At 46.3% G+C, this 136,489-nt stretch overlaps 1 protein-coding gene across 1 annotated transcript; it reads left to right on the top strand.

Moving 5' to 3' along the window:
• The first annotated feature begins 63,054 nt into the window (after window positions 1-63,054).
• On the top strand, window positions 63,055-136,120 carry SMTN (smoothelin). Its single transcript, XM_060249423.1, has 21 exons — window positions 63,055-63,187; window positions 64,861-65,018; window positions 89,544-89,692; window positions 90,272-90,371; window positions 91,956-92,034; window positions 92,195-92,298; window positions 96,097-96,193; window positions 96,685-97,034; window positions 99,106-99,148; window positions 106,500-106,571; window positions 107,292-107,921; window positions 110,101-110,189; window positions 121,526-121,684; window positions 122,013-122,088; window positions 124,280-124,432; window positions 125,624-125,686; window positions 126,309-126,369; window positions 127,968-128,138; window positions 129,228-129,351; window positions 129,456-129,607; window positions 135,893-136,120. Exons 2-21 carry the CDS (start codon window positions 64,968-64,970, stop codon window positions 136,041-136,043), a joined length of 2,874 nt encoding a protein of 957 aa, XP_060105406.1. The 5' UTR covers window positions 63,055-63,187; window positions 64,861-64,967; the 3' UTR covers window positions 136,044-136,120.
• The last annotated feature ends 369 nt before the right edge of the window (window positions 136,121-136,489 follow it).

Here is a 136,489-nt window from a genome sequence, read left to right as displayed (position 1 = left end):
GATACATGAGGTTCCATAAGTTCAATATTCTCAGAATCCAAACCCTGCAGTACCTCACTTAAAACCTCCTTCCAGATTGATAAAATGCCATTGATGAACACTCTTGAGTGTGCTTTTCTAGCCAATTGTTAATCCATTTGACACCACTATCATTTTATCCATATTTAACCAATTTACTAGCAAGATATGGGGAACTTTGTCAGATATTTTGCTGAAATTACTACATTTATATCATTCACAAATCCCAACAAGATAGTAACTCAGTTGTTTAAAAGTTACAATTATTCTTGCAGGATTTATTGCCTACAAATCCACATTTATTGCTTAGACTTGCTGCATTGTTTTTAATGATGTTTAGGCTGTGTTATAATCTGTCCTAGTGTCTTCTCTGGCATCCAGATCAGACTGAGTAGTCTGTCATTTCCCTTATTCTCCTTTTTGAAGACTGGGACATCATTTCCCCATCTCCATTCTTGTGGCACCTCATCAGTCTTCCACGATTTTTTAAAAAGACAAGTAGAGGTTCTGAGAGTAAACCAGCAAAGCAACAGCTTCTAGGATGGAATTCATTTGGCCTAGAAGCCTGAACTCATTTTCAGTTGCTAGGAAACAAAGCAGAACCAAATAATGTTGGAAGATTTGGGTTAGGAACATGAAATAAAGCAGGAGAGCAACCCTTAGAATTCTATGATGACAAGTTGTTCGTTGTGACCAAATTTCAGAAAACCAAATAGACAATTGGATGGCCAATATAGAAATCAGATGATATAATCAGAAGATTGAGAAGTTCTATTCACTCTGCTAAAACAAGATCAGGAAGAGTTTGTGGGGGGGCACAATGTAAAATATACAAGTCAATCAAAAAAACTACACCATGCAAACCATGTACAAATTAATAAATGGTAATGATAATTCATAATACAATACATAGCCCATAAAGTGCAAAATCTTATAGTGTTGACTCTTATTTTCAAGATTAATGAGTTCAGTTTTTCATATGGTTCAAAGTGGGCATGTTCACCAGCCGTTTCCAGCACTCTTTGTAACAAATTGTATGACAGATTACAATCCAACAGAGTCATCAAATCCTATGAATACATGATATAGACAGAACAATGTTGATATATGCTTAAAACCATTGCAGACTTACTACACACATTTTTTCACTCACCAATTAAAATGCAATGACACTTGTACTGATAATAAATCTACAATTTGTTACAGGTTTGTACTAGTGCACCTGTTTCACATTAGTTTCTTCAAGCATCTCATAACAAATTTCATATACAGGGTAAGAACGCCACCAGTTTTCATCAATGAAATTATGAGATGCCAATGCACAACCTAAACGACATTCCTGAAGAGTTCAAAAACCATGTAAGGAACAAATTTGTGTTACTAAGTTCAAGTGAACAGGAACTGGGGAAACTATGGGTTAAAAACCAGAGATAGCATCAAGGAAGTATGTGCAAAGACTATTCCTGTAGCCAAAAGAAATGAAAAGCCGCAGTATGTGACTGAGGAAACTCTTAAAATGGCTAAAGTTGGACAAGAAGCAAAAATAAAAGATAGAAAAAGAATTAGAAGTCTAAATGCAGCAACTTGCACATAGATTCAAAGAGAACAATTATAATACCAGTGTAAAGAAACAGAAGAGAGCAAGAAAAAAGCTAGGAAGAGAATCCATTCTATAAGATCCAAGAAATCAAGGGGAAATTTAAAGCATGCTTGAAAGATCAATATGGAAATACATTAACTGAACAGGACTAAACAAAATATGGGAACAATACTTTGAAGAACTATACAAAAGGGGTCAAAGGATGACCTTCAAAAAAGAATCTACTATTAATGGAACTAAGGCTGTTAACATTTATGGAGCAAAAAATTCCAGATGTTCAAACTGGATTCAGAAAGGAAAAGGGCACTAGAGATTAAATTTCAATTTATATGGATTACTGGAACACTTAAGAGCATACAAGACAATTTCAGAAGAAAATCAGTTTATATTTCATGGATTATATAGCGGGGTGGCCAGTAGCTCTCCAGATGTTTTTTGCCTACAACTCCCATCAGCCCCAGCCAGCATGGCCAATGGCTGGTGCTGGTGGGAGTTGTAGGCAAAAAACATCTGGAGAGCTACCGTTGGCCACCCCCGGATTATAGCAAATGATAGGACGTTTTGGAGATCGTTAATTCATAGGGTTGCCATCAGTTGGAATTGACTTGACACCACTTAATACACACAGGGGCATTTCCCTAGCTAACTGCTTTTTAATGCTGGGCTACAATCTTGCTACCTTTGGCATAATTGTATGCTGCACCTGTTTCAGGAGAGGATGAAGGCAAAATGCCTTCTCTAATAAACATCTACATGAAAGTACATGGGAAGGTGTAGACGTCTGAAGTGCAGAGCTATCCATATGCTGATGACACAGTTTTCTTCTTGAAGTAGATTCCAGGGCTGTATTTTAGAAGTCCTGAGCTAGTGTCTTAAATTGGTAAAAATATGGATTTAGACAAATAATCTGAAACTTAATCCTAAAGACAAGCACTGTTGCCTGAAGATAAAATTAATCTAGGATATGCTATTCAGGCTGTTTTGGACAGGGTTACACTCCCCAACTAGCCTATAGTCTTGTGTAAAAAACAAAACATAGGAGGGAAAGAAAAGAAGGGTAATCAGAAATCTACCACAACTACTTTTTTAAAAAACAGTGCATCTCTAAGAACACCCTGACTGATATCAGATCTTGGAAGCTAAGCAGGGTCAGCCCTAATTAGTATTTGAATGGGAAACTGCCCAGGAAAACCACGGTTGCTATTCAGAAACCTGAAAAGTTGGGTGTCAGAAGTGGCTAAGAGCTCTTTTTTCCAGCTGAAGTTGCCAGTTTGCTGCATTTTTTTTTCCTGGAAAGAGCGAGCCTCAGGGCTTTTTTTGAGCAGGAATGCACAGGAACATAGTTCCAGCTGGCTTGGTGTCAGGGTGTGTGTCCTAATATGCAAATGAGTTTTTCAAAACAATGGTGACACCAGGAGGAGTGGTCTAATATATAAATCATCTGTGAGGAACTGTTCTTAAAAGGTGGCTGGGAAGTACAGTTAGTGGAGAACACAGCAGTAAGAGTATTTGCAGGGACCCAGCACTGACAACTTAACCTAGTGCTGTACCATTGTCACTGTATTTATTTTCAAACCCAAATCAATGTGCTAATAATGACCTACAGAACCCTAAATGACTTGCAGACAGGCCACCCTAAGACAGCTCCCCCCTCCCACACACATGAACCTGAGATCTGCTAGCGTCCATGTTCTCAATGAGACATGCAAGACAAAACTTTTTCAGCCATTTTGTCCTGACTTTGGAATTATCTCCTGCAGAAAGCCTGCCTTGCCCCTCGCCTCTTGCCTCCCAGTGTCTTTTCAAGATTTTTTGAGGGCATTTGGCAATGGATAAGCTCTTGAATTTTGCTAGTGCTGCTATTTTGGATGTAGTGGGATCTAATACCATCATACTGTGTTTTACATTTTTTAATTTTGTTAAACAACTTGTGTAATATGCATACAATAAAAATAAAGCATAATAGATACAGTTAATTTATAAACACTTAAAACTACTAGGCATAATTTTTTAAAACATGCCCTGCCAACTAGCCTATAGTCTTGTGTAAAAAACAAAACATAGGAGGGAAAGAAAAGAAGGGAAATCAGAAATCTACCACAACTACTTTTTTAAAAAACAATGCATCTCTAAGAACACCCTGACTGATCTCATCAGATCTTGGAAGCTAAGCAGGGTCAGCCCTAATTAGTATTTGAATGGGAAACTGCCCAGGAAAACCACGGTTGCTATTCAGAGACAGATAATGGCAAAACATTTTTGAACATCTCTAGCCTGGAAAACCCATGAGGTCACCCTAAGTGACCTGTGACTTGGGGAGGGGGGGGGAGCACTTCTGTATGATTAAGCCTCACTAGATACAGCTGAGAAGGATCTGAAGTAGATCTGCTTAGAGTTAATATCTAAAATGGCTAAGTTAAAATAACACAGCTGGAAGTTGTCAGCTTGCTATGGCAAGGATAGATATAAGCTGTGCTATAGTGCCAGGGGAAGATTGTAGCTCTTTGCTCTAACAGAAATTGTGATGTGTCACACTTGAAGTAATCCAAGTTTGTTCCAGAGACAATGGAACCACCATTAATAAAAATGAACTATGCTTGTCTTTGTCCTCACCAGGTAAGTAACTGTTGGAAACCTGGTTAATCAGCAAGAAAGAAAAGGCCTCAGCAGGAACCCCCTTAGGCAGATAGATGAGAATACTGTACCAACTGGAAATGCAAGCATTAGTAATTCTTACCATCTGCAGCAACAGTACCTTCAGGTATTATTGATATGATATATTCACAGAAGAGTGTGAAACATTTAATGCATTCTGTTCCAGTAATAAAGACTTGCCTTCAATAAATGTTGAGCAGTTTGATACTTTTCCCTTGATGGTGTTGCCCTAAAACACTTAGGTTTATAAGTTCATCTATCAACTCAAAGTAGTGGAAAGCAACTAACAATAGTTTCATATATAACAATTCATCCAAACACAGTGAAAGAGAGTCTTTACAATCTGAAAAAGTATTAACAAAGTAAGAGGCCAGCATCAATCTGTATGAAGTAACCATATTTTGAGGAAGGAAAGAAGAAGGGTAGAGGAACTCAAAAACCTGAGATCACAGAAGTGTTTTATCCTGCTATCAAAAACTCCACAGTCTAGAGCAGGGGTGGGGAACTTCTGTCCCAAGGGCAATATACGGCCCTCAAAGTCACTTGGTGTGGCCCTCGGGGATTGCTGAACCAAACGAAGTCATGTGGCAGCCTCCCTGAGGCTTGGCTGGCCAGTGAGGATCGTGGGGCCCAGCTGCACTGTGCAGCAGCCTCCCCAGGGCCAGGCAGGAATCACAGGACCCAGATGTACTGTGCGGCAGCCTCACTGGGGCCTGGCTGGCCAGCCAGAATTGCTGCAGGGCCTGGAAAAGTTACTATCACAGTTCAGTTAGCACTTGATTATCCCAGATGGTGTGGCCTAATATGCTAATGAGTGTGTGACCTAATATGCTAATATTAGGGGATGTGATGTAATATGCTACTGAGTTCCTGTTGGTCTTTTTCTACAAAAAAGCCTATGCATTTGCCTAGGGCGGCAGGCCGTGTGTGTGTGTGTGCCAGATTAGACTCTCTCCACATGACTCCAAATAGAAAAACAATTATTTGCATTAATTTTGCTGGCATGAATCATTCTCCCTTGGCGGAGCACTCTTTTTTAAGCTGATAATTTTTTATGGCCCACAAATGATGTTATAAATATCCATATGGCCCTTGGCAGAAAAAAGGTTCCCCACCCCTGGCCTAGAGTGTTAGCACTGAGGAGTGCTGTGATACTTAAGCACCCTCATTCCATTGAAAGGGTGAACATTAATATTGTAAGGCCTGGTTTGAGTTTGCAGGACAATGGAATGTGGTAATTGGATACTTCATGAGAACTTGTGTTTAATTAGATTAGCATAATAGGAAGGGGGAATTAGGAGTAAAAGCTAACATAAGAGAAACGATGTTGGATCAGGCCAATGGCCCATCCAGTCCAACACTCTGTCACACAGTGGCAAAAAACAACACACGTGCCATCAGGAGGTCCACCAGTGAGACCAGGACACCAGAAGCCCTCCCACTGTTGCCTTCACCAAGCACCAAGAATACAGAGCATCACTTGCACCAGAGAGTTCCATCTATACCTTGTGGCTAAAAGACACTGATGGACCACTGCTCCATATGTTGATCCAATCCCCTCTTGAAGCATCTATGCTTGTAGCTACCGCCACCTCCTGTGGCAGTGAATTCTATGTGTTAATCACTCTTTAGGTGAAAAAGTACTTCAGTTTATCCATTCCAACCCGACTGCTCAGCAATTTCATTGCATGCCCACCAGTTCTTGTATTGTGAGAAAGGGAGAAAGTACTTTGTTCTCTACCTTCTCTATCCCATGCATAATCTTGTAAACCTCTGTCATGTCACCCCTCAGTCATCGTTTCTCGAAGCAAAAGATCCCCAGGGGCTTTAACCTTTCTTCATAGGGAAAGTGTTCCAACCCTTTAATCATTCTAGTTGCCCTTTTTTTCTGGACTTTTTCCAATGCTTAATCTTTTTTGAGGTGTGATGAGCAGAATCTTCTGGAAGAAGCAAAGACCAGAATTTTCTCAGTGATTCCTGAGAAGGCTTTTGATTGGACAAGAGAGACCACCTTACTGTATAGGGTAAAGGACTATAACTGGGACTGTAAGTAAGGGATGTGCTGTGTTCTGCTTATGCCATGTTACGGCTGATTGCAATGGACAGAATGCCACTATGCTACTACTTGAATTTTTTTACTGTATTCTAATGATAGTAAGAGATGTCATCTATAACACAGGTATGAAGCGTATTAGAAAAACAGCTTTGTTTTCTTACCTAGACCTTATGAGACTGTACTTGATAGCTGATTATCTTTTTAAAGCTTAATACTTTAATTTTACAAGATCTTGCACACTTCCCTCAAGAACTCACAGGAAGAACTGACATGGGAAGTTTTTCAGGGGTTCCAGGAGTGGAACAACAATCCTATAGGAATGGCAGGTGTTCTTGACAAGGACATTCCATGACTGAGAAGGCCCGATCTTTGATGTCTATGTACCTTATTTCCAAAGATGGAGAAAGATCAAGATGGGTAGTCATGTTAGTCTGTCTGTAGCAGTAGAATGAGCAAATGTCCAGTAGCACTTTAAAGACTTAACATTTGTGGCAGGGTATGAGCTTTTGTGAATCATTGCTGACTTCTTCAGATACTGCTAGAATGTGAGTCCATCTGTCCTATATTTTGGAGAATGGAGTGATTTCAGATGCTGAATGACATTAGCAGGCAAATGACAATAGTAGGTATGATTGGATGAGGTGTCATATGCAGAGGTGTAGTAGGCTTGGAGAAAGCAGCATTGGTAATGAGACAGGAAACCTAGGTCTCCATTCCAGGAGAATGCATTGTCTTGAGCTTAATTATCAGTTGCGGTTCAACAGTTTCTCTAATTTTCCCCCCTGCAGGTAATATAAACAATGGTGAAAGTAAGCTGGTATGGATCCCTGTGGAATACAACTGTGGCTGAAATGATACTTCCCGTCATTTGCTTTGAGCTCCCTTGAGAGACAGCACCAATAAGAAATTTAACTGCAGTCAGAGTGTGAACTTTATGGCCTCTGAAATCCTCTGCTGAAGGTTAACGTCAAAGAGTAGAGAGCAACAACAGGTGGAATGACTGGCTGCTAAATAGTGGAAACCAACTTCTGGCTGCTGGTTGGATGCTATAGTTGGGAGAGCTAGATTAGAAAGTTATGCGGTTTCAGCTTTTTCTTCGCATACTATTAGACCAAATCTGTAGCCAAATTTCGACATGTTCAAAGCCTAAAGAGGCATACAGTGGTAGGTGCTGCCTCACAGTGATAGTGGTCAAAAGGTCTTCCACCACATCTGTCCATCCACACAAATGTTTATAAACTCCCAAAATGTATTTGGAGCACTACAATAGACCAGGACCTGAGATTACTGCTTATTCTGCACATTCCCAATGGTATTTTAGTGCATTTTGTTTGTACTGAATGGAAATCCCAGATAAACAAAGCAACTTTTAAGGCTATGCAAAGTGAATCTGTGAAAAATGGAACTGGCCCTATGATCCCCTCTGCGTTTTCAGAATTATATTTGCTCAGAGTAACTGCAGTTCTTACCTTAGAAACGTTTTGTGCTTTTCTGGAAGAAGTAAAAAGGAATGGAAAACTGGGCACCTTTATGGAAGAATCACACTTCTTTCTAAACCTTACTTGTTTACTTACCCTCACAAGACACAGTTTTCAGATTAGGTAACATCCCAAAAATGTAATGAATTGGTACCTTCAAGGAGAAATACTGCCCTCCACTTTTGGCTAAGGACTATTCAACTTACATGCTGAAGAACAGATCTTCCTCTCAGTTACCTTGCCATATTGTGGCACAGAATTCTACATGTGTTTTTGGGGGGCTTCTTGTAGTATTTTCTGTCCTTTGAGATTGCATCAGTTCCTTGAGAACTTGTTTCTTTGCCTGACTATAAACAAACTCTGTTGTCCTTTTGGAATTGGAAAGAATATTTTTGTAGAGTAGAAATAGAAGATAGCCAGCCCATCATTTAATACAGATTTCTGTTGTACCAAAGAAGAATTCAGAAGATAATCCTTTTGGCAGCTTCATATATATAATATCATAGCCCTTTAATCAAGACTTCACCTTGACCTAAATAGCCCAGGCAAGATGGATCTCGTCAGATCTTGGAAGCTAAGCAAGGCCAACCCCGGCAACTACTTGAATGGGAGACCTTCTTGGAATACCAGGACGGGGAGGTAGAGGCAGGCTGTATCAAGCTTCTGAACACCCTCCATGGCTCAGTAGGGGTCACTAGAAGTCACTATGACTTCCAGTCATGCACACATGCGTGTGCACATACACAGAATTTTTTAAAGACTTCATATGGTTTTCATAATTGGTATGGTCCATCACAATCATTATACAATTGGAGATTGGCTATCTGAGAGAAAGCTAGCCTTATAAGTGTTTTAAATAAACAGGGCGGGGAAAAGCTGGCTCACCTCTATCGGAATCTCAGTTTCATGTCTGCTTAGTTTTCCTTGGGAAGGAAATATAAAAACTACCTCTAGATGAAACATGCACATTAAAAAATCTGAAAATTACCAGGAATGCATAGAAAAAATGCATTTACAGAAGCTCATAATTACAGATAGCAACATACCACCATGTTTTGCATCGCTCAGGCTAATGCAACTATTCATGTGTAGGTTCTTAAACATGTCCTCTATGAAATATTCCCATAGGCAATACTTAATCTCACCAGAATGTTCTTCCCCACAGTTGGAATTCAGGGAGGAGGGCTAATGAGAATTAGCGAGGGAACACACCAGATAAAACAAAAAAGTCTTCACCCATAAGCAGAAGATGCTGACAAGGGGACATCAAATCTCCCTGGAAAGTTTCAAAAAGTGTCATGACTGAGGAGTCCCTTTTTCAGGTTTGCACCCGAAGATGACCAGAATGGTTATGTAGGTTCATATGGGAGTTTGCGGCCCCCTCCCCCAAGCCATACAGGACTACAGTCAATATCAGCACCTTGAATTTGACCTGGAAACATTGGAAGCCACTAGATGGAACTGAGTATAGTCTGCATTTGGTGGCAACTCAGTCAAGTCTGGATGATCTCTCCCAGCCACTTAATGAAGATGTTAAAAAAGCAGGGGAGAGAAGATTGAACCTCATGCAATGCCAGAGTCAAGCAGGTGAGCTGCAGTTCCCCAGCAGCACACTCTGAAATGTGCTGAGCTGTTGTTATGCTAAAGGACACAGAATCCCCCAGGAACTCCCTATGTACCCCTGGATCTGGAAGGAGAGGTCATGCAAACAAACTATGACAGGAAATGGCAAGGGGAAGCAGAGACCAACAGCAACACTGTGTTCAGGGCAAATAAGTCTGGTGTACAGATGATGTTCTACCAGCAGCTGTCCCAGCTAGAATGATAGCCAAAGGAACTACTCTAGTTTCACTGTCATTTTGTTTTATGGACCTTATTCTGTAAAGACCTATTACTCCAAGCCATGTGTTACTTTGGTGGATGAAGAAGCCTCTGTTGGAGCTAAAGAGGGCCAGAGTGAACCAAAGTTTGGAAGCCTCTGTGTCAATTTATAGTTGACCCCCAGTTGCTGAACTCTGATGGGCCAAGGAAGCCAAATTCCCCAAACATGAGCAATGGCAGGTTAACTAGTTCCATTTAACCCTTCCATGGATGGTTTCCACAGAGGTGCTACTTAAACTCTACACTCAACACCTGAGAAATCTTGGGGAATGTATGCTTAATTGAAGAGTTCCAGTGATGATTGGGAGATGTTGCTTGAGTATTTAGAGCTAGGATTGCCAACTGGTATGGGAAAAAAATCTTGACCTTTTAATAGAAGGGGGGAAATTTTCCTGACTTTTAAATAGAGGTTTAATGGAATGATGTTTGCAGGGTGTTATCTGCTGGCAAAGCTTCAGTGGTCCATTTCTATATATTAAGCCTCAGGATGAGATTTTTTTTCTCTAGGCAAGTTGGAAGCCCTCAGAGAGTCAGTAGCTCCTTCCTCATGTGTCACAGTGGGTACGACACCAAGAGTCTGCTGCCAGAGTCCTTGTTGTGAGACCCATACAGCGCTGTACAACAGCAAACTTTCTTGCTACATACAATATGAAAGAGACGAAAAATACAGAGTAACTGTATGCCTAATTATCACTATATGTTACATGCTAACTGTATTGTAAGTGGCCAAGATGGTAGTAACAAGAGTCCATTGTACTTGCTCTAATGCACACGTTAGTCCCTGTGTTCATCCAGCAGCAATATTACCAAAATAGTAACCTCAAGAACCCTCAAAAGCACTTTGATTATCAGCATGGTATAGGCTAGTGCTGCAACTGCATTTTTTTTAAAAGTCAGTTGAGGTAGGATGAGATGACAATAGGAAGGTTACAAGAATGCCACGGGATAGCAACAGCATCATCTGGATTCTCAGTTGAAACTGAGTGAACAAACTATGCATTTCAGACCAAACATAGAGTGCAGATGTTTGGTGGCAGAGCATCTGCTTTGCGTGCAGAAGGTTTCAGATTCAATCCCTGGCATCTCCAGTTAAAACAACCAGGGGGGCAGGGGAATATGAAGTACTTCTACGTGAGACGTTGGGTTGTTGCTGCTTGTCAGAGAATACAATCTTGACTCTGGTAGACAAATGATCTGACTCAGTCTAACCTCCATTAATATGTTCTATGCCTAACACTGAACCCATAACAATTACGCAATTCTATTGCAATTTATCATATTCTGCTAGGCTGCTCCCCTGACATTTGTATCATGCAATGCTAAAACATTCTCACCACCACCCTTGGAAATAATGGTCTGTGAGAAATCTTGGTGTAGAAAACAAAGAAAATGCATTCATGCACTTTCAGCTGTTGTACAGCATGTCAGTGTTTCACAGTGCTAAAATGAGGAAGATCTGACTGGGGCATTTGCTGTTACTAAGGGTAGATCCTCAATATATGGAGGAAAGGAGGAAATTTCCTCTCATGCATCCTGTAGCAAGTTGACAAAATCACCAATGCCAGCACAGTCCGTCATGCATGTTACTAGATAAAAAAATGAGAAAGGAAGGGTGCTGAGTGAAGAGGAGGATTTATGAGCATCTGGAGAGATTTAAATATATTAATCTTTCCTCTGGTTGCAAGACCCGGGGCAAAGTATGCATCCTGATGCAGGAATCGTAAAATTAATCATATCCAACTCACATTCCATCAACAATTAGGTGCTTTTTCAATTGGTTTGAATGTTTGTGAAAGGATTTGAGTGTAAAGGACCATGATCAAATCCAAAATAGTTGGGTGACTTCTAGTTCCTGTGATGTTCAGCCTATGGCTCTTCTTTGCCCTTACAGATGAATGCTTGGTTGTAACAGCCAAGATCTCTGTATACTGGTGCGTGATACACACACCAGATGAACTACTCTGTGTGCCCATTAGAACTCTGCAGTTAATCGTGGCCAAATAGGCTGTTAATGGTATTTTTTATCTCCTGCCCAAACTATTTCCCTATTTAGGGTTTGGGAGAAATCTTGCAGCCTTCCAATGACTCAGAGCTTTTGGCATATTGCATCCTCAAATATTTAGTTTTTATATGCTTGTAAATGTTTTGTTTAAGAGGCAAACATAGTTGCTCATTATTCCAAGGAACTTAAGCAGTTTGTTCCAGCTTTGGAAATCTGGTGAAGTTTGTATATAACTGGCCAAGTTCTCTAGCCCAAGTTCCAGCTGGGCCCTATGAGGTTTTCTTGATTGATTTTGTCTTTAGAAAGAGCAAACCACCGAGCAAGAATGGAAATGGAGAATAGTTTACAATGTAATGGAGAATCAGTTTGGATATGATGAGGAGGAAGCAAGGCCCCAAGCCTGAGCTTGGGGCTCAGGCTAGTGACTAGCCTTGGCCTTTGTTGAAAAGAACAACAGTGCAGAATACACAGCTTATGGCAGGGGTATCAAACATGCAGCCTGGGGGCCAAATCAGGCCCTCGGAGGGCTCCTATCAGGCCCCAAAGCAACTGGCTCATCTGTTTCCTTCTCCCTCTCTCTTGCTTCCTTCTGTATCTCGGCTTGCTTTACAAAGCTTACTCAATTGCACAGGAGCTACAGAGCAAAACCTCTATTTTCTCCATTAATTGAGGCTCCCCCTCCTGGGCCCCTGGGGAGGGAGAGGGAAAGAGCCAAAGCTTCCTTTGCCCAGTTCCCTTTATCCCATGAGAGAAACACAAAGAAAGCACCTTTAAGAACAACAGATGCTAATGTTTTAAGCATGTTTTAAGGGTTTTTTTAAAGTAATGTTTGTGTCCTTTAAAAAGTTTATATCTCTGCTACCTAAACTTAAATAGGTACACCCATGGCCTGGCCTGACGTGGCCCGGCCCGACAAGGTCTCATTTATAACTGATCCGGCCCTCATAACAAATGAGTTTGACACCCCTGGCCTATGGAGTCCTACTGTCATGATAGCCACCTTGAGAGTGTTTAACTAAGAGTGTGGTAGTGGCACCTACATGGCAAAGGCAGCCCATACTATTTAGTGCCTGAAGCAGAATATCCAAGTAGAAAATCCTAGAATATGATCCTAGAATAAAAATAGAACAATAAACTAAAAAAAACTGATCACTTGTTGCCATTTTATTGGCATCGGCATCCTCAGACATGAATGGTCTCACCCTGCCAAATGAAACAGCTGGCCTTGGCTAGGCATGAAGAAATCCAACCTAATGGCCCTTGAACACCTGTGCACCAGCAGCTGGCACCAAAGTTCTGATGTTGTTGCATGAGAACAAAAACAATAGAAAGCTTCAAAGAAACAGGACAAAGAAAAAAGTGGCACTAGCTTCCATGCTAAACACTGAAGTTAAATGTGAATCACAGTTCTGGAAGAATTTCCGATCACAAGCACGTTTGCATCATGGCACCGCTTGTCAACTTCTTTTAAGTTATGTATCTGACAGTTCCAGGGCTTTTTTTTTTAGCAGGAATGCACAGGAACGCAGTTCCAGCTGGCTTGGTGCCAGGGGTGTGGTCTAATATGCAAATGAGTTCCTGCTGTGCTTTTTCTCCAGAAAAGCCCTGTGTGAAACAATGGTGACATCAGAGGGGGGCTAATATGCAAATGAGTTCCTGCTAGACTTTTTCTACAAAAAAGCACTGGACAGTTCTAGCACCCTCTCTCAATATGTGGTGTGTGTATTTCTGTTATTTATTCCAGCCAGTTTGGGAATGACAGTTTTTATATTCTTTCCTTCCTGACTAACTTGGATAGAATTTATTGGTTTGCAGTAGCTTGATTACTCCAACCCCATTTAGCGGTCATATGCCTGCTGATGTTGGGTTGCTTTAACCCTGCACTTTTGGTCTTAGACCTGTGAAGACCCAGCAAATTTGGTCCTTTTCATAAAGACTCTACCTATACATTCTTGTGGCAAATCCCCTGCACACATCCTAGTCTCTGACAAAGTGCTATATTTGCCACCGTTTTCATAGAAGCGACTTGTATCTGGGGTTGCCAAGAGGTCTGGAGAAAAGGCCCTGTCTTCCTAACAGAAACTTAATGTGTGGAAATGGGGAGCTGAAGCTTTTCATGGGATGGAAACAAATAACATCATGTGGTAAATAATGTCCAATTAAGCTTCTGTTAAAGTGTAACTTCACTTGTGTCGTTACGCCAAAAATACAATGCTGCATCTGAATCTTCCTAATATGCACCATTTGACAAGCACTGCCAGAAAACAGTCCAAAGAGTATCTGATATGTTCAAGGCCCAGTGCGTTTGAGCTTGTTGGTTCAGAAAGGCTTATTATCTTTTTCCCCTCATAAAAGTAAAGAAATTAAACATTGTTTTAATTAGAAAGAAAGATTTATACTCTGTCCAAAAGAAACTATACAGGCTGCAGAGCAGGGCTGTTCCAATTATTTTTGTTAATATTTTAAATGTCAGCTTACTTCATTTTTAGTCATAAAACAGAGACTAACCAAATGAATATCTATTGGCTTCAACTCAAAATTAAAGTTTCAGGATTCTGGTAAGTTGGGTCATAATTCTATGCATGCCTCATTAAGCAAAGTGGAGCTCTCAGTAGACCTGGAGAAAACATCCCTTTAACAGGTGTACTGTATGGCATAATGTATGGCGTAATGTATGGAAATAGGGAGCTGAATGTTTTTGTACTGGGGATGTCAATGACATTGTCTTGTGAATAACATCCCATCAAGCTCCTGGGAGTCAGTTTTTGGTGTAGTGGTTAGGAGTGGTGGACTCTGATCTTGAGAACAGGGTTTGATTCACCATTCCTCCACTTGAAGTCAGCTGGGTGACCTTTGGTCAGTCACAGGTTCTCTTAGAGCTGTTCTCTCAGGAGCCATTCTCTCTGAGCTCTCTCAGCCCCACCTACCCCACAGGATGTCTGTTGTGGGGAAAGGAAGTAAAGGTGATTGTAAGCCACCCTAAGACTCCTTTGGGTAGTGAAAAGTGAGGTATAAAAACCAACTCTTCTTCTAAGGGGGCACAACTTTTTTCCCTTCAGGTTTTTGACAACTTTGCTTCCTTCTAATAAAGATGGTTGGAGTAAGGCTGTCTATATCCTAAACATAAGTATCATAAGTATAGATCTGAGAGATGAGACTAGAGTTCTGTTATTTTAATTGCCAGTTTAATTGGTTCATAATCCCTCTATTGGTAAATTGTTAAATGGAAAGATGATGAGAGAGCCCTCATAGATCAGACCAAAGATCCATCTAGTTCAGCATCTTGTTGCCACAAGGGTCAACCAAAATAACTACAGTAGAACCGGAACAAAAATATTTGGGGGAAGAGGAATGTATTTATTCAGAAGGAAGTAATGCTGACCAGTAAGATTTACATCCAAAAATAGCACATTGTAGCCATCGTTCAAATTCTAATTTAAGCATCTATTTGTTTTTGTAAATATTTTAAGCTGTAGACTTCAGATGTGGTTAAAAGGGCAAGACTTCTTTCTGATTAAAGGACAAATAACTGAAACCCTCCTAGATCAGTCTGGTAGAAGCAGGTCTTATTTAAAGTGGTAAAACTGACCTTTGACAGGAGAAGCTTTCCCCAGAAATTGAGATGCAATGATGTAAAGCTCACCTGATGAACGTCAGCCATTGTTAAAGGTGTTTCACCTGGCAGGAAAAGGTGGTGCTCCCAGATATCAACTTGTATCAGAACTGCCCTGAGAAACGTCTCAGTGAAAGACAGCCAGAAGTTCAAATACATGAGCCATTCAACATCGCTTGGGATAGTGAGGCAAGTGACAGTATAAAGCAACCCCATATGTCCAGTTCAAGAGAGAAAAGAGTGCAATGGTGAAATGAAAAGTAGAAGAATGTGGCTTCAACATTAATTGAAAGAGGAAAGGGATCTAACACTACTCAAGACAATGTTACTCTGAATTTCAACCTGGATAACTAGCTACCACAGTTGCTGTAACACACTTCCGCTCTCAGTTATTTTGTGATGGTATGTTGGAGACTCTGACTTGGCCTGTAGAACCAGGGAAGAAGAATCTATACCCCATCCTTTTCAGAGCAGATTCCAATTTTCTTTCCCTCCCCACAACAGACACCCTGTTAGGTAAGTGGAGCTGAGAGAGCTCTAACAGAAACTGCTCTTGAGAGAAACAGCTCTGCGAGAACTTGTGGCTGATTCAAGGTCACATCAGCAAGTATATGTGGAGGAGTGGGGAATCAAACCTGGTTCTCCCAGATAAGAGTCTGCACACTTAACCGGTACTCCAAACTGACTCACTCCAGCCTATGGGGCTGGAAAAGAAGGTCTTGCCCCTTTAATAGAGTCTTGATGTGTAGAAATGCAGAGTTGTAGCTTTTCATGCAATGGAGGTAAATAACATCCCATTAAGCTATTTGAAACACATAGCTGGAAGGGCGTCAAGGGTCATCTAGTCCAACCCCCTGCACAATGCAGAAAATCACAACTATCTTCCTCCCCAGTGACCCCTGCTCTATGCCCAGAGGAAGGCAAGAAAGCATCCAGGATCCCTGAACCAATCCGACCTGGAGGAAAATTCCTTCCTGACCTCAAAGCGGTGATTGGCCTTATGCTTGGCATATAAGAAAGAGCCATGACTCATTCCTTCCTGCCCTCCTTCCCACAATCTGTCTAAATTCAAAGAATCAGCACTGCTGTCAGATGGCCATCAGACCTCGACTTAAAAACCTCAAAGAAGGAGAACCCACCACCTCCTGAGGAAGCCTATTCCACCAAGGAACCTCTGTCAGGAAGTCCTTTCTAATGTTTAGCCCAGGGGTGGCCAAACTTGCTTAAGAACCACATAGAATTAATGGAGCCACGACATGAATGTCAGATGTTTAAGAGCTGTAAGACAAGGAAGGAAGGTAAATAGAGGGAAGAAGTATAAAGAAAGCAACTTTATCTTTACATGCATCCTCCAAGCCAGCCAACAGGATGGTAGGGGCCTTGAGAGCCACATAATACCATATGTGTGAAAGAGCCACAGTTTGGCCACCCCTGGTTTAGCCAAAACTCATTTGATTTAATTTCGGTCAAAAACTAGTTTGGTTTAATTTTGGTCTGTTGGTTCTGGTCTGACCTGGGGCAACAGAAAACAACTCAGCTCTATCCTGTATGTGATGACTCTTCAAATACTAGAAAATGCTATCATACCACCTCTCAGTCATTTCTTCAGGTTAAACATGCCCAACTCCCTCAGCCTTTCCTCATAGGACTTGGTCTCCATTCCCCTCATGTTCATTGCTCTTCTCTGGGCACTTTCCAGGTTGTCAGCATTATGAACATATGAAGCTGCCTTATACTGAATCAGACCCTTAGTCCACCAAAGTCAGTATTGTCTGCTCAGAGTGGCAGTGGCTCTCCAGGGTTTCAAGTTGAGGTTTTTCACACCTATTTCCTGGACCCTTTTTAGTTGGAGATGGAAGGGATTGAACCTTACCAAGTAGATGCTCTACCACTGAGCCACCATCCCATTCTTAATCTGCAATGGTCAGAACTGAACACAGTCAAGTGAGGTCTAACCTGAGCAGAGTAATGTGATACTATCACATTGTGCAATCCTTCTATTAGAAGGACAGGACATTTTTTTCTCCAAACAGTTGGCATAAGATAGAAGCTGGAATAACAAGGACAGCAAAGAAAGACAAGGGAAGGGAACTTTGAGTGGTGCAGAGAGCCTGGAATCTCACGTTGGGTACATTAGTACTTTGGCATCAATTGAGCTTCCCTGCATTCTCTTTTCTATGTTTGTTGCCTCAAAATCACCCATGCAATGGAGGTAAATAACCACTCTATGAGTGGTGCAGAGTGCCTGGAATCTCACATTGGGTACATTAGTACTTTGGCATCAATTGAGCTTCCCTGCATTCTCTTTTCTATGTTGCTTCAAAATCATCCATGCCTCTTTTCTCAGGGAAACTGTCTCATGGGAACAGTTTTGTGTGGAAATGATTTGACCCCTGTGTTAATGCTCCACTTACTACAGGGTTCCCAATTTCTGCCCTGGTGTCTCCAGTTTAAAAAGGAACAGATAGTCATGTGAAAGACCTGCCTTAAGATCCTGGAAAGCCACTGCCAGTCAGAGTAAATAATACTGACCTTGACTGACCAATAGTATGACTCAGTATAGGGCTGATTTCATGTGTTACAAAGATACTGGGACATGTTCTCACACACACACCCCATCTGTTTGCTTCTTCAGAGTTGCATCTCTTTTGGGATGAAGGGGGAGGAAAGAGAGAGAAAACCATGTTGCACTCCCATGCAGATTTAAGACCAACAACATTTTATTCCAGGTATAAACTTTTGTGTGCATAACACTTCTTTGGAAGGAGGGAGGCAGGATGGGTGGGTGAAAGGATGGATTATTCTGACAAGTACAATGTACATTGACAAACTTATTTTGTCTTATTCTAAAAAAGGTATTTTAATGGAGTTCTCTGTTCCTGTCTGGATTTATTTTCTTCCCAAAAAGACTCTCTTTAGGAATTAGAACACTTGGATTGGTTCTTATATCTTGGGGAGTAGAGTGATTTCTGATGCCAAATAATAATAGCAGACATTGGTAATGAGACAGGAAAACTAGCTCACAATTCAGTCCAGGAGGATGCATTGTCTTGAGCGTCATTAATCAACTGCAATTCAGCACTCTCTTTTCGATCTCCCTTTGAAATTCCTTTGTAAGAGCACTGCTCCTCTTAGATCAGCAACTGAATGTTGTGGTTTCTAATGTCAGACATATTCTTTTATTCTTTGCATCTTCTTGGACTGAATCCTCCTGGATGGAATTGAGACCTAGGTTTCCTGTCTCATTACCAACGCTGGTATCTCCATGCCAGTTACTCCTCTGCATCTCAGACCTAATCCAATCAAGCCTGCTGTTGTCATTCATCTGCTATTGCCATTCGACATCTTAAATCACTTTTGTAAAGTTTATATCTCCAGTACCTTCTGTTACATTTTATGGAAGGCATGGCCTGGCCCAACAAAGTTACATTTACGTCAGATCTGTCCCTTGTAACAAATTGATTCAACACCTCTGCTTTACTTCATTGTGCAAAAAGCAATTTGAGAACCACTAGAGGGCAGCAACACCAAGTGTCACTGAACACCACTTCAGTGTAGGATACAGTTATCCAATTTGTTTCTTCCCCAAAGCAAAGAGTCTATCCCAGCTTTCCTTCACATCATTGGAGAAGGAAAACCTAGAAACAACTGACTTCATAGTACGAGGATGCTTGGCTTGCAATGTCCAATTATTTTGTGATTGGGCCCAGTACCGCATGGTTTCTGACTGGCCCTGCCCACCCCCCACCCCCCCGGGGCAAAAAAAAAGGTAGCAACTTTTCCGACTCTGGGGTGACGTCGCATCATGACGTTTTCACAGCAGATTTTTTTTACAGGGTGGTTTGCCATTGCCTTCCTCAGTCATCTGCACTCCCCCCCCCCCCCCAGCAAGCTGGGTACTCATTTTACCAACTTCAGAAGGATGGAAGGCTGAGTCAACCTTGAGCTGGCTACCTGAACCCAGCTTCTGCTGGGATCGAACTCAGGTCATGAACAGAGAGCTTGGACTGTAGTACTGCAGCTTTACCACTCTGTGCCACGGGGCTTACATTTTGTGGTGGCACTCATTACTCACTCTCAAAACTCCAAAAATGCCCACACAGTCATTAAAACTGGGGACTCCTGCCCTAACAGCACCCATTGAGGAGATATCATCTGACCATTCTAAATCACTAACCTAACCAAAGAGTGGTCAGCCAGCAGCACAACCATTTTTTCTTTCTGCAAGAGCTAAAAATTACTTTTCAAGATCAGATCCAAGAACCTCCTTGTTTTGCAATCTAGCTCAGTGGCTAGCCAAAAGCCTCTGCGAAGGTGACAAACATATCAATGGACATGGCAAATGATCTCAGGAACACCCCCTTTAAACTATGGAGATTTGACACAAGAAGAAGGGGAGGAAGAGACTGGATGGAGTCTTAGGGCGGCTTGCAATCTCCTTTCCCTGCTGGGCTGAAAGAGCTCATTCAAGAACTGCTTTTAAGAGAACTTGTAACTGACCCAAGGTCACAACAGCAGCTGCATGTGCAGGAGTGGGGAATCAAATCTGGTTTTCCCAGATTAGAGTCTGCGCTCTTAACCACAACACCAAACTGGCTCTCTTGAAGGGCTGTAGCTCATAGTAGAGCTGGGATCTTCGCACTTTTTGAGCCTGTGGGCACCTTTGGAATTCTGAGAGAGGGTGGTGAGTGGCACCCCCATATAGTTGCCACAGGAAGAGGGGCCAAACCCCAAATAGCTGCTGCAGGAAGGGGAGCAAAATGACAACTTCTGTATGTACACCTGGGAAGAACGAAAACCTGAAGAGGAAATGGAACCACACACTGACTAAGGAAAGCTGAGAGGTTTACCATTCTTGATCCTCCTGTGAAAAACCCTTTCGTTTGAAAGAGGGAATCCAATAACAACCCCGGCCTTGCAGTGACCCCACCCGCTTTCTGAAAAGCTTGGTGAGTACCCAGGGAAATACTGGCAAGCACCCTCAGGCACCATGTTGGGGAATACCAGAGGGAGAGCATCTGTTTGGCATGTTGAAGGTCTCAGGTTCAATCCCAGGCATCTCCAGTTAATAGATTAAGTAGTGAAAGGCCTCTACCTACAACCCAGGAGATGTATTGCTGGTCAGAGTTGAGAATATGACCTTGATGGACCAATGATCTGGCTTGGTATAAGGCACCTTGATGTGCTACCCTCTGTCCCTGAACTTGGTCAGACTGCAATCGCACCATAAATAATGCACTTTTTTTGGTTTTTGAATGGTTTTTTGTGTGTGTTTGCACCTGGAAGTCATGTTGACCTCTGTCGACTAATCCCTACTGGGGGCCTGGAGGATATTCAGAGAGGTGGCTGAATAGAACCTGCCTGTGTTCTCTTGACTGGGTATTTCAAGGAAGTTTTCTATCCAAGTACTAACCATAGTCAACCCTGCTTAGCTTCCAAGATCTAATGAGATCAGACTTGCCTGGACAATCCAAGTCAGGGCTTAATAATGCACTTCCAATCTACTTTCAATGCCATTTCCAACTGGATTTTACTGTGTGAACTGGAGAAATCCAGTTGGAAAGTGCATTGAAAGTGGATTTAAAGTGCATTATTTAGTGTGTGTGATCACAGCCTTAGAAGCCATGTAGGCTGCTGGTCATCTTCATGTATTGTAACAATACACCTTTGGAATTCATCAAGGCAGAAACTGCGGGAGTGCAAAACATGCCAAGTGGAGGGTTTTTCCCCTCATATTTTCTTTCTCCTGCTTGTCAGTCTATGAACATGGCAACTTTTTGTTCTCTCTCCTTGGAATCATTCTATATAACTTGAAACAAGGGAGTAGAGATCATTGTGGTGGGAATAAGTCTTACTTTGCCTGGATTGAATGCTGTTTTTTGAGGTGTTCCTGGATGGTTCATCAGATGATGTAATAGCTTCAAGTTCATTTACTCTGCAACACGAGCAGCTTTTTGCTTCAGGGGGGGGGGGGGGAATCAAGTATTCTATATCATCATTGGATTAGAGAGTGCCCAGAAACGCATCCATCCCACTCAGCACTCTTGTGTTCCTTATTGGAAAATTCCACTCTCTGTTTTTTTGGCATCAATGCTGTGTGCAGCTGTACCTTTAATCTCAGGGAAAATCAGCACTTAATTTCAAGATAGGGAGACCAGGGGTGAAGCCCGCCTGGAAATGCTACCTGCTGATCTTGCTGATCCATCCTCCCGGTTCCTGATTTGCGGGGAGCCTCCCTAGTTATTCATGGGTGAGGAAAATATATTCTGCCCTTGCTCAGGGCTACTTGGATCTATTCCAGTGGTTTTTCAACTGAGTTCTTCTGGGTAACCACAGTTATTTGGAAACTTAGCAGGGGCTTTCATGGTGACAGTGGGAAGAACAGTAAGGGTGGATGGGCTCTGTTGAAAACCAGCTGGCTGACCACACCCAGTCTTCTCTGCAGGTGCTGGGGAGTTTTGGGTGTGTTCCTACTGGTGTTCTCAGCAGGCATGGGTTGACAGGAAAGCCAAGCCAACCTGGCAGGAGTCCCTTGAGAAATGTGCACGCTACAGATTGTGTCCCAGAATCCTCTGCACTGTACAAGAACTCCTGGACAGCAAGTGTTTATGTTCACACAAATATTTTCTGGAAAGGAGCAGCTCTTTGCGTGCATTTGTACAGAGATTTGTCTCTTGCCTTTTTGTGTGCTCAGGGCAGCTAACAGCCAAATAAATGAGACATTTCAATAAAAATTCAACAGCATAGAGCCAAGCAATAAGTAAAGATTGATATTTCCGAAAACAATGCCAAAACAGTACAGAAGCACCTGCCATAGACATTACATCTCTTCACAGATTATAAACTTGCTTAAAAAGAAAGGCCTTACCACAGGAGCCCCCAACCTTTTTGAGACTGGGCACCTTTGAAATTCTGGCATAGTGGTGTGTTGTGCGCACAGCCACAAAATGCTGTCACAAGATGGCAGCTGCGGGAGACAGAACCAGCCACAACATGGCTGCCACAGTTTCCCTTCATACAGTGAAGAAAGCAACATTTTAAAAAAATTACTCAGCAAATCAAATCTTCAATAGCCAATTTGAAGCCTCGCTGGGCCCAGTTCCTAAAAACAATTGATGGACCTACGGTTGCCAAGTCCAATTCAAAAAATATATGGGGTAGGGTTGCCAAGTCCAACCCCAGAAATATCTGGGGACTTTGGGGGGTGGAGCCAGGAGACTTTGGGGGTGGAGCCATGAGACACTGGGGTGGAGCTAGGGGGAGGGGGGGAAACGGCGCCGGGGAGCGTGGCAAGCCGCCCCGCAGCTGCCGACTCTTCTCCGCTCGCCGTGGCTGCTCCTCTGAGATGGGCTCAGCCTGAGCCCATCTCGGAGGAGCAGCCACGGCGAGCGGAGAAGAGGCGGCAGCGGCACAGCAGCCTCTTCTCCACTCACCGTGGCTGCTCCTCCAAGATGGGCTCAGCCTGAGCCCATCTCGGAGGAGCAGCCACGGTGAGCAGAGAAGAGGCGGCAGCAGCGCGGCGGCCTCGCCCGCTCCGCCTCTGGGGTGGAAGTGGAGGGGGGGTGGAGGCGGGCCGGGGGCATGGCGAGCCGCAAGTCCGGGTCCTAGAAGGGCCCAGATTTGCGGCTCGCCATGCTCCTGGCCTGCCTCGCCCTCCCCTGCGCTGCTGCCGCCTCTTGGCTGCTCCTCCGAGATGGGATCAGCCTGGGCCCATCTCGGAGGAGCAACTGCGGTGGGCGGGGAGGGGGCGGCAGCGGTGCGGCGGCCTCGCCCGCTCCCCAGCGCCGTATCCCCCCTCTCCCCCCGCTTCCATTTTTGGGGGGAGTGGGGGAAGAGGGTGGAAATCCTGGGGTCCCCCGCAAGGGCGGGAGGGTTGGGAAGCCTAATATGGGGACTTTGGGGGCAGTGCCAGGAGACATTGGGGTGGAGCCAGGAACAAGAGTGTGACAAGCATAATTGAACTCCAAGGGAGTTCTGGCCATCACATTTAAAGGGACAGCACACCTTTTTAAATGTCTTTCTTCCATAGGAAATAATGAAGGATAGAGGCACCATCTTTTGGGGCTTATAGAATTGGACCCCCTGGTCCAATCGTTTTGAAACTTGGAGTTTTGGGGGGGAGATTAACTAGATGCTATACTAAAAATTTGGTGCCTCTACCTCAGAACATAGCTCCCCCAAAGCCCCCAATTCCTGCGGATCAATTTCCCATTATTCCCTATGGGAATCATTCTCCATAGGGAATAATAGAGTGTTCTCTCCCCCACCCCACGCTTTCTAAAGTGGGGGGAGGGGAGGGCCTCCAAACCAGGGAATCCCCTGCCCCCTCCCTCTCTCTCTCACACAAATACTTACTGGGTCTTGTTCCTGCAGAACTTTACTTGATCTGAAAACAAAAGCAAAACAAAGGGAGGGGCTGTTCGCCGAAGCCCTTCCTGTTTCCTGCTTCCTGCTCAGCCTTAAAGGCGCATATTTTAAAAACGGACCTGCAGATGTTGTTTACCTTGACTTCCAGAAAGCTTTTGATAAAGTTCCTCATCAAAGGCTCCTTAGAAAGCTTGAGAGTCATGGAGTAAAAGGACAGGTCCTCTTGTGGATCAAAAACTGGCTGAGTAATAGGAAGCAGAGAGTGAGTATAAATCGGCAGTGTTCGCAGTGGAGGACGGTAAGCAATGGGATGCCACAGGGCTCGGTACTGGGTCCCATGCTCTTTAGCTTGTTCATAAATGATTTAGAGTTGGGAGTGAGCAGTGAAGTGGCCAAGTTTGCGGATGACACTAAATTGTTCAGGGTGGTGAGAACCAGAGAGGATTGTGAGGAACTCCAAAGGGATCTTTTGAGGCTGGGTGAGTGGGCGTCAACGTGGCAGATGCGGTTCAATGTGGCCAAGTGCAAAGTAATGCACATTGGGGCCAAGAATCCCAGCTACCAATACAAGTTGATGGGGTGTGAACTGGCAGAGACTGACCAAGAGAGAGATCTTGGGGTCGTGGTAGATAACTCACTGAAAATGTCAAGACAGTGTGCGTTTGCAATAAAAAAGGCCAACGCCATGCTGGGAATTATTAGGAAGGGAATTGAAAACAAATCAGCCAGTATCATAATGCCCCTGTATAAATCGATGGTGCGGTCTCATTTGGAGTACTGTGTGCAGTTCTGGTTGCCGCACCTCAAAAAGGATATTATAGCATTGGAGAAAGTCCAGAAAAGGGCAACTAGAATGATTAAAGGGCTGGAACACTTTCCCTATGAAGAAAGGTTGAAACGCTTGGGACTATTTAGCTTGGAGAAACGTCACTTTAAGTTTCACACCCAAACACTGTGAACACACATAAACACCAACTCCCAGCGGCTGCTCTCTGAGCAAATGATTTTATTGTAAATTCAGTTTTCTTAAAAGAAAAAAAAAATGGGGGAGGACACAGGAGGGGTAAATCCAGCTTTCCCCTTTCTTGCCAGTAACTTGCCAGAATAGGAAGAGAGATCAGCTGGGCTGAGTTTTTGAGTCTAGGAGAGGTCAATTGTCAACTGTATCCTGAACATACAAAAACAGTAAGTGGGTAGAGTTCTGTCTTGTAGGGAAAATGTGTGAATCTGCCCTTATGCTGAGTCAGACTCTTGGTCTAACAAGGTCAGGATTGCCTACTCTGACCAGAGTGGCTCCCTAGGGTCTCAGATACAGATCTGTCATACTTAATCTGGGACATTCTACATGCAAAGCAGATGCTCTTCTATTGCACTATGGACCTGACCAATGCACCCTCTAAGCTGTGGAGTCTTATGAGCAAAAATTCTGCTTCATGAGCTACTAGCATTAAAAATTGTGAGCAAGCAATGTGGCTACTGCATAAATTAGTTTGCTCTGAGGCTATCCTTCCTGAGTTAAGAGAAAAATGTGTGAACTGGAGCCTTAAAAACTGTGAGCTAGCTCACACTAACTCAGCTTAGAGGGAACACTGGCCTCGACCCATCTCTTTTCCTCAGCATGTTTCAGATCTAACTTCAGCCATGGAAATCACAAAGCAGCTTTCAACAAAGTATCCCTCTTACAGTCTATCTTTGATGTGGGAGTTATAATGCCAGCCACCTAACAGGGCACTTGTAAAGATTCATGAGATAAAATGTATGCATGAAGAACTTCGAAATGGAAATGCAGTGCTCTATCATTATCGAGTCCACATTACTCTTGAGCGCCATAATCCTTGCATCTCTCCAAAATGATGCCAGACACCTCTCTTTAGACAGAATTGGTTCTACATCAGCTTCCTGAAAACAGTGACAACAAAAGAAAGGTAATGAGAAAGCAGGACCTTGACAGAGAAAGAGATGGGAAGTATCAAAGCAGCCTGCATTATTTAGGCAAGCCAGATGTTGGGGAGGAGGTTAAAGTCCTTGTCAAATCCTCACTGCAAAGTAAGAGCAGAACCAGGAGAACATCTGGACTGCCCTGGTTTTGCTACTTTAGCAAAAGTGATGCTTCCTTTGACCCCATTCATTTCCTGGTCCTCTTTAACCACCAAACTGCCCTTCCTTTCTTGGGCACAGTTGGGTCTCCAGCCTAACAATTTATGAGTCTGGAGAACAGGAAATCAAAGGGGACCAGAAAAGGAAGAGAATGCTCAACAGCTGGATAAGTGCTGATCATTAGTCTTTGTTTCCAACTATGTCTTCACAAACTGGGAAGGAGGAGGGGGTGTTTATGCCAATCAAAAGCCGTGGGATGACTCAGAGAGCAGCACAGGGTTGATAGCTGTGTGTCAGAATGTAGGAATTGCTTTGCTGGGTCATGTTTCTGGAACATTCAAATGCAGAACAGAAATGTCACAATGTTTTCTTTTGGGTTATCCCCAGTTTCTTATATACTGCCTATGAACATGGAGCAAGATCATAGGGTAGCAATGTTGATCCCTTAGGAACCTCCAACATCTTTTTATGAAGACCGGCCAAACTGTCAGAAAGTAATGAGCAAGTTTTTGAATGTCTCCAGAACTCTTTATAAGGCTGAGGTTCAGTACCCAAAAGGGGGGAGGGTTTTTCATTATGAGAAAATCCAAAGTCTGCAGTTGGCAGCCCTTCTTGAAATGGAGACAAAGAGAAGTTGCAGACTTCATTAGATTAGATAACACAGGGTGGAAAAGACATTTAAATATGTGCTACTAGATTAACTGGGATAGAGAAACCAAAAATGGCCATTGTCTCTTTGAGAATCTAGAGGCCAGCTATTAATCAGATATCTCCTTGGTGCTATTTGGAATACACAAGAGCTCAGGAACACAGAACTCCTGAACATGGAGGTTCTATTTAGCTCTCTTGGTTAATAGCCCCCAACAGACCTATCCTCCATGAATTTGTCCTTTTAAAACAGCCCACTCAGCTGGCAGCCAGTATCAACAGGCCATGTGACTTCTGTTAGGCAATCCTGAACTGTTTGTCCTATGAATCTCATCACCTAGTTTCTCATTTTCTCTACCAAAGTTGCTCTCTAATCACTGAAGTTTCATTTGGGATGGCTTTCACTTATGGGAGAGCTACACATTACACCCCCATGTATGAGTAACAAAAGTCTTCAGAGCTGTTTTCCCTAGGAAAAGCTCTATTAAAAGTAAGAATAGATATGTGCAGTTGAAGCCCAAGTAAGTAAGCCCATGTACATGCAGCTAAACTGAACTCATGCTCTTCCAGTGTTGGGAGTAGAGTTTGGGGAGGGTGAGGTTTGGGGAAAGGGACGGATCTCAGCAGGGTATAATGTCATCGAGTCCACCCTCCAAAGCAGCCATTTTCTTCCAGAGGAACTGATCTTGGGTCTTCTGGAGATCAATTGTAGGGTTGCCAACCTCCAGATGGGGGGACTGGAGATCTCCTATTTTTGCAACTGATCTCCAGCTGGCAGAGATCAGCTTCCCTGGAGAAAATGGCTGCTATGACGGGTGGACGCTATGACATTGTACCACAGCAAGGCCCCTCCCCTCCCCAAACATCACCCTCTCCTGAATCCACCCCCAAAGTCTTCAGATATTTTCCAACACAGACCTGGCAACCTTAATACATCATAACAGTGGGAGATCCCCAGGTGCTACCTGGAGGTTGGCAAGACTAGCAGTACATGGATAGACAAAGCAGGCTTGGGGGAGGGCTCTGGAGTAGAAAATTGGGTTGGATAAAAGAGGCAGCAGGGTGGACCTGTCGCTCAGCCCTTTCTCCCTTTGCTGCTTCTCCATTCCATCTCCATCTCTCTCTCCTCACACACACCCCAGCTCCTTTGCCCCAATGCATTATTATGAGGGTAAAGACAGAAGAATCATATGTGGGAATAAGTGATTTGGGAAGAGATTTGGTGTGAAGAAGGGAAAGGGTTAAGTACTCCCTTTCTGCCCCTTCTCCACTTCTAACCTCCTAAAGCTGCTGGCCCCACCACGAAGGTAGCTGTGGGGCTTTTTTTGGGATGCATGGCATGCAGGCTAAATACCAAAGTCACAAAGCCTGGTGATCCAGCAGGTGGCGCTCTTCACTCCAGATCACAGGAGGTGAAGGCCAGGCTATTCTGTGCTGCCATCAAGTGCTTCCAACTCCGTCCTAAGTCCCTTCATTGTAATCCTAAACAGAGTTATATCTTTATAAATCCATGGATTTAGAAGGGTGTGACTATGTCGTATTTATGTATGTATGTATGTATGTATTTATTTATTTTATTCCACTTATATCCCGCCCTCCCTGCCAAGGCGGGCTCAGAGCGGCTCACAAAGACATGCATATGCATTATTCAACATGGTAGTACAGCATTAAAACCATAAAACGTAGAATAAAAATAAACATAAAATACATAAAAATTGTTTCGGTGCCATGATCTTATATATCCAATTTTATAGTTCTCTGTATAGCAGATCTTCAGTTATCCTCTCTGCAGCTGCTATACAGCAGATTGTTGGTGGTGGTTCATATGTTGCTTTAAACTGTAGTGGCCAGCAGCCTAGTTCACAAATGCCTGGTGGAAGAGTACTGTCTTACAGGCCCTGTGGAACTGTATGAGCTCTCGCAGGGCCCTGACCTCTTCCGGCAACTCATTCCACCAGCGTGGGGCCACTACAGAGAAGGCTCTGGTTCTAGTTGACATGAGCTTGGCCTCCTTAGGGCTGGGGATTGTAAGTAGATTTTGTGATCCAGACCGAAGTGCTCTCCAGGGAACATGTAGGGAAAGGTGGTCTCTCAGGTATGCAGGCCCCTGGCCATATAGGGCCTTAAAGGTAAGAACCAGCACCTTGAAACGAACCCGGTATGCAATAGGCAACCAGTGCAGCACTTTCAGCACAGGTTGAATGTGTTCCCATATAGGAAGGCCCATTAACAACCTGGCTACTGCGTTCTGCACTAATTGAAGCTTCCGGGTTCAAGACAAGGGCAGCCCCATGTAGAGGGCATTGCAGTAATCCAATCTTGAGGTGACTGTGGCGTGGATCACTGTCTCCAAGTTGCTGCGTTCGAGGTAGGGGACCAACTGCCTTATCAGCTGTAGATGATAGAAGGCTAATCTGGCAGTGGCTGCCACCTGGGCCTCCATATTTAAAGAGGAATCCAGGAGCACCTTGGGCACCGGTGTAAGTGGTGCCCCGTCCAAGGTCGGTAGTAAGACAGCGGTTCCCAGACCGCCACAACTTAGGTACAGGACCTCTGTCTTCGTCGGATTCAACTTCAGTCGACTCAGCCTGAGCCACCCTGCCACAGCTTGAAGTGCCATGGTAAGATCTTCCATGGAGGAGTTGGACTGGCCGCCCATCAGTAGATAAAGCTGGGTGTCATCCGCATATTGATGACATCCCAGCCCAAACCTCTGGGCGACCTGGGCAAGGGGGGCATGTAGATGTTGAACAACATCGGGGATAGAACTGCCCCTTGTGGTACACCACACACAAGTGGGTGCCGACAGGACAGTTCCTTCCCTATTGCCACCCTTTGTCCCCAACCCTGAAGGAAAGAGGAGAGCCACTGTAAGGCCAACCCCCGTATCCCAGCAACAGCAAGGCAGCTGGTCAGCAACTGATGATCGACCGTGTCAGATGCGGCCAATAGTTCTAGAAGCATCAGTACTGCCGAAAGCCACCTCTATCCAGATGTCTCTAGGGGTCATCCATGATTGTGCTTTTTGGATTGTGCTGTTTGACTAGAAAACTGCTTGCTGTGACAAGTGAGGTGTGGTGGTGGAGGAAGGGCCTGTCTGTTGCAGGGAGCCCTGGAAAAGTCTGTGCTTGGTTCACAAAGTCTCATTCTGCTCCTAGGGGTCCCTCTTGGCTAAGTTTGATTTTGCCGGTCACCAAGTTTTGCTCTATGGCATGCATTGCAACATTTTCCCCAGTCAAAGAAGCCATTTCCTTTTGGCCAAAGAACTGAATGGCAGTTGGTTGAAGCAGTGGTTAGAATGTTGGCCTAATAGGGTTGCCAACTCTAGGTTGGGAAATTCCTGGATGTTAGGGGGTGGAGCCTGGGGAGGGTGGGGTTTGGAGAGGGGAGGGACTTCAGCAGGTATAATTCCATAGAGTCCACCCTCCAAAGTGGTCATTTTCCCCTGGGGAACTGATCTGTAATGTCTGGAGATCTATTGGTTTTAGAATTATTTATTTAATATATTTAACCTATTAATTGTATTTTAACTGTATTATCTTGCTTTTATTGTTATAACATGGTTTATACCATGTCCTGTAAGCCGCCCTGAGCCTGCTTCGGTGGGGAGGGTGGGGTATAAATAAAAATTTATTATTATTATTGCAATTCCAGGTGCTCTCCAGGTTCTACCTGGAGGCTGGCAACCCTATGTCCTGGGAAGATGCAGGTTCGAATCCCCATTCAGCCATGAGGCTTCCTGGGTGATCTTGGGCCAGTCCCTCTCTCTCACAGGATGATTTGCAGGACAAAATGTGGAAGAACCATGTATGCTGCCACCTGTTAAGGTTGTCAAATCCAGGCTGGGAAATTCCTGAAAATTTGGGGATGAAGCCTGAAGGAGGTGGGGTTGGGTGAGGGAAGAAACCTCAGTGGACATGATGCCATACAGGCCACTCTCAAAAACAGCTTCCCCATCCCAGGGAAACTGCTCTCAGTTGTCTGGAGAGCAGCTGTAATTCCAGGAAATATCCAGGCACCACTTGGAGGTTGGCAGCCCTATGCCTTGAGGTCCTGGGCAGGATAAAAATGGATTGATGGATTGCAGAGAGCTGCTGATTCTTCACTAAGTAATCCTAGGATGCATTTTGTTCATCAGGAATGAGAGGCTGGTGATTCCAGGACACAGGCCTCTTTCAGACACAGGGATTTACTGAGATGGTTGGACAATAACTGGCCATAAATCTACCTCTTGAGTGACTTCCAGAAAAGGAAAGGCATTCAAAATGGATTCAACAAATGGACAGTACTATCAATTGCTAATAACAATGGTAAGATAAAGCTGATCCTCCATGCTCAGGGCAATATATCTTTGATTCCCAGATAGTGGCAGTAAACAGTTCTCTAAAGTGCCCTTTGTGTAAGCTTCTGAGAGGCGTCTGGTTGGCTGTGGAGGTAAGCCATGGCAGGACCTCTAGTCTGATTCAGAATGCTAATCCTTTCGGTAGAACACAGTCACATTTATTTACATTTATTTATTTATTCCCTCCCTCTCCGCAAGCAGACTTTAGCATTTCACTATCACATTTCCAAGCATGTATTCCTGATTTAAATTTACCCACATTATCTCAGTCATCCCTACAACAGCCCTCAACTGGAGATGGTAGAACTGAGGAAAATGTCGCTTTTCTAAGGTCATCTAGCTGCAGGCAGAAATGAGTTTCATGCTCAAGGGCTCCCTATTCCACAGCTCACATGCTTCATTCAGATTTATTTAGTGCATTTTTATCCCACCCCCTTTCTCTCCCGTCTCCCATTTTATTCTCACCAACAACCCTGTGGGGTAGGTTAGGTTTACAGAAAGCGAGTGGTACAAAGTCACCGTGGCAGTCATCCTCAAAAGTCCTGCCTCTTCTTCAGGACTCCAAGAGACCTTTAGGGAGCACACAACTTACACTGTACCAATCCCCCTTGTGTCCCCCTTGATTGTGGACAGCTGGGGTTTCACAAATCTATAGGTGAGGCCAGACTAAGAGATTGGACATCCTGCAGTTCAGCACTTCTATTTCCCCCTCCATGGTTGGATGATGGGATCCCATCCACTCTCCTTCTGACCTCTCCTGCCCTCGACCCCAAAGCAGGAAGAGAGGGTCACTAGGTTGCCTGGCACCTTGTTTCCCTGGACAGCCAGCATCCCAAGGCTTCAGGAAGTAAGCTCTTAGTCATGACTGCTGGGACACTGGGCCCTTCAGGGCATAAGGGAGAGCAAGGAATGTTAATGCCCGGTGATCCAGAAATGCTACAAGAGTGGAGAGGGATGAGGTATCCTGGTTGAACTGGACCATAATTTGATAAGCCCTGATTTAGAGTTGACTATCATTTGCACTGAATGCTTGCTAAGACTCTGCTGATGCTTCCTTAATTGACGCTAATCGCTGGAACGGGTTTCTACAGCGGCTCACCAGAGTTGCTACCACAGTAGTGAGTGTATCACATGGGTGTGGTGGGGAGTTAATGGCCAGAGAAGTGCAACTCTAGCCAGGAAAGTAATTATAGGCTGGAAATGTATAATTGGCTAAGAGCCAGGATGTGTGTATGCGTGCACACTCCCAGAGGATGCTTCAGTGGACTGATGCTGCTTTGCAGACTCACATCTGCCTCTGTGTAACTAGTTTGCCTGCCTGCCTGACTCTTTACACTGATTAAAAAACAAAATAGGGATGTCAGCCTCCAGGTGGAACCTGGGGATCCCCCAGAATTACAGCTTGTCTCCTGACTACAGAGCTCAGTTCCCCTGGAGAAAATAGCTGCTTTGGAGGGTGGTCTCCAGTGGTCATTGTATCCCACTGTATCCCACTGAGGTCCCATTGTATCCCACTGAGGTCCCTGTCCTCCCCAGGTTCATTCCCAAATCTCCAGGAGTTTCTCTATCTATCCATATCTGGCAACCTAAGTTACCACACCATCCCCTACCTGTGGCCAGGAGGAAAACTCTACTTTTAATCCATCCTTGGTGGAAGGAGAACAGACTCCGTCCTCCACCTATGTTCCAATTATCCAGCCACCTACCTAAAAGCACTGCAGAGAAGCCCCACCAAACAAGGCCTTACACTTTTTTTGAAAGATTAGCAATGAAGAAAGAAGCCCCCTTTACCTCCTCCAGCAAACAGTTTCATAACAATGGTGGTGCAACCAAGAAGGTGTAGGTTCTAGGTGAATTATAACCTCTCTGGGTGGGGGATGCCGCACAAGCAACTAGTTCTGCTAGAGAGGAACCCAACTAGTTCAGATAATATGAGAATTTGCCCTATCACAAGGTGGTGGCATCGGCAGGTAGTGGATTTTGGATGCCGTTAAAGGTGGCAGGGGAATTTGTTCGTTGGAGTAAATCTTCTATCTATGCAAGCCCATTGAATGTTTTTGTGCAGCTCTGATCCATTTCAGTGGGATTATGCAGGAGAATTTCTGAGTACTGATTAGTAGAGGCCACACAAAAATATCTAGGCTGACTATGCCAATAAGTATCCACAGCAAAGTGAGGGATACAAGAAGATATTTTAAGAGATTTTTGGATTTAATAACAGGTTTTATGTTAGCTGGTATCTCTTCTTTTGCCAGAGCCCAAAGAGCAACTGAATTTGAGGGAGGGGGCATAAAAGCTGGAGAACTCCCTGGAAATTCACCTGAGCGCAAGTTCGCACTCTGGAGAGAATAAACTAGGCTAGGGGGACGCTGGCAGGTAAGGACAGGCAACGGTGACGTATGGAAGCCTGCATGACCGGGCACGTGAATAGGCGATGATGTGGCAGTGAAGTCAGGATATGAGACAGAGCGTCCCTTCTCTGCACACTGAGCAACATCCATCATTGTAAGAAGACTGGGCTCCTTGCTACAGAGGGAGCTCACAGACAGGCAGGAAGTCCAGTCTTAGAGAGGGACAGGAAATGGGGAAGACCTGAAAAAAGCTGATATAAGCCAAACTTCCTCTGAGTGTCTTGGGAGAATTGAGGGAATGAGATTGTTTTGGATTTGGCAACTGAGTTGCCAATTCAGGATTCGGAGATTCCTGGAGGTTTGAGGATGGAGCCTGAGGGGGGGGGGTTGGGTTGACAGGGTTTAAATAGGTAGCCAGTCTTCAGGTGGCAGCTAGAGATCTCCTGGAATTATAACTGGTTTTTGGATTACAGAATCTGTTCCTCTGGAGAATGTCATGGGTGCTGGGGGCCCTGCAGAAGAAACTGTGCCCCTGCCACCTGCACCAGTGCCCTGCCTCCTGCTGGAGAAGATCCAAGCCTCCCTGCCTCGCCCTCTCGGGTGGCTCGTGTGCGTGACCGCCTTCGTCAGGACCTCAGGGATCGAAGGAGGGTGGCACGCTCACGAGCAAGACGCTCCCTGAGCCCTGAGTTTTGAAAGGATTCTGGCCCTTCTAGGAGTGAGGGTGCTTGAGTCTCAGCAGGATCCTGGCTGCCCTCTGAGTCAGCAATTAGCCCAAATGGGCAACAGACAGCAGAGGGCTATATAGCTGTGGGCTTTGAGAGAAGGCTTTGTGGAAGCAACTAGTCACTTACCTGACGTTGCATCCACTTCGGCTTTTGACTTTGGCTTCTGGATCCCCTGACTCTGGCATTGACTTCTGGACCTTCTGACTTCGGCTTCTGAACCTCTGACCTACGATACCTGGACTGTGATTCGGTTTTGGCGCTTTGGACCCTCCTTGCTACCCAGTTACAGACCTTGGACTGCCCCTGGACTTCGCCTGGCCTGGCCCCAGCCCGTGACAGAGAAACTGACTGCTTTGGAAGATGAACTTTATATCATTACAACTTAACTGAGGTCACTTCCCTTCCCAAGCTCCACCCCCAAATCTTCAGGAATTTCACATCTCAAGAGTTGGCCAACCCTAGCTGCTCACTCTCCAAATCAGCTATTTCCTCCAGTGGAACTGATCTCCATGGTCTGGAGGACATATGGAATTCCAGATTTCCAGACCCTAGCTCTTTGTTCCATATTGTTGCTTGTTTTAAGACTGAATCAGGGTTCTTTTCTTAGCAGAAACGCACAGGAACACAGTTCCGGCTGGCTTGACATCAGGGGTGTGGCCTAATATGCAAATAAATTCCTGCTGGACTTTTTCTACCAAAAAACCTTATGTGAAACAATGGTGACATCCAGGGGATTGGCCTAATATGCAAATGAGTTCTTGTTGGGCTTTTTCTACCAAAAAACCTCTGGACAATCAAAGCAATAACACAGAAAAAGGACTGATGGAGATCACAGAATGGAGTTCTCAGAAGAGAGATCTCAGAATGGAGTCTTTAGCGTATCTTGCATGTATTATACATTTATACTATTTGTTATTCTCTGTATTTACACACTTGTCATTGATGCATTGAACACAGTTTATAATTGTATTCTCTGATTGGTCCATATTGCGGTTTCAGTTGGTGTTTTCAATGTGCTGTTCACAACAACACTCCTGCTTTTGATATACCTTTTTGTTTTTCAAGTTTTTCACATTTGGTAATTCTACAGGCCGTCTTAAATGAGACATAATTCAGGGCCTCAGTATATCTTCATCTGGCCCTGTATCTCCTGGCTCTTCCTAACTGTATGTGAGCTCTTTGGAAGACAAGGCGGTTCTGGTGACTAACCCTGCGGAAATCAAGATCCCACAAGAGCCTGCATTTTCTGGGCACTCAGCCTAGATACCCTGGAGAGAGCCAGTGTGGTGTAGTGGTTCAGAGCAGCAGACTGTAATCTGAAGATCCAGGTTTGATTCCCCACTCCTTTACATGCAGCCAGTTGAGCGGCCTTGGGCCAGTCACAGTTCTCAGAACTCTCACAGCTCCACCTATCTCATAGGGTTGTCAGGTCTACTTACCTGGCTAGCAGGGGGTAGGAGGGAGCCTTCTGGGAGTGGGGAGAATGGGGCAATGTCTCTGCATGTTATGTCATTACACTGGGCATGTTGAGCAGCAACGCTCTAGCATTTTGGTCAAAAGTTCAGGAGGAATTATGGGAGGAGGCTGTTTGAGGGTGGGGCTTCCCTGCCAGCCAGCTGGCTGACAGCAGATTGGAGCCTAGGGTTGCCAATCCCCAGGTGGGTAATAACTAGAACAAAGCACTGCGAAATTATAAGTTGCAAACAATTGCTGAACAGATTTCTTTTATGTTCTATTTAATGTAAATACACTTTCTTCACAAACCAAAATTCTTGTCAATGTCCATCAAAATATAAATGCTTCTTCATTAATGCTGAAAGACGGTACTAAAGTCCACTGTCCTATAATTCCTTGTGTTGAGAGATGTAGACAGTACCAAAGTTTTTTTACCACTTCTCATGGGGGTAGTAGACCAAAAACTGGCAGGTGCGGCAGCTACGCAGGTCCTAGGTTCAGTCTGTGTTCCGTTCACCTTCCACTGGCCGCTTGTAAAGATGAACGAAACACAGACTGAACCTAGGACCTGTGTAGCTGCCACAGGAAGAAGAGCCATACCGAAGCAACTAGTCTCAGAGCCAGCAGCTTTCATGCCGATGAGAGGAAAGCAGAGCAGCCCTGGCTAGACTTTCCTGTCTCTCAGTACTTTCGGCTTCTGCACTGGGTATGGCTGACTGCTAGGCCTCCAGATTCTCTCTCTCAGGTAGCTTCTCTCCCATTGTTGTGTCTGGCCAGCAGAGCCCCGTGATATTTGTCATGGCTTGAGATTTCACAGCGGTGTACCTGCTGTGGTAAGAAATGGGTCACACCCCAGAGGAAAGCTTTGATGAGTCAGGCCCGTGAAATGAGGGGGAAAGTCACCCTTTTGATATCACAGCCCAACTAGGCAATCTTATGAGTGGGTAGGAGATTAGAAGCTGCTTGGCACAGGGAAAGGGCAAGATCCAGCAAGGCCCAATTTTTATACAGTGGCAATTTCTAGCTGCTTTTCTTCAACACTTCACAATATTCACTGTTGCAATGTTCTACCCTCTTTCTGCTATCATCAGTGGTTTCCACAGGAGAACAGGCTTGTGTGGTTTCCCCATTGCTAGTCTGGTTATTGGCAAAGCACAGTGGCAATGGATTTTCCACTTGGCATGTTTCCCTGCAAGTTCCTGCCCCAGCCCTGCAACAGCATCCGTTCCCCCCCCACCCCCCGCCCAAGGTCACTGGGATTATTTTTTCCTGTTTGTTGTTATTGTTATGTGTAACATGTTATGTGAATTCCCAGCTTGCATTTTTTAAAACTTCTTCTAGCCCAGGGATACCTAGACTTCCACAGTGGGAGGACTCCCAGCATCTCATTTTGTTGACTGCCAGCATCTTGGGTGCTAGTGGGAGGAAATAGGGGGGAAGCTGTCATGCCAGTGCTGCGCCAGAACACTTATGTCATTTCCAGGAATATCAAGAAATGACATGGTGGATACGCTAGCTAGAGCACTCCATGTCACTTCTGGGTTTTACCAACAAGACCCACCCCACATTTCTTCCAGCTGCGGAGTAGATGACTCTACTCTTACCTGCTTCTGTTGTAACTTGTAGAGATATCTTTCCACTTATATCTCCACAGCAAAATGGGCAAGAAACTTTATCTTGTTTTTAAATGAAATCTGGGAATTTACAGACTCTGTTGCACTTATTTTTATAACAATATCTATCTGTCTGTCTGTCTGTCTGTCATTCTCTCTCTCATTTTTTGATGGCGGTGGGGAGGGGTCACTGTGGGGAGGGGGTCAGGGAAAATGGCTGCCATATGGATAGGAAATAGGGTTGCCAGCTCTGGTTCAGAAAATACCTGGAGATCTTGGAGGTGGATCCTGAGGAGGAATGTGGAGTACAGAAAATGGAGGGACTTCAGTGGAATGTAATGATCTAGAGTCCACTTTCCAAAGTGGCCATTTTCTCCAGGTGAACTGATCTCTTTTGCCTGGAGACGATAATTTATGATAGTGGGAGATCTGCAGCCACCACCTGGAGGTTGGCAACCCTAGTGGGAAATCAAAACTTTTCCACCCATATGGCAGCTGTCAAGACTTTTCTGTGATTTTTCTCAAAAATTCAGAGCCAAAGAGGCTTGAGGAAGATTGGAGAAAAGCTAAGCAAACTCTGGGACTAGGAGGTATGCAAATGCACCACAATGCTGTGGAGAAGCGGGGGGGGGGGGGGGGGGAACTCTGCTTCCCAAAAGAATTGAATCTGGGGCATATAACCCATGTGGAAGTTTTTATCCTCCCATATAAATTGGGGCCTAACAGAAAACATTTGCTCTGGGAACCCAGTACTGGTGATGATAGACCACCAGGGAGCAGGGGGAGGAGGGGTTCCTGCCTCCCTCTCCATTTCATTTCTCTAATCCAAAATGGCACTGTGGGGAATTATTTGCCAATATCAAGCCCCTGCAATGTGGTTAAAAGGTGATCCTTGATGAGAACTCACCCTTCAAAATGGCAAACTCAGGAATGCCAGCTCATCTAGTTTGGTGCTGGCCATCAGTGCTGGCCTGAGGTGAAGATAGCTGCTTTGACCCTCTGATTTTGAACTGGGGTGCGGAGTCAAGATGCAGATATGTTAATAGATACAGTAGACTCTGAGGTAAATGGATGGCATCCCTCCAGACCACAGGTGGGCGACCCCATTTCAGGACACTCCCTTGCAGTAAAACTTCATGTGAGTGCAGCAGTGAGAGACAGGTGGGCTGCAACTTGTCTCTCCATTGTGCCTCTCCCTCCCCACAAGATTTTTGTCTTTTTAAATGTAGGGAGTTGCACAAAACTTTTATCTGGATTCATATCTGTTTCCTCCTGCATCTTTTATAGTTTCAGGTATTGTCAGTTTTTAAAAGTGAAGTTGTGAAAGCACTCCAAAAGCATGCTGAGCTGAGCAGCCTGTGCACAGAGACCACTCAGCTCAGCTCACAGTCCAGGCCAGCAGTCACTATAGTGGCAGGGTAAGGTTGCCAGGTCCAACTCAGGATATATTGGGGGACTTTGGGGGTGGAGCCAGGAGACTTTCCCATTCCAAATAAATAAAAATACAGCAGTGCAGTTTCCCTGAATACAGTCTTCATTCCCTCCTCATCTTTTTTGCATTCAGATGGTTCCATAGCAGTTGCACTTCCACTAAAATGAAAGCAAATTCACTCACACTCTCAAAGCAGCCGAAATGGACAGTTAGCATGCCCACATTTTTGTGATCTCCCTGGGGCAATGGTATATATAGCTTTTACTCACTGAAGTTGCTGAATGTAATGATCTGCAAACTGAGGGAGTGGGCTCTCTCTCTTCCTCTTGCACACATGTGGGTCTTCCTGATCACTCCCCACCCACCCACCGCAGCTTCAGTATTGCTGAGATTTAAAGGCACACACACACCTTCTAAAACAAAAGCAGTTGCAAGCTTCTGAACCGCTCTGAGATCTAAAAGCACATTGTGGCTATTGGGGAGGGGCTTTTCCCATTCTGGCCAGCTGGCTGGCAGTGGGGAGGATCCCCTGCCCAGACCTGGGGACTGGCAAGCCTATGGCAGAAGTAATCCTCACTTCCTTCTCTGTGAGGTACAAATGGCTTTGATCCTTATAGCCCCTGCCACCACCACCACTGGGGTTTATTTATTTAGATTGTTTCCGGAGAACCAGGCCATGGGTGCTATATGGCATAATCATAAAAACATCAATAAAACAGGTTAAAAATCAATAAAACACAGTAATTTAACTGAAGGTGGCACTAAGCATCCCAATTGCGCCATATCTCATGGTAGGGGAGGGTGTAGAAGTGCCAAAATGAGACTGTTGCTGTCCTCAACCAAATGTCGGGTGGAACATCTCTGCCTTGCAAGCCTGCAGAACTGTAGCAGGTCCTTCAGGGCACAGATGTTATTTGGCAGACAGTTCCACCAGGTTGGAGCCGGGGCAGAGAAAACTCTGGCTCTAGTCAAGGACAGCTGGATATCTCTCGAGTCTGGGACCACCAATAGCTTTTGATCCACAGAGTGTAGTGCTCTTCTGGAGTATACTAGGAGAGACAGTGCTGAAGATACATAGGTTGCTGACTTTTAAGGGCCTTGAAGGTCAATACCAAGACCTTGAATCTGATCCAGTACTCCACAGGTAGCCAGCGCAGCTCATGCAGCACAGAATGGATGTGTGTTATGCATGGTGTCCCTGTAAGGACCTGCACCATTGCATTCTGTACCAGTTGGAGTTCCTGGGTCAGCCTCAAGGGTTAGGCCCACATAGAGTGAATTACAGTAATCCAGGCTGGAGGTGAGCATTGCATGGATTACAGTGGCTAGGTCAAGACAACACAAGTCTTGCTTGGCTTTCTCCTGGCCCTTGGTGGCCCTCTAAGTCAGCAGACCATAGGAACTTTCTCAGAAAAGGTCAATTCTTCTGCTAATGTAAGTGGGCTTAGTGCTTTGTGCACTGTTTTTTATCTGTTGCTCTTCACCATTTCTATTCCAGAGACTTTATTTAAGCTCTATTAAAAATTGATAAAAATAGACCACCTGCAGGCTGAGCGGCCATATTTTAAAAATGAAGATGGGACAGTAAAAGGTTCCTGAGAGTGAAAGAGAGAATGAGGGGAACCACATTTCCCAGCTGCAACACTGCTGAAGCTATGCATGTATTAACACGGTTGACAACCCAGTGAAATATTGCAACCCTTGCATTAAGAGATTAGTTACCTGACATTGTTTGGATGCTGTAAAAGGAAAAGGCTGTACAAAGTGCCTCTACATTGCATGCAAAATGCACTCTGAACATGTCTGAAGGAAATCCCTTTTTCATAATTTATCATGCTCCAGGACTGAGCTCTGGAATGAGGAAAACAAGAGTCATGCTTGCCAACAAAGCATCTTTGTTAAGCCAAGTCTTTTCCCCTGCCCTTCTCTCTATTTCAGCCATGCTTTTTGGGACCCTGGGGCAAAAAATATCAAATTCTTGCAGCTGCCCACTTGTGACATTGAAGCACCACTTCTTGGGAGGAAACAGGCCTCCTGAAGGGTGAGAAAAGGAGACAGCTGGATTCTCTCTACAACTGTAGATAAACACAAACAAGGAAATTGCAATGAGCTGGGCAGAGTAGGAGGATCTGTTGATAAACTGAAGCAATTCACAGAGCAAGATGTCCAGCCACATGTTTTCTAGAGATCACAGACAGGCACTCAGATACACTACCTTTTTTGTGGACTAATGCTTTATCATTTCAATAGCCGCTTGCCAGACAGAAATCAACAGCTATAACTTTCCCCCATCCTACCCCCTTCAGAACACAAAAGATAAAACTGATTGAAACAGACCAGGCAAAATAACCAGGGGCTTTGCATATTTAGACGAAAGTCAGTTACTAAAATAGAATAGTTAAAGGAAAAACCAAAAGCCTAATTTTGGAAAGAGACAGTTCTGGAAACTGGAGACAACTCATAACAAACTGTGGCATTTTCCAGATCGCCTAAATGTTCCATTTTCATTCCCTGATTCCCGCCCCCTTGTGTCCAGTACAGTCCCTGTACTGTCCTGGTCTTTCCTAATTTCCTCCCCTGGTCTTTCCTAAACTGGTTTTTCTTGTATCCCCCCCCCCCCCGAATGAATTCACAAGGTAGCCTCTTGCTCAGAATCTAACCATGTTTTTCAGTCTCATGGGTTGCTGCACACAACCTACCGCAAAAGAGCGGGTTTGGGCAGTGAACTAAAAAAAATTGCATGCGTGTGCTGAAACATTTCAGTGCTGGAAGGTGCCTGTGCTGAAATAAACTGTCAGTCCTATTGGGCAACCCAGCACCAGCAGCCAATCATTGCCTATATATTTTCTCTGCAGCCCAATCTATTTTATGCATATACTGGCAGCTGCAAATTTCAAGGTGTTCTGTGGGACTCTCTCTTGTCAAAAGCTGTGTGACACATATGCCTGAACAACCCTCAGTTGTAGTGTGATGGGCAAATTAAGTACTTTAACAGGGAATGCACAGCCCCCTTGAGGCCGCTGAAGTGCTGCAACGCTTCTGAACATGTACAAAAGTTTGCAGCAGAAGTTACCAGTATACAGACACTGACTGGCTGGCTACCATCCCCTGTGATGTTACCAAGACACATTCAACGGACCAGTCTCTGACAGTTCTGCACATTAGTTTTCTGTTTTAATCAATGATTTCCTGGGAGCAGAAAAATGTGTAATCGTGAATTGAGCACACTGATAGCAGGATCATTGGAATCTCCACAACACCCAGGAAAACCCAAAATGGCAGCTGCAGTTCGGGAAAATGCCTAAGTCTTACTAGCCCTAGGCCTGCAAGACAATGGAAGATGTCCAAACCATCATTCTGCTAAATGAATTGCAAAAGAGCTACTTCTTGATATAAAAGAAGAGCCCTGCAGCCACAGGGTGCGTCTGGCTTCACTGTTTAAGTGACAGATATGCATCTCAACAAACTGGATTGCCCTCATGCATCAAGCAAGTGTCCATCTTTTTAATTTTAGAAGTGTTGAACAAACATGCATGCATTTAATAATTCATTCATCATCATTGATTAAAACAGGAAACTAATGTGCAGAACTGTCAGAGACTGGTCCGTGGAATGTGTCTTGGTAACATCGCAGGGGATGGTAGTCAGCCAGTCTGTGCCTGTATACTGCTAACTTCTGCTGCAAACTTATTTATTTATTTATTTAGAAAAGAGCAAGAGTTCAGTACCACAAACTGAAGATCCAGTTTGGAGTAGTGCTTAAGAATGGCAGACTCTAATCTGGAGAGCCAGGTTTGATTCCTCACTCCTCCACATGCAGCCAACTGGGTGACCTTGGGTCAGTCAGGTTTCTCAGAGCTGTTCTCTTAAGAGCAGTTCCCAAAAGAGCTCTCTCATCAGCCCCACCTACCTCACTGAGCATCTATTGTGGGGGGAGGAAGGGGAGGAGATAGTGAGCCACTCTGAGCCTCCAAGTGAAGGGCAGGATCCAACTCTTCTTCTTCTTCCTACTGGGATCTCACTTTTCTATTGCTACAGACAGGCAAACACAGCTACCCATCTTGATTGATTTATTTAGATATTTATGCCCTGTGGATCCAAGTTACAACATTGTTCTCTCCTCCTGCACATTACCCTGTGAGGAAGGTTAGGCTGAGAGAGAGCAATTGCCCAAAGGTCACCTAGTGAGCTTCCATAGCAGAGTGGAGATTAGAACCCTGGTCTCCCAGATTCTGTTCTAAACACTATGACCCTCAAACTTCCAGAAATATTCTCCTCTCCTCCAATCTCACCTCTGTAGAGGAACTGGTATGTCTGGTGTGAATGCACTGAGGGTGCTTCTACAGCAGCCCTGCTGTTCTGAAAATGCTATGCTACACAATATTATTATTATGGCAGATATAAACAGGGCTTTTTTTTTAAGCAGGGACGCACAGGAATGCAGTTCCAGCTGGCTTGATGTCAGGGGTGTGGCCTAATATACAAATGAGTTCTTGCTGGGCTTTTTCTACCCAAAAAAGCCCTGGGTATAATCCAGCCTGATTTTGTCAGACCTTGGAAGCTAAGTAGGATTCACCCTGGTTAGTACTTGTATGGGAGACCACCAAGGAAGTAAAAAAAAACCACCCTGTGTGAAACAATGGTGATGTCAGGGGGTGTGGCCTAATATGCAAATGAGTTCCCACTGGGCTTTTTCTACCCAAAAAAGTCCTGGATATAATCCAGCCTGATTTTGTCAGATCTTGGAAGCTAAGTAGGATTCACCCTGGTTAGTGCTTGTATGGGAGACCACCAAGGAAGTCCACTGTGCTTGAGATATTACAAGATGACATCACACAAGCCACCTCTGTTGTCTTTTGCCTTAAAAATATTATGGGGTTGCTACAAACCAGCTGTGACTTGATGGCAATCACTCAGCCATTGAAACTGGCAGATAGAGAGTGGACGCAGAAAAAAGGTAGCTTGCTCAAGGCTCCAGCTGCTGACTGCAGTCAGTTTGACAGCTCTTGGAGGCACAGAGCCTGCGCCCATAAACACACTGGTGACAGAATGCCCCCTTTTGACACTGGCTGGCAAGCAATGTCTGTCTGAAAGAAGCCATAGCAGTTCAGCTGCTGCCTTCTCCCATCTGCGGTGAAGCTACCTACACCGCTCTCCTTGGCTTGGCTCTGAAGACAGGTGGGTTGTGTTTGGACAAGCCACCCTACGGTTGGGTTTTATTTCTTGCTGACAGAGCTACTGTTGCTGTTTTATGGAGTGACATCATCATGTAATATCTCAGGCACAGCTGGGTACCAGTGCAATCCCTAGGGAGAGTTACACCCTTTAGCCCATGGACGTCAATGGGTTTAGAAGGGTATAACTGCTTTGGATTATTGTACTGAATGTCTCCTAGATCCGAGGCCCTTCCTTATACTCTCCCTTCTGTCTCTTGAGCCAAAGTATGCAAGGCCTCAGCTTGCCCCCCAAACCTCGTAAATCTCTCACTGCTTATGTTTTGACTTAAACAGCAAGCCCTCGACAATGTAACAGTATTTCTCTTAGGAAAACTAATTTTAGCTAAAATCTGCCTTGGTCCAAAAAACAGCAGGTGCTTAATGGCTTTAGTGTAAGACTTTGCAAGGACAAAGAGCATTGTTGACCCTTAAAGAAATATTAACTGAGGTGAATCACTGAGTGCCCAGAGGATAACAGAACCATGAGCAATAGACTGCCTTCTCCATTTGCTGAAAGATTACTTCTGCTTGCCAGACAAGAAAAGATTGCTTTTTTTGGTAGAATTTGCAATCCGGGGACAAAAGGGAATGCAGTGGGTGGGAGAGGTCTGGCACTCCAGCAGATGGAGCCCGAAGGGAGGACCGGCTACAAAAATGTTGATTGGCAATCTTCAGTTGTGAAAACTAAATGCAGGTGAAAATGTGGCCTCTTTTTCCTTCAGTATAATGTTAATCACGACAGCATCACAGCAAGCAGCGCCCCAGCCTGACCCCATCACTGGCCAAGGAACAAGGGAGTGTGTCCCCCCCCCCCCCCCCCCCGCCAAGAGTCCCTCCGCCTGTGATTGCTCAGCCCAGCAGGAGAACTCTCTGATGCCTGTCTCTGGAGAAAGAACTGTCTGGTAATTACATTAACTCCATACCAGTGAGAAAGCCAGCAAGGAGAGATCAACCTGGCCCAGCCTGGATGCCAGTGGTTGCTTGCAACTTCCCTTTCTGCTCTAGGAACATCAAATGGATTCTTCTTCCACTCCTCTCACCCTTATATAGGGTAGCCAACTCTGGGTTGGGAAATTCTTGGAGATTTGGGGATGGGGAGTGCAGAATTTGGGGAGGGACCTCAGGTGGAGTATAATGCTATACAGTCCATGATCTGAAACAGCCACTTTCTCCAGGGAAATTGATTCATGTCATCTGCAAATCAGTAGTACTTCTGCACGATCTCCAGGCAGCAGCTGAAGCTGGCAGCCCAACTCTTATGAATGTTGTTGTTCTTTCTCGACCTGAAGGTAGGGGCCTTGTTTGTTTGTTTATTTATTTATTGCTAACTGGCAATGTTTAGAGGGAAAGTGCTCTGTTAACACCTATCCTGCCAAATGGATCAGACCAAGGTTGCTTACAACTCCCCTTTCTGCTCTAGCAACATCAAATGGATTCTTCCTCCACTCCTCTCTCCCTTAGATAGGGCTGCCAGCTCTGGCTTCAGAAATATCTTGAGATTTTGGGGGTGGAGGCTGAGGAGGGGAGGGACTTCAGTGGGGTGTAATGCCATAGAGTCCACCTTCCAAAGAGTCCGTTTTCTCCTAGTGAACTGATCCGTCACCTGGAGATCAGCTGTAATAGCTGAAGATCTCCAGCCACCACCTGGAAGTTATCAACCCTACACTATGTAGTTTGGCATTCTGTTTCCAGCAGCTAGTTGCCAGATGCCTCTAGAAGCTTGCAAGAACAGCATAAAAGTTTTCCTACCACCTGGAACTTGGAGGTTCCACTTAGCTGTCATGCGGTGCCTAACCATTTTTGATTGATGCATCCTTCTAAGCATGTCTTAAAATAGCAGCTGTAAGCACACTTACTTGTGAATGAACCCCTTTGAACACAGTGGCATGTGTAATAAGGAGATGCCCACAGGACTGGGCTGCATTTCTTTTTCAAAGCCCCTAAGCTAGTGGCTTTGCACACATCTTTGAGTCCTGCACATTAATTACATGCTGTATGCAAATAGATTTTAGCAGAAACAGCTGTTCTTGGATATAGGCTTTTTATACGAATTGCTGGAAGTGTATGTTGTAATGTACTCCTTTTAATACTGTTATGCCATTGAAGGTATTGAATTGAGTATGCAATGGCCCTACTTTTTTCAGCTCTGAATCTATTGACAAATAAGCTCATTGAATGTCATCAGTTCAAATGAACATACAAAGCAAGCTGCTCAATACAAAGTCATGGCATTGGTCCATTTAGCTTCACACTGACAGGCAATGGCTCTGCAGGGTTTGGAGCAAATAAAACACTTTTCAGTTTAGCATCTGCTAACTGAAATTTCTTAACTGGAGATCCTGGTGACTGAACCTGGAACCTCCTGCATGCAAAGCAGGTACTGTACCACTGGGCCATGACCTCTCCTGAAGGAGAAAGGGACTAAGATTTCTAGCTACTCTTTCCTCATCATTAGAAATTGTATTCAATTCTGTCTTGTTCCCCTCTTCCTAGGGCGATGCCCTTTAAAAGGATTTATAATAGCAGTGTTTTGACACAAAGATTAGTTTTAACAATTAAGGACTTGGCATAGCTAAGAGGCTGCTATTCTAGTGTCACTCAAGGAACTCCCTCATCATTTTAATGGATTATTGTTTCAGCAAGAGACAGTACATCTCTGTAGCAGTGGAACAAAATGAGGACCTCAAGTGGTTTATTGCAGTCACTGTATAATCATAAGCATTTGGTCACATCATTGTAATCCTTTTAATGATTAAATACAGCACTGCAAAAGAGGTCAGTAATGCCTGATGGTCATTTTAGCCACTTTGCATCCTGCTTGCTTCACAATTTCCATTTCCCAAGTGCTGGGGCCGGGTTGTGGCGCGGGGGGGGGGGCAAACAAAAGAACACTGTGCAAGCAACATGTTCAAATCCTGCACATCAGCTGACCGTATTTGTTGCCTTCAGAAGCCCCCTTGCCCATCCAATTCATATTTTTGGAAACCGAAGGAAGGAGGCATTGAAATTCTTTTCTACCATCCAAATGATCATGAGCAAATGTAGTCCACAACCAGATTTCTACATTTGATGGGTGGAATTCATAAAATAGAAACAGACCATAGAAACCTATAGACAACTAGCTTTCTACTTTTGATGGGTGGAATTCATAAAATCAGAGCAGACCATAGAAACCTATAGACCAGGGGTGGACTATGGTAGCTCTCCAGATGTTTTTTGCCTACAACTCCCATCAGCCCCAGCCATCATGGCCAATGGCTGAGCTGATGGGAGTTGTAGACAAAAAACATCTGGAGAGCTACCGTTGGCCACCCCTGCTATAGACAACCAGCTTTCTACTTTGGATGGGTAGAACTCATAAAATAGGAACAGACAATAGAAACCTATAGAACACCACTGGTATTTCTGAGAATGGAGAGCAGCAGCTTGAGTTTTCTCCATTCTGCCACTTTGCATTCCCCATACAGGATTGCCAGATTTTCTGGTGGTGGTGAAACCTTTGGCAATAATTGGTTAAACTGACCCAGTGTTACAGATGGGGGGTATAGAAACCCCACTCTGCTGTGTTGCATCTTTCAATGTCTTTGGGCCCTCTACATGTCTACCCTAGTCATAGAATCATAGAATTACAGATTTGGAAGGGGCCATACAGGCTGTCTGGTAGTTCAACCCCCTTCTCAATGCAGGATCAGCCTAAAGCATCCCTGACAAGTGTTTGTCCAGCTGCTGCTTAAAGATCGTCAGTGAATGGGAGCTTGCCACCTCCCTAGGTAGTTGATTCCACTGTCAAACAATGCTTACTATAATTCCCCCTGCTAATATTCAGCCACTACCTTCCAACCTTTAATTTAAACTCATTATTTTGAGTCCTCCCCTCTGCTGCCAACAGGAACAGCTCCCTGACCTCTTCTAAGTGACAGCCCTTCAAATACTTCAAGAGAGGTATCACATCCCCCTTCAACCTCCTCTTCCCCAGAATGAACATCCACAAGTCCCTCAGCCTTTCCTCATCATAGGACTTGATCTCCAGGCCCCTGATCATCCTTGTCACTGTCCTCTGCACCTGATCCATTCTGTCCACATCCTTCTTGAAGTGAGGCCTCCAGAACTGCACACAATACTCCAGGTGTTGCCTGAGCAATGCAGTGTACTGTGTACATCCTGTCAACTGGTTGTTCTCTGGGAGTACCATGCTTGGAACTAGAGATGCCAGCCTCCAAATGTAGCCTGCAGCTCTTCTGGAATTACAGCTCATCTCCAGACTACAGAGTAGGGCTGCCAAGCCCCCAGTCCGGGCAGGGAAACCCCCAGGAGGTTCCCATCCCGCTGGCCCACATCGTGCCAATGATGTCACCCGGAAGTGACATCATCATACTGGCGATGTCACGTGGCGGCCACTCTAAGCGTTTCCAGGAAAACTCTTATTGTATTCCTGGACGCTCTAGCCATTTGGGAGGGAAAACTCTATGGTACAATAGTTTTCCCTCCCAAATGTGTAGAGCAGCCACGAGCGACATCACTGGTGCGATGATGTCACTACTAGGTGATGTCATTGCATCGTGAGCGCACTCTACATGCACACGAAAATCCTCTGCCAGGCATCGCTGGGGCCTTGGCTACCCTACTACAGAGATCAGTTCCCCTGGAGAAAGTGGATGCTTTGGAGGGTGGACTCTGTGGCATCATATACCCCACTGAGGCCCCTGCCCTTCCCAGGCTCTACTTTGAAATCTCCAGGAGTTTCCCAGCATGTAGCTGGCAACCCTAACCCTCCTAAACCCCACCAGGACTCTGAACTAAATTCCAAGGTGTGTGTGGTAGGTCCAGTTAGGATGGGGACTGTAGTGTGTAGGCCCTGTCTTCTCAACTGGAAGAGAAGAAAGTGACTTAAAGGAAAACAGAAGAGGAGGAGAAGCGGGGGCCCACTAAGCAAACCTAGGCAATAGTATAGGACACAGAGGATGGCGGTGCCAGGGGCACCAAAAGACACTTGCCAGGGCAAAAATCTACTGGGGTCACCCTGCTCACGCCACCTGCCTTCCTCCCAGAAAGGCAGAAGGGAAGACAAGCAAACAGATGCCAGCTCTTCTATGCTCCCTTATTCTGGCTCAGGGCATGGCAGCTTGCTTGGGCTGTGGAGAATCCATGTGCACCTGGGTTCATGGGGCACTAGTTTGGTGTAGTGGTGTAGTGGTTAAGTGTGCGGACTCTTATCTGGGAGAACTGGGCTTGATTCCCCACTCCTCCACTTGCAGCTGCTGGAATGGTCTTGGGTCAGCTATAGCTCTTGCAGAGATGTCCTTGAAAGTGCAGCTTCTGGGAGAGTTCTCTCAGCCACACCTACCTCACAGGGTGTCTGTTGTGGGGGAAGAAGATACAGGAAATTGTAAGCCACTCTGAGATTCAGAGTGGAGGGTGGGATACAAATCCAATGTCGCCGTCGTCATCTTCTTCTGCCTAGCGTTGCCAGGTCCTCTCTTGCCACCAGTGGAGGACTGTGGTGAGAGTAGCATTGCCACAGCCAGTTTGGAAAACTCCTGGAGCCTTGGGTGTGCAGCCTGTGGATATCAGGAATCTCAGCAGGGTACAATGCATAAAGCCCACCCTCCAAAGCATGCACTTTCTCCAGGAGAACTGATCTATGTAGGGTGGAGATAGGGTTGTCAGATCTCCCTGACCACTGGTAGGAGATGGGGAGGTAGGGTTGCCAAATCCAGGCTGGGAAACTCCTGGAGATGTGGGGATGGATGACAGGGACCTCAGATGGGCACACTGCTATAGAGTCTACCCTCCAAAGCATCCATTTTCTTCAGAGGAATTGATCTCTGTAATCTGGAGATAAGTAATAATTCCAGGAGATCCCCAGTTCCAACCTGGAGGCTGGCATCCCTAGCTGGCCTAAGCCTAGAGGTTTCCCACCTTCCCTCAAATTTTCTTGTGGACACTCAGACGTTGTGGGTGGTTCCAGAACCCACATTAGTCCAGAAATAGCCAAGGCCCACAGCTTCAGAGGACATTGCTAGGTCACATTTACACCCAAATTTGGGGTTTTATGCAGAACTAAACCCAAGAGAGAGAGCAATTTCCATGATGTAGTTCATTTTTGTTTTTCATTCCAGTGGAAACAACTTTCCTTTTTAAACAAACATGCCTCCTCTGTCCGTTTCTCTCTCTTCCCCTCCCCAAGCCACAGTAAAGTGAACCAGCATATCATAGTGCTGGAGCCACAAGAAGGAGATAGGAGTGGAAAACCACAGGCAAATGAGAAGGTCATTTTTGGGTTTGGGCTGAGGCTAGAAATTGGCTGGGCCTCCTGAATTTTGCAACTGAGTATCTGTGGACAGGGCAGGAGCAAAAGAGAGCAGGGAAATTGCTTTCATGCGATGGGCCTCCTCTTGGCTGCCTGTGCCTGCTGTGAGGGCTTGGCACTGCTCAAACTGAAGGCAGCTTTTAAAAAAATATCATCCAGTGTGTGTTGGCAGCTGGACCTCCCAAGCAATCTGCTTGAGGAACAGCATTAAGGGGCAACAACAAAGCAGTGAATGATCTAAAACGTACATCCCAACTGCATGTGATCAGAGTCAGAACAGCACACTGTCCATCTCTGTGCAGAGACCTCCTCTCTGCAAGATATCCTGGGATGTGTCTCTTGAACTAGCTCATGTAGCCCTTCAGTGTGGACAAATCTCTTGAGTTAGCTCTGTTTATGGGTACCAGGGCTGGTGTTAGGGGCCAGCATTGTTGGGCAGTTTCTGGGGTTCATGGGAAACCTAGAGTTAGGATTGCCAGATCACCCGTGGCAACCAGTGCGGGGCAGAGGGGCAGGGTTCCCAGCTTCAGGTTGGGAAGTTCCTGGAGGTTTGGGGGAGGAGCCTGGGGAGGTCAGGGATCTCAGCATGGTACAATGCCACAGAGTCTAACTCCAAAGCATCCATGTTCTCCTGGGAAGCTGATCTCTGTAGTCTGAAGCTGAGCTGTAATTCCAGGGGATTCCAAGGCAGGGTATTCAGCTGCTACGAAGCAGCTGATTGCAAACATCTCTTGGCAGCAGGACTAAGCTTCCCAAAGAAATTGGATGTTCTCAGGGCTTTTTTTTGGTAGAAAAAGCCCAGCAAGGGCTCATTTGCATATTAGGCCACACCTCTTGACACCAAACCAGCCAAAACTGCGTTCCTGTGCATTCTTGCTCAAAAAAACCCCCCTGGATGTTCTCCCTCTCTTGAGGCAGACAGATGGTGCAATCTCGCAGGGACCTAAGAGGTAATTCCCCATTTCCTCAGGGTGTGGGGCAGAATAAAGGGTTTGCATATGTGCATGCACATGCATGTGAACAGTATGGGCTGGAATAACTGGGGGCAGTAGAAGTCATTTTGCCTAGCCCTCCCCACATCAGGATCTGACTTTGATGTAAGCCCACCATCCAGCATAATCTGTAAACTGATCTGTTTTAGGCTGGATACCGGGGAACCATATTAAAGAGCATGAAAGCAAAATCATCAGTATATCACTAATACATCAAAAGACGATGCAGCATCTCTAATAATCTTTAATATGTCAGGTTTTCAAATACCAGATGCATCAAATCTCAGAATGGACTGATCATAGGGTTGCCAACTTCCAAACTACAGACATCCATTTCCCTGGAAGAAATGGTAGCTTCAGAGGCCAAACTATATGTGGCATCACATCCCCACTGAACTCTCTGCTCTACAAACTCTGCCTGCCTCATGCCCTGTCTGCTAAGGTTGTCAGCCCTCGACCGCCTGTTGGCTATGGGGGAGCATAGGACCCCAAATCTGGATTGGGAGACTCCTGGAGATTTGGGGATGGAGCCTGGGGAGGACCAAGGTATTAATTTATCTTCAGGGCTGAGCTCTGAAAAACAGACCATGATTCTGTATGATTGTTGCAGAAGCCAACTGTGTTAACTGGCCAGCCCCTAAGATGCTGCTATAACAGACCTTCCCTCTATTCCCTGAACAGTTTGGCACTTTAAGAAAAAAGTTAATTTTTTAACACTAGTGCAATGATGGGGCTTTAGCTCAGTGGTGGATCCCCTGCTTTGCATGCAGAAAGTCCCAGGTTTAACTCTTGGCATCTACAGGTAGCAGGCAGTAGGGAAAGATTTTTCTTCGTTTGGGGCTTTGGACAGCCACTGCCAATCAGAGATGTGAATGCTAAACTAGAGAAGGCAGCTTTGTGTGCCCATATGATGAGTCATGCAGCACTTTTAAAAATAAAAAGGTAGACAGCATTAACAGGTAAGCAAGACTCACGGCAAGACTTTGTCCAATTAATTGAAATGTGGGTATGTCATTCCAGTTACAAAGAAAGAGGACACTGTGCTCATCCAATGGTTGAGATATGAGTGTGTGATGTCTCCTTTTGTAAAACGATTATTTCTCCCCACTGGTGGCTTCCACAAAGATATTTTGTTCCACCGTTGCTTTTAAATTGTTTGTTTGCTTAAGCATCCACATGACATTGTCCTCTAATCATCCGCTGTCCAGGTTTTCCCTTGCTTTGTTCTGATGTTTTTGAAGCCTGCTTTGATACAATCTTTTTGGAAAGAATGTAGCCCAAGCACAAATGCATGCTGTTGGGAAAGGAAAGTGCACATTTCCAAAGGTCGCACCCACATCAGCACCATGTTCTTTCTGTCAGCCCTCCATGGTCACCTTTCTGCAATCTGCTTGTGGGCTTTTCTGGGGCTTTAAAAATGGTAATTGCAACTGTGCTATTGTACAATAGCATTATGATGACCTATTGTAATGATCTACTAGTTCCTCCAAATGCAATCTTCCTCTTTTATTTAAAAAGTAATATATAGCCCTTTTCATCATTAGAGATATAAGGGGGAAAGTGCAGTCAATTACTGTCCAGATTTCCTGGAAAGAAATGGGGAGGATAAGGTGTGAGATGGCTGGAGGAGGTGGGTGGAAATTCATTACTCAACCAGGCGCATGAAAACTTAGTTGAAAGCAACACAACGGATCACTGTGGAGTGGATGAAGCCCTTGTGAAACTGTTTTGTCTGTACCATACTGTTAGAATCCCAAAATCCTGGGTACAGGAATGGCAGCAGTGTGAAATACATGAATTTATTGCATCCAGAGTTAAAAGTTCCAGAATTCTGCTGCTTTATGTGAGGCTGGAGCATCAGCCCTATTCAGAGAAAACATTAGGGTTCAATAGCAGCAGATAGGCAGAACGCAGAAGCTTTCCTGCAGTTCATTCATAAAGGATGCTAATGGCTATCCACATCCCATGCAGTAAAACCCAGTACTACATATGTACATATGAGAACATTATGAAGTACCTATGTACATATGAAGCTGCCTTATACTGAACCAGATCCTCAGTCCATCAAAGTCAGTATTGTCTTCTCAGACTGGCAGCGGCTCTCCAGGGTCTCAAGCTGAGGTTTTTCACGCCTATTTGCCTGGACCCTTTTTAGTTGGAGATGCCAGGGATTGAACCTGGGGCCTTCTGCTTACCAAGCAGATGCTCTATTACTGAGCCACTGTCCCTTCCCAGTACTGATGTACTATGGCATGGATTATATGAATTCATAGGTTATGGCTTGATGGGTGGGTGGAAAGGTGTAGGCTTTCCAAATTTCTGGAGGGTGCTAAGGCTGGGCCAGAGGCTTTGCTATGGTAGGTCCTTAAAAGAACTGAAGCCCAGTGACATCACAGGGACAAGCCTCTATTGCCACTATCTATGGAGGTGGGACCACGGGGGATTTAGAGAGGGGCTCCCCAGAAATTTAATAGGGCCTGGGCACCCCCATGCACCCCTAACAATGCCCCAGGGCTGGACCAAACCTAGGAAAAGGTGGGAGTTGGTCAGTGGTTATAGTGGTATCTCAGTGATCCCCTGCAGTGTCTTGTTTCTGAGATTCACTTTGGTCACCTTAAGATCTTCTAATATGCATACCATGTGCATAGGACAAACTAATAGTCACAAATTTTACACTAAGTAAGGCAACTCAGAAAAACCGGTAGGGCAGGGGTGGCCAATGGTAGCTCTCCAGATGTTTTTTGCCTACAACTCCCATCAGCCCCAGCCAGCATGGCTGATGGCTAGGGCTGACAGGAGTTGTAGGCAAAAAACATCTGGAGAGCTACTGTTGGCCACCTCTGCTGTAAGGGAACATTTTTAAAGTTTTCCTGCCTTATAGTTCTAAAATTTATTAAAATATGGCATCTCTTCTTTTGGTAAATAATGGCTGAAGTCTTTGAGCCAGGGCAGAATATTAAACAGTAGCAAACAGGAACAAAGCCCCAAAGAATCATGGAAACTGTAACATGATACAATGGAAAGGGTGGGCAGTCCTGTGCTTCAGCTACCATCCATTGTAATGAGTCTCTCATGTGAGTTTATCAATACTGCCTGGCACTGGTTGCCCAGGGGAGACTCAGCACCTCCCCTGATCAAATCCAGGGGATGCTTGAGCACCTCAGCACCCCTGAAGTTTACACCTGTGTGTGTATGTATGTGTGAGTAGTTTGCCTTGAAAGCGCACAACGTTTTTGCTTGTTTGTTTGTTTTTGCAGCATCTCTGACTCTCCATGTTTCCCAGTTAAGTGAAAATTCTGTTCAAACAAAATGCAAAGATAATCTGACTGCAATGGTAACAAGAGAAAGAATTTTTTACTTACAAAATAGAAATATATCTTGCATCACACATTCAAGTAGGCACATTTAACTTATCGTGAACAGTTTATCTTCAAAAAGGATGACTTGCTACAGCTCCAAGCCCACATAAGAGAGAGAAGAAGAGAGGTCCTACAAGATGAAAACCGAAGGCAAGCAATGGCCAAAGAAGCTCAACATGATGAGAGGATGGAGCTAAGCCAAGTTTACTTGAGTGAGAGAATTCTCTTAACCCTTTCCCTCCCAAATCCTCTTATATGCAGAGTTGCAATATCCAACAGCCTTGGGGTGGCATGAGATGAGATGGCTGTTTTAGTTCTGGTTTTTTGTTTTTGTTTTGTCCTGCTGCTTGCCAGGCTGAGTAGCAGATGGAGTATTAGGCATGGCAGTTTTCTTTTTCCCCAGCCCTGTCTGTGTTTACTTGACCTAAAAGTGGAAACTCAGCCCATATTTTGGTTTTGAGACATATCTTTGACTTTGGACATTTAGGCTTCCAATCCTGCAGAGTCTCACTCTCAGATATTCTGGAATTAGAGCCAGTCTAAGTCATTATAGTGCCAAGAATCTACATGGTAGACTCCCTTTTCCCCTAATTTTACATGACCACAACCTACCAGGAAGTTCTCCTGCACAAGCCTGGGGAACTGAACAGAAACTATATAAGAATGTGCTCTTCCATAATTATGATTTATTTCAATAGGCAGCACGTGCTATCTGGGTGTAGCCAGAACGCCAACATGTCATGGTTTTCCACGAAGAATCCTGGGAATAACACCCTTTTAAGGGCATGTCAGAGCAGACAGTCTCTTAAAACCATTTGATTATTCTAGGAAATTTATTGATGCTAAGATTATTACACAGAAAACCTGAGAGGTGGAACTAGTCTATCATCAAGCAAATGGCTTAATAAAGATTGAATAATGGAAGAAGAAAATAAAAATGGTCATAAATAATTGGAGCTAAGGTTACAGCTTGAGAAAAGAATTATCAAGAAGTTTGAAATATAGTTTTAACATGCCAGAGAGGAAATTTTCTGTCCTAAGAACTGAACGATGCATCCTGTAATTCTAATGGCATTTATCTATATTGCGTGTATAGGTTTTAAACCAGTTTTAATCAGTGCCGCATTAAACCCTGTGGAAGCCCCTAGGCAGTCAGAATCTTGGCGGCCCCCTTGCAAATTAACTCAGAGTTGGAGGGCCCACCCCGCTGCCTATGGCCCCTGCTGCAGTTTGCAGGAAACTTCTCAAAAGCCCCTTTAACAAAGCTGTGGGGGAGAAGTAGAGAGAGGCAAACTTGGAGATGACACCAGCAGCAGCTGCACCAGGCAAGTGAGGCAAAGAACAGCTCAGTTGCTGGCTGTGCATGCAGGCTGGGAGGGCTGCAAGCACGGGGGAAATGGGGGAGAGCCGGCCCGGAGCCCCTAAAGGCATTGGGGCCCATTGGTCAGTGCCTACTTGGCCTAACTGTTAAGCTGGCCCTGGTTTTAATTCTTTTGGCTTTACTCCATCCCTAAAAGAAACGGAGGGTGCTGAAAGGAATTTCCCTTTAGAGATCCCTATCCTGTTCCCTCTCATAGACCTACAGTTTGGGGAGTCTCTAGGGACAAAGACTGTACTAAACCAGTTTAAAATTCTGGTGTTAAATGAGTATGAAATGTTTAAACTATGATATGAATTATCCTGTAATTCTGAACATTTTGTATATTTTTAAAATAAAATAATTTTTAAAGGTCAAAGTCACAAGGCTAACAAAACAGGAGAAGGGGGAGCCCCATTGTTTTTGCCATTGTGTGGACAAAAGGAACTGTTGACCAATAAAGCAAACAATCAAACATACAAAATGTTCTCTTTACTACACCAGTAACTCAAATGGTAACAGATGAATCACAAGGAAGTGTTTCTGAGTTGGACAGAGAACTCTTGTAACTGAGCAGGGCTGGTCTAACATTTCAAAAACTGAGCAAGGGTACCTTAACCTGGGGGTGTCAAGGTAGACTAACAATCCCCCTACACCTCACATAACCTGGCATAGGTAGACTACCATAGATAAAGGAAAGTGACCAGAAGGGTTTGCAATAAGGTGGTTAGACATGCAGAATACTTCTGATCTAGGACAGCTAGCATGGCCTCTCCTGTGAGCAGGCAAGAGCTGTAATACCATGTTTGATGAGGAGGCAGGGACCCCATTGATAGTATCGTTGGCTGTTTCAGGACTGGCCCTCCCATGTGCACATGGTAATTAGCAGGGGGCACAATGTACTAGCAAATTCTAACGTCTATTAACCATAATCACCATGTACATTGCCATATTAATGCTGACATGGGAATGTAATGATAAACAGAAAGAAAAGGGGGAAAAGCTCTTCTGCAAAGAGCTTCCAAACTAATTTTTCCCCCAATCTAAAAACAGAGTAAGGTTACCATGTGTCCTCGTTTTAGAGTAGATGCCTTCTCTTTTTGTGTGTGTCTGTCCTCTTTTGAAAAAAAAAAACCTGATGAAAATGGCCTCTTTTCGGGTTGGAAGGTTAGGATTATTCCAAGTTAGTAGCAATTCTCACATTTTAAATAGTAGGGATAGTTAAATGAGATTTGTCATACTGATCACTTGTTTGAAGTAGCCATTTGTGGGGATGTGTCCTTTCTTTTGCTTTTCAAAATATGGCAACCCTAACATAGAGAAAACCAGGGCTTTTTTTAAAAGCAGGAATGTAGTTTCTGCTGTCTTGGTGTCAGGGGGTGTGGCCTAATATGAAAATGATTTCTGCTGGGCTTTTTCTATAAAAAAAGCCTGGGAGAAAACCAGTGGATGTTAGGTGTGGAGCAAGGATAGCCCGAGAGGGTTAGGGAGCAGGGTTGACTGTATGCAGGTGGAGTTCAAGTTTATATGCCATGTGAGCATGTTTAGTTCTCCAACAGAGTTCCATGCAGAAATGACTTCCTCTACAAATTCCTCTGGTATAGCCTACCAGAGCAGGTGCAGAGAGTACTCTCACTGTCTGTATTAAGAAAGACATGCAAGACAGTTCTGTATTGTCCCCATTTGGCTGTGGGTTCCCAGGTTACGGTATTCACTCAGGCACCCATACTCAGGTCCACTCAGCAAAGACAAGCTGGCTCAAAACATGAGCCATTTATTTGCAAGGAGACAACTCCAGCCACCAGCATCTTCAACATATAAATCTGAAAACTGAAACAAGAGCTCCACCCTTTAGGATCAAACTAAATCACGCACACACACACACACACACACACACACACACACATATATATATATATATATATATATATATATATATATATATATATATATATATATATATATATATATATATATACACACACACACACACACACACATACACATAATACAACAAATATACCAGAAGCTCTGTTTCAGAAGGCATTTGGTGGTGGGCAAACTGCTTCAACAGAGTGGCTGTGTTTTAAAATCTCTGTGTTTTTACTACCTCCATTTTCAAGTTGTGTCTTTTTAATTTGTGCATAACTTTTATTATGTGAATGGACTCGTGTTCTTGTGCTCCTGCAGGTTGTTGATGCATTCTTAGCCACTTTGACTCTATGGAAATAAAGCAGGATATATATACATCTTGATATTTCAAACAAATAAACAAGGGCCTTGTCACATTGAGCAGCTGGTGACATCCTTGTGTACACTGTCAGAAAAACATATCATACCAGGTCCCTCCAACCCTTTTTTTCCTGCACTGTGACAGTAATCTGTAGTGAAGAAAGACCCTGCTGCCCATCTTTCACTACCTGATCTCAGATGTACAAGCGTTTCAATTTTTAAAACATGTGGAGAAGAAAACATACAAATAAGGCTGTCTCATGTCTAGTTTGGCCCACAGAGAGACAATTGACATGTGCTAGTGATGGTCAGCCACCAGAAAAAAACAGTGATGGATGTTCTACAACTGAAAAGACTAGGAATGTGTATGCTTGTACAATCACTGTACACTGCAGTGCCCTTTCCTATATTTACATCGGGGCCCGTTATCTCCTGCATGGTGTCTGTAGGTTTCTGCACAAGAAAAATAGCAGCAATGGAAATGGTGCATGGGGTTAACATGCCCCATTTCAGAATGCTGATTCAAACTGTGTGTGTGTGTAGCTATTTCTTCTTAGAAATAATTGTTTGCAGAATTACAAACAGCAACAAAATCCTTTTATAGGGATCATACATAGTGTGACTCTCAGAATGCAGCCATAATGCCAAGTGGACTTTGGGTGCATTAAGAGTGACAGAAAGGTCTGACTCTAGGCAGCACAAACCACAGGAAGTTCTCTTGCTCCAGCTCCATAGAAATACCTCTCTCGTTGGTCCTATCTGGACAGCTAGACTCTTTTCTGTCACAATGGGACGTTTGCCTGGACACTCTCTACTTCCTGCCTTGACAACTGCGGCTTTTCCTCCCCAACAGAAACATTTGTTGCATTTATCTGATTGTTCCACAATGGCTGCTCCTCTCCTGCTGAGTCCAATTTGAGTAGATTTAGAGATTCTGTTGGCATAAGTGATCAGCTGTTTGAGAGAAAGTGACAAATATCAGCATTTGCAAAGGGGAGGGGAGAGACTATGGTGAGCGGAGGAATGGCAAAGCAATACACCTGAGGCCTAGAAATCTTAAGGCTTGACAGGTGCTATACAAAAGTCTGAAATACAACTGAGATTTTCTTCATGTATACTAAATAGCTACTGGCCTGGGACTATTAAATCCAAAGTAACCAAAGATGAGACAATTGCTTGTAGTTGTTTGTAACAGAGTTGCCAATAATCCTCATTCAAACTCCAGAGTCTGCCTGCATGGGCAGCTCCAAGGTTAGGAACACAGAGTAACCCCAGGACGTGTATTCTGCCATGGACATTATGTGTCCAAGTGGAGCTATTTTTAAGGTGATTGTTTGCTGCTTTTACCATTTACTGTTATACTGAATATCTGCAATGTGTAGTATTTCTTTTCATTTATTTTAGTGTATCACATTTTGTTATTTATTGTTTACTGTGAGCTGTATTAGGTGCTCTTCTGAATAGAAAGATGAGGCTCAGATTATTCAGACTAACAAATAATCAATTATTTTCAGTGTTGGCTTGGCAATCCCATGCCACCATCTTCAACTGGGACCATCTTCAACCAGGATCTTCTCTAAAATCTCCCTGTGAACCGAGTCAGCCCTGCCACTAGGCAAACTAGGTGATTTCCTAGAGCGCTAGCCTTCTAGGGGCACTGAATTGGGTGCCCCCATGTGACTCGGTGATGTTATCAGTGTGTGTGTGTGGGAAAACATTAGCCTTGCCTAGGGTGCCAGACAGTCCTGCCTGTGAAGATCCAGAAAAAGAAACAAAATAATGTAATACCTTTTATTGTGATGACGTAAGCAGATCCCAGAGGAAGCCTTAACTCTTTAATCTTTTCCAGGGGTGTCAAACATGCGGCCCAGAGGCTGAATCAGGCCCCTGGAGGGCTCCTATCACACCCCTGAACAACTGGCTCTTGTCTGCTTCCTTCTCCCTCTCTCTTGCTTCCTTCTGCATCTCAGCTTGCTCAATTGCACAGGAGCTAACAGAGCAAAACCTCAATTTTCTTCATTGGTTGAGGCTCCTTTCCCTCCTGGTTCCCTGGGGAGGGAGGAAAAGAGCCAGAGCTCCCTTTGCCCAGTTTCCTGGATCCCATGGGCGGAATACAAAGAAAGCACCTTTAAGACCAACAAATGCTAGTTTTAAGCATGTTTTATTTTAAGGTTGTTGTTTTTTCTTTTAAAAATCTTTAGTCATGTTTGTGTTCTTTAAAAAGTTTATATCTCTGCTACCTAATCTTAAATAGGTACACACATGGCCCAGCCCAACACGCCTCAGCCCGGCCCAACAAGGTCTCATTTACGTCAGATCTAGCCCTCATGAGTTCGACACCCCTGATCTATTCCCTTCCAGTAGTGGCCATCTCCCCACCATGCCAAACCCAGAAATTCATGAGGCAAGGACTGTCAACATCACGTCTGAAGTCTAGTGAAAATCTTATAGACTATGTGTTGGGTTGCCTTCCTCCGGGAGGTAGCTGGAGATCTCCCACTATTACACCTGATTTCCAGGTGACTGAGATCAGTTCACCTGGAGAAAATGGCCACTTTGGAAGGTGGACTTCAGGGCATTATGTCCCATTGAAGTCCTCCCACTCACCAAACCCCATCATCCTGGGGATGATTTTTTCCTGGGGAACTGATCTCTATAGTCTGGAGACCAGTTGTAATTCCAGGAGTACTCCAGCCCTCTGTGGTTGCCTATCAATGGGAACCCAAAGAAGCTTAAGCTGTTAATGTCAGATAGTTGCTTTCCATCTCCAGATTTTCTTTGCAATGATTTTCCTAAGCAGGCATGCAGAGAAGTCTTAGGATGCATCACCATGGCTGTTTTCCTATGCCTTATTCTCCAGACTGAAATGGTATTTTTTGTAGGATCCACATAATGTCATCCTTCAGTCATCCAGTTCCTGGAGTTTCCTCTGCTTTGCTGTGATCTTTCCCAAATATGCTTTTCTACAGTTTTTCCTGAAAGTCCGGAAAGTGGGTTAGCATGCTGTCTGGATGAAAAAGGGCACACTTGAGAACTTCCTAAGCACATTGGCACTTTATTGTTATCATCTCCTGATGTACACCATGTTCTCTCCTGTGCCACTAGTGGGCTATAGCAACTACTGATTTTTTTATTTTTTTTAAAAAAAGCCAACATAAAGCCCTCCAGCGGCATAGGGAGACAGGCACAGAGAGATGATGGAGGAAAGTGCAGAGAATACCTCTGCAAGGGAGGATGTGCTGACTGCAACAAGGAATCACTACTTTGCAGAGACAGCCTTAGAAGAAGCCATCCTGTGTGTGGTCTGGCTGATGGCTTTGATATTACATCCTGAGGCTCTGAGAGTGAGCCTCCAACCCCAGATCTTAGAGCCAAAGCCTGACATAGCAACCCTATTCCCAGATTTTGGATCCAGTTCAGAGGAAGCTGGGTGCCTACTGAACTTAGACATCAACACTCACATAGTGATGCATTATGAGCCTGCTGGATGTGGTGGGTCTGGTCTCACTGCTGTGCTTTCCTTTGGACCTAAACAGAATAGCTGTGTATAGATCTGACATCCTGTTGGGAGAATTAAAAATCACAATGAACAACAAAGAACATATCTGTGTTAAAAACATCCATCAAACATTCAAGTTCACAGTTTATCACACTTTTTAAAAAATATCTCAAGTTTGTTGTCTCTAGCACCAAACTGCACACCTGCCCATCATGAATGACTTACTGCTGAAATCTGTATTAGCAGGATACCTTTTAATTATGTGTGTTTTAAGAAGATCCTTTCAGCAGCCCATGATCTGACCTCCTTCCGTGTGCCAGCTGAATGTGTTCTGGGTTCTGGAGAGCAATGGAAAAAAACCCTTACATTTCCATGAAGCATTTCGGGGCCTGCTTTTGCATGGGTGTGTGTGGGGTGAAATTGCCTGAGATCTTAAAGATTGTACACAGACCTCCTCCATTCCCTAGCTCAGGAAACAATTGAATTCTGCTGGTTTTGTTTTTCTTTACAGCCCAGATATAGAGATCACTGAATGTGGATGAATTACTCCCTAACACACGTCAGTTACCTTTTCCCCATGTTCAATACACATCCCTGGTTGCTAATGGGTGAAAAAATAATTTATACACTTCTGATGCACACTTTCAACAGGTATTTATATATGAAGTGATTATTGCATACCATGTTGGCAACTGTGAATACAAATCAAAGGAATGGTCTTTGTTCCAGATGTATTAAATCAGAACTATTACTTGGAAAGGGTTTCAGGAAGCAGATGTTGTCAAAGACTTTTCTACCTATGATGTTGGAGAGCAGTCATCTGAATTGTATGAGTAGAGTAGACAAGGCCTGATTTGGTATAAGGCAACTTTGTGTGTGTGCCACAATTACCAACAATTACAGAGATGGTGGTTAAGGCTGCATTTGGGTTGAAGTCCCATTTAACTTGGTAGGATTTCCAGGCCTTTTTTTGAGCAGGAACACACAGGAACACTGTTCCAGCTGGCTTGGTGTCAGGAGGTGTGACCTAATATGCAAATGCATTCCTTCTGGTCTTTTTCTACAAAAAAAAAAAGCCCTTAGAATTTCTATGCAAATATGCAAAAGAAGAATGCTGTTCTAGAGGTGGCAGCGGTAGGTAGAGAAATTTGCGGGTGATAGCTATGGAGGAGAGTTTAGGGCCCAGGCTAGGCAGGGAGTTTAGCTGGATGTTTCTTCTGCAATACAAAGAGATCCACCGAGTCTCCACCCTCTGTAGACACTACAGGCGTTTTATGTCTGCAAGATACGGTAGAACTCCAGGCCCCACCTTGAGGTTGACAACCCTACATGACTGCACAAGGGTGCGCCAGGAAGTGTTTAGTTATACCTCACATTTCTCACCAACTGTACAGAGGTGTGCGGGGTTAGGCAAGTGAGTCATTCAGCCCCCCAACCGAAATGTGGTGTGCCGATCTACTGGATTTAATTATATAACTCGTCTGAAAAGAGGCTATATAGAGCTAAGCGTCGTTGCTCAAGAACTCCGTCTTAATGTCGAATTCATTTGCTCCTTTAAAACCACCCTAAACTTCGGAGTCCTCAGAACTACAATCCCCATCGAGCTGCTGGCAAGAGGACCGCCGATAACCGAGGGGAGGCGTGGCCAACTAATTGAATTGAGCCAATCTCGGAGGATCAAGAGTATTCGGAGGGAGAGTGGTCTTTTGATTGGTTGCTGCAGCAGATGTGGGCGTATACTTGGGGCGTGAGAGCTGAAACCTGGCAGAGAGGCGCGTGTGGTTTGCTCAGAGCGGTTTCGGGAGTTGGGCGGAGGAGGTCCGAATCGGGGCCGTAAAGGCTCAGCGGGGCAGGATTTATGAATGGCCCGTCCAGGTTCTGCGGAGGTGTGTACATCGATATGGATTAACAAAGTGAAATAAAGTGTTGCGCTGGATGGGACCGGGGTGGGGTGGGATGTAGAGATGGAGTAGATAAATGACCAAACTAGACTGGGAAGAGTTTTCTTGTGAAGGTCGATCCAAAGTAGAGGTGGCATGTGTTTTGGTTCGGGGCCAAAATGAGTTTTGGTGGGAACAATTTCGGATTTGCTTCTGTTCACACTCTGATGTGAAACAGTGTATGGTAAATCATTATTTTTATGGCATCTTCTCTACTTGATCACTGATTTCCAGACTTGCATTTCAGAGCTGATGAATTTGCAGGGCTTCTGAATGTGTGTGGTTCTAGATTGTGGATTAAAGGGGATTTAGAAGGGAAAAAAATCTCCCAAATAAGGAAGAAAGTTCACACTAGCATTCTCTTGTTCAGTCAGTCTCTCTGCTTGCCAAAAAGTTGGATAGTATGTGTCTTCCTGTGCGTTCTACACACCTTTCTGCACATGAGTTTTTGGGACATCTGAAGTATTGGGTGCCGTGGTGGCTGTTGAGTTTATATGTGGCTGGATTTACAGTGACAGATACTGATGGTAGGGAGGTGTGGAAGCGCTCAATAAGAGAGAGCACCTGCTTTTAGTCTTCTGGAGGTATAGCCTTATGCTTTTGCAAGTCACAATTTGCTGATTTTCTTGATGTTCAGACATCAAGAAGCTACAGGTTAGCCGGCTGGAGTGGTGCCTTAATCTGGAAGAGAAGTGAAGAGCAAACTGTCATTTCACGTTCCTATATTAACCTTTTTCCTAGGAACATGGGGCAGCATAAGTGGGGGTTATCCCATTTTATCTTCCTAAAGCAAGGATGTGGCTGGACGCTGTAGTGTCTACAGAGGGTGGAGACTCAGTGGATTCTCTTTCTGTTGTAGAAGGATTAAATAGGATCCTGTTCTGCTGTGAGTTAGGCTGATTGAAAAGAGGTTGGCTGGACCAACAAACTTGTGTGATTGAACTGGGATTTAAAGCTTGTCTCTCTGGTCCGAATCTAATATTCTGTCCTTGAGCCTGTACTAGCCCTCTTGGTTGGTATACTTCTAATTCTTATGTGAGTGTGTGCAGTCAACAATGCCATGTGTCAGCATCCTGGTGCTGATCTCTTCCAGTTGAGACTATTGCCTGATGCTTTTACTTGTGACTAAGCATCCTGAACTTACTCAGTCTTTGTTTTTGATTTAATGTTTTTGGTTGCCACATTTGGGGCAGGGGAAGTATTTTCCTAGCATGCCTTTCTGATGTGTTGCAATCTATGTATGTCTGAGTTGGTTGGAAGTTTTCTTCTTGCTGTTTTGAGAAACTGAGACTGCATTGAATACTTGCTGTCTGATGAAATGTGTTAGAAATGACTCAATATGGAATCCTGCTATGTCCAAGGTTGTGTGTATTTGGGTAGCTTCAGCATAGCAGATTGGAGTTTCCTGGAAGTGGGTTTGGGAGCGTCTCATGCAACGAACTTGGCCCCAACTGCTGCTGGCCTTCGGAAGGGCTCTGTGTTCCAGCAGCAGGATTAACAGCCAGTGAAGCAGCTGCTGGGATCTCATTTACTTTTCAGCACATCTTTAATGAGCCCCGGGAGAAGATCTCCTGATTTCCCCCCTGACCTGCCTGCGATCTGGATCTGTTCTTTTTCAGAATTTCTCTGGTGAGCCTGCTGTCCTGCTGCTGAACTAACCATCCGCTTGGAGCTCACGCACATCTGCAAGCTTCTTCCAAGCTGAAGAAGGGGGAAGGCCAGAAGGATGTCTGACGAGAGGCTTTTGAGCATGGATGAGGGAGCACTACGGAAACTGGTGAGTTTGTCCCGAGATACTGTCCTATGGAATTACGAGGGTGTTAACCGCAGAGAAATGTGGAACTTCTGGCTATTGCTGACTGTGTCTGGCTTGAGATTCTTGCTCTAAGAAACAAGAGAAGGCTGTCCAGGCTGCCTTGGGTGTTTCTTTAACTTCTTAACTGTTAGCTGCTGGAAGCTCTGTGAGCAAGAGCCCCTAAAAGCTGCATTGGCATAAGGAATAGAGTGCATTGCCTCTGACTTGCAGTGGGAAAAGCTCCCAAGCCATCAGGAGCCTGCAGAGCTGGGATTGCCAGCCCCTTCCCTACATTTTCAGCTTGGATTTGCTTTTATAAAGCAAGTCCTTGTTTCTGCCTTCCAGTATTCATGCCAGTGATTAGAACGGCATTGGAGAGATTGATAAACATGTAGAGTTTTTTTTAAAAGCTTTCTCAAAATGTATTTTTTCAGCAAAAATATTCAGTTAGTTAAACCAATTAGACACCATCTAAACTTCTCAGAAGGAACTTGTAATGCTTCCTCCACTCTAGCTGTTTACAAGTATGTCCCAATTTGTCTGTCCATGAAGACAGACTCTTGCTTTATGATTTCCTTGAAGCCGTTGTATAGGTTGACTTTAACCACATCAGGAGCTGGGCACTTGCCATCCAAGCAGAGCATCACCAAGCCTCCTCTTTCCTGGCGGATGCAGAGGTACCAGGACGTTCTGCTTGCTTACAGCAGTTACAACTGCCAAATAGAATGTCTTCAAAGAGAACCCATTCAGCAGGCAGCTGCAGAAACTGGTCTGTTAAGGGCGATGCCACACTGCAAGTGCATAGCAGTTTTATGTGTTATCCCCCCTCCCCGTGATATATCCTAGGAACTTTATTTTCTATTTTAAAAAATCTCAGAAATCCTTAACTGTCCTTGCAAAGCACAGTATCCTAAGGAGAGGAGAGGGCTACTTAGCCAGTTTTTTTAATTGTTCTGCATACAGGAGTGCAGCCAGGATTTTAAAAGTCGGGGGGCACCTTTTCCCATCCACTGTGGGGCTTGCCACGTCTCATAAGCTTCCTTCTGACAAAAAAGGAAAAAAGCAGGCAGTACCCCCACAGGCTTCCCTGAGGCTCCAGGCCTGTCCACATATTATGCAGTGTGAGGTGGTAAATTCTTGATGATCCACTCTATTTCTGATTCATCCCAGCTGCACTGGGTTATTTTAAAAAATGATTCTGTCTATACATTTTTAAAATTCTGGTCCTTTCTCCAAGTAGTTCCTGACAATGTACAAGATTCTCCTTGCCCTATTTTGCCCTCCCAGCAACTCTGTGAGGTGGGTTATGCTGAGAATTATGCTGGTCCAAGGTCACCCTCTGAGTTTCATGGCTGAGTAGGAATTGGAGCCCTGATCTATCAGTTGCTAGGCTGATGCTTTTAACTTCTTTATGTGAGGGATAATTAAACCCTCCTTGTATTTAGAATACCTCAGGAAAAAATATTTGGTATAGGTCTTTTGCTGATGTACTGCTTTAATGCGCATTTCTTATCCTTGTCTGTATAAAATGTTCCTATAGGCTGAAGCACTGTAGGGTAAAATTCTGCCATCTATCATAATGCGTACAGTGGCTGTGTACAGTACAGTTAGAAGATCGTGGGGCTAAGTCTGATGGCATGCATCTGAGTCCTGCCATAAAAGTGTCCAGTATTTTGGTGACTCAGTTTGGTTTAGCAGACAAGCTTGAGAGTACATTACTCTTATATATCCTTACTGTTTCCAAAAAGCATCCCATTTTGTAAAGTAGAGTCAGATCCCTGCTTTGTGTGAATGTGTGTGTCTTCCAGGAGGCATTGCAAACATTTCTTTTGAAATTTTGCTGCTTCAATCTCTGTGTCTTTGTATTGTTTCTGTTTACTTCCTCTCTAGATGGAGATACTAGTATGTCTCCAGAGTCTATTCTTCATGTTGGTTATGTGTATCAGAAGTCCATGCCTGTGTAGAGGCCTGTCTCTATTCTGTGCATGCATCATTTTTTAAAAATCATGAATTTACACAGAATTGTGTTCACTGAGCCTGTTACATATTTAGATTTTCATGATTCCATGCCCATGAATAAGGTTTTCTACTACCATGTCTTTTCTTATCTCTTCAGTGTTAGAATTTAGATTGGGGACACATTGTAAACTGCTGTGTTCACAGATTTGTGCTGTACAAATGGTAATAAATGGTGTGCTTGAAAACGTCTTTGGAATTATTTCCGCAAAGCATTTGAGAGAAGGAGGGCAGACAAGAACATGGAGATGCTTTTAAACTTTTCTCCTGGAGGAACAGAAGCTCTGCTTTTCCAGCACAGGAGAGACTTTCAGAGAACTGAGTTCAGTGAAAATTGGACTGTGCACTTTTGTGTGGTAAATATCTAGAATCCTGATCATGATTTTGATGTGTTAATTGCCTTTTATGGTGCTGGTCAGTGATTTCTAGAACAGACTTATGGTTGTGTGCATCTGACTGTTGTGAAGAGCTTTTGGTGGAAGAATTGTGAAAGCTGCTGCCAGGCCATGAGCAAACAGTGATGGAGAAATAGGATTTGGGCCCTAATTTCAGGATTGTGCACATTGTATAACCATATCTTTCTGCCTCCTGTCCTTTTTAGGAGCACGGCTGCATTTGCCCTCAGTCTGTAGGAAAACAGCTCAGTCTTCCCTGTTAATCTTGTGGATTAACTTTGTGTTTCTCGAAAGTCTGTGTACTTCCAAGTCCACTAAAACTTGGCCAGTTTGAATCTTCAGATCTTGGAGAGTCTGCTGTTTTCCATTTAGTTGCATTCCTTAATGTCTGCTGAACCAATGAAATACTGGTACTCTGAAAACGAGCTGAAAGGAAGACCAGCTCACCTGCTGCTGGGCATCAGAGCTCTTGGCCGTTGGGAATGAGCCGTTGCTTTGCACAAGACCTCTTTGTGTGGCTTCCCAGATTTATTTATTTTTTTGACTGCTTAGAGAAGTGAAGAATGCCAAAATCTGTTTGCGGTTGCCTTGCCCTGCCTGAACGAGAAGTGCATCATTCAAACCTGGTGATGATGGTTGAAATAGCTGCTGCTCCTTCAGGGAAACTATGGACCTTCCTGTCATCCTCTTTGAGGAAAATGCATGGAGATCTAAGATGGTGGCACTGAGGATGAGCATGATGAAGGGTAGATTCAAGTTAGCAGCAGCTTGGCAGTTTGTAGTGTGGCACGTGAGGGACACCGACTGTGGTTAGTGTACTTCCACATGGGCAATTGTGTTGCTGTTTAGCAGCAAAATTACAGTGGAGTCCAGGGGGGATCATAAGAACTAAAAAAAAAAAGGCTTAAGGAATAAAAGTTGTTTGTCTTCTGATTCAGATCTTGTTGCTGTCATGAACTCACTAAATTGCCTTAGGCCAGACATTTCTCTTTCATCCTCAGCCTATAATAAGGACATAAGAATATTGGCTCACTTGATTGATATAACAATGCGCTTTAAACTCTCTAAACCTTATTAGCTGGGCCTTATTAGGCACATTAGTACTGAGCTCAGTTGTGTACTAGGAGGATATCCCCAAGGCAAGTGCTTCCACGGCACATGTTGTAAGTGACTGTCCAGGGTTTTCCCTGTTCTTGAAAAAGCCCACAAAAGTCAGTAGCCTGAAAAAGAATCTCAGTTGATCAGAAACGTTCCCTTTCAACTGTCATCCATAAAGGTTCCCTGGGTGGTCACCTTAAGGGTATTCTCATTCCCCACAGGTGTCCCAGACTTTTTCTAACTCTACACACAACTGGTTGTAAAGTAGTGTAATGGCTATGAATTTTGGCCTAGGAAATCCCACTTCAGATTTTGCTGTGTCATGAATTTACATGATGACCATAGGTGCTCTCTCTCTCTGCCTTAACATCCTGTTTTAATACTGACCTGCCTTATAAGGCTGTATGTAAGCTGAATTTACACTTTGTAAAGTCTTTGTGGTGACCATGAAGATTTCTGGGTAGATTGGCTTTGGAAGGAGCTATTTTAAATGTTTTAAATGTTTAGAATCCCCTTGGAACAGGCTGGATTTAGGAAAGAAAGGTTGACAACTGAGCATTGCCTTATTTTGCAACAGCTAATTGAGAAGTACTCTGGCAAAGGTACAACCGTATATGCAGCTTTTATTGATTTAAAGGCAGCATTTGATTCCATCTCAAGGCAACGATTGTGGCAAAAACTAGCGGCTTCCAATATTGATAAAAGGCTCCTATTTCTTATTCGTGGCCTCCATGAAGAATCATTTCTTAGGGTGAGATGCAATACGCAAGGATTACTCACAGAACCAATAAAAATCAAGAAGGGTGTAAGACAGGGTTGTCTTTTGGCCCCCATCTTATTTAATTATTACATCAGTGATATGGTGGAACATATGACTGATATTAAATTACACCCCCAAAGCTGGCTCTTCGCCACCTTTCAGTACTGCTATATGCAGATGACGTGGTACTGTTATCTAGAACACCTATTGGGTCGCGGAGGGCATTAGACAGCTTTGTTAAGTATTGTGAAAACGAACGTTTGGTAATAAATTTTGAAAAAACAAAAGTGTTGGCATTTGGTAAAAAAGCCAAGAAGAGGTATTGGACTATGAAAGGGGAGAAAATAGAACAAGTAACAAAATTTACTTATTTGGGAATGGTAATTCAGGATACAGGCGCCTATACTGAACATTGTAATATGAGGGTGGAGAAAGCTGAGAAAACAATGTATGCTATCCTGAGATTTTTTCGTTCTAAGGGGGGCTTTTATGTTCCGGCAGCACTGAAACTGTTCCAATATAAAGTTTTAACACAACTGCTCTATGGTATTAACCTGGGCATCTCGGCTAAAATATTACAGGCTCTTGAGAAAGTGCAATCTAAATTTCTTCGTAACATCTTGCAACTCCCGCCAGGTGTGCCAAATGCCCTTTTGCGTCTAGAAACTGGGCAAATGAGAATTGAGGCCAGAATTATGTTGTCTTCGGCATACCAATGGCTAAGAATCTATACAAACAAAAAAGGCCTCTTTCCTCTAATAACTCAAGACCTCTATAGGCCAAGGTGGCTGCAATTGGTTGAAAGCAATTTGGAAAGTATAGGATTCTCACTTGAAAACCTCTTGACGCAGAGTAATGCCAAAGCAAAAAGTATTGGAGGTATCAGCTCACAGAAGAGCCTTTACATTGGCTCGATGCGCAGCCATGCCCTCAAAAGTGTTAGAAGGGAAATATAGAAAAGTTCCATACGAAGATGGACGCTGTTCTTGTGCTATGGGAGAGGTAGAGTCGATGATTCATATGTTTTTTCGATGCCCATTCCACCAAGCATATAGGGATAGGTTTGTTTCCCCATTTGTAGTCAAACCAATAGCAGATGTGGACTGGGCATGTTTGGAGAAACTTTTGGTGGATGCAAGTCCATCTATCTCTAGACAGATAGCTAAATTCTGCCATTACCTTGTGAAGTTCCATACTAAGAAACAAGAAATTGTAGGTTTTGTATGATCTGTCTGAAGTTTAGGTTATAAACGATTTTATATATTTGGATTTAAAGGATTTTATATTAATTTGAACTGATTTTGGATTTTAAAATTGGTTAAATTATATTTTAGTTATCCCCGACCTGTATAGATGTGGAAAAGTTTTATGTATTTTATTGTATTTTATGTATTTTAGGAGGGTTTTTTTACATGATGTGTTATAGTTTTTATATTGGTCTGTGACCATAATAAAAAGTTTATACTTCAATGTTTAGAATGCCACTGTAAGTGCTACGTGCTTCAGTCATCCTTTTCATGCCTTGAAAAGACCCTCTCCTCCATCCAGTACCCCACCCTCAGTGTCTTGCCAAGATCTCTTGTTGCCTGAGGCAAGTAATGGACAAAATTTACATAGCGCCTTTAATCTTCAAAGTATTTGTGTTATCTTTCAGTTTGTTTGCCCGAGAGTAGGTGCATTTTGTCCTTCTGTTGCTGTAGAGGATTGTGTACCTGTTAGGTTAACTAGTGTCCTGACACCACTTGCAAGAGCCTGCTTTGTGAGAAATATGTAGCAGAATGGTTAGTTCATATTTATCCTTCTAAGCTGGATCCAGAAAACCCCTTTTTGGCTACAGGTGTCTTTACAAGCTTGTCCAAATACGTTTTATGCCAGGTTTCAATTAACTCTCCCCTGGGGATTAACTTGCCTTCAGCTGAGTTCCCCGTGTGATTCTGCCCTGCGCTAATTTGTCTGTCTTCTCCAATCAGTCGTTGTGTAAATGATATGCTGTCATCTGCAGGGATGTGGTTAGTTGTGCAAAACAGCCACATGAGGATGAAGCAACCGGATAAATGTTATTGCAGAGAGCTGAGTGCTGTTTTGAATGCAGGTTGTGTGAAGATTGACCTGATCCATGTGATCCACTCACTGCATCCAGACTTCCATGACCTTTCTGCCGGCCTGGCATACTCACGGCTTGGTCATTCAGTGGAAGAACCAAGGAACCTCCTTCCAAAGGGATGAGGAAATGGATCTGACAGGCTCTCTCTTTTGATTTTTCCTATAGAGGCAAGGGTATTTAGCCATCTCTTTCAATTTCTGACTCTTAAGGTTAAAGTGTGGGGCAGCCTTTATGTTTTGTCATGCCACGGCATTTTGATTCTTCTTTTGCCATCTTAATAAGATTGTGTGAAAGGGCATCCTTACTCCTATTATGCAGAAGCTGAGAGCCAGGGACTCCTTTGGTTCTCTAAACCGAATCAAGGGTCTCTCAGATCCCATGTTCTATTGGCTGTTTTCTCAAACAAACCTTTACAAAACCACCAAGCTGTATGTAGCCTCTAGCTGTGTGTGGAAGTTAACCATGGGCTCACAATTTCCCATTTTTGCTTTTTCCTTGGGATTGAGCAGAAGAGGGTGTCGAGCTAACCAGCATGCACCCAGAGGGTTGTGTTCAGTGTGGCCCCTTATATGTTGTGCAGGCCTAATGGACGGGTGCTGCCTTTCTATGGTGCTGCACCTGCTTGATTGCACAGTGCCTTGGTGCAGGGAGGGGGGTGGATGTGGTTGGTGCAAGCTGGAGAGAGGCCAGCCCAAGTGCCGGTGCTTGCCACCTGCTGCAGCACTCTTCCTGGGAAGCACATGCTATCACTCTGCATATTTGCAAAAGAAGACAATGAGCTCTAGAGCTGGCAGGCTACAGTGGAAATTTCCTCCCTCAGACCTTGAAGCTGGCAGCTTAGCTAGCCACAAGACTGCTTAGTGCTTATCAGGTGCTTCTCTCTCCTTGCTCCTCTGCTTCAATTCATGGGATCATCTGAGGGCACAAAATGTAGCTAAGCAGATTTTGGTCTGGTAGTACCTGGAGGGGAGACTGCTTGGGGATCTCCCAGGTAGGCAAATGAAGTTCCATGGTGGAAGAAAGGTTGACTAGAAGTAAATAAAAATGCATTGTCTGTAATGCTGTGCTGTTCAGTGCACAGAGCTTGAGCTCTCTGGGTCCACATATGTGGGTTGAGCCTCAAGAGCTGGTGCCTTACAGTGGCTAAGAGACCAAGGCTGCAATCTTGTACACACTTCCTTGTGAGTAAGTTTTATTGAATGCAGTGGGAAGTGCTTTGGAATAATCATGCATAGGGTTGGCAGGGTGCGGGTGCTGGAATGTGGTGCGTTGTCAGTCAGAATGGCTCGTAAGAGTGGCCATGCTGATCCAGACCAGTCGTCTATTGAGTCCAACAGCTGGCAGCCTGGCAGATGCCACAGGAAAGCCTGTATATGTTTATTTTTGAGTACCGTGCTCAAAAAGCTCTGCACCCTGGAAAGTTCTGGATCACTTTGTTAAGGTCAGGCCAGGTGTGGACGGCTGCTCTTTGCCTGCGATTGGACAGCTCCAATCTGTGCTCCCCTTTCTGTACTCTAGTGGAGTATGGCCAAAACTCCACTCTGGGAAGCCTTTGGTTTTCTTCAGCTGAGCAGGCCAAGAGGGAACCAGGATGTGTGTGTTCAGCTGGATCCCTTAAGGCGGATTAACAGGAAGCTATAGCATAGTTCTTGACAAAACTTCCCTGCTGTCCCAGACAGTTCTTCAGCGTTCCTGGGTGTGAATTTCTAGCAGACTCAGACCTAAGAGAGGGTGAGGACAGCCCACTATTAATGGCTCCCAGCTGGTTTTCTGGGGTTAAACAGTGAGCAGCTGGAGGGGTTATGCTAGTGTGCACTGGAAGGCTGATTCGGCTTGGAAAGAATGTGCAATCCTCTGTGACCTGAGAAATTGCTCCTGGAAGGAGTGGCTTGGAGTCTGTGGAGGGGGGGCGGGAAGAATGCCTTCAGTGGAGCCTGGAGTCTGAAATCTGGCTGAGCAGTTGAGTTTTTCTCTCTCTCACCTACAGTCCCCTTGTGCTTAAAAAAATAAAAACGCCTGTAGTTTTAGACTGAGAGTTTCCCTCAGAAGTTCTGAATAAGAGAATCAGTCATGGTGGGGCTCACCTGCCATTCCAGTATTTTCCCTCCACTTTCAGGTGGATGTTGGGCACCAGGGCCTGTCCTTTTGGGGCAATTTCGAGGCCAAGTGAGGCCCAAAAGTTTCACTTAGGCTTCTGTGTACCGAGTGCTTCTGAACACTTCACAGAATTCCCTGCACCACTCTGCTGTTCAGTGGCAGAAGAGCCAAAATGGAAAGCATCTCTCTGAATTCTGAAAATTGGAAAACTGCTACATTATAGTGGGTCTGAGTTGTTAGGGTATTGGATCTTAGGGGCGAAGCGACAAGACTTGCAGACTTGAGGGCTGGTTCTTGGTAAGCTGCTGCGTCTCATCCTGTTTTCTCTTTTAAAGACGAGGAAACTCTCCAGTGGTATACCTCAGGGTGCTTTGAGGAAGAAGCAAGTTAAAACAGCTAATAAAGATGGTTAGTTCAATGGTGAAGGTGATTCCTAACAAGTTGTGCAAGATGTGAGAGATCCAACAGGAACACAGTCATTTGGCAGGCAGTCATGATCTCCTAGCCTTTTTAGCTTTTAGGAAATTTCCATTTTGAACTTTGACAGACTTATTCAGCTTGATTCAGCCTGTTGAACGGTGTCTTCACAGACATAACAATATCATGTTCATTGCACAAGTGAAATTGTACAAAGAATGTAATATCTGGTATGAGTTTCACTTAAATTGCAAACTATGGCTCTAGACCTCTTTTGGAACCATGCAGGGAAAGAAAACAACTCTGTTGTTCATTTGGCAGAGCTATGTGCCCCAGCTGTGCTGTACTCACCTCATTCTCTTGGTCTGTTTTGGCTGCATTTTTGTACCAAGAAAGGATCAAAACAGAACCATCAGTGTTTGCAGTGGCAGTGAAAGTTTTGCCCAGAACCATTTTAGCTTTGGGTCATTCCGTTTCTGTTTTCGTCTAAGCCTCAACCATTTCCTTGTAAGTCAGCAGCAAGCCAGTATGGTGTAGCAGCTGAGAATGTTGAGATTATAACATGGGAAGGCTGTTGTCTCTGCTGAACTCACACACACACACACTCACACACACACTAAAGACTGAGGACAAGTTACTATCTCTCATAATCTGCCTCACAGTGTTGTTGTGAGAATACAAGGGTTCCAAGAGATAAAAATTAAAATTAAAACACTTGCTTGGTTGCCTCTGGTGAAAAAGATCTGCCTTTGGGTGACCAGGAAGGAAAGACTGATAAAGACTTGGCCATGTGTATATTGTGGGCAGATGAACTATTAAAAAAAAAAACTGCTTGTCAGCTAACAGTTTTTGTTGGTTTACTCACAAGGCTCTCAGATTACAACACCATTCATTGTAGTTCTATAGCATTTTCTAGTGCTCAAAGCACTTCTCATATGTTGCTTTGTTGGAATCCCTACAAACAGCTCTGTAAGGTCAATGCCCAGCCTTCTGATTCAGGTGACTATTATTATCCTCCTATTTAAGATAAGGGTATGTGTTTGAGGTGGCAAGAGGGTGACTTGCTTATGGCAGAGTCAAAATTGACACCAAAGGTTTCTTGTGTCGTGGCTCAGTCTCTTAGCTGCTATGCTTAACTAGCGGTTTTGCAATTTAATCCGGAATAGAGTGTGCCCTTGGACTCTCCTGAGAATATCACCCCCTTTCCTCCCCCCATCCCCAAATCAGAAAAGATGCGTCTCCTGCACACTTGGCCTCAAGGCTAGTCATGAATGTGAGATGTGGGGTTACAAGACCTGGAGACTTACTTTGCTCTTTGTGGACTGGATGTTTGGCTGCAGTGACTCTCACTCTGCTCAAACTAAGAGGGGATTAGCCCAAATAAGGAGAAATGTTTATCTTCTTAGCTCCCCTTTCTCTTCAGCCAGGTTTCCCTTCCCTTTCTTGCCATCCTCTGCTTGCATTCCTCTGTCCCATTGCCCCCTTTCTCCCCCTTTTCTCCACAATTGCAGCAACAAGACTTTTTCTCTTTTCTTCTGACTTCTCTCTTCTGTCAGTACATTCCTGAGGGCAGGCTGGGGATGGAGGGAGTTTAAGGTGGGGGTGGGGAGAGGAATGCAGAGGCTCCCCCTTAGGGTTCAACAGAAGGATTGTCTTAGTTGTTTTCCAGCTCCATCCGTGTCCCTTGAGGCTCACCTGGCTAGGTGGGGGAGGAGAGGGGACACTGGCTCCCACACAGTGTTGGTTTTCTTTCTGCTGGCACAGACAAGAAGCTGCTGGCCTCATGCCACCTTTCCTGGGATTGGCTGGTTTGAATTCCTCTGTCTGCAGTTTACCTTTGAATAGAGAGTCTGGCTGGTTATTGTGGCTGACTCAGAGCCTGGAGTGGCAGCGGGGAGGGAAAGGTCGTGTGGGGCTGTCTTAAAGCATCTTCCTGCAGAGGGCTTTGGAATGATGCTGTTCCCGCCCCCTGGGGTGGTGTGCTGGTGATTTATTAGAAAGTTAGGAAAGTCAAAGGGGGTCATCCCAGTGAAACTGTCTGGCAGTACCATGTTTGGGAATGGCAAGAGTGGAAGAATTTCTCTCTCTCACACACAGGTGGGACCTGCAACCATAAAATGTGGCTGCTAGTTTGGGCGGCTTTAAAATGGGATGAACCAAGTTGATAGGAGCAAAATACGTCTGCTGGTGGCTTTTAGCCCTGGGAGCTAAATGTAACTTCCATGTTCAGGGCAGCAGCAACAGAGGAAGGCAGTGGCGATCATGCTCTGCTTAGGAGCTTTGCAGAAGCATTGGCTGGACTTTGTAGGATTAGATCAACGGTCCCCAAATCTCACTGAGTTTGAAGGCAATTTTGCAATTTTGAGATGAGGGAGTGGGTGTGACCACAAAATGGCTGCAACTGTGTACTGTAGCCAATCACAAAACATTGAGAGGTTGCAAGTCAAGCATCTGCTTGTGATGGAGACAGCTGATTCTGAATGGGGTGCTGCCTGCAGATGCAAGGGGGATGCTTCCTGGGCTCTTCTGAAGCACCTCCTCTTTTTCCACTGAAATGGAAGAAAGCCAAGGTTCACCTTTTGCTTTGGGAAAGAAGCATGTGGGCATGCCAGGAAACCATTGTGTAGATCCTATGGTGCCCATAAGCGCCACATAAGAGATCTTTGGTCTCTAGATGAACGCCATCTGATGCTATTTGAGAGGAGGTCCCTCTGCCCTAGAGTTGCTGGCTGGGGTGCTCATTCACTCTTCATTCTCAGGCATGTGCTTGTGTGGGCCATTAGCCCCCTTCCTGGCACATTCAGCTGTGCCCAGGCCCTCCAGGCATGATGCCTGGAATGCTCCCTCCCACCCATCTCCCTCTACCCCCATTCTCCTTCTGAATTCCATCCTGTCTCATTAGTACATTGGAATAAAATGTAAGCCCCACTCCCAAGCCCATATGAATTAACTTCATAAATGGTTTAGCAAGCAGGTGGGGGAATGAGCAAGTGGGCTACTTCTCCTTCTTTTTCACTGTGTGTGTGTGTTCCTGCTCCCCCTCCCCCCACATACTCATTTTTAGGCACCTCCCCAAATCCCCCCACATACTCATTTTTAGGCACCTCCCTTTGCTGCAAATTTTGCTGTGTTCCTTGGGGCAGCCCTTCCCAATCCAAAGGTGTGTGTGTAGGCAGGAAAGGCTGACACTTTTGAGTTTCTCCCAAATAGAACTGTGAGGAAGCTGAGAAAATTGGCTTGCAGAACTCGCCCTCTTCCTGGGTGGTGGTTAGGGAAGGCATGTCTCTGTGAAAAGTGTGGGAACGGGGCAAGCAAAGGCTACCTTGAGGTGTTTTGGAGCCGTAAGCAAAAATTAATTCTGACTTCCCATCTTGTATAAAGCCACAGGGGTGTCCGTGGGTGGGTATGCATGTTCTCAATGGAGGCTTTTCTGATTGCCGCTCACTCTCCCTCCTCAATTGCAGTCATTTACCACCAGAATATGTTTTGTTGTATGACATAACAACTGCATGTGCAGGAAGTTCTTGTTATTCATGCACCATCACTGAAGGGAATAAAGTTAGCATATAAACAAGTCATGTTTATATGCTAACTTTATTCCCTTCAGTGATGGTGCATGAATTCATTTCTGACCCAGTTGCTTTCTGTACTGGCTCCAATAGTTAATTAATTGGGGCTTTTTAAAGCAGTAAAAAATGATGAGAAACTGGTGTTTAGGTTAAAGTTAGAGGTTAGTTTTTTGTTGTAGTGATGACAATTAGTGTCACTTGCATATTTAATTATATTCAACAACACTTTTATCAGAATGTAACGTAAAGAGGTTAGGATTAGGCTTTGTGGTAACAGTAATTAGGACAATGTGCTCATTACAATACATTACAGAAACTGTAAAGGCTGAAAAATTATTCTGGCTCCTCAGTTTTTGGGCTGGCTCTAAAAACCATTGGTCAAGGCCTGCTGTAAGCAGCTGAATTAAGTTGGGCTGGTCCTGGGCATTTGAATCTGTGCACAAGTTGATCCAAAGAAGATCAGAACCGCAGCAATATGTCAATATAATGAAATTTGTCTACCCTTTTCCTTGCCTACATAACACTGCACCCCACCCCAACAAAAGAAAAAGTGCTGTTTATTACCTTCATGCTTGAGAGGAGATGAATGAGGCATCGCAAGCTCTGTTAACTTCTCACAATTTGAAAGGATTTTCTTATGCATTTATCTCTTATTTTGACGTATTTATTGCTTCACTGTTGTTCCCCCTTAATTAAATTAATACAGCTGTTGACCCTATACACTTAACTTGTTATTCCTGTTTTGTCTCTGCATGTCTTAAAAATATCTTCATCATGTTATATGCTAATTTGCTATTCAGCCTCTGTCTATAAGTTTGAACAGTCCCCCCCCCCATTTCGTTATATCTGAAGAAATATGTATGCACAAAAAGCTCATACCTTGAATAAAACTTTGCTGGTCTTAAAGGTGCCACTGGGCTCTTAACTTTGTTCTTTTCCTTGCCTGTTAGTTGACGAGAGGGAGTCTTTCTGTGACCTGTTCGCTTTAGATTGGATTGAGGATAGCACATGGGCTGGCTTGTGATAGATGGGTGCCTGACTCCCTCCCGTACAAAATAAAGTGGGGCCCAGATCACTATTGGATTCATGTTTGGTCACCTGGGGGATTATTTCCATTTTTATCCTCATGCTGAAGCTCCTTGGAGGAAAGGGTGGAATGCAGACATGATCATTCCTAAAAAAAAATTGGTGTTGGGCCATTCTCGGAGAGTGTGCTTTGCCCAAGGATATTAGCTGAGTAAGCACATGTGGGTTCCTCATATATCACCCAAGGAGTTTCAGCCTTCAGCTACCACTTAAAGGTGTAGCAACCCCACCCTGCTTTCTGAGTTTGTGTCTAAGGGGCTATCCCTTGTAACAGCCTCCTTAAGCTAAGACTGCGACAAAGGTCTTGGCAAAATTTCCTTCTGATCTGCTGCTTGCCCTGCCTGGCTGGGTCCCTCTCTGTTTGAGCCTGCACTGTCCATTTTCCCCAGGCCAGGCATCCTTTTGCAACCATTAATTTCCTGCCCAGTGGGTGAGTGGTAGCAGGGCTGTGGCACATCCTGTTCCTCCCAGGGTGCGAGGCAGCCTGGGACATTCTGTCTGCGCTGCTGTTGGAAACGTCCTGTGGCTTCCAGCACATCTGGCTCCCCTCCGCTGTCGGCCGCAGAGCGGGGCCGGCCTGTTTGTTTTTGCAGTCCCAGCTTCTTCTCTCATTCTCACTCCTCAGGGTTGCTGACGTGGGCTAAGCGAGATGACCTCCTTCTTCCTTTCCCCTCTCCCCCCACCTCCCCGCCTCAAGTGGCGATTGCTCCCCTACAGAGAGGAGACTTTCCAGGCATTTCATATCCTGTCAGTCTGCATTAGACCCTGGAAGCTGAGCCAGTCTTAATCGTCTGCCTTCCTTCTCTAGCCTTCTTTCTGCTGGTTTCTGAGCACAGTTAAGCCCGCTGGACAGACGCTGATTTTTCCAACATAAACAAAATCTTTTGGGGCTGCAGAAAAGGGTGGGGGGTGTTTGTAGCATTCCTACATGGTACCTGAGGAGGGTTGAGCTGCAGGTTGTCGTCATGGTTTCACCACCTTGCTGAATGGTGTTGGGAAGGCCTAGTTTCTATTTATTGCATTTTTATTTTGTCTTTCTCCCCATTCGGGCATTCAAGGTGTTAAAATGCTAACATTTTCAATGTTAAATGTTTAAAATTGTTTATTTACAAACCACTCACATTTAAAGCAATAAAATACACAGTGAACATGAATCTAACCAAATGGGCAGTAGAAGGCCAGCCCTTTTAGAAAAGGCACACCTATAACAATTCTGCCCTATGGAGAGCCAGTTTGGTGTAGTGGTTAAGTGTGTGGACTCTTATCTGGGAGAACCAGGTTTGATTCCCCACTCCTCCACTTGAACCTGCTGGAATGGCCTTGGGTCAGCCATAGCTCTGGCAGAGGTTGTCCTTGAAAGGGCAGCTGTTGTGAGAGCCCTCTCCAGCCTCACCCACCTTACAGGGTGTCTGTTGTGGGGGAGGAAGGTAAAGGAGACTCTTTGGAGTGGAGGGTGGGATATAAATCCAATATCTTCTTCTTCTGGAAGGTTAATACAGTGTGTGTGTGGGGGTTGTCTTAATGACCTCTGGCAGGTCACTTTACCACACAGCTGTGAACAAACACCTGCTGTGAGTCCAGGCCTCTGGCTTTTACTCACTCACCTAGGGTGAGCAAAGCAGGAGTCAAGTTGCTCGTTTAAGACCAACCAAGTTTTACTCAGAACGTAAGCTTTCGTGTGCTCTCTAAGTGCACTTCATCAGACGAGGGGATCAGACGAGGGCAGCAGTTGTATCCATGTGAGTACCTGAGCAGTTTTGTGTTCTTTCTCTTCTTCAAGGAGGAGATGTATGTATCAATCTCTGGCATTTTTAAAAAGGCAGTATGAAGGCAGGTTGCATATTCCAACCTTATTTGTTGCTCTCTTGGCAGTTGCAGCTGCTATTAAATCTTCTAGGTTGTCGTATTTTAAGTATTCAGTTCTGGTATAGAACTTGGCCTTGGCCTTCCCATTACTCTCTAGCCCAGGGATGACCAAACTTGCTTAATGTAAGAGCCACATAGAATAAACATCAGATCTTTGAGAGCCATAAGACATGAACATCAGATGTTGGAAGGAAGGAAGATAGACGTGGGAAGGAGAGGTGGAAAGAAAGCAACTTTAAATGCATCCTCTAAGGTGCCAGCTGGCTTGGGTTGGCAAAGTAATTTTAAGCGACAAATGCCTTCTCCAAACTGCTGATGGGGCAGTAGGGGCTTCAAGAGCCACACAATATGTGTGAAAGAGCCACATGTGGCTCCCCAGCCACAGTTGGGCCATGCCTGCTCTAGCCCATGGAAATCAGTGCCATTGAAGAATGGGACAAGTGGCTAGAGCAGATGAAGAAAACAAGAACACTGCTGGCTCATCCCACATATCCACGTCAGGGGTCCCCAACATTTTTGAGCCTGTGGACGCCTTTGAAATTCTGACATATCATGGAGAGTGTGGCCACAAAATAGCTGCCGTAAAATGGTTGCTGCAGGAGGCAGAGCCAGCCACAATAGCTCTGCTGCAGCTTACCTTCAGTCACACAGTGGAGATCCCTGTGCTGTGTTGGCAGCTGCTGCCAAAGCAACTTTAAAAAAAAAATCTGCCCAGCCAATCAGAAACCTGGCTTGCAAGCAGCCACACACTTCTCCATTAGGCTTCTGAAAACTACTTTCCATGCTGCTACATAAAGTGTTGGTCCTCTGTGACTACTTCCTACTGCTTATGAAGCACAGCTTTAAAGTCTGTACAAGATTTCCAGACCATGGCTCATTTGTTATTTTTTTTAAAAGTCACCTCCCCGCTGCAAGACATTGTCAGGATTAAGGCACGTGTCTTCTGGTGGTAACTCCAGAAGGCCAGGATGCTGGGAGAGGCACAGTTTCTGTCAATGTTGATACAGATTCTCACCATGCGGTCTCTAAACTCAGCAGCTCTTGAACGCAACCCACAGTGCGCCTGGAAAACCCTTCCTGGCCCATACAAAAAGGGGCAGGAAGTACAGCTGACCACACTGAATGCTGGGAAGTGTGACCCCCCCCACACACCCTTGTCCAGGAAATGGTGCCCAGCCCAGCTGCTGTAAAGAATGAGATCGCCGAAGAGCTTTCCATGTAGCAATTCCTGCTCACAGTGTGCTCTTTATAGGAGACGTCATTGTTGCTGCCTGTTGACAGGAAAAGGTTCCATTTTTGCTAGCCCTTTTGAAAAGTTTGCAAGACTCTACTGTTCCAGAAGGCCTCAGGGATGGGGATTTTGCAGTTTGGTTGCAATGCATCATGATTGCTTTGCCACTGTAATTGGTTTTTAATGTTAGCGGATTGCAGTTTTAATTATTTTTTTAACCAAAATTATTTGGAATGGTGGTAATTAGACGCACTTCAGTGGATGAACAGCCAGAACTCTACAGAGTACTCTCACTGCAGGAATGTGCTGGGAAAGTGCTCAAGGTTTGGTGTGGATGGGCAGTGTCATATTTCTGGCTGTCAGGGGCTACTGGGCCATCTGTGCTACTGAAGAACACCGGGCGGTGTTGCAGCTGCAGTGGTTAAGAGCAGGGGCTGTTTTGTAGAAAAATAGGTGGTGGAGCTCATCTAGGGATTGTTAATGCAGTTGCGCCTACTCTTCAGTGGACAAGATAGGTAGGTGGAGAGGAGGAGGAGGAACCCTCAGAAAGGTTCAGGAGCTGTTCTTCTGTGAGCTCCTGCTGAATTCAAAGCCTGGTTAAGAGGCTGATCTGTCCTGGAAGCCTCACATTGGAGTCCTGCCTCAGCCATGCCTTGGCTGGGTGGCCTTGGCAGTGGCGTAGGGAGGGGGGGGCGGGTCGCCCCAGGTCTGGGGGGTCTGGGGGGCCCCTGCATTGCCAAGGGGGGTCCCGAACAATGGCCGAGGAGGGCGCAGAAGGACGGCTTCCCTTGGCCTGGCCGGCCACCGAGCTCCTCCTGCCGGCTCTGCTAGTGCGGGGTGGGCGCCAGCGCCGCTCTCACCTCCCTCGCCGCCGGCGAAACCTGCTCCGGCCAGGAAGAGGCGGCAGAGGCTGATGCGCGCTCACTCTGCAGGCTGCACTACTCGCTCCAGCGCCGAGGGGAGACGCCGCGCATACCACTCCATGCAGAGTCTTCGCCACCAGCTCCCTTGCAGGCGCCCCCGGCCCGGACGGCAACTCGCCTGCCCAGAGACCCGCCTGCGCTCTTCGCCGAACTCCGGGCGGAAGGCACCAGGACCGGCTCGGAGAGGAGGGCGGAGCGCAGGCGGCGCTGGCTCAGGCGGGCTTTTTGGGGAGCCGCAGCTCGGTGCCTCTCCCAAGCACCCAGCCGAGGCGCCCCCCTTCCTTCCGCCTCGGGCGCCTTGGAGACCTGCCCCCAAAGGCCGGCTGCCCATCACTGAAGCCGCTAGCTTAAACCGCCAGAACCTCAGAGGAACCTGGCCGGATCGGATTTGAGCCCAGCCGCCAGGCGGAGAAGGCCTCCGCGCAACCCAGAAGCGAGGCATGGCAGCAACAGCATTTCCTCTTGTTTTGGATGCTGAGAGGTATTATGCATCTCAGTGCGATTTCCATTTGACCACCTTGTGGCAGCGGGTTCCACTGGCTCGCTATATAACAAACTGACTTCGGTCAGATCTGAATCCCTAGCTTCAAAGAAATGGGAGGAGGGACGCTCTGGAAAATCTGATTAGGTTTTTTTGGGGGGGGGGGAGAGATTAACTGCAACTAGGTTTTCTTTAATGAATAACGGGTATAGACTTTACAAACATAGCTTGTCAAAGGTTACACGGCTCAAAGTGGCAAAAAGCTAAATGTTTAGTGGTGTGGTTAAAAAAAAAGTTCACAAAGTAGGACAAAGGATTTCCACCTCAAACTGCTTAGCTCATGGGTCGGTAACATTTTTGTAATGGAAGGGCCAAACAATATCAATATTCAAATCAAGAGACCAACAGACCTTAAGTTTCTTTAAGTGTCAGTCTGGTCTGTACACCAGCAGCCCAGAAAAAAAATCCGTTTAAGCATCACAAAAAATCCATAATTTTCTTAAACAAGAATCTTCCCATTGCCTTGTCTCACTGGGACGTATTTTGCTTTACCCTGGCATCCACCGACTTTCCCTCAAATTCAGAATGTACACACGCTGTATGTGAAATGCAAGCACAAATGTTATTTGCCTCTTTAAAAATTACATCATTGCAGAGGTCCAATCCCTTCCTGGTTATTTGCATTAAGACTGAAGGCAGATACTATTATTTACATATCCACTTTCCACAACTGACATGGCCTGAGGTGACGTCCGCCCTCGGCCCCCCGGGCAGCCTCTGCGCCTGTGGCGTCAGTCCCACCAAACGTCATGTGTGTCATCACGCTTTACCTGGGCGCGCACAACCCTCAAAGCTGGGGATACACGGGAGATGCGTCGTAGCCTGCTGGTCGGATGTGCCTTACGAGGTTCCAGCAGCTGTTTCCAGCAGGGCTCCCTCGCAAGTGGTGGCCATCTTGCGGAAGTGACATCACCGGAAGTGACATCATATCCTGTTTCTGGCGGCGTGCACACACATAGGGGGGCCCACATAAATCTTGGGCCCCAGGCCCCCAAAGCCCTAGCTACGCCCCTGGGCCTTGGAAAAACTATTATAACCAATGTTTCCTCTAAGCTGAGTTAGTGTGTGCTAGCTCACAATTTTTAAGCCTCTGGCTCACACATTGTTGTCTTAGCTCAGGAAGAATGGCCCCAGAGCAAACTAATTTATGCAGTAGCTCACAACTTTCATGCCAGTAGCTCACAAAGTAGAATTTTTGCTCATAAGACTCCGCGTCTTAAAGGGAACTTTGCTTCAATATCCACCCCTCCCCCTCCATTGTACTATCCCCACCTGTGCTGTGGGAAACCATTTATAATGCTAACTTCCTTTACAAGACTCTTGCAGAAACAGATGATGTAAAATATGTGAGTAGCTGAAGACATGTAATATAGTGGTTGGAGCATCAGAGTAGGATCTGGGAGACCCGGGTTCAAATCCCTACTCTGGCATGGAAGCCTGGTGGGTAACCTTGGGCTGATTGCTCAGCCTAGCCTACCTCATAGGGAGAGTAAAATAGAGGAGAAAGAGGCTATAATCTGCTTTGCTATCCCATTGGGGAGAAAGGTGCAACAGACTTACAGTGATCGTAGCAAGGGGCTTTCAAGGCAAGTGAGAAGCAGAGGTGGTTTGCCATTGTCTTCCTCTGCGGAGCCTCCTGGTGGTCTCCCATCCAAGTACTGACCCTGCTCAGCTTCCAAGATCTGATGAGATGGGGCTGTGCCATGCTACCTTCCCTCCCAAAGACTGGACACAGACTGATGAATAAATAATGAGGAGTAATATGCTCCTGGACCTGGCAGCATGGCTTGAGAAGATTTGCAGTGCAATCTAAGGAGAGTTAAACATGTTTAAATGAATGGATTTGGAAGGGAATAGCTACGCTTGGGTTTGCACTATTTCCAAGCATGTCAGGCCACAATTTACAGAGCAAGTGCAACATCCTTGTGTTACTCGTGGGCAAGTTTCCATCCCAATACTTGAGTGCCTGCCAGAAATTCTGTCTTCTATCCTGCCTATGAACAAGGGTATGCTTATAGAATCAGAGTTGGAAGGGACCTCCAGGGTCATCTATTCCAACTCCCTGCACGATACAGGAAACTCACAAATACCTCCCCCCAAATTCGCAGGATCTTCATTGCTGTCAGATGGTCATCTAGCCTCTGTTTAAAAACCTCCAAGGAAGGAGAGCCCACCACCTCCCGAGAAAGCCTGTTCCACTGAGGAATTGCTCTAACGGTGATATAGGTTTATGACTTACTGACTGTTGGGTCACCCACTCTGGCTTACCCATTTTGAAAAGTTACTTAGAGTAAGGTACCTTGTCAGAGAGGAGCCACAAATTCTCCTCTCCATCTGTCCCATTTTTGTCCCTTCTGAGAGCCATACATTATTCTTCCTTTTTCCAGTTTATTCGCACAACAAACCTGTGAGGTAGGTTAGGCTTAGAGAGAGAGAAGGCCATCCAGTGAGATTTAGAACTGAATGAGGCTTTGAACTGGGTCTTCCAGGTCCTAGGCCATAGTGGCTCTCCCAAACTGATTTGGGTGGCAGCTCCTGTTGGACTCTTGGAGAGGCAGTGCTATCTCTTCCTCCTCCAAAATGAGAATTGCTGGCCTGGGACAAGTGGTAGCCCTGTTCCTGGTTCCTCAAACCTGGTGGATTCTGGTGGTCTTTGATGAAGAGGTCTCCATGAACAGATGCCAGTAAATGATAACCTCTGAGGAAAGAGGAATGTCTGCCACGCCCTGGGATGGGCTTTTGATTATATTCTGGCAATAGTTTCTTCTGCCAGAGCTTACTTTTGTAGCTGTGTGGCCTCTGAGCTTTAAATAAACATTTAGAAAAAAAATTAAAACTCTGGCCATAGGCAATAATAAATTCTGCATCTTGTAAAGCTGACCTCTTGTGACCTGTATGTATTATGCGTATTGGGTAGATTTGCATATGGCCCGTTTTGCATAGTTAATTCTGCAATAAACTGAGCTCTGTCAAATGCAGCGGTTCCTCTGACAGTAGCTTGAAACAAAAGAACTGAGCTTTAAAGCATGTGAGAAAGCTCTATAAAGAAATTGTAATGCTGAAAATGAGTGGTATTATAGGAAAATGCCCTGCCTCTGGAGTTTTATGGTTGTTTTCCTCAAGGACACTGTAACACAAAGTTGCATCTCAAAATGCACTAATTGTTCATCTGTTCATTTTATCTGAGTGCTGTGTACACACATATAAAGCTAGCAGATCCACATTGTCAAATAAAGTCACTAACCCTTATTTCTTTGAGTTGTTTGTTTTTAAAACAAAAGTGTAGGTGTCTAACATATAAAGCAGAGGTGTCAAACTTATTTGTTATGAAGGACAGATCTGACATAAATGTCATTTTGTCAGACTGGTCCATGGGTGCCATAAAATGTAGTGGCAGATAACAGAGATATAAACTGTATAAAGGACACAGGCAAACCCAATTAACAATATTTTTTTTAGTTCAAAACGCCAACAAAAGCACTTGATTCCAAGCAGTGAAAGCAACTGGTATACTAGGGAGCCTATAAAAGCCCCAATAAACCTACCGTATTTATTTCAGAGCCAGTTTGGTGTAGTAGTTAAGTGTGCAGACTGGGAGAACCAGGTTTGATTCCCCGCTCCTCCACTTGCATCTGCTGAAATGGTCTTGGGTTAGCCATAGCTATCACAGGAGTTGTCCTTGAAAGGACAGCTGCTGTGAGAGTCCTCTCAGCCCCACCCACCTCACAGGGTGTCTGTTGTGGGAGGAGAAGATATAAGAGATTGTAAGCCGCTCTGAGTCTCTGATTCAGAGAGAAGGGCGGGGTATAAATCTGCAGTCTTCTTCTTCTTAATCATATACAAGACTAGATTTTCCCAAAGGGTACCATAAAAGGGGGAGTACCTTATATTTCCATACATACCTGTTGCTTGTGGGTCGCGTAAGAGCCCTGGATGGGCTGGTTGTGCCCCCAGGTCTTATGTTTGATACCCCTGATTATAAAGTTTTATTGCACCATTTCCTCTTAGAGGATTCGTTCTGGTCCTGAGCCTTTTCTGTTCCCCTCACCCCTGCTCCAAAAGTATCAAAGATCCCAGACTTAGAGAGCCTTAAAAAAAATGAATTATTTCCAAGTCATGCTACATACACTTCTATAACTGATTTTATAGCAAGGAAGTCAGCTATAAAGAGCTTCAAGATGAGGATAAATAACTTCAGTCTGGTATTCTAGCAGTGTTAACTGCCAGCAGCAAGGTAGGAAAATAAATGCCAGTAACCTGTTAATAGCAGAGAGCATTGAGCACTCACTCTTGCAGCTCTGGACTGAGAAGGTAACTGTGTCCTCTTCCCTTTTTATTTTTATTTTTTTTAATTGTGTGTTTCTACAATCTGATAGATGGCCAAGCAGGATGTGATAGAGGGGCAGATCCATGTATATGTATTCTTCTGTCCACTCATTTATGTCTAAAGGATGGGAAGGCATTTTTGAAACACAAGCAAAGCACATAGATGAGAGGGTGCGTTCCCTCTTTCCTGTGTTTTTCTTGACTGTAGTCTGATGCAGTCAGCATTTTTCTTCCAGAATCGCTCTGCCTGTTTGGTATGTGATCCTTGTGTCTCTTTTTATATATCTAAACTATTTTATATCCTGGCCTTTCCCAAAGATTCAAGACAGCTATAAAAATGGCAATATGTCATGCAAATATAATAAAAATAATTTTGAAAGAGTTGCTGCTTCAGTTAAGCTTGGGAAAGGCACAGTAGCTGCTGATTGGCAAACGGGATGAAGGCAACGGACAATTCCTGTTGCTTGTCCAGAGCATTTGGAATTCAGCACTATATTTCCACTCTGTCTAGTCTTAGTCATGATAGTGAAATGCAAGGATCCACATATAGGGCTGTAACAGCTGACATTGTAGTGTATACACCCCTCTTCTGTGACATAACACAATGTTCTCCATGGACTTGAAATCTCTAGCCCATATAGTGACACCCTTTCCCCATCCCAGAAGTCCATGGCTTGAATTCTGAGTGCTTCTCAAACATGATACAAGTCAGAGTCTCTGTCAGGGTCCACTTTGCTTACCCTGGAAATTCAGGGCCCTTGTTTTGCTCAAGTCTCATCAGCTAGAGTAAGAATAGCAAGCAGCAAATCTTTGGGTATTCTCTCTGGGAAGCTCAAGACCATCCAAGACACAGATGAACCTAAAAAGCCACAGAGGAGTGGTATAAGGTTAGTGCAGAGGTGGCCAAACTTGCTTAACATAACAGCCACATAGAATAAACATCAGATGTTTGCGAGCCGCAGACATGAATGTCACATGTTTGAGAACCGGAAGGAAGGCAAATAGATGATGGGAGGAAGAAGATGATGATATTGGATTTATATCCTGCCCTCCACTCCGAAGAGTCTCAGAGCGGCTCACAACCTCCTTTACCTTCCTCCCCCACAACAGACACCCTGTGAGGTGGGTGGGGCTGGAGAGGGCTCTCACAGCAGCTGCCCTTTTAAGGACAACCTCTGCCAGAGCTATGGCTGACCCAAGGCCATGCTAACAGGTGCAAGTGGAGGAGTGGGGAATCAAACCCGGTTCTCCCAGATAAGAGTCCGCACACTTAACCACTACACCAAACTGGCTCTCCAGAGGTGGAAAGAAAGCAACTTTAAATGTATTCTCCAAACCACAGGCTTCTTGACTTGGAGGAGTGATTTAAAGAGACAAGTGCCTTCTCCAAGCTGGCCAATAGGGTGGTGAGGGCTCCAAGAGCCACACAATATGTGTGAAAGAACCACATGTGGCTCCTGAGCCCCAGTTTGGTCACCCCTGGGTTAGTGGCTGCCACAATGAATGCCTGGGCATTGTGGCCAGTCAGGATTTCTTGTATAAAGGCTGCTCTCCTATCAGTTTGTGCCAGGGTGGCTTGTCCTTTGTGAATTTGTCCGGTCCTCAAGTGGTGCCATCTAAACTGATCACATCTTTTTGCAGTTAAAGATAAGGCAGTGCTTGTTCTTTCCAGCTTGTGATGAGGAGGGGACACTCCGAGAGTCATGTGGAGTTCTTGACCCTCAGTTTGTTCACCCCAGTTGGTACAATAAGTGCCAAGGCCTCTCTTTGTTGTCAGGTGTGTGTCATAGAGTTTGCTGTATATGGAGTTGGGGTGGGGAAGCTCCTGGGCATTTCGGGCATGGTGGCGGTCGCGTGTGTGAGTCATTGGGCTGCTTGCCACAGAGAGAGGGTGGGTGGGTCAGGGGACAGTGGGACACTCTGTGTGCCAGGACACTGCATCCATTGTGCAGCCAGCTTGGAATTTTGGGGTAGTCAGAAGAGGTGGGCTGGAGTGCAACTTCTTGGGGTGGAGTCGACCTCAATAATGCATGTTATCTGTCACATTGTGACTCCCCTTTGCTCCATGTCCCTTGCAGCTGGAAGCAACACTGGACCTGGCGGAACGGCGGCAGATTCGTTCTGCCATCCGGGAGTTACGGCGGCAGGAGCTGGAGCGTGATGAAGAGGCGCTGGCATCCAAGCGCTTCCGGACGGAGCGGCAGGAGAACAAAGAGAACTGGCTGAGGTAAACACGAGGCCTAGTAAATGTCTAGGGTGAGGGTAAGGCTGGGGGAATTGGGGTCTTGGTCTGTTTGGTAACTCCTCCTTCCCCAGCTTCTTTGGTTATAAAGTTTCTGGGAAAAAATCAACTAGGATCGTGTGGGTGAGTTGCTCACTGGATGTTTTTCTGACTAGTGACACCAGGCTTGGCCAACATGTGACCTGTCAAGCCAAATTCAGAAACCTTCTCCCCTCACCAACCCACCCATGTGCATCGAGGTCTGTTTTGGCAACCTCATCAGTCAAGTAGTAAAACCAGGAGAGCTTGTTAAGTACTGAGTGGCCTGTTTGGCTTACTGAGCTGAACCGAAGAGCACAGGCTGCCAGTTCTGTGGCATCAACTTGGGCTTGCTGTGTCTGCTTCCTTAAGTTTCAGCTGGAGGGAACAGGCAGACGATTTTGTTTCCAGGGTCCCAGCCAAGCCAGGGTTCCTCCCCGCCTTAGTTTGTGAGCCTGTTTGCCTCTTATTTACGCACCACAGATGGTCTGGAGGCATTTGGCCAACTGTTCATCTTTCTCGTCTCATGGCCCTTGTTTCCCTCAGGTCCCGGCAGCTGGAGGAGGAACAGCAGCGGCAGAAATCCCTGGATGTTCTCTCTGGGAAACTGGAAGCCATCCAAGATGTGGAGGAGCTGACAACCTTGGTGAGGGGCTGGTAGCGTTGCACTTTGGGGCAGAGTATGTCCTGCATCAGTTGCCTGAGGCCTGTTGATGCCAGTACAGCAGAGTGGCCAAGTGACAGAGCTATGAATTGTGAGGTCCCCTGTTTGAATCTCTTCTCTGTTATGAAATTGCCATTTCAGTTTAAGGACACTACTTCTCTTGGCCTCAGCTCCCCTGCCTTAATATATAATACTTTGCATTTAGGCAGTGTGTTGGAAGTGTCCCCAAGTGGTTTATGTACAGATGACGAATAGCAGGTCTGATCTACTCTGCAGGTCTGGTATAGAGGTTGCAATGTTGATGAGCACTCAGTGAGCATTGGCGAACCCCAAAAAGCACTAAACACTAACTCTTTCAGGTCCCTTTGCTGCAGCATGGTGGGCTCCTTGACTTCTTTCCACTATGTCCAGTTTTTTTAGATTGGAGCCTGTGTTTGGGGTTCTGTACACCTTCCTCTCCACCCCATCACTGAACTTATCAGTAGTGGCTGTTTCTTGCCTGGTTTGGACCTCCATGAGTTCTGCAAGGAATTAGTCATAAGAGCCATTTCTCAAGGCAAATTGAGTGGCAAATGAATAAAAATTGTCTTTTATATAGCATGTTTGAAGTGATTAGAAGCTCTTCAGAAACAGCATTTTGTGAATTCTTGCAAAAAGCAGGCCCCCCACCAAAGGGCAGTCTGCACTTATTTTTAATTGATATTTTGCTTTTAGTATGCACCAGAATAAAAGCAAATTAGACAACTGTCTACATAAACTAGAAAAAAAGTTGCTTAACTAAGATAATACAGATGTCACCATAAAGCCTGGCAATCCAAACAACAAAGAAGTCTTTATTCTAAATAACATTTAGATAGCTCACAAAGGGAAAAGACCCCTGTGTTTTTCCTTGAATCAGACTTACTTTGTACACCTTCAATACAAGGGTATGAATTAGCTGTAAGCTGGTATTGCTGCCCCAAGTAGCTGATGTGCCTTGTCTAAGTTCACGGCAGAGACAAGATTTGAACTAGGGACTTCTCAGATGTTACTGATTATGAAACTTTGTTGAAAAGTTACTTTTGGGGATATTCGTATGTTGCATTCTTGAAACAAAATGCAAAAGCACTTCATACATATTGTGATTTGGGCAATATGAAATGAACATATTCTAATTTCTAAGCTGTTGCTTGGGTCTGGATCTGAGTGTGGCCTCTTGTTTTTTGAAGTTGTTTTTGTAAGAATGCATTCCTTTTGTCCTGTAGGCTGCAAAGTTTTGCAAACATATAATTGTCACATTCATGCTTGGTCTTTTCAGGCAGATGCTTAAAATTTTTATCAGTGTGTATTTTATAAAGGGGGTGAAATACCTGAAGATGGACCAAGCTGAGTACTGTATATGGGCATTCCATAAATTCAAAGTATAAATAAATAAAATGAAATCTCTGGCATACTGACAGACAGAGAACCCCTCTGTTATGCCAGGGCAGCAATGCAAAGCCAGTATTGTGCTCCCTTGAGAGAGCCCTGGCTTGGCCTTTGGCTAGTTCAGTCATAGAGGTCACTGATCTTTCTTTTCTCTTTCAGCTGCGAGGAGCCAGTGAATATGAGGAGCGCAAGCTGATCCGCGCTGCTATCCGCAAACTGCGTGCTGAAGAAATTGAAGGTGCAGCACCAAGGAGTGGAAAGGGAAGACCTTGAGTCTCAGGGGTGGGGGTTCTCCTTGAGTGTCTGTTTTTGGGATCAAGGAGTGGAGAGAAAACTTGGCTCTGGTGCTCCTGAGCTTGGACCAACCCCCTGATGTCCTGTCTCTTTCCTCTTCCCAGCTGCAGCCTTAGCTGGGAAGGTTTTCTATAACCGGAAGGAGAAGAAAGAGACGCTGGACTCCAAGGAGCAAGAGGGAAACTCTGCAGATGGAGGCATCTCTGAGGTAAGCAGAAGAGACTGAGCCTCTTCTCCTTAAGTGAAGGCAGCAGAGCAAGATGAGCCCTAACTTGACTTTCACCAAGGTTGCTTTTCACTAGCTTTGGACATAAACTGCTCTCTTCTAGACATGTAGGTTTATCTGGTGGCTATTAGGAGGTTCCAGATGAGGTATATGGTAATACCAGGGACAATTTTGGGGAATGATGCTGGCAGTTTATATCTTGATGAAATCAGCATTTGTCTTCCAAAGTGCTTTTCTAGGCATCGCCCCCAAGGCCTGGTTTTGTCAAGCTGAGAGCTTTTTCTGTGCTGCCTGCTCTTTGGCATAGCCAGAGAAGAGAGAAGAGGGCAAGACCTCATCCCCAGTGATGTAATTGCCATGGAATCCCACGCAAGTGATGCTGCTGTTGGCTGTAGTTAGTTAGGGCAGAATGGAAACAGGGCTTCTGTGATGCTTTGCTTTCCCTCTATGCCAGAAAAGAACAAGGGCTTGCAAAAGCACTTCTCAGAACTTCCACTAGATGGCAGTCTCCTCCAAGGAAGAGGGAGCCAGACCCTTCTGCAGTCTGCCCTTGTTTCTAAGCTCTGGCAAAACATCCCCTTTGAAATTTGGCTTATTGTTTTCAAAACTCCTGCCATTGTTTTTATTTATTTTATTTAATTTATATCCCGCCCTCCCACCAAAGGCAGGCTCAGGGCGGCTCATGAACCAAGGGTCGACACTAACACATTCGTGTGACCAATACAATAAACAACAATAAAAACATAGAACATAAAAGCAATTTAAAACATCAGTGCTATTATCATAATTTCAGGCAGCGATTTAAATTCTGGTGGTTAGCTGTACTCAGAGTCTCAGGTTTGCTGTAGCGTAGTGCAGTAGGCCATTGGTGGTGTTCTTATGGGCCAGTCCCATTGCTGCAGATGTTACCATTCATATAAATGCCTGGTGGAAGAGTGCCATTTTGTAGGCCCTGCGGAACTGTAGGAGCTCTCACAGGGCCCTAACCTCCTCCGGCAACTCATTCCACCAGCTAGGGGCAGCAACGGAAAAGGCCCTGGCTCTGGGCGTTTTGAGCTTTGCTTCTCTGATACTGGGAACTGTCAACAGGTTTGAGACCTGGACCGAAGTGCTTGCTGGGGTATGTGCAGGGAAAGGCGGTCCCTAAGGTATGCAGGACTCTGGCCATATAGGGTTTTAAAGGTAATGACCAGCACCTTGAAGCAAATCCGGTACCCTATCGGTAGCCAGTGCAGCGCTTTCAGTGCAGGTTGGATGTGTTCCTGTAAAGGAACTCCCATTACCAGCCTGGCTGCAGCGTTCTGCACTAGCTGAAGTTGCCGGATTTGGGACAAGGGCAGCCCTATGTAGAGAGCATTACAGTAATCCAGCCTCATGGTGACCGTTGCATGGATCACTGTTGCCAAGTCGTCGCGTCTGAGAAAGGGGACCAACTGCTTTGCCATCCGCAGATGGTAAAAGGCTGACTTGGCAGTGGCAGCTACTTGGGCCTCCATTGTTAAAGAGGGATCCAAGAGCACCCCAAAGCTTTTAACCTTGGGCACCAGTATATGTTTGAAATGCCTCGGCTGTTTTCATCAGAGAAGAGACTCCTAGCACTGTGGTTTGGCAGCAGAGCCTTTACTTTGCTTTCATAGGGTCCCCAATTCAATCCCCTGCATCTCCTGTTCAGAGTTCAGGTAACAGATGCTAGGTGAGGCCTTCCTCTGCCTGAAGCCCTGGAGAATTGCACCAGCCTGTGAAGGCAGCGCCATGTGGACTAGCGGTCTAGTTTAGTGTAAGGCAGCTTCATATGTTCAAATATGTACTTTGAATTTCACTTTAGGCAACACTTTGGTGGCATTCTCAGTTCTGAACGGCCCAATTTGGCGATTTTTTTTAAAACAAAGGCTAAATTTACGGTTCAAAGCACCAATAAGGGTTACTGTGCTGGCTGATGATGCTAACTTGTGACCCTTAAGTAGCTCCTTCTTCTCCAGCAACAGTAGCACTAGTATCAGGGCCGGATCTAGGGAGGGACAGAGGGGACTTTTGCCCCGGATGCCACCAGAGGGAGGGGGTGCCAAATTGGGTATGGAGTTCATTCTTTTCTGTGGGCCAATAAGATAGAATGGGCCCACAAGGGGGGTGTCATTTTTTAATTTTGCCCCCCCCTCAAAAAACATGTAGATCCAGTCCTGTTTAGTAGTGCTTTTCTGTGTGGAAACCTCAGCAACACTCCCATTTGCCTTCCATCTTGGCCCACCTTGAAGAGCATAATGCTAAGACTCTGGAAGAATTGCTGCTGCTGCTCCCGCAAGAAGAGAAGGAGTTAGAGCTCTTTGCCTGTATCCCGGCTCTGCAGAAAGGAGCTGATGAAGGGAGGGAGGGTGTTCAACACTGGAGTCTATATGGAAGCCTCCCGTGGGCTATCCCTGCTATCTAGTGCTTCCATCATGGGGAAGGATCTGGTGTCAGAGCTCACCAAAAAGGCCATGAGGCGGAATCCCCAAAGCACTTCCTAAGGAAGGGCACTGCTTGTGAATGAGATCAGCACCAGGCATAGTTCTCACTAGGAAGGGAATTCTCTGCCTGTAACACACCACTTCAGGTGCAGGGAGGAACATCACCATGTGATGAAATGTTCCCTCATGAGCAGAAGGATTCCGTCGATGTAGAAAAACACAATTATTTATTTTATTGGCTTCCATTTGTACCTCGGCCAGTGAGAACCAAAAGTTCATCATTCTCCTCTCTTCTGTTTCATCTTCATGTCAGGTCTGTGAGTGAGAATGTGACTGGCTCAAGGTCACCCAGCAAACTTACATGGCAGAGTAGGGATTCGAACCTGGGTCTCCCAGGTCCTTGTCTGACATTCCAACTGCTTTACCATGCTGACTCACAGCAGAAGGAATCATGTAAATTTGCGTTGCTGTCTGAAGTTGTGTGGCTCAGGCCTAGGTGGACTACCCCAGTGAAATCATGGCACAGGCATCTTTTGTGCTGCTTTTCCTTGTACGTCTCCCTCACACCCTCCTCTCTCTCCCCCCCCCCCCCATCACAACACACTTAGAGCGGCTGGGCGTTGGGAAAAAGAAAGGGACCTGTGCTTGTGGTTGCCTAGCAACTTAGTCAACCTGGAAGCGGTTTTGGGGTTGCATCTTGTTGCCTAGCAACTGCTCCCACATTGCACAGAAACCTACAAAGGGTCTGTCTGTGTACTTATTGGGTGTGAGGTTATGCCAGGAACCTTCCTTTCAAGGTGTTCTGAGTGGTCGTGATTGCAGAGAGCGGGACCGGAGGAGTGCAGCTGGATGGATTTGGCAGTGTGAGGAGAAAGCCTTTCTGATGTGCAATGCTGCCCTCAGCTGGCTGCCTTGAGTCAGGCCTTTGTCTCGGTTGATACTGGATGCTACACCCTGTCAAACAGACTAGTGTGTGTGTGGTAATTTAAGATGCACCTTGGCCCAGGCTGACAGAACTTGCTGGATTTTTAAAAAAGGGTTATTTTAATTAAACCTAATCACCTTTCCTTTCTGTGCTCACAATCACTAATTCAGTATCGCCTCACTGCATGTGTAAAAGAATAAATTTCTGTCCTTTTTAATGTGTATTTTAAAAACTTCTTCAGTCCCACCCTAAGGTAGCTAAAGGAGAGTCATGTGCCCTCTGCGATCGTGATGGATCAGCATTTTGTGTGTTTCTAACAAAGCCCAGCAGTTATGGCTTGGAAAAGTTGCTTGCCCTGAGTCCAGAGGCTTGCTGGCTGACCTCACAGCTGGTTTTTTTTTTTAAAATCAGGTGCAGGAGTTAGCAGAGCGGGAGCTGATCAAGGCCCAGATACGAGAACTCAGGAACGAGCAGCTCAGAGAAGCGAAGCAACCAACGGATGTTCCAGGTGAGTCCATGCAAATGCTTATTTTCATAGACTTTGACTCCCACACCCCTGCCTTGTTCCAGCTGGGACGTGACACCTGAGGAGAGGGCGACAGGATGGGGGAAAGGATGGAAGGCGCCTCAGCAGCATGGGATATGTGACCAATTGTTTGTGGGTGTGTGCGTGCAAGAGTGTGTTCAAGGTATGTGATTCTGGCATGAGGAGGCAGGTTATCCTGTGTGGGAGGCTGGTGACAAGACAGATGGTATGATGGAAGGACTGAGGTCTTTCTCTGTAATTCTAATGATATATTCCGTACTTGATTGTAGTCAACACTTATGTTATTTCAGTCATCCTTGTGCCAACCCTGGAATGGCACTATTAAACCCCGCTGCAGGTTATGGAGCAGAGTGATTTGGCTTGCTGGCAGAAGCAAATTTGGCACCAAGGATTTTCCTGGCTCAGCCACTTTGCAGTCCTAGTCATGGCTGTTATTTGTTCTCTTCCTGCAGACATCTCCTCAGGGACCCTTCTGCTCCTGGATCCAGTTTCCAACCAGCCTTCTCCGCTGCCATCCTCCTCCTCCTTCTCGGAGCCAGGGTCAGACCCTGAGTCAAGCGCTGAGGGCCCCGAGCCCAGTTCCCATGACGGCAGTTCTGACGCGGAATCCCAGCCCCCTTCCAAGGAGGAGAGCCCTCTTAGTACCTCGGGAGAGGAGGACAGAGTAGCGTTGAAGTCACCAACCAGAGAAACCAGCAGTGATACCATGCAAGAACAGTCAGATATGCCAAGCGCTGAAAAAGATGTCTGTCTGCCTGAAAAGCTCCACCCGAGTCTTCCGAGGGAGAGCACAGGCACTGAGGTACATGACACTGTTTTTCCCGCATGTCCGAGGAAGGAAGCCCACGTCACTTCCTCTTTAGCAGAGTCACAGCTTATGGGATATCTTGGACTAGATGGGAGGAGAAAAAGGGGTAGGAGGAAGAAAGATGTCATCAGGAACCCTAAGGCAGTCGCTGTTTTCAGTGGCCAATCTGGTTTGTGCCCCCGTGGCATGGAGTCATATTGATTTTACTGCTTTGTCCTAAGCAGAGTTAAACCCTTGTATGTCCTTTGAAAGCAGAAGGATGCAACTCTGCTTAGGACTGCACTACTAGCTGAGTTGCATTAAAAATGAAATCTGGCCAGGACAGCATGGAGGGAACAGTAGCTGAGAGCTTGAGGTTTATTTTTTACTTTATTTTTCAACCTTCTGTGCCATTGTTTTGCCTTCAGAAGTGCAATTTATATAAGCCACTCCGCCTTGGAATTTTCAGGGATCAACCCCTGTTTGATCTGGTTTATGTAAGTTGTTTTATAGCAGTGAATGGCTTTTTATATTTTAAAAATATTTTTATTATTTTTTAATGTGCATGTGTGTTTTCGCACACCTGGAAGTCATGGTGGCCTTTGATGACTGACCCCTACTCAGGGCATGGAGGATATTCAGAGACATGGTTGAATAGAGCCTGTCCCTGCCTTCAGGCTCTGGTATTACAAGGAAGTCTCCCATCCAAGTACTTGCCAGAGTTGACCCTGCTTAGCATCTGAGATCTGGGTTTTATCCCAATCGGGGCAACAGTGAATGGCTTTTTAGAGACACAAAAAGACATGAGGTTTTTATAAATATGCAGATAGGCGTCTTTACCAATACCTTACTGAGCCAACTTTTAATGGAAATAGCAAATTAGTTTTTATCAGGGTATTTTAACCACTGATGGTCAGTGTAATTATTATGCTATGGTTCTGGAAATATGCCTGTAAAGAATGGCTGTCTGGGCAGGGATCGATAACATTGACATTTTTGCTGCCATTCTGACACTTTAATGCAATGGTTGTATTTATAAAATTTTGTAAAGGGATCACTAAAAAAAGACAATATGTCAAAAAAACAATTTGGCCTGTTATGGTTTATAATAGAAAAATTCTGCAGATTACAGATTTTTTTTATTTAGTAAAGGATATTTAATTAGTTTAGATTGTATTCATTTAGAAGAGCGGATTTGATTTTTATTTATATCTTTGCTCCTTAACCTTTTTGTGGTATGGTTTGGCTTGCGTGCTGGTAGCAGGATTACCCCTCCACACCATTTGTATATACTGCGGTTGTTTTTAAAAGTGGCTTGTATACATTTATTGGTTAAAGGTTCATCTTGCGTCTTTTTATAAAAATATATGGAAATACCATAAAAGCAACAGCAAAACTTCTCTGGGATTGAGGAAGAGGCTGGATGGGGTTGGCGATGGCACTGGTATTAATCACTCAGTACCTGCCTCAGCTGAATTTTTGCTGGTTGAAGCTAAACCACGCTGCAGACTTGCAGAACATCCCGCCCCCCCCCTCCCCCCAGTATTTTCATTGACTGTAGTGAGGATGCTTTCAAAGTGGTCTCACTACATTGAAAGTAGTACACCTGTCCTCACAGATACCGGTGACCAGCATCTTTAGAACCTTTAGGGTGGGATTGTGTGATGCATGATATCAGGCCTGGTTGAAAACCCGGATGTCATGTAAGCACATTGGGTGATTCCCTGGCTGTTCATGCATCTTAAGTGATTATCAAGGTTTTTTGGTCAGGTGTAACCCTACCTATTGTGCAATATCATTTCCATCCGTGGCTCTTTCTCCCACCAGTCAGATAAGAGTGGTGGGGAGGATTGGCCCGCCAGCAGGAGCCCTCCTGCCATAGGCAACCCTAGTCTTTATTATAACAATGTAATAGATGCTGACTGTGGGTCAGAAGTGAGTTTCCCTATGAAGAGTGTGAAAAGAGGCTTGGTTGAGGAACTTTCATTATTTTTGCTGTCTTCTCCCTGGGTTTTGAGAGCCATGTACACATGTGGTTGAGCAAGGGACTCTATTCCTATTGAACTCCCTCTCTTCTTTTCCACAGGTTGTTCTCCGGGCTCCAGAGAAGGAAGCAAGTGCAGCCCACGGTAAGCATGAAAGCCAAGCTGTTTTCTTCCCCTGAAAATGACATGAATGATCTTTTCCAGAGTCACCGGAAAAGACAATAATGCTAGGAAAAGTTGAAGGCAGAAGGAAAGAGGAAAACCCAACGTTAGGTGGATTGACTCAATAAAGGAAGCCTCAGTTTGCAAGACCTGAGATGCCTGTTAGCGATAGGTCTTTTTGGAGGACGTTGATTCATTGGGTCATCATATGTCAGAAGCAACTTGATGGCACTTACACACACACATTAATGATAGAGGCAGAGTGCATGTGGCCAGTGCTTCTACTTTGTTTTTGAGGGTTATGTGAGGGAGTCAGGCCTGTTTGGGGGCTCTGCCTTGGCATGCTGGAAACAACAGTACAACTTTTTGGGGTTTTTTGCAAGATGTAGAAGCTAGCAAAGCTTTCTAGGAGTCTGATAGGAGGGAAGGAGTAGCGAAGGTGGGAGAGAGAGAGCGATTACATTCTGTTTGACATGTTCTGAGGTGTTGATTCCCCCTTTTTCTGCCACTGGACGGTCTTTTTGAATTGTGCAGCCAGACAGTTTCAGATGTATTGTCCCAAAAGAACATTTGTGCAAGTTCAAAAATTGATCTGCATTTTTAGTGTCCAATTACCAGTTCTGAGGATTTTCTCCCACTCTCGTTTGGCTTCCAAATGTCACGGAATGTGGCTTAAGCAGCAGAGAATGTGTGTGTACACACAAGGAAAATGCCAGTTGTTAGGTGTTGCTAAAGCAGTGTGTGCTGTGTGCGTGAATTACAATCACATGCTATCATGCTGTTCCAAGTTTTCCTTTTAAAACCTAAGCCCCACGGCGCTTAATTGATGAGATGTGCCAGGACTCAAACATCCCTGGGGAATTTCTGTCTTGTGCTCTTGAGAGCATCTGATTGACTTAGGGTTCATCACCCTAAAAAGCTCCTGCTGGGTGTGGTTTCTTGGTGGTAAGGAACACTCTGTGCTTGCTCCAACCCCTTCTTCTTACTATTGTACCTTCTGTAGCTAAGCCCTGTCATTCAGATTGGTTTTCAAATCGTGTTCTGTAATGCCCTATCACAAACGAAGCCCTCATTTTTCCAGAGGAAACGTTGAGTTTAAAAAGGCTAAAAGCCTGGATTCTGTGACCAGTTTAAAACTAGGCAACTATACAAATCAAGCAGACATGCATGCTCCTTGCAGCTTCTCGTACGGTGCATAATTCAGTCTGGTTTTGTTGACCCTTCAGCCGTTTCCCCTCCCTTCCATACAGTCTTATTCAGCTGTCCCTCTGGTTCCTGAGATTTCAGCAGCCATCCCACAAGTGATACAGGCTGGAAGTGCACTATAAAATAATAAAATGCAATGAAAGCTGAGATTTTCTGGAAGGTGAATTCTGTACCTGAGACTGGTGTTTTTTTCTCTGCTTCCATTCAGATGCAGCTTCCCTTTCTAGGCAATCAGTTTTTACAGGGAGCCATCACTGTGCACAGTTTAGTTCTCTGTTGCTCTTCTGTGGTTCTTTCTGTCAAATTTGGCCTCACGTACTGAAACTGAGATTTGAATGCAGGAAATTCCAGGCTGTTCTCAAATATTGATACACATAGAGAGAGCAGTACAGCAAAGGGTGCTTGAGGATGGCATGGGCATGGAGCAAAGGGCATTTTCTCAACATGCCCGTCATGTTGGCAGGCTTGATCCCTCAGCAGTTGCACTTCAGTCTCTGCCCACCAGTATGACAGAGAGAGCAGCGTCACACTTGCATATTAACAGGGATTGTTAATGGTCCTGTCAAGTTAGTGAGAACTGTTTCTGCTCATGCTTTCTTGGTGGACATTCCTGCTTTATGTAGTGGGATTCTGGAGGATGCGTGGAAGGCTTCAACTTTGCAGAGGTTTTATGGCTTATAAAGGCAGAGCTTTTCTGTTGTGCTTTTCATGGCTTCTGAGTGGAAGCCCATCATTATGACGGGGTAAATGCGTTGCTCTCATGTTAATTGTATTTTTGTAAAATGAGATTTGATATGATTTTTCAAACTGCTTGGAGTCCTGTTGGTGGGGAGAAAAGCGATATAATTATTTTAAATTGATTTGTGTTGCTTCATTTCTCCCCAGTTGGGACCCAGAGCTGCTTACATCATTCTCCTCTCCTCCATTTTATCCTTACAACAACCCTGTGAAGTAGGTTAGGGGCTAGGAGTGTGTGACTGACCCAGGATAATCTAGCAAGCTTCCAGGGCAAAGTGGGGATTCGAACCTGGTCTCTTAGATCGTCGTCTGACACGCTATCCCAGGGGTGTCAAACATGCAGTCCAGGGGCCAAATCAGCCCCCCACAGGGCTCCTGTCAGGCCCTCAAACAACTGGCTGTCATCTGCTTCCTTCTCCCTCTTCTCTTGCTTCCTTCTGCATCACAGCTTGCTCTGCCAGGCTTGCTCAACCGCACACCAGAGTTACTGAGCCAAGCCTCTCTTCCTTCTGTTGGCTGAGGATCCTCCCCCTCCTGGTCCCCTCAGGGAGGAAGGAAAGAGCCAGAGCTTCCTTTGCTCAGTTCCCTGGATCACGCAGGAAAGATACAAAGAGAGCACCATTAAGACCAACAAGTGCTAATGTTTTAAGCAAGTTTTATTTTAAGTTTTTAAAAAATCTTTAATTGTGTTTGTTTGTGTCCTTTATAAAGTTGACATCTCTGCTACCTGGCATTTCATTTTATGACACACTTGCCCCAGCCCAACAAAGTCTCATTTCTGTCATATCCAGCCCTCATGACAAATGAGTTTGACACCCCTGCTCTAACCATTGCCCCACACTAGTAAATAATGTGAAAGCAGCAGGGGGAATAGAGGGGAAACGGGAGGCTGAAAAACTCTGTGTTATGCACACACACAGCTGGTAGACTGAATCTGCAGCTGGTTTTGTGTGTGTGTTTGTTGTGGGAGGGGCTGTTCTGTAGCAAAAGCTCTGTCCGAGGCATGCAGTGTCTGAGCTGCCTGTTCTGAAGGGAGGCCACATGCAAGAGCTGAGCTTTCCCCACCCCACCAGAAGCCTGCAGGAGTTATTGTCATTTGGACCACTGATGCACCCGTGCTTCTCCCCCAGCTCGATCCCAGCCGCATATGTTTTCATAATCCCAGAAGAACGGGACTTCCAGGAAAAAAGCAGAGCCTCTGTTGGTATGGAGAGGAAGGACAGGGCAGCACAGAGGCAGCCCTAGGCAGAGAGGGCAGAATCAAGGGCTGTGCTGGGGTGAGATGGAGCACTTGAGGGTCTTCCATTTGGTGCTGGGGGCTCTCCTGCCTCCTCATAGGTGCTGCCCCCACTTCACCCCCTATGCCGTGGGGCTTGGCCTCTTCCTGCATTTCCCCTTCCCTCAGCACCAGAGGAGGGGTGCGTGGGGGAGGGGGCGGTGCTGTACATAAGGCTTTCTGGGAGGCTGTGGCTTGCAGGGCCATGAAAGGGAATCTCTGCTACTCAGAGTTGGACCTTTTACATTTTTTAGCCCAATAAGGTCAGGAACAGCTCCTCGCTCCTTCCTGGGCCAGACCCCTCCCCTCTCCTTAGCGTTGGCTGACAGCTCAGCATTGCTCTCCTCTGGCCTGGCTGGTTGAGCTGCCTCCTGGGCACCCCTTTGAAGCTCTGCCCCCTCTCTATTCCCCCCCCTTTTGTTGTTACATTTCCCACTTCCCCAGTGACACTTTCTCCTTTCCCAGGAAGCAGCTGGATGGGATGGCAGGGGACACTACTGAAGTCTCAGGAAATCAGGAAATATTGTTGCATGCCCAACGTGCCTCAGCTGGAGTGATTCTAGAACAGTAATCAGGTCTCTCCTCCCCTCTACCCCACCAGTCCCACCTTGTAGTTTTGGGGCATTGAGAGATTTTGCAGTGGAGCATCCTTCTAAATATAGGTTTAGACCAGGCAAAAGCCATCACCAAGCAGAGGGTGCTTGATACCAAATGGTAACGAGATCTCAGTGAAGTGCCAAGTTTTCTGGCACCAGATAATTCTAGATTCATTGTAGCGCCAGCAGCATATTTCTCATCCTGGAATCCCCCGTTCATCGTAGAGCCTTTCCCCCTAGCTAGATGGCATGCGCTCCCCTCTGCAGTTTTAGAAGGGAGATATAGAAAGATCCCTAAGAATGAGAGGGTCTGCCCTTGTGGAGCAGGGGCCATCGAAACTGTCGAACATGTTCTCCTCTCATGCCAGTTTTACCAGGAGATACGGGAGAGGTTAATTAGTCCCTTAATACGTAGAATTCAGAGCTATTCCAGTCTTTCTAATATTGAGGTCACTAGGAAATTTCTTATGGGTGTGAACCCACAGATTGCAGGTCCTTGTGCAAGGTTCTTTTCAATTGCATGTAAAGTTCACAAATATATATTATGTTCTGAAACTAAATTTTAATTGCTATTTTATATACCTTATTTCCTACTGTTATCTTATGCAATACTTTGAATATTTTGTAAGTATTTTAGCTTTTGTTAATTTTTTCTGATTTGCGCTGGTCATTGACCATATTAAAATCAAACGAACGAGTGAACATCCTTAGATGCCAGCACAGTGCAGGCAGCTGGGGAATTCTCGATCTTTTGCACTGTGGCCTTACAGCTGTCAAGGGAGCAAGCATTGGTCCATATCCCTGTCACCATTCCAGTCTGGCTGGGGGATGAATCACTGGGAGAGTTTTCCCTTCCTTTGCAGGTGGAAGGGTCTTCATGGGGTAGGGGGCTTCACTTGGAATTCTCTCTCCCCCTCACTGCCAATTCAGGGGCCTCTGAGCCAGTTAATGCCGGCCTGATACTTTGTCCTCCAATTTGCATTTTTTTTCCTGCCTTGACTTACTTGCCAGAGCTGTTTCCTTTGTTTTGTAGCATGCTGCTATGATGCAGTCTGAGTGGTAGGTTGCCTATGTTTGCATGGGAGGCTGGTGGCCTTTGTGCCCTTGGAATTGGAGCTGATGTTGCACTAAATGCTGTTTTAGCTCTTGCGTGACTCTTGCGCAGAAGAGGACTGGCCACTGGGGAAGGCCCTCAGTTTCATGACCTCCTTGTGAACGTCCCTGTTTTTTTTTTGTTTTTTTTTAAAGCTGAGTGGTGTTGCACACAACAGTCACGTGCTTAAAGCACTCTGCGCCCTTCATCTTGTCACAACAACTCTTGAGAGTTAGGTCAGTAGGTGGTCTGATCTGGCAAGTGTCATGTCGTTACAGAATCCACAAATACAAAACACGAGTAAAGAAAACTAGATGAATTCACAAAGGATAGGACTACTACAGCTATTGACCTGGGTAGGTCAATGAACCTCCGCCTTCAGAGGCAGTATTCCTCTCATTAGCAGTTGTTAGGTGCAAACCACTGGAGAAGGCCATACCCTGCATAGTCATGGGTCTGGCTGTTTTTAGCTTCCCACTTCTCTCCTGCAAGGCAGCGGGGCAGGAAGACAATTTGTCATCGCAAAGTAAGGGGCAGGCAGGAAGAGCAATACCCTCTTCTTGTGCAATTTACTTTCCATGTGAAACTACCCCTGGCCGAGGCTCCTAAATGCAGGCTCGTTGCTCAGTCGATGTTCTTTTGTTCCTCTGTTCCCTAGCAGCCTAGCCTGTGCTCTCCCTCTACTTTTTGGAGCTGTGTGCCTGCAAGGGGTTTCTGGCTTTGACCATGTGCAGACCTATCTGAATCTTCCCTCTTGGAAACAATTGCAAAGTCTTCCAATGGCCTTGGAAGGAGGTGGTGGTGGTGGGGATGGCCTGGTGGAGAAGGGAATCTTTTCCTGACTGTGTATGTAAAGGATTGTCTGAGGGCTCTGCTGTGGCAGTGGGGTGGGTAGGAGGTATTGTGATGGTGAGGTTGAAGGACAGGGAGGGTGCAGTCACTAAAAATGCAAACTGGGAAGTCCAGAGTTCAAATGTTTCCTTGGTCACAAACACTCAGTGACCTTAGAAGAGCTGCTCTCTTCCTCTCGATGAGTGCGCCATTTGGCCTGTCTCATAGAGTTGTGAAAGATTTTTTTTGTTTTATGAGAGCTTTGTCCCATTCACTCTCAGGGTGGCACACAGGGTCTCCTTTCTTTTTTCTTAACTTCACAACAAACCTTTGAGGTAGGTTAGGCTAAGGAAAATGGTGGCCACCCAAGATCACCTAGTGAGCTTGACAGTTGAGCTGGATTGAACCTGTCCTTCCTTGGTTCATCTGACATCCTAACCACAGTGCCAAACTGATGCTAAGGCGATACATGTGCAAAATGCTGTGATTGATCAAAAAGTGCATTATAGGCATTATATGTATCATTACCAGAATGACAAGGATGGAGGCCTTAGACTTTGGAGGGTCTCATAGTAGTAGGATGAGGGCCCATGGAGAATCATGAAATGTCCTGCCAGCCTCTGCAACTGTAGCAATGGCAGGATTGAATGCAAAGCTGTCCATGGCAGGCCTTAGATCCTGGGGGAAATGCAATAGCAGAATCTGGGGTGTGTGTTTGTGGGGGGGCAGTGTTCTAATCTTCTTTCAGCAGCTGGAAGCATTTGAAGTGCAGAAATGCAAGCGTGTGGTGTCATGACAGAGAGGCTGAAGCATAAAGTCCTTGGTTCAGAGCCTCAGCCACTGCGAGCTCACAAGATTCCTGCCACAATAAACATGTTATGCTTTAAGGTGCCAGAGGACTCCTCTTTCTTTTTTACTGTAACAGGCTAACGCCAATTGCCCTTTTGTATTTAACAAGTTACTGTCGCCCATTCTTAGCCCCCCTGTACGCAATGCAGGGATAATAGTAGCATGGCCTGCTTTTCAGGGCTTTTCTTAGGAAGTCTTGAACCAGGGACTAATGACAGTTCCTCTGCTGATGAGAACTGTTTCTGCTGGGGCTTTCTCGCAGACCATTTCTGTTCTGTAGAACACACTTCCTATTGACTTGGGGAAGGCCCTCAACTTTACAGAGTTTTTAAAAGGCTTTTTGTGTGTGGCGAGGCTTGTGAATGGGATCAGTTTTTATGACTGGGTAAACAGCTTTCTCTCTTTTTCTTCACATTTGCATTTTTTTTCAAAATGAGATTTTTAGCTGGTTTTAATGATGTAAGCTCCTATTAAGTTTGGGGAAAAAACAGGGTATTAAATATATTTTAAATATAAGTATGAATGTGAAGTGTGCTGCTCCAAAACACAGCACAAATGCTGCCTATTAGGATCTTTGCTAGGACCAAGACACTATAGGGTGTTCTCACCTATGGAATAAGGACTAGAGGCTCATTGTTGAACCTGTATGTTTGAAGGGGCTGGGAATTTGGGAATCCCAGTGGCTGATGTGACTTTATTTTCCCTTTTCTTTCATCCTTTTCGCCACCAATCCTTCCCTGGCAGCTCCATCGCATGATGTCCCTGACCTCCGCAGCAGCACCACACAGACTACCCCGCAGACGATTACCATCACAGGTAAAGGTCCTGGCCTCTTTGATGCGCTAGGTGTGCACTCTTGTTTTGTCATGTCTGTTGCTTTGTTACCTAGCCGAGCAAGAACACTGTGGTGCTGGGAGTGATATTTTGCAAGCCTTGTGGATTTAGGTTTTGCATGGTACTACTAGCTCAGCTCTGAGCTTGTCTATCTGGCTAAACTGAGTTAGGCATAGTGATGTGCCACTTGGAGGGATGTGATAGATGGACTGTGGGCCCCAGGAAAGGAGAGGATTTACTGTGTGCTGCGGCAACTGCTCATCACTATCTAACATGCACCGGGCAATGCTCCCAATGACTTTTTGTGCAAGAGGGAAGACAGTGAGTTCCCCTAGTGACTGTGAATAGACATGGCGGGGGTGGTGGTGGTGGTCCTATAGGCCTAGTCATTAACTCGGCTGGGGTGAAGCCTGCCTTTCCAGAAGTGGGTTTTCTTTCTCCTCCTGGGGCAATTCAGCAGAGGAGGGGGAAAGCTCTCCCACAATGGGAGTTAGCTGAGTAGGGGTTTTCTTTTGGTTTGTTTTGATTGGGGGAAGGTTGCTGGATAGCTGTAATGACAGGAGAGGCATAAGCATTTTCTTCTGCAGGGTCCAAACTTTCTATCAAGAAGCTTGGCAGGATTCCCAGCTGTGATATAACTGGTCTCCGTTCCCAAGCCAACAAACACATCTCTCTTCTCTCTCCCTCCCCGCTTTCCTACAGATTCCCGACGGGAGCAGCCCTTCCAGAGGTCTGGCTCTGTGTGGGAACGTGCTCGCAAATTCAGTTCGGAGCCCCCCAGTAAAACGGGCTCTTCTCTGGCCCCCCCAAAGGGGGAGAGTGCCAGCAGGGGCTCTCGTGTCCTGCAGCAGCAACAGCAGATCTTGCACCCGCAGCACGGGACAGACTTACCCGGAGGAGTCCGTAGTGGTGGCGGTGGCAGCACGCTGCAGGATGGCACCAGGCAAACAAGGGAATCCAGCACTGGAACGGAGCAGGCAGCAAAGCTCACCTCCTCTCAAGCAAAAGCTGGGACAGTCAGGCCTTCTGCTCAGGGGCCGGCCATCCCTAAAGAGGTGGGTGGCCCCAAGGGGAGGAGCTTCAGCAACCAATGGCAGGGTGGCAAGCTGACACCTGCCCAGCAGCCAGTTGAAAATGCCAAGGGGAGGTCTGCCGGCTCAGAGGAACCCCATGGCCAGCCGTGCACCTCCTCCTGCAAGCCCCTGTCTTCCCTAGCGCACAACCCCAGCACTGACGACGCTATGAAAACCCTTCTTACCATTGAGATCAAGGATGGCCGCAATCAGCCCATCCAAGGCCACGTCGTGGGCACGCCGGGTAACCAGCGGGCAGGTGAGTGGGGGACATACCAAGGAGCGACCTGCTTGGAATTAATTTGCATTGGCAGTTGGAACCCTCATGGTGGGGTTGTGGGATGGTGGATGCATGGAAGCCTCCTCTTCTGTCTCTTCTGTTCAGAATTGTAGGATCTTGGGGCTTATTCTGGTTCAAGGAGGCTTTTTCTCCATTTGGACTTTGGGGAAGGAGGGGAGTTCCAAGATGAAGCGGAGTGGGCCAAGAAACCCCTATAGCTAAAAGAGAACTTAAAAGGATATTGGTAGCATGAATCTTATTTCTTGGGGGAAGGGGGTTGTGCATTAAGGATTTCATCCTTTGTGGTAGATCAAGGGCTTCCGGAGGCAGTTTTCCCACGTCCCTTATTCCCTCCATCTCTAGACATCACACACCTTTTCTGCTTGCAACAGAGCTGAAAAAGTTCTGCTTGCAACAGAGCTGGAAAAAAGCACAGAGGTGTATTCCTATGCCGTTAAAAACTCTGGCAGCCAATCAAAATGCCATCAACACTTAAGGAACCAAGTGAATTTGGAGAAGGTATATGTGGAGCAAACCACTGTGGAAATTGTGAGAGTAATTGAAATGAATTTTACTGAAGGAGAGCAAAACTATCTTGGTTGGGAGAAAGCACTGTGCATCTCTACCTGATGGGCAGCATCCTGCCTGCTGCCTTCCTAAGGGTGTGTGGATCAGCCAGTGCAATCTGCCTTTGTTTTAGATAGACTCGGGTGTGCTTGCATGGTGTGTCTTTGTGTTGGGATACTTCCCTAGTGGTCTAGGGCTGCTGTGTAGCAACCTCTTCCTTTGTGTGAACAAAAGCATTTGTTCCTTGTCTTCTAAAAGTGACTTTGGGAAGGGGAGCTGCTGTGCTTTTTCCCTGGGTGGTTCGAAACAGCAACTGTGGGGAAGAAAATATTTCCAGGGAGTTTAAGAGGTCTTTAGGGGCCATGTCTGCCTGCGGTCCCAAACTTTGGAAACTCTTCTATTTCTGGAAGGATAAACTGCTGTCATGGCTGGATGGGCTGTGATTTATCCTCTTAAGGATGGAGTGGAAAGTTCTGTGTGTGCACACAGCAGGAATGATACCGTTTAAGTTCTGCTCTTTGGAGCAGGACAGATTCTCCAGGAGATATGTGATTCTTAGAAATCCCCTCTTGGGCAGCTGGGGTAGGTTCACCACCAGGAGTCTGTCCCCTTCCACCATTCCAGATGATATTGGTTGGGCTGCTGCTGCTGCTAGGACTGATGCAGAGGGTTTGGTGTATGTGTTTCGGGGGGGGGGGCGGTCCTCTTAGACACTGTTTGCAATGTTATGCTGCTTGTGTGTGTTGATGCTAAGTCTTGTGCTAGAGCGAGGAGATTGAGTCGGTGGACTGTGGTGGTAGACTGGCTCCACTAGTAGGGCTCTGGACTTTTATGGTTTTAAAACTTGGTTACCTTTTTCGTCCAATCTGGCTCAGAGTGGGAGACGTGGTGGTCTATGGAGAGTGGTGGTCTACAGAGAGGAAAAATTTCATCCGAGGAGACCAAGCTTTTGAAAGGGCCTCGTTCAGTGGAGAGAGAGGGAGAGCACAAGGGTTGCTGCAATTTTATGGCTAGAGTTAGTTATATTGTTGGGTTACCAGCAAACCTGGAGAAAAATGTTGGTTCCCTTTAACAGATACTTAATATTTGGAAATGGACAGCTGAGGGTTTTCATGCCATAGAGGTTTCATGTTTCAAGCAACATCCCAGTATGTCTCTATTAAAGGGACTTTTCTTGAGGCCCCATCTCTACAGACGAACAGTCCTGTTTGTCGAAAAGCGTTCCAATACAGTGCCGTTCTGAGACAGCTTAGCTGTTTTATGTAGTTCTCTGAAGCTTTCTGATTTTTCTCCTTTAAAAAAAAATCTCTTGCGTGTTTTAATCTGCTGCTCATCTTTCTATCTTTGTCAGTCATTCTTGTATTATATGGCTTAAAATATTTTTCCAGGCTGTTCATTCTTTCTTTGGTTTGTTTTTGTCAGCTATGTTTTCTGTTTTCGAAAGCTGCCTTGTGTTGGAACTGAAAGGTGGGAAGTAAATTCAGAAACTGAGAATCCTGGCAAACTCCCACTGTGCCAGTGGGTCCGCCTTCCTCTTCCTAGGTTTCCCAGCCACCTGCTCTCGCACTAACACCTTCTCCCCCTCCTGCAGAGATAACAGTGGGGTTGAGGAGTGCCCCCATCCGCATCACCAGCGCCAGTAACGTCAGTAGTGCCAGCCATGCCATCAGCCATCAGAAGGTGAGTGCTCGTTCCCCTTTCTTCCTGCTTCCTTCTCCGGAACCACCTGTTGAGATGGGAAACTAGGCAGGTATCTGGCTTCCCAAGCCAGATTTGGGGTGGTGGACATGTGCTCTCTGGGCTGGAGGACTGCATGCCAGTGAAGAATTCCATCTCCTCCCCACCCCGTTCGTGATGCTGTCAGAAGGGACTGGAAACTTTGCCCATTTGCTCATTTGGCACTTCCTAGAGTTGGATTCTTGAAACCTTTTTTCTTTTTAAGCTGAAGAAAAGGAAGGAGGTGGGGATGGGGGGGAGGGTCTGTAGGGTTGTCAGGGAGCAGCACAAAACAAAACAAATGGACATAATAGGTACCTCATGACGGGCATACGGATCTGTTCAACCAAAAGGGAACTGAACGCCTGTGATTTTCATCAGCACATCTCAGTGGATAAACCCTCAAAGCTCTTGTGTCTTAAGAATCTGCCATGTTCCCTTTCAGCTTCAGGTGCAGTGAAGTGTTAGAGATGACCCCAACCTCTTCCCCCAGCTGGTCTCCAGCTTTCTGTCCCCTTGGGGCAAAGGGAGAGTGTGTCTAGGGCAGGCTGCTTTAGAGCAAAATGCCCAATATCATGGAGTATGGGAGCAGAACTGGTAGGCATAGTTGGCAGGAGACCCCACCAGGCCCAGGAGAAGTCCTTGTGGACGCTTTGCAGATATACACAGCCAGCAGGATTCCTGGCCCTGAGAGCCTGAGAACGAGCACACATGCAGACTTTGCTCTTATCATAACAAGTTCCCCAGTGCAAAACTTCACTCTTTTTCATAGGAGTGAATGTCAGCCACTTGCTTATTTGGGGAAGAGGGGGGGAGGTAAGTGAACCAGGCAGAGAGAGAGGGAAGCTCCTTGACTTGCCTTTAGGTCCAGAAGCCCCCCCCCCTCCTCCACCACCACCACCACTGCCACATGCAATGTGAAATGCTGCAGCTATTGACAATCCAAAAATGGAGGAGGTGATCTTTTCTTCCCACAAGCAGCTTCTGTACCATGTTATACCACTTACATCCAGTCTATTGTGATGCTGTTGGCAACTGCCTGTTTCCAGTTTTGGTCCCAGCAGCCAAAAAATGATAACAAAGCAGTAACAGCTGTAGGAAAAAAACCCAGCAAAAAAAAGTACCACTTTCTGCAGTCTGAGAAAACTCAGTATCTATGAGGCAAAAATTCCTGGGGAGAGAATAGGACATCCTCCTTGTCTCACCTCATGGATGGGCCTTCAGGTGGATGAACCCCCATGTGTCAGTGCTGAACTTCTGCCTTCACCCAGCTATTTCTCTAGGGAAGGGGAGAAGAAATGGTTGGGGTAATGCAGACAGCCAGGTTGTCCAGGAGCTGAAGGTGAGGCAGGGCTGTGTGTAGGCTGCAGTTTCACAGGGGTGAAGAAAAGGTGCAGAATGTGGGGCTGAGGTGCGGAACTGAGTTTTTGTTCTCAGAAAAGCAAGTTTTTTCCCTTTGTGATTGCAAAGTGATACTTAAAAGTGTGTTGGGGGGCAGTACCTGCTTGAAAGCTCATGTGGTAGATCTTTCGTGTGCTTCACCCTTTCCTGAGGCTGGCAAAACAAGGTTATTCTCCCGCTTTTCCTGTTTTGTATATGCAAAATAAGACAATGTGCACAGTTTTCCTCTTGATTAGCAAAATTTCATAATTTTCTCAGCCCAGAATGTGGATTGCTCGGTTCCTGGGTTTTTTTAAATTCCCTATCACGTCACCGAGTACACATTACATGGAAAGGGGGCTGTACAAACCCCAGACTGTTTGCTCCCCACCTCCCCATGGTCACCTCCTTTGGATTCTTCCTGCAGTCATCAGCCAGTCCCAAACTGAGAAGCTGGTGGAGGGTTTGTCCATCCATTTAAGGAGATGCTTGCCTGTCAGGCATGTGGCATCCTTCTGGGAGTGCAAATGTGTAGATTCCCCCCCCCCCCCCGCCCCGCTTGGTGAGTCGGGCAACACCAGCACTGACGTATGCCTCTGCGGCTCTCCCCACCCCCCTCGAAGGAATGTCTCTGCACCTCCTTCCAACACTTTCCCCCAGCTGGCTCACCGACAGCTTGAGGTGATGCTGAGATGGTTGAGACAAAGCAGCTCATCACAGTTTATCTTAAGGGGCCTCTGTGGGACCTCTGCCAGTTCCTCGTGCTCTGGGGCATCTCAGTTCCTGCTCATCTCAGTTCATGCTATTGCAAGGCTTGGCGTAAGGTCAGGTACCCTAGAATCATAAGAATCCCAGAGCTGGAAGGGGCCATACAGGCCATCCAGTCCAACTCCCTGCTCAATGCAGGATCAGCCTAGCCTAGAGCATCCCTGGCAAGTGTTTGTCCAGCCGCTGCTTAAAGACTGCCAGTGCAGGGTGTGGAGGCGGGGGGAGCTGACCACCTCCCTTGATAGCTGATTCTACTGTTGAACAATTTTTACTGTAAAAAAGTTTTTCCTGATATCCAGCTGGTACCTCTCCTCTGCTGCCAACAGGAACAGCTCCCTGCCCTCCTCTAAGCGAGAGCCCTTCAAAGACTTATGGAGAGCAATCATGTCCCCCCCTCAACCTCCTCTTCTCCAGACTCCCAAGTCCCTCAGCCTTTCCTTATAGGGGCTTGGTTTCCAGGCCCCTGATCATCCTTGTCATTCTCCTCTGCACCTGCTCCATTCTGTCCATATTCCTTTTGAAGTGAGGCCTCCAGAACTGCTCACAATGCTCCCGGCGTAGGGAACAGCAGGACTAAGACATCTTGCGATTTGGGTGTTATGCCTCTGTTGATATGCCCCAAGATCACATTACCCTTTTGTGTCACTGCATCACACTGGCTGCTCATGTTTAACTTATGGTCCATCTATACCCCAAGAACTTGGCACTTATCCTTGTTAAATGGCATCTTGTGCACATTCACCCACTTTTCCAGTATGTTCAGATCTCATTGAATCCTATCTCTATCTTCTGGTGTGTTTACTGCTCCTCCCAATTTGGTGTCATCTGCAGATTTAATGAGTAGCCTCTCCACACCCTCATCCAGATTGTTTATAAAAACATTGAAAAGTATCAGGCCCAGAACCGAGCTCTGTGCACCCCACTGGACGCCTCCCTCCGTTGAGATGAAATGCTATTGATAACTACTGGTTCTCCAACCAGTTCCCTATCCACCTAACTATCCTAGAGTCCAGTCAGCAGTCCTTTAGTTTGCCCATCAGAACATCATGGGGAAAAGCTTTATGGAGATCCAGGCAAACAATATCAACAGCTTTCCCTCGATCCAGTAAGCTCATCACTGGGTGGGGGGGGAGAGGATTTTTGGTATGTTTGGCCAGGGCTGATGTTCGTTTGGGCTGAGCCAGCAAAGCCTGCTTAACGAGGGTAGATGGGGGTGCCCGTTTGGTTTCCTGGCATTGCCCCTCTGCTTGCCCCCTGCCCTTTCCAGTTCTTCTTGCCAAGCTCTGGATGCATCCCCCTGCTTGGTGCAGAGGAAGCAGGAGCACTCCTGCCCAGGCTAATTAGGCTAATGCCTCGTCCGGTATCCCTGCCGCGGGCGGTGCCAGCCTGTCGGCTCTCATTAAGGCATTAGCTGAAGCTCAGAACGTCGAGGTGGGCTGCAGGAGGATCTTCTGCCTTGCCCAGTGGGGAAGCATCAGCTCGCACCGGTTGGGGCTCAGGATAGCACCGCTTACCCGGGCAGGTGAGGGCACGGCAGGACTGCAAGTACTTGGGCAGGTGCTGCTGTAACGATGGTTGGCGTCCGGGCAGGGTCCAGAGATTTTGCGGGGGGTGGGGAGGTCTGGCTGCAGCCTCAGGAGCAGAGGCTGCTTCAGGGCAGGGGGAAGCTGGGCAATGAAGCCAAGAGGGGATGGCAATGAAGGGATGTGCAGCCCGGTCGAGAAATCTGATCTCCCTTAGCCGTGCATTATTCAGGAAGCTGCAGGGAAAGCTGCTTTCTCGGCTGCAGCTCGGCCTGGAAACGGCTCCTCAGGTGAGTGGAGGGGAGGGCAGGAATGCTAGGCACTGTCTCCCTCCCACCTCTTTCTTCAGGGCTTGGGGCAAAACCTCTGGATGCCAGAGCAGAATACTTGGGCAGGAACAGCATCTGTTGCCTACGGAAACCCCACGTGGTCCTCTCACGCTGCTGTGTCTCAAAGGGGTTTTGCTGATCCTGCAGTCTAGGGATTTCACTGGCACAGAGGGAGAGCCAGTGTGGCCTAGTGGTTAAGAGTGCTGGACCAGGATCCAGGAGACCCAGGTTTGAATCCTCACTTGGACCATGGAAGCTCGCTGGGTGACCTTGAGCCAGTCACACTCTTTCAGCCTAACCTATCTCATAGGGTTGTTGTGAGGATAAAATCAAGGCAAGGATAATAATGTAAGTGGCTTTGGGTCCCCACTAGGGAGAAAGGCAGGTTGTAAATTAAATCTTAAATAAATAAATAAAATATACTGCACAGCAAAAGCAGGTGAGAAGTTAACCCTGGACCTGGACTGTGCTGTTCCAGACTGAAGGTGAGGGTTTGCTTATCTCAAAAAGAAGAAGGGTCCTCCACACAGAAAACTTGTGTATCAGGGAGAATGGTTGTAGCCCGTGTTTCCTGACATTCTGGTTTTCCTCCTTCACCTGCAATATGAAATGATGCATTCCAGATGCAGGTTTACCCTCTCCTCTACTGCTTGTGCAGACTAAGCCTTGCGCTATCTTTGCAGGGAGGAGGAGGCGCAAGATGCAGTCTCTCTTAGCCTCTGTAGCCTTTGAGAAAGTTAACATTACCCTTGCGCCTATGAATGAATGGATATCCTGTAGCGCCTCATGGGTTAACCCAGGTCTGCATTTTAGCTGTTCCATATGTGCTACTCGTATCTAGAATTTGTCACCTTGGTGCAAAATTTGGCATATTCGGCTCTCGTGTACGAACTTCCAGACTTCATGTCTGCAAGTAGAAGCTTAAATGCATATCTGGTAAAAATCTTAGAAGACAGTGAGGCCGAAGAGACCTTCAGGTGTTGTAGATCGACGCCCTGCTTGGGTCTTCTGTGTGTTCCTAGAGCTATCAAACAGTCTCCTGACTGTGTAAGCTCACCCATCCGCCAAATTCTTTTCCTTCTGACACTCCCAGTGTTGGTTTTAAAAAACCACACACCAATGTTTTCCTGGGACAATGTACACATTCATGGATTTATAAACAAGGTTTAGGGATGCAACATCAAACTTGGGAGTGGGGTGCTAGCAGTTTCTAAAAGAAACTGATCACCAGCTGAGAGAACTCCCCTTATCATTTGGTGGGGTGGAAAGACCTGTCAAGTTGCAGCTGACTTATGGCAACCCTGTAGGGTTTCAAGGCAAGAGACCTTTGAGGGTGGTTTGTCCTTGCCTGCTTCTGTGTCAAGACCCTGGAATTCCTTGGTCAGCTGGTTTGCCTGTTCCTTTCTCAGCACTAGTCTGAGAACTGCTGATCTAGGCCTCAGAATGGATTAGCAGCGAGGGAGTGGGAACCCTCAGGCCAAAGCAGCCTACCTTGCCAGGCTGACACCATCTGTTGCTTTTTCAGTCCAGGGCAGGCAGCAGGTAGAGGGGGCTTCTTCAGCTGCTGGGGTTTCCTCCTGGCTGGTGAGCTGCATTTTTATTTTTTACCAGCTTGCTGGGTTGCAGATTGTGCGCTTGATAGAGGCCTGTGTGTCTGTTCAGCTGCCTGGGAGTGCCAGTGCCTTCAGAAAGGCCGAGGCACTGTGCTGTCCCCAGGGGGCACCCTTACCCCAGTCCCATTGCTGGTCGAGCTCAGCCCCTGCCTTTCATTGCACTTGGCCAGTGTCCCCCCCACCCCGCCCCCTGACACCTGGCCCAGCTCCATCATTCTGTCTTTGTCACTCTGAAGCCTCCCAAGCTGCTTGCAGCCCTCTTCCTCTGTTTGTGTCCCTTCTGCGATAAGAATAGCCGGTTGGCAACGTAAAGACCCCACTCGCCCCCCTCCTCCGCTCGTGTGGCCAAGTGGCTGCCCAGCCACTGCTATAAAAGACTTTCCGGCTCCTTCCGGGCAGGATCTGTGTGTGTGTGCACATCTCTTACGCCTCCAGGGTTTGCATTACACTTGCAAACTGCTCTCTAGCAGACCCTCTTCCCCCTCCCTCCCGCCCCCTTGGCTTTGTTGTCATGCCGGGGGTTCCTGTTCCCAGCCTGGACCACATGCAGGAGTTAGCGCTGGAAGAGCCCTTACAGCGGGCGCTGCAGGAGATCCGTCAGGAGCTGCAGATCTGGCACCAGGCTGTAGAGCAACGTGTGGAGGAGGCCCTCTGTCTGGTGCGCCCTCTGGCCACCGCTCTCAGCGACCTCCGGGAAGAGACGGCCGCCTTGTGGGCCGAGCAGGTGAAGCTGAGTCAAAATGTGGAGCTGCTCGGGCTCTGCCTGGGGGAGGAGAAGGACCCCAGCACGCTGCTGCTGGAGGCGGAGGATCCATGCGCTCACTTCGCGGGCACCGAGGAGCCTGGGCAACCGGTTGCCCACCCACCTACTTTCTCTAGCACCCGGAGGCATTCGGAGGTGCACCTCTTCCGGAGTGGCAGCTTTGTGAGTCCCCCAGTTCCAGGGCAGCAGAAGGGGAAGGGTGATGGGTTTCAGCATGCAGAAATGGCCCTGCGCCCTGCCTCTCCACGTGTCTTCCTCTTCAGTAGCAAAGGGCTGGCATGGCTTCTTCTTCATAGGGGCTGGAGGATCCTGCTTGATTAGCCGGTGCCACTTGGGCAGAGCTCTGGCATTTGGTGAGATGGGAGCTAGGAAAGGGACCAGGGCCCTTGTGGCTTGGCCTGACAGAAGCCCTGCGTGACCTTAGGAAGGATTATGCACCCAGAAAAGCTGGATTCTTTAATGGTGTTATAGTATTCCATTGATGCTGTGGCAGAGGGAGCTGTACAAGTGACAAAGGAGAAGATGCTCACCTTAGCTATGCTTTTTGTGTGCTGTAAAAACGTCGTGATGCGACGTCATCCCAGGGTCAGAAAAAACTGGTGCTTGCACAGGAGACTGCCTTTACCTGCAAGGCCCTGTCCTTGGATCACTAGGGATTCTCTTAGCTGCTCTGTAGTGCTAGAGGTTTTTAGCAGGTACTGTCCATGCAGCTTCCAAGCCTATCGTCATAGCCAAGAGGTCTGGAAACTTAGCTGAGAGATCTTCTGGTTCCTGAATTCTGCACCTGGTTTTACATTCCAGGTTGCAGTTTTCTGACTTGGCTTCTTTCTTCCTCCTTTCGTCGCAGCTGTTTTGCATGCATGCCTCTCCCGCATTCCTTCTTCCAAAAAAAGGGTATGAATTGATGTTACATAATCAGTATTCCTTTGAGCATGTGCAGAGTGTCCTCCCTTCTACGCTTGGCTTCTGCAGCCTCCCCCCAACTACCTAGGGGGCTGTATAGGGCAGTCAGCAGAGCCGCTATGCATGCCTGAATCCTGGCACCTCTTGGCACCATCACTAGAACTACAGTCCAAGCCCTCTAGAGTGGGGTGAGGCTTTAAAACTAACATAGCTTATGGGATGTTTCTGTATCACTGTGAAAGTTGATGCTGTCCCTGACCACTGGCAAGGCTGCTTGTAGGATTACTTCGGGTTGGCAAAGGGAGGAGGGCAACCCTTTGCCAACCCAAGAGCTGCTGGCAAGAGGCCAGAATGAGGGGAGTGCGCCCATGGCTGTGCCAGCCCTCCCAGGAGATTAGCTACTCCTCTGCATGGGGCTTACAGCTGCCTGCTAGAGTGACAGGTGTGCACGGCCCAGGGGCGGGCTTGTGGCACCTTACCTGGCCCTTCCTCCTCCTCCTCCTTCACCTCCTGCTACTGCATTGTTCTCATACCTCTGGGATGGGAGACGGCTGCCAGGACAGCTGCCTGGGGTCTTCTTACACTGGCTCAGAGTCCAGCCCCCGCAGTCAGTGAGAGCAGCCCTCCCAGCCTGGATTGTTAGGAAGGTTCCTTTTCTGAGTGGCCGAGCTCAGGGATACATCCAAGAATTTGTGCCTGCTGCTAGCAGGCATCTCAGGCTCCTGTTGTTTTGTACTGGGATCAGCCAAGAAGCTTACTGACTCTTACAATGAAGCAGGCCTCGAATAAGCGGGGATGTTCTCTGTGTAGTAGAAGGATGAACAACCATAGCAAGGGAGGAGTTAGCCAAACGGCATGTAGTACACGGCCCATCCTATATGGCTGAAGCTAGATGTTCAATTTGGAGGCTGAGTTTGTCCTCACCTGATGCAAAGGGGTGTGTGGGGGGGGGAGATTGATTTACTTGCAGCAGACAACAGATGTGCCTTTCGGGGGGGGGGGAGGGTCTGAACCTTTCTACTGCCTGCGCCTTCCCTCTGTGACCTCCTTTCCTGCCTAGTTACATGCTTGTTATGGCCTGAGGTGGGACTAGGGATGCCTGGTCTCTTGCTATAAGTAACAGAGCTCCCAGCATCTTCTTCCACTGTCTGCTAATGTCTCAGGCACCAGCAGGAGGAAATTTGGGGGCGGGGGGTGGGTACTAGGGTGCTGTCACTTCTGCTAAAAACAAAAAATGGCGTACTGGACACCCTAGAATTTACAAAGATACTATAGCCTTACCATAGAGTTTTTATGAATCCTAGAGAACCTAATAATGTCACTTCCAGTTTTTACCAGAAATGACACCAACAGGCTGGTGCACCAGGCCCCACCCACCCAGTTGCTCCTGGGGGTTCCCAATTGCGGCCCAGCAACCCTAGGGGGGACAGTAGCAGGTAGGAAAGCAAGTTGCAGGGGGGAAGTAGGAATAGAATAGATGCCCTTTCCCGGTCTGTTCTTTCTTTGTGGCAGTGCTTTTACTTTGGCAGCCTGAATTCTCAGGACTGCTGAATCTGTTGTTGAAAGTATAGCTCCAACCTCTACCTTTTTCTTCATTTTTAAAAAACTTGTCTTTGTCCTTTGCTTTTCCCCCAAAGTCTTTTTCTCAAACAAAACAACAACAATAATAATCCTAAAGTGATTGGCAGTAGTGTTGTTGTCATGATCCACCTTGTGGTTGTGCTAAGCCATCATTTGAAAGACTAGGGCAGGAGAGAGAAAGTCACCCAGAAAGGATCCAGGAGAGTCAGCCGGGGAGTGTGGCCGGGGTGCCCTGGAAGGTCTTGGTTCCTTTTAGCCAGGGGCTGTTAATCTTGGGGATAGCCCTGTGCAGCCAGCAGGCTCTGAATCGTGGCGGTGTCAACAAGACAGTCATCTTAACATTGCGCTTTCCTAATGCCTGGCACCTGAGGCACGCTTCTATTTTAAACCTGGAAAAAAAAATGACTTTGGGGTGTGTAAGCATAATAATAACCTGCCCTTCAGATATAGCCCTCCCCCAGTGTATCTGCATGAGTCATCAATCTGGGCAAGCCTAGACCAGAGCAGCGGGTTGTGCAGAGATGCAGTGGGTGGCCCTCTCTGAGTGCAGTGGCCGCATGACCCAGTCAACCTTGGTGCAGAAGTGCCCGCCTGCGTGCAAATGGTGCCCTCTTGCTGTGCTTGATGTGGGAGAAAGGGTTTGTGAAAGCATCTGAGTGTTCTGCCCCATAGCCTCCAGCTTGCCTCCCCCACATGCCACTGTTGTGTATTTTTGACCTGGCTGGCCTCTCAAGCTGCATTATGTGGGGGTCGTGTTGACAGCAAACTGGCATCAGGTAGCCCTGGCCCCGGGATAGCAATGCCAGGTCTATCCTGATCCCTGATCAGCAAGCTGCTTTCAGATAAGCTCTTTAATCTCTCCTAGAAATCCCCTGACACAGTTTATCGGTAGGCTCCATGCTGCTGCAGGCATCTCTCACTAGGTCCCTGCACAGAAGCAGGGCGGGAATTCTCCTGAAAGCCTGGAGCATCTCATGTTAAATGCAGAATTCAGTGTCCTGAGAATCTTGTCCTTTTTTTTTTTAAAGCCAAGTTTCTAGCCCTTATGGCTGCAGAAGAAGGCGCTTATCCGTGCAGGTGATGCCTGCTGAAATCTCATGTGTGAGTGAGTGCCCCAAGTTGCCCAGTCCCATGACTGGCAAGGCCAGAATAAACTTTCAAAAGTAGTAAAAAAAAAAAAAAAATTGCAACGGTATGCCAAATCAGATGAATTGTGTACATTTCCTTACTGTGCATAAAGTACAGAGTTGAATATTCTTGTTTTACCTTGGTGCAGAATTTTGATTTGTTTTTTAAAGGTAGAAAATGCCCAGCCCTGCATATGGGTAGACCTGCTCCTTTGCCATGCAGTATAACCCTGTGGATATCAGCAAGAGTCCGATAGCATCTGAAAGACTATGTGGTGGAGTATGAGTCACTGCTCATTTTTTAGAACACCATCTGAAGAAGAAGACGTGAGCAGCAACTCACAAAAGCTCATCCCCTGCTACAAACTTTGTTAGTCTTTAAGGTGCTGCTGGACTCTTGCTCTTTTCTGCTGCTACAGAAAGATTAGCACGGCTACCCATCTTGATCTCTCCGTCCCTATGGATATCAATATATTTTTAAGCAAAGCAGGTTTCTAGCTGTCATGTTCGTAGATACAAATTTGCAAAAGCTCTGTTGTTAAGGTGGAGCACCTGTGCCTTGCATGCCTCTTCTCCAAGGATGTCAGTCACTTGACCTCAAGCATCCAAAGGGTCAGACCCACTTAGTCCAGCATTCTTGGCAAGGGTCTGATGGACAAAGTACAGATTACATTTTCTAACAAGTAGGATGCAGGTTTGGGGAACAGCATTTCAAAGCTCTGCAGGGGCCAAAATCTGTTCAGGACTGCAGCATGGGGCAGGGGGGCTGCTTTCACTGCCTTTGCTGTTCCTGTGCGAGAAAATGGCATGGGGAGAGGTAGGAGCCCTTTCTTCCACCATGCCAGGGCCCTGAGCCGAATCTGGCCCTTGTGGACCATCACAGTGTTGTTCCTTGCAGCAGCTGTGGGCCCAACTTTTTAGAAACATGATGTGCCATTTGGTCCTTAGCCAGCAGCAGGCATCTAGTGGGGCATTGGTTATTGTGTCATGCCCTGCCAGTGGGCAGCAGTCTACATTCTGCCCACCCTTGACTGATTGATGTCCCTTTTTACTCCCCTGATGTCTTGCGGGCATTAGATAAGGTGAGGGTGGCAGATCCACAGTACCAGGTAGAGAAAGGATAACGTGCTGCCTTTCAGCAGCGCCGCAGAATCTGCTGTCCTCACCCTGCGCTGTGGTGGGGCCGGCCCTCATCTCCCCTTGTCTTAGCTGTTAGAGAAGCACAGGGGGTAGCAGCCAGGGGGTCCACAGAGCACTTGGGCTAGGTTCTGCAGGGGCTTGGCTTGGCGTATACAGCTGCCATCTTGTTTCAGATGGATGCCGAGCTGCTGGAGCAGCCCCAGGCAGCAGAGCCGGAGTTGTCCAATGGCACGGTGAAGGAGAAGGTCCAGCCTCAGGAGGTTCAGCAGCGAGGTCGGCTGAGCGCTGAAGAGTTGAGCAAAATTGAGGAGGAAGACGTGCTGGATAAGATGGTAGGTTGTGGATGGGGCACCCGGTAGCCACTTGATCCCATGTCGTCGTTTCACACCGGCAAAGTCTGGAAGAGGGTGTGGGTCTGTCGGTGTGGTGAGTGGCTTCCCAACTGCAGGTGTTTGCATTTTATTACTCCATGCTTGTTGATAAGTATACAACCAGCGTGCCTGCAGATGATGAACTGAACCTTATTCTTACACCCCTTTTGCAAGTGATGGGGATCATTTGTGTCGGGGATGGGATGTCTGGAGGGGGGGTGGTATGCAGAGAGAAAAGGATGTGTGTTCTTGTGAGATCACCTCTTACCCTCCAGACCTGTCCTTGCAGCTTGACCAGACCACGGACTTTGAGGAGCGGCGGTTAATCCGAGCAGCTATGCGGGAACTACGCCAGCGGAAGAGAGGTACTCACACAGAGCTGGTGGGTAGGTGGGTGGACAAGTTTAGAACTGGTTACTTAAACCCTGAGATTAGAGAACTGACATTCTAGAAGATCACGCAAGACCACTGAGTCTCAGGGAAGAGGGGCAAGCAGCAAGAAATGGGGCTATGGATGCTGGTTTGAGATTAGATTGTGGGCAGCATTCCCAGAGACAAGTACAGGCGGCTAATGAAGGGGTGTACAAATCTCTGCCCAGCTGTAGTTGGATGCTGTGTTGCACTTCACAGTGGCCTGGTCTGCAGACACTAGCGAGTGAGAAAAGGTTCACCTACTGTTTGCTGCTCACCAATCCTCATCAAAGCAAACCAGGTTGGCTGGTGGTTGCTACTTCTGGCCTGTTACTAACCTGGGCCTGTTTCAGGCAGGTCTTCTTAAAAATCAATTTGGACTCTGTTGTGTTTTGTAGAGTAGGGGTTTTTCCTTTCACTCCTTGTATCAAGGAAAGAGAAATCAAGACAGTACCATGTTGTATGAACACACATCTTGTTCTCTGCCTGCGGAAGCCCCATCTAGTTCTGTTTCTGTGTCTTTCAAAGAAATCCCAAATTATCTAGACTGGAGAGAGTACTAGAAAGCTAGAACCTTGTTTCCAACAACAATAGCACAATTCCTGGGATTCTTAGCTGCCAATAACATATCTCAGGAGTCTCTGTGGTTTGCAGTATGAAACTACACTTTGGGCTGGGACCACATCTCCTCTCCCTCCCACCCTTTTCTTCCTCCCTGGAAGGTAAGACATTGTTGGAACAGCTGCAGAAGTCTAGGTGGGAAGAGGTGACCTTGCAGTGCAGCTGGTTGTGCCTCATTTGGGCCTTGTGCCCTGGAACACTGTCATTTGGGAAAGGCTAATCCCAGCAGAACTGGGGTGGGGTACAACTGAGCAGTGAGCTCTTCTTCCTGCAGCCTTTCTTCAGGGCAAGGGAAATCCTGCACTAAGCGAGTCAAGGCATTGCAATGCAAAGGTGTGTGCAGATTGATGGTTTTTGTGATGAAGGTGTCTTTCCCCTCCTCTTCATTGTCTCATTCTCTGACTTATACTACTTGATTCCAGTACCCAGAAGCACTTCGATTGCTCACAAATACCATTTGCACAGTTTTATACAGACATACAGGTTTCATATTTAAATTCACTTGGATAGTGTTACCGACTCCCTTTTAGGATGAATCCCGCCCGCTAGAAACCTACGGCCAAAGATGTTCATGTCCTATCAATGGAGAGGCTGGGCAGCACAAAACAAAGCAGTGGGGAGTGAACCTCTCTTCCACCATGCTGAAAACCATCACTGTTTGAATCAGGACTCAAATTGTCGGAATGTTGCTGAACTTAACACCTCAGTAGTTAGCAAGTTGACACTCCCAAGGAATTGGGACTGCAGTTCAGGACTGCAGCATGAGTTCTCTGCTTTAATTTGCTATCTTATTCATTTCTTTATGAACATAGCAAGTTTCCTAAGATTCTCCTGAGGTGGTTTTGACTTTGCAAGCAGATGTATGCATAATAAAATCGAAGGAAACAGATCAGTAATCAAGGAATTAGGAGCTGGGGATTCAGATGATCACGTTTTTAACTCTAGGCAGTGACTTAGGTAGGTGCCAAGTGGGACAAGGTTGTCCAAAGAGGCCCAGTTTACAGTTGGATTTTTCACCTGCCATGCACAGAACAAGTTGCAGAAATTCCACTTGCTGATCTGTGGAGTCCAGCATTTTAGATCTCTTTGGCTCACACCCGAGCTTTCAAATTGGACCCTCTAGTTGTCCTTTTGATGCCCATTTGAGCTGCAGCAAGTTCTAGGTGATGTTCTTTAACCTCCATGCCATGATGACTGGGGAAGGCAATGGCAAACCACCCCGTAAAAAGTCTGCTGTGAAAACGTTGTGAAAGCAACGTCACCCCAGAGTCGGAAACGACTGGTGCTTGCACAGGGGACCTTTCCTTTTTCATGAGAAGCTTCAGCTGCCCATTTCCAAATGTTAAAAGGGACGGAATATTTTTCTCCTGGCTGACTGACAACCCTCTTCCCACCATGCCATTGCCATTCATCTCAGCTGAACCTGGGCAAGGCGACTTCCATGCGTGTGAAGGATGCCAGGGGTGCCAGGCAGTGCCCGTATTCCGCAGTGTGCCTGACCCCGGTGGGATGTGCATTTTGCAGAGCAGCGAGAGAAGGAGCGGGACCGGAGGCTGCAGGAATCCAAGACCAAGGGGGCCAGTCACACCACAGAGACCACCACTCGGCAGAGCGCCACGTCGGCCGACGGCTCAGCCGTCAGCATGGTCACCAAGACCCAGCGCCTCATTCAGTCCAGTAAGGAACTGGGCCATGGGAGACCCAGTATGTTTCTTGGTGGGCAGCACTGCTCTCAGCCTGTCTTCTATCCTGCTTCAACTTGGCTTCCAAGCACAAGGTTGCACCATATGGGTCACCTCCTGTTTTACAGCCACTCGTTACCTCGCTCTGCTGCTCCTCTGCCTTGGGAGACATGCTCTCTTCTCTTTCTTTTCTGGAAGGTCTTCCAGTTCTTACTCTTCTCCTGTGCCGGTTCTTCCTTTGCACTGGGAGAGGTGCCCTCCCTCCTCTGTTAGCTGTTCTTCTTTCTGCTCCTGGAGCTCCTTTTCTGCAGAAGGAGCTCCTCTGCCTCCTCTGCACTACCTGGGGAGATAGTGCTCTTGCTGTACTGCCCAGCCTCCCTTTCTTGCTGCTATGCGCCTGCTGCACCTGGAGGTCTACCCAGTGTTCCTCTAGGTGGGCGTTCCGGTTCTCTGTCTCTCTGCCTTTCCGTAGTCGTCTCCTGACAGCCACAGCGGGTGAAGAGCTCCTTGGGTGGCACAGGTGGTTTCTCTCTCATCCCCACAATTCTCCTCCTATTGGCTGCTTTGCCATACCTGCTGGCTCTTGATTGTAGTTGCCGTCTTTCAGCCTTCACCAGATCTTGGTTCTGGGCTTCCCTGCTGCTGCCTTGAGGATGACTGGCAGGGCACAAAGTGTTCAGGGCCCCACTGGAGCAATGAGTCCTGTTAGGGGTCCCTGTTCTATGTGGTATAAATCTGAAAAACGTCATGATGCTTATGCAGCTGGTGGTGGTGGATGCGGGATTCATCCTCAGCCTCTGCTAATTTCTTCCTTCAATCTTAAGGGGGAGAGGACTGGGATAGTTTGGTGGTGGGGCTTCATATGAGCCAGAATTCAGCCTCAGAATCTGTTTCCAGTGCCGTAGCTCAACCTGGGAGTATCAGAACTGAGAATGAAGCAGATGCTTATGAGCATGTGCAGAGTGCATTTCCTTCAATGAGTAGCCACATCTGGGGCTTTGTGGGAAATGCTTTCCAGCGGTAGTATCAGGGTCCAGACAGGCTGGGTGACAACCCCTTTCCCCCACCTCCATTTTACCAATAACTTTGCCACCTGGCATTAATTTTTGGTGTGTATATGTGTGTTGGGAGGGGCATTTCCTAAGTAATGCTTCCTGTATCTCCCTCCCTTCCCTTCCTCTCCCAGATGATGGCAGCAAAAGTTCTCGCATGACAACGATGGAGGCAAGCTTCACAAAGAGATCTGAAAGTAAGAGGCTTTCTTCCCTTTCCTGGGGTTCCTGACCTCCATAGAGGAGGCAGGTACAGGCTGGGATACCAGAATATTGGGGGGGTGGGGGTGGGCACTAAGGATGCCACTGTCAAACATCAGATGGCTAAATGGAGCCGACTGCTTGCTTGGCAGGGAGTAAACATTAACAAAATTTTGCATGTGGGTGACTTGATTGACTGCATTGTTCCATGATGCCCACATGCTTATCCGTCACCCTCTGAGAGCCTTTGCACTCTGTGACCAGAAAGCAATAATGTTGAAATGCTGCCCACATGTTTTGCATGATACCTCTGTATGCAAAAGGTGAGAGGCAGCCTCTTTTCTTTTAAAAGAAAGAATGCTCAGAGGTAGGGCTTGGAGAACATCTCTCAGGCCAGGTGAAACACCTTGTTTGCCTTTCCCCACTGTGTGGTCCCTTGGCCTTTGCAGGGAACTCCTGGTGCTCTTGGGGTCCATGAGAGCACCTGTACATGGTGTGGTGACCTTCTCGGTTTCTGTTCTCTTCCTGCTGCCCTCTGCTGGCCAGGCTTGATGCACAAGGCTTGCTGGCTCCTTTATGTGTGAATCTTTCCCATCTTCCCTTCCCCCCTTCTTGCAGATGGCAACACCTTCGTCCAGACCAAGTCCTTCAGCGCATCCTCCTCCAAGAAAGTGGGCAGGTGAGAACCATCACCTTCTTTCCACTCCAGGACTCTTGCAAGCAGCTGTCTTCATTTTAGCAAGGCGTATGCGGAAGAACTCGGGTCTCCCACCGCACTGATTTTAATAGCACACCATGTCAGCAACCTGCTTTGGGATAACATTGTTTCCAGGCAGAGCCTGGAGTTTTCCTGGAATTACAATTGAATTTCTGACTGCAGAGATCAGCAAATGGCACCCTTGGAAGGTGGGCTTTGTGCCATCACATCCCTGCTGAGTTCCTTCCCCAAACTCTGCCCTCTGATCTCCAGGAATTCCCCAACCAGGAGTTTCAACTCTACTTCCAGTTCATAGTGGTTGCTCCCTAGTCAGATGAGTAATAACACTGAGAGCCAGTGGGGATGTAGTGGTTCCGATTGTCTAACAAGTATCCAGAAGACTTGGGTTTGTGCCATTGAAGCACACTGAGTGGCCTTGGGCCAGTCACACACTCTCAGCCTGACCTACCTCACAGGGTTGTTGTGAAGGTAAAATGGAGGAGAGAAGACTGTTAGCCGCTTTGGGTCTTCATTAGGTGAAAAGATAGGTACAAATGAAGTAAATTAGTACTTTGTTAGAGCTTCCAGTGTTGATAGTGCTGCACACTTTACAACACCCCTGTTAGGTTGGCCACTATTATCGGCATGTATTCAACCACTTTCTCATTTCTCCATCCTGCTGCAGCCCACTGAGCCTGCCCTCCCCCATTTTATTTCCTACAGTCAGCAGACCCTCAGAAACCACACAGGAGGGGAGGTGGAGGTCTGCAATGGGACGGTAAAGATCGTCTCCCCCTCTTTCCCAAGTGGTTTTGCCATTCTGTCGGTGGAACTGTGTGATTGGATTCACTCCATTGTCCTCATATTACAGGGGGGAATTCAGAGTGGGTGATTTACCCAAGCCACCTGCGCAATTTGTAACAGGGGCAAGTTTCAAACCAGGGATCTTCTGGACCGACCACTGTGTGCTTCTGAAACACTGTGTTGTGCTAGCCCTAGGCTGCTGCTGCTGCTCCTCCTCCTCCACTAGGTGCTGCATTTATCTGTATCCGGACTGAACGTTTGGCAGGGAGAGGAGAAGAGAGTAATTGAAAGCTGAGAAAGATTTTGTCTGACCAATTTCGCACTTGGCCTTTAATCCTGGTTTAGCCCTGCCCCCAAGCTGACATTTTACACTAAAATCAGAGAATCATAGAGTCATAGAGTTGGTTTCTCTGATTCTAGTGTAGAATGTCAGTTTGGGCACAGGGCTAAACCAGGATTAAAGGTCTAGTGTGAAACTGGTCTCTTTCTCTCTGTGAGTTTTTCATGTACTTTCCTGTATAGCTTGATGGATCAGTTGCAAGTGTGTCTCTGTGCCTGTTGCTTGGAAAGTGCACTGTGCATGCAGTAAGCCCCTTGAGCTGCATAGCTTAGAAAAGACCACTCTTTGATTGAAACCCATTAAATAGAGTCCCAAATATCAAGTGTTAGGATGGAAACGTTCGTTGGACTCTTGTTGGACCCCTTGCTGCCTTTTCTACTGGGCCAAGCCTTCATGTTGTCCTATTTTGCTTTGTTCCCCTTCCTCTTTCTGCCAGCATCTTTGAGCGAGAGGACGAGAGCCCCGGTCGTGCAAGTAGCTTGGCTGCTCTGGAGCGGCGCCAGGCCGAGAAGAAGAAGGAGTTGATGAAGTCTCAGAGCTTGCCCAAGACTTCGGCTTCACAGGCACGCAAGGCCATGATTGAGAAGCTGGAGAAGGAGGGCGGGAGGTGAGGATCTAGACCACAAATCTGGGGTGGGGCACAGCTGCAGGTGGAAATGGGGAAGGCACAGTGCAAGGAAACGTCTGGTGCAGTGGACTTTCGGTGTCTGAAATTATCCTTTTTCTGCTTTGTGTTCAGGGGAACTTCCAGAAAATTTTCCTGCCCCATATATGTAAATCTAGTTTGTGTTTTTAAGGAGCCCCATGGCACAGAGTGGTAAAGCTGCAGTACTGCAGTCCTAAGCTCTGCTCACAACCTGAGTTCAATCCCAGTGGAAGCTGGGTTCAGTTAGCTGGCTCAAGATTCACTCAGCCTTCCATCCTTCCGAGGTCGGTAAAATGAGTACCCAGCTTGCTGGGGGGGGGGGGGGGAGTGTAGATGACTGGGGAAGGCAATGGCAAACCACCCCATAAAAAAGTCTGCTGTGAAAATATCGTGATATGATGTCACCCCAGAGTCAGAAATAACTGGTACTTGCACAAGAGACTACCTTTAGTATATGTTTATCTATAATTGTTAGGGTTTCTGTGCTGCAAATCAGTTATATTGGATGAGCTAAATGTGGGGTGTGAAGATGGATGAACTCCAGTGCTTGTACATGGTTATTTTCCTTCTTTGTTTCCACTCTTTAATTTTGCTAACATTTATTTCAAAATTCTTTATTTACCTTTATTTTATTTATTTTCTGATTTATGTTTTTCCTGGGAATCTCATGTCACTGATTCAAACTCACGTCTTGTATGTCAGGATCCATACTGAGGCTTCTCTTCCTGTTCTCCACACCCCCTTTAGAAGCAAGGACTTCTCAGTTATTGAAGCAGTGGTATAAGGAGAGGAACAACCCAAGAGCATGTGCCATCTTGCTATTTCTTACCGCTTTTATTTCTTACCTGTTTTCCTTTTCCTCCCAAGTGCAACTGGGAGGCAAACTTCTTGTTCATGGAGTGATCATTTAAGGGAGTTGGTTTGCTAGGAGCTGGGGGAACTTGCCTTTGGGGCCCCATTTGGGCCAGAGAGCACCAGTCTTCTTGGACTTACGTGGTGGGTGACCTAAACAAGTGGTCTGGTTGATGTCCCTGCATATTCTCTCTGCAGCCCGGCCAACCCAGCTGTCTCCCGGGTGGCTGTCCAGCGCTCCGCTAGCTTTGGGGTCCCCAATGCCAACAGCATCAAGCAAATGCTTCTGGACTGGTGCCGTGCCAAGACCCGGGGCTATGAAGTGAGTGTGCTCCTGGGGGGCGAGCCCTCTTGCTCTTCTTTGTCCAGGCACTTCTGTTATCTTGGATAACCTCTTTTTTCTCTCTCCCCCCGCTGCTTTGGTAGCATGTTGACATCCAGAACTTCTCCTCGAGCTGGAGCGACGGCATGGCCTTCTGTGCACTTGTCCACAATTTTTTCCCCGAGGCCTTTGACTATGCGCAGCTCTCGCCACAGGACCGACGGCACAACTTCGAGATGGCCTTCTCGGCAGCAGAGTACGTATCCCTCTGGGACTCCCTGGGAGGCAGGATGCGTTTCCTTCTGCTGACCTGGAGGCTTTCTGACCGAGTGCTCCACTGAACTGCGTAGTGGCAAGGACCTAACCAGGCCCACTTGCCTCGTTCGACAAGGAAGAGAAAGTAGGTCAGGGACAGGGCCGTGGGAAAGCTTGGTGCTTGCAACATGAAAACAATCTGACACCTCCTGCAAAGCATGAATGTTGGATATGTTCCTAAGTTGTACATTAATTTTCCAGTCTTTGTGCGCAAAACAAGGATGGTGGCAATTCTTAGCTCAGGCAATTGCTCTCCATTGTCTACCTTAAGTGCCCTGGGATTTTCCATGGAGAAAGGGGCCAGATAACCATAAGCCATTTCCTTGGTGGCCATAGTTTCATGAAATGCGTGTCCCCAGAAGTGTGCACAAAAGGATGATGGGGTTGGGGAGGGGACGTTGTTTGTGCAACTGTGGAATACAGAATCTCTTTTTCTTCTGGTGTGGGCAACACACAGTTACTTTGGAGTGTTTTGCCTTGATGGGGGGGGTGTTGAATGCTGAGAGTATTTGAGGTGGAAGGGTTGAGAGGGTGGGGGGGGGGGGAGTCTGAAGCACTCGGCAAGAGCTGCACCATGGGGCTTGGGGTGCCATTGCAGCTGGGGATTGGGCAAGAGGTGGAGCCTGGCTTTTTTTTTTTAGCTTGAAGTTTTGTGGCGCTGCACTGGGAGCAGGTCCAGCAGAGACACCTGGAAGAATAATCTGCTGCTTTCTTCTCTCTCCTCTGATGCTTTCTTACCTTTGTCTGTGGGGCAACTGTCCCCCTTTCCTTGAGATGAAAATGAGCAGTGTTGGGCAGACCCTCATTGGCATGTGGAAGGTGGAGCGTACAGAGCGTTTCTGCCTCCCTTTCTATTCCTGCAGCCCCTTCTGACCTCTAGAAATATCATTCCCTGGGATCCTGCTGCCCTGGTTGGGGCAGGATGGAATGAGGAAGGACGTGGGGGTGACATTGCTCCGTCTCCCTATTCCACGATTGCAGACCTGCTTAGGAAAAGGGAGGCAATTTTATCCCTTTGTCCCTCTTCATTTCAGCTCACTGACCCACACAGCTGTTCCTCCGTGTGGATCCCACAGAATGATCTTCGCAGGGTCAGCTGCAGGAGCCAAAGAACAGGAGCAGGGAAACCCTGCTTGCCTTTGGTGCATGGCTAGCTGAACACACGTCACTAAAATTTGAAAGGAGTTGTGGATTTAGCCCCGCCTGCGCTCAGAAAAATAGTGGATGAGTCCAATCCCATGACCAGAGGTGGCAGAGGTGCCCTGCTGGACCTTTCTGGCTTTAGTAGTCATGTGCTGTACATGAGGCAAAGAGGGTGGAAAGGGACACCACTGTAATGTGTTACTTGTGCAATCCCTGCCGTGCAGAGAAACTGTACAATCTACCCCAACTCTGCAAGTGCCTTTGGTGTGGGGTAAGTTGTGATCCAAAGGCATTTTGCCCTGCTTTCCAGCTCCTCCTAGAGCTGGCAGGGCCCTGCAGATGGGCACCGTTATGCAGACAGACAATTTGAAGGTAGCTTTCCCCCCCACTCCATTATAGAACTGGTGGGGCAGGATGGGGGGCATAGGATCCCTTCAAATGCCTTCCTATGACTGCCAGATTTTGCTTTGAAAGAGTCCCACTACACAAGAGGGCTTGCCCACCACTGCTCCATGGAGCCCCTGCCTGGTGGGGGTGGCATATCTTTCCTCTGTGCCTGCAGGGCTTCCCGAGCGCCAGCTGATGAAAGGTCCAGGCTAGACCTGGGAGGGAGGGAGGAGCTGTTTCTCTAGTCTGCAGGGCTGCGTGCGCTGGTGATTCCCGGCTTCCTCTTAGCCTGCCTCTTCCTCCCCTCGGGGAACCTGGTGTGTGGACAATGAGAGCCATTGAACCCTCCCCCTCCTTCCACGTCCTGGACTCCAGGTGCCCTCCTTTGCTGCTTTACTCTCCCTACCGTATCTCCCCTGAACTTCAGGCACCTTGGCTGTGCCGTGGCCCAATTCCAAAGGGAGAAGGAAGGCTTTGTCCACTCTCTATATGCTACCATATAGAAGGCCTCTCCGGGTTGGAATTGGCGTGTGAGCACCGCACCCTCTTGCCCTGCACTGTCCTTTTCTGTCTGTCTGGTCTGTCCTTGCCGTTAGATTTCCCTGCACCTGCCTCTGCCCTTCACGCCCCTCTCCTGTCCCTGGCCTGGCACCACTTCCGTAGTCCAGCCCTGCCCGTCACACTGTATGAGGAATGAGTCCCATTGGCTCCTACCCTCTTTGTTTGCATTGCATGACGGAGAGAGCCGCGCCTGGCATCCCAGAGCATGCATTGCTGTGGGTCTTGACACTGGGAATGTCGATTGGATTTATGTATCTCTTGTGTTTTTCTCTCTCTCGTTCTCTTTTCTGTTTCTCTCTGTCTCCCTCCCCCTCCCCCATCCCATGTGGGCTGTGATCACTGGCTTCCCTCCTCCCTCACAACCCTCCCCCCCCCCCAGGAAGCACGCGGAATGCCCACAGTTGCTGGATGTGGAAGACATGGTCCGGATGCGGGAACCGGATTGGAAGTGTGTGTATACGTACATCCAGGAATTCTATCGCTGCCTGGTCCAGAAGGGGCTGGTAAAAACCAAAAAGTCCTAGTCTCCCCACCTGCGGAGCTATGGTGAGAATCCTTTTCTTTTTTCTCCCTCGCCCCCTTTCCCTGGTCCAAGCACATGTACTCATGCAAGCAGCTGGCCCATTTCTATGCCAGCAGGCACTTAACATCATGTCTGCTCTGCGTCTTTTGTGTGGGCCAGGAGCACGTTGGCTTTGTGCTGGTGTGCCACTGCCTCTGCCCTGAGATGATCTGTGTTGTCATGTGGTGTAGAGGGTCTCTACCAAGCAAGCTTGGAGCAGTTGCTAATGCACCCATGCTTCTAAGGTCTGTGTGCTCGCAGAAGATATTGACAAGTCCCATATCACTTCACACCATACTTATGCTTTAAGGCAATAGTCTTCCATCTTTCCAGAACTAGGGTGCACCTTTAATCCCCCAGGCAGTGTGGGACCTATTTGTTTGTAAGCGTGTGACTTCATAGTCATGTGACAGGAAGAAGGCAAGCCATTGTTATGACATCACTGGTGTTGGGAATTGTGAACAAAAGGTTAGGAGGGTTTGGGACTGGAAATACAAGCTGAGAGCTGGGAGGTGTTCCATAATGAGGAGTGAGCCAAGAGCCAGAGCTGTGGAAGAATTCATTGCTGAGTGACCTTTGTTTTCACTGTCCTGCTGCTTCTCTCCACAAGCATGCATGGAGCGGCAAGAGGCATCGCACATGAATATCCATTCTTCCAAAATTACAAGGGGAAATGTTGGCACTACAGCAGCTAATGACCCTGCAGGTGGGTCTCCACAACCCACCAGAGCATCTCACTGCTGGAAGGCAGTCCCATATTTATTGACTTCTAAAGTGTATGCGGCATGTGACTAGCTGAGCAGGCTCTTAAATCTGACCCTCATTTTGAGGCTTCAGCTGTTTTTGTTTCAGGATGATTAGTACTGCTGTCTGTTCTCAGCAACAGCCTGTGCTCCCAGAATCCTCTGCATCAGCTGACTGAGGTGCAGAGAAAGAAACAGGCCAGGTGATGGAGTGTTTGGGGTGGGATTTTTTTCCCCTTCTCTTCTTTTTGGCTCTGACCGTATATGTCTTGGAGGAACTGAGAGCTTGGAAAATGTGACTCAGTCCCTACTTGTTAATGTCTCTGCGTGTCTCCAGAGCATCTCTGCTTCCTTGGGGCCTCATTCTCCTGGGACGCTGGGTACACAGCATACTAGATGGGCTAAACAATGGCTTTATAAGGGCAGTGTGGCTTGGTCTTGGGGGCTTGCCCAGGTTTTTCCATCACCGAGGCTGCATTGGGCCTCCCAAATGACCTCTCTCCCCTACTTCGCATGGGGTTGACCTGAGGCTAAGCATTGGAAAAGGCACTTGGTTGAAGGAAAAGGGTATGGTAGGGGTCAAGTGGGGGGGAGTCCTTCAAGAATTGGATTTAAAGGGAAGTAAAAATAGGTTTTGGTAGGCTTTGGTGTACAGGTAGACTCCCTCTAGGCATGGAAGGTCTCTTTAGTTATCCTGGATAGCTGCAGATAGATGCATCCTTCCCTTTGGGCTAAATGCACCATGATCAATCAGAGGTGCGGCTTTTGGATGCTCTCCACCCACTTCTGAATTGCTGCAAAATGATGGGGGAGGGAGGGGAAGTTTGCACACTCACAGCATGGAGGGGGGGGTGTTAATGGCCCAGGCCCAGGGAGGGGGGGTGTTAATGTGGTTCACTATCTTTTCTTAGGGACAGTTTCCAGTCAGTTCTTGTTCTGCCGTTGTTCTTTCAAACACTGGGGAGGCTTGAGATTTTTTTTTCCTTTTGAAGAGTCTTGTGATTGATTTCAGATTTGCAGGTTAAAGGCATTAGACAAGTGGCTGCCCCAAGAGGTTAATCTCTAAGGATAAATTCTTCAGTTTAAAAAACAACAACGTTCAGTTGGTTTACCATATTGCTAAGCAACAGCATTCCACATAAACATCTGCCATTACGCATCCGGACAAGGGTGGTTTTTGAAACTCAGCCAACCCCGCCCCCCAACTTCTCTCCCCCATTCAGCTGCGTGTCTGTTTAGGGCTCTCCCAGCCAGAGCCTTGAATGATCGTTTCGTGGTCCGTTTTTGCAGCAATTGACTTTACCACTTACACTTTCCGCCACAATTCCCTGGAAGAAAGCTTTTGGGGTACTTTTCCAGTGTCCTGCAAATACGGTTTGCAAAGAGGCGGATGATAAAAATCTTAATTGAGATGTCACCCTAACCTAGGGCAGGCAGATAATTTTCACACCAGCCTAGGGTGGGGATCAGAACTGGCCATTTTGCAGCTGCTGTTGGTGTCTCATGGGTCCAGAATGTAACACCAGCTTTTTGTGGGTGGGGGGGGGGGGGATGAAAGAGAGATTGTGAAGTCTGCACACCAAGTGCACAGTGACCTCTGTTGGCAACACAGCAGTATTTCAGTGGTGGCAAGAGTACACATTATATGTATAATACTTTTTAAAATGTGTCTCTATTTTAATACCATATAATGAGCAGACTCTTTAATTCACATGTCTTCACAACAGTACTGCAAAGTAGGCTGGGCAGAACCATTTCTCATGTAAGGCTACTCAGTGCACTCTGGCTGAACATGGGTCAGGGTTCACCCAGAGCTATATTACCATTCACCCTACATACTTTTTTCCCTTCACCATGAAGTCACTACTAGGGATGGGCACAAACCAGGAAAATGTGCTCCCACCCACACACCTGCAATCCCTTTAAACAGGGAAGAGAAAGCAGAGGTTTAAAGGGACTCAGAGTCTTTTTAATTCCCTGCTTTCTGCTCCATCCATGTAATAGAGTCCTGTAGCACCTTTAAGACAAACAAATTTTATTGTAGCGTAAGCTTTTGAGAAAAACAGCTCTCTTTGTCGGACAGAGAGCTGCATTTCTCGAAAGCTTATGCAACAATAAAATTTGCGTGTCTTAAAGGCACTACGGGACTTTTACTGTTTTTCAGCAACAGACTAACACAGCTAACTCCTCTATATCTGTGCTCCATCCATGAACCACACAAACTGCTCTGGACGTTCATGAACTTCACATACTTCTGTCCCTGGATCATAAACAGGGCAAAATTCATGACAAATTTTGCTTCATGGTTTTCATTCCCATCCCTAGTTAGAGCTGACTTTCGGTGACCCCAGGGGTTTTCAAGGCAAGTGATGTACAGAGGTGGTCTGCCATTGCCTGCTTTTGCATAGCGACCCTGCTGTTCCTTGGTGGTCTCCCATTCAAGTACTAACTACAGCTGACCCTGCCTAGCATCTGAGACTGGGCTAGCCTGGGCTACCCGAGTCAGGGCATAAATCAGTATTCTTAGAGCTACAAAAAGCCACCATGCAGGGAAGTACCCAGCTCAGAACTAATGCAGCATAAAATGATGGGAGAGACTCAGTGTCTCATTGCCTGAGACTCCAAAAGCAATTTCTGCCCTCCCCACCTCAAATGCTGGTTAATAAGGGCCACTGGGAAATCTACCAGTGAACCACAGTGAAATGAACCAGGAGCCAAGCAAGAGCACAGCAGAACATCCCGGTGGATCGGACTGGCTGCCATTAATGGGACCCTGGGCAGGGGCCGCCTCTCTTTCTTGCCTGGCCTTAACTGTGTTCTCCCTCTGCAGGATGCTTGTGGACTGCGTGCCCTTGGTGGACGTAGAAGACATGATGATCATGGGGAAGCGTCCCGACGCAAAATGCGTGTTCACATACGTGCAGTCCCTCTACAATCACCTGCGGCGCCATGAGCTCCGGATGCGGCAGCAACACTTCTAGCCTTCCTCCTACCCATCTCACCCATCACACACTCCTCCTCCTCCTCCTGGGAGCCACCCTGTGCCCAAAGCACCCAGCCTAGCCTGGTCCCACAGGGAGGGGGCTGCAGGGAACAGAGGACGGCTTGACCTGCCCTGATGTGTTCCTGTAGTCTGCTCCCCCCTCCACACACAGACACTCTGCCTTCAGAGTGGAGGGGGCCAGCAGCAGCAGCCTTCCCGCCCCCTCAGGAGCAGGCCGGGCAGTTGGCAATTCAAGCTAGCTAAAGGGGACCAGCCCAGGCCTACACGGTTCTGAGGAGAACACAAAGGGCTTGGCCTCCCCTCGTTCACACGTGCTTTTTATATTGTTGTTGTTTACCGTAAGTTATTCCTTTTGAAAAGTCTTTTGTGTTGCCTGCATCATGTCCCCTCCCCCTCAGCGTGGCAGAGATGCTCTGCCACAAG

Source organism: Heteronotia binoei, chromosome 11, assembly GCF_032191835.1.
Source record: "Heteronotia binoei isolate CCM8104 ecotype False Entrance Well chromosome 11, APGP_CSIRO_Hbin_v1, whole genome shotgun sequence".
In the NCBI taxonomy this organism is placed as follows: Eukaryota; Metazoa; Chordata; class Lepidosauria; order Squamata; family Gekkonidae; genus Heteronotia; species Heteronotia binoei.
Note: the sequence above shows the minus strand (reverse complement) of the source record. Positions and strands in the feature narration are given on the sequence as shown.

Excerpts from the sequence above, each read along its gene's own strand:
- SMTN (XM_060249423.1), top strand. The coding sequence starts at position 64,968 with ATGTCTGACGAGAGGCTTTTGAGCATGGATGAGGGAGCACTACGGAAA. Across the intron at positions 90,372-91,955 it reads TGGAGGAGCTGACAACCTTG|CTGCGAGGAGCCAGTGAATA; the intron begins GTGAGGGGCTGG and ends TTTCTCTTTCAG. Across the intron at positions 124,433-125,623 it reads CCAGCGCCTCATTCAGTCCA|ATGATGGCAGCAAAAGTTCT; the intron begins GTAAGGAACTGG and ends TTCCTCTCCCAG.